At 41.0% G+C, this 144,179-nt stretch overlaps 1 protein-coding gene and 4 long non-coding RNA genes across 6 annotated transcripts; 2 read left to right on the forward strand and 3 right to left on the reverse strand.

The window, feature by feature from the left end:
• Nucleotides 1-202: 202 nt before the first annotated feature.
• On the forward strand, nucleotides 203-46,150 carry LOC123629809 (ankyrin repeat domain-containing protein 26-like). The gene is made up of 15 exons (XM_045539188.1): nucleotides 203-372; nucleotides 7,866-7,899; nucleotides 8,175-8,247; nucleotides 10,762-10,975; nucleotides 12,315-12,498; nucleotides 13,160-13,297; nucleotides 14,705-15,664; nucleotides 17,291-17,508; nucleotides 20,541-20,763; nucleotides 23,134-23,176; nucleotides 40,386-40,461; nucleotides 41,400-41,595; nucleotides 42,516-42,744; nucleotides 43,593-43,726; nucleotides 46,038-46,150. The coding sequence occupies exons 1-12, from the start codon at nucleotides 242-244 to the stop codon at nucleotides 41,437-41,439; spliced, it is 2,334 nt and encodes a 777-aa protein (XP_045395144.1). The 5' UTR covers nucleotides 203-241; the 3' UTR covers nucleotides 41,440-41,595; nucleotides 42,516-42,744; nucleotides 43,593-43,726; nucleotides 46,038-46,150.
• On the reverse strand, nucleotides 36,438-39,261 carry LOC123629810. Its single transcript, XR_006732282.1, has 2 exons — nucleotides 38,851-39,261; nucleotides 36,438-37,525 (listed from the first exon to the last, which is right to left on the reverse strand). It is a non-coding gene; the product is annotated as an uncharacterized LOC123629810 (long non-coding RNA).
• Nucleotides 46,151-61,643: 15,493 nt separating the features above from the next.
• Nucleotides 61,644-67,131, reverse strand: LOC123629813. 2 transcript variants are annotated; one of them, XR_006732284.1, is made up of 4 exons: nucleotides 67,062-67,131; nucleotides 64,434-64,589; nucleotides 61,887-61,979; nucleotides 61,644-61,766 (listed from the first exon to the last, which is right to left on the reverse strand). It is a non-coding gene; the product is annotated as an uncharacterized LOC123629813 (long non-coding RNA). The 2 variants fall into 2 exon arrangements; XR_006732283.1 differs by having other exon boundaries at nucleotides 61,644-61,979.
• A 6,502-nt stretch (nucleotides 67,132-73,633) lies between these two features.
• Nucleotides 73,634-77,406, forward strand: LOC123629814. Its single transcript, XR_006732285.1, has 3 exons — nucleotides 73,634-73,809; nucleotides 76,803-76,881; nucleotides 77,304-77,406. It is a non-coding gene; the product is annotated as an uncharacterized LOC123629814 (long non-coding RNA).
• A 13,029-nt stretch (nucleotides 77,407-90,435) lies between these two features.
• On the reverse strand, nucleotides 90,436-92,183 carry LOC123629823. Its single transcript, XR_006732303.1, has 3 exons — nucleotides 92,002-92,183; nucleotides 91,442-91,554; nucleotides 90,436-90,632 (listed from the first exon to the last, which is right to left on the reverse strand). It is a non-coding gene; the product is annotated as an uncharacterized LOC123629823 (long non-coding RNA).
• Nucleotides 92,184-144,179: the final 51,996 nt, after the last annotated feature.

Below are 144,179 nucleotides of genomic sequence, written 5' to 3' on the forward strand. Positions count from 1 at the left end.
GTAGACTTTATAAAAATTTCAATAATACCATAATAATTATAATTATATGGTAATTATGTACAATAATATTCAAGTAAGCACAAAATATTTAATGATTAAAAATATGACAGTTAAGGTGAGTCAAGGGATAAAATCAATGAAAAGAGAAAAAGTTATTTTTATTGATAAGGTAATAACAATTATTCGTACTATCAAGCTTTCATTAAAGGTTGAAGAAAAGGAGAAGCACAAAAGCAATAAAATGGCAGCATCAGAAAACCTATGTGATGGTGCTGGTGATGACAGTGACGATGACGCATTACTTCAAGAAAGAAAGAGTAGAAAAACTGACAGTTGGCAATTTCCTAGGATGGAGAATGAAGTGTGTGATAGGTAAGCCTGTAGCAATATTTAACAGTAGATAATTTTATTGTGCTATACAATTAATTCTAATTGGACTAATATTCATGATTAACAAATTTTATGCTTTCTGTAGGTATATTCAGCCTTGCTCGGTGATCAGAAAAATGTGCATTAATGATGTAACATATTTTCCAATGATACTGGCATTTTATTAAAAGATTAGCAGTGTTGGCAAATGTGAGGAAAATGCATTTTGATACACTGTTGGTAAATAAAATTGACAAATCCTTTTTGAAGTGTAATTTAGTAGCATGTATCAACACTTCAAATATGTCACTCCTTTGGCCTACCAGGAACTTAGGATCTGGGACTAGATGCTGCAGGAAAACATGACTTGTAGAAACACATGTAAACACATACGAGTTAAGGACATTTATTCTATATTGTATATAACATACAAGAAGCCAATATATTCATAAAATAGATAGCCTATGTATGTCAAAGATCTATAATATATGTGTGTTCAGAATATTTATACAAGTGTGTTACGTGCATACATGTATATGCATGTTAAAGATAGTTACTGTAACATCATCATCTCAAAAACTTCGAGGTAGTCTACATACCAATCAAGAAGGAAATAGTTACATTGTCATGTCCATATAATAATGTCATATGCAACCATTTAAACAACAAAGTTAGATCTGTAGTGTACTGATTACTTCACAATTGATGGATATTTAAAGCATATAGTTTGATGACACATCTTAAGCAAATTATGTTAGAATTCTTGTAATATCTGCTGAGGTTCAAAAGGATGCTGCATGCTACACTGCAGCTCTACCTTGTTCCCAACAGAATTGCTAATTATTGATTTGTTGGGGTTTTGTTCTCAATGCATGAGTGCTCACCTGCTGGATCCTCACATTAATCCAGATATTGCCAAGGGATTGCATATCCATATTCCATATAAACATTTTCATATTTTGGGTAAAACTTACTAAAATACATCAAAGGATCTTTAATCTACTAACCAGGTATTGGCCACCTCATTCTGTAGAAAGCCAGATAGTAAATGATTTAGGCTTTGTGAACCACAGGGCCTCTGTTCATTGTAGTCCACAAACTGTGATAGACAGTAAATAAATAGACATGGTGGTGTCCCAATTAAACTTTACTTATGAAAACAGGCAGCGGGCTTGACTTGGCCCCAAGACACTAATTTGCTGACCCCCGTGCCAACACCAAGGTGCTGCTAATGTGGTGAATCTTCTTTGTAAAGATAGCCTGAATTCATGGCATTAACCTTCCTTTTAAATATATGTCAGTATGCATCATACCGTATTTTCTACAGTGACTTTATATGTTACAAACATTCAGTTTAAAAATGAGATTATTTTGTGCATTTACCCCTTTTATTCCTGTCCTTGAATCAGTATTTTAGTATGAGTGATTGCTTTCTATATTTGATGAGTATAAAATATCCTGCAATTGGATGATGTTTCTAAAGGCAAAAATACTACTTTTGAATGTTTTGGTGTTTCTATGGTCTTTTTTATAAGTATGGGCAAAAGTATAAGCAAAAATCAGCTTATATGATCTAGAAATGTTCATAGGATCTTGTAATTCTATAATTTTTGTGAATTTATTCTTTAATACCTTGGTCTGGCGTTTTTTAAAATGCCATATGTATACAATTTGGAAACATTTAAAGTGTGAAAATATACTATATAATTATTTTATAGTGATTGAAATATATAGCTAAACAAGAAGAACATTAGAGTGTCCATGATCATGCCACTTAGGTATGATGGCCCTGAAAAAACTGCCTAGTGTCTGCACATGGACTTGAATTTCTTTGCCATTCACTCTTGAACTCATTCCAGCAATTTTCACTCCCACCTCTAGTGCAAAATTGGTTTTCTCAAAGTTCCCACTGATTTTCACTTTAATAAATCTAGATATAATTTCTGAGACCTCATTTTACTCACTCTGTCAGCAATCTTTTCTCCAGTGAAAAACTCTCTCCTCCATAATCCCTTTTACCCTTGAATTTCAGTATATCACTCACTCACCTGGTTTTTCCTCCTTCTTTTCTAGTTCATCCATCTTAGTCTGTTTTGTGTGTTCATCCTCACACCCCACCTTTCGCACATTGAAGTGTCCCAGGGCTCAGTCCTCAGGCTTCTTTCTCATGACTTTTACTACCTTGTGTGTGCTAATGATTTTCTTAATTCCAGACCTATAGACAAAACTGCCTACTTGACCTCCCTCTTTGGTTAGCTATTAGGTATCACAGCTTACGAGGTCCAAAATTGAGCTATTGATGTTCTTTCTTATACCTCACCCTCATCATGGAGTCTTTCCTACCGGAGTTAATGGGAACCCTTTCAGTTACTCTGGCAAAAACCTTGGGGTAATCCTTGACATCTCTCTCTCTCTCATTCTCTCTTTTTTTCTCCCTCTCTGTCTCTGACATCTCATACCAAATCTGTCAGCAAATCTTGTCAGGTCTTCCTTCAAAATAGATGCAGAAACCATTCACAGATTGGTGAAGCCACCACCAATGTCTAAGCCACCACCATCTGCTGTCTAGATGAGTGTAACGCACTCCTAAATGGTCTTTTTTTTCTAGTCCTCTTTCCATCAATGCTTAACCCAGTGCTCATATTAAAACAAGTCAGAGGATGTCATTCCTCTGCTCAGAACATCCCAATTGCCTCCCATTTCAGTCAGAGTATATGTCACCATTCTTCTTAATACCTAAAAGGAAGCACGTGATCTGATCTTTAGTCCCTCTGCCTTAATTTTCCATTTTTTTAAATCCCTTTAGCTCTGCTACTGCCTCATTGAACTTCTCACTATTCCTTAAACTCTACAGGCACACCTCTGTACTTGGCAGTTCTGTCTATTTTAAATGGTTTTCCTCAGAAATCTTTCTGGCCTCCTTTTGTCTATTTCTTCAGTTCTTTCCTTAACAACTGTTTTCTCAGCAAGGCTTTTTCTAGACATGCTAACATTTCCACCATGCCTCTTCTCCGACACATAAACATTTCATTATCCTGCTTTACCTTTTCTCCTCTAACATATGATGCAGTTTGCCCAGCTTTTCTGTTTACTGTCATTGTGTGTTTCCTTCACTCTCATGATAGGACTTTTGCGTGTTCACTGCCATACCCCTGTGTCTGGAAAACAGCCTAGCATGTAATGTCATAAGGACCTACTCCATACACTTGTATTAACTGAGTGTATGGAGTTTACCCTGTGGGTATTGTTTTAATCATTAGACTAAATCTCATTTAAAAGTGTGACATGGGTTCATTGTGACAACTTTACCTAGCGGTTATGCATTTTTGAATTCTTACGTACACTTTAATAAGCTATATTCTGTATATTTATTTGTTTTCATTTAGGGAGAAAAGCCCAATAATGTGTTTACTCAGTATTTACTCTTTTACTGTAATGATGATTGTCTTACATATGGTAAGACAGATCAAAGGAATTGCAAACTTCATTTGTGTTTATTAAGAAAAGTAAAATATAAGTGAGGTAATTTTAATGGACTTAACAATTCTTTCCAAAGAGTGGTGAGCCTTCAATATCTGAAATAAGAAGATGAAGTTGGAATTTATTGCTTTCTCTAGTAAGAGAGCTATGCTGGTGACGCAGTTTCTTCCGACAGAGCAGTTGCTGATCTTACACAGGGTTTTGGGAAGAGTGGCATTGAAGGACTGGCAGCCTTTCAGAGGAATACGTGGGTTGACATCATCTGTACTAGCACGGTTATTTGAGTGACACAGTGGTTGAGTGCTGGGCACTCCCAGGCATGTTTATTGGAATGAGTTTGTGTCTGACTGGCTGTCTCTCAGAAGCAAGTGGCTGATACTGATTGGTGAATGAGGCCAGTGGTCACTGATGGATTGACTAGATTTAAAACTACTTGGGGGTGGCTATTTGTTACCATGGCTACAGATCAGTCATTTTCTAAGTGTGAGGACCAGACATTTTGTGTTGAAATCAGCCTTCTATCAACTATGTTCAAAATGAAAACTATTTGTTATTCTAGAATCGTAAACTTATTTTGCAGTTTGAGTCAAGAGCAGTTGTTTGATAATTGCTCTCAGGAAGATTTCTCCCCAACCCCCTTTTCTTTCTGGCCTGCTTAGTCTTAAACAGAACAGTTATCTACATGATTCATTTTATAGCTGTTACTTTTGTTTTTGTTTTTGATATATTTAAAGGCTCATGCTCAACTCCTAACATAATCTCCTGTGGGAAATTTTGGTTTCTTTGTAAATTCATATACGTATATGATAGTGATTTTCTTACACATGTGTTTATTCCACAAAAAAGTAAATACACTTTTCTGTTGGTATATCTTACTATTTACATTAGAATTAGCTAGGCTAAAAGTATATAAAAGTCAAAAAATTATTTTATTTTCAAACAAAATTATAATTCATCACAATATTACCATTTATAAATCCTATATAGAATGATATATAGGTATTCTAAAAGTAAGGATTTCCCCTAAGATATTTGCCGATTTCTTACATTCATGTTATGTGTGCTTCATGCTATTTTATAACTTTTGAAGTGAAACATTGTCATATTTAAACAGAAAACCAAAAATATAGCACAAATCTAATTATTGCTCCTATGCCTAAGAATCATTTCTTGTAGGCAGTGAGCTCCCAGCTTTCAGTGTAGGATTCAAGGTCAGCGTAGCGTTCACCTCTCAGCATTTGCTTCTATGTATTTTACACTTTTCCTTTCAAGTTCCTAAGAAACACCTAGACACCCTGTGCCTCATCTTGGTACTCACATTCTTTCCTTAAGTTGGTTGGCTTTCTCCTACTTTTTGCCTGGTGAGCTTCTTTTATGTATTTTGTCTGTTCTGTGAAGCCTTCCCTGGGCTCATGTAGAACTTTTCAAAAAGATTCAGTCTTGTGTATCACATTGTATCATAATTGCATTTGACCTTTTTTTTTGAAGCAAGGAATATGTATTTCTTTGCATATTGTTGGTGCTTCATAATATTTTTTTAAATTAATAAGTGAATTGAAATGGAGAAGATGTAGAAGTTTATAAAAAATTCCCTTTTATATATTGTCAATAGAATTATTAGAAAACATTATCTCTTTTATGTATTTGTTTTAAAGTACTGGTCCTGCATTGCATATAAGGGAAGTAAAGAAAAATGAAAATGAAAAACAGACCTCAAACGAATCTGTGATGAGCAGTGTATGCGCAGGCCAGTTTAGTACCTGGAGGTGTGAATGATGACAGCGCCTGAAGTGAAATAGAATGAAGGAACATAAAATCTATAAGTCCTTTATGTCCTTGTAAAAGAATGTCAGCAGTGATTACTTTTACTGGAAATATAATAGTGTTGCCTGCCAAAACTAGAGAATGCTCAACTGTATCCATGCTGTGAAATGATTGATTAAGATGAGGACAAGTGAACTTGGACAAGGAGTAGAGCAGTAGTTTCTTTTTTTTTTTTTTTTGTATTTTAAGCTAAGTATTATTATTTTTCATTTCAAAATATTAAGAGAGTACAAATGTTTTCGTTACATGGGTGGGTTTTGTAAAACTTGAGTGAGGGCTGTGAGTGTGCCTGTATCCTCTGAGCAGTGTTCAGTATACCCTTCAGGGTGGTCTGTGCCCCTTTCCCTATTTCCCCCTGCTTGATTTCCAATGACTTTTAGTTCCCTGTGTGTCTGTGTGTGCCCCTTAGTTAGTTGTAATTTATTATAGAGTGGATGGAACTAGAGACCATTGTCCTAAGTGAAGTAGCTCAAGAAAGGAGCAGTTTCAATAAATGGTTACCATGGAACCCTGACTGTAGTGGACAGCATGGACAGCTCTTGAGTGACATTTTCCTGGGAAAGGCAATGGAGAAATGGGTAATAACTGAAGAAGAATGTGGGATTCAAGGGAGTTTTATTTCTTTATTTTAAATTAGAAGCTTTTAGAGAATATATTTGTATGCTGTTGGGAATGACCAAGTAGAGAAGGAAATTTAATTTTGTTTACATGTCTGAGCACTAGAAACCTTCATACATTACGTTTTAAGCATTTGTAGTAAACTAATTGTCCTTAGAAGTTCTATTCATGTATGATTTTATAGTAGGATGTTATTTCTTCAGAACTGGTTCAGAAATGAAATTTTCTAATTGAATTAAAGATGCCAATGATGACTTAAAAATTAAACTGTAATAGATAGGATTTTTAAAAAGTGTAGTAAAAACACACAGACACTTAAGGCATATTTATTACAGTTTAAACATTCCTTTTTGACCATGTATATATTACAGTACCTTTGCCAGTAGCATAATAAATACCTATGATTTGGTAAGGTGCTCTAAAGTATCAGGTATATGTGTCAACTTTATAATTATTTAGATTGTGGGGAGGGCTTTCTTCATGTACAATAAAAAAGCAAACTATTATGATCTACCACAGATTATTACTTCTGGATTATAAAGTTCTAAAGTATAAAATAAAGTTTCATTGTACCAACAATGTCATTCACATGTATTACATGCTGAATAGAATAAGTATTTGTTGAATGCATGAATGAACAGTTGAATAGATAAATGAATGCTTGCTGATGACGTTCTGTAGAAAAAATAAATGTTTAGTTTATTAAAATATGTTTCCAAAATTGGTTGAGTATAAAACCTTTTAAGAAAACATTTGTAGGGTTTAGAAGTTATTATGTATGATTTTGGAAAGAAATGGAATGATAATATTGTTTCCTCTGCTATCATCTCACTTAAAACACTTAAAAATAAATGTTACTTTCACATCACATGGGGAAACCCATGCTTTGGAGTCAGAAACCTGGGTTTGAATGCTGGGTCTGCTACGGACAAGCTTTATGGGCTTGAGCAAGTTCTGTGGCCTTTCTGTGCTTAGCTTCTTCCTTTATAAAATACCTAATGTGTCACCTACCTCACAGGATTATGGTGAGGACAAAAATGAGTTTACCACATGCACAGTGCTTAAAATAATGCATAGTATCTGCATAATAAGTTCGGAATGAGCTAGCTAATACCATCATGAGAAAAACGTTTCCCTCATATAAGGACATAAGTATGATTTCCCAAATAGGTTTCAGTGCCAGTAAAAGCTTGTTTTTCGTGAAAAGGAGAATAATCACAATAAAAATACCCTGATAGATTTCTTTCTATCAAATAATGTAGCTAAGATGTGTTTCCTTTTGTTTTGAATGTCAGAAAGCTTGATCTAAATTTAATTCTTTGTTATGATATTATTAATATATTTTCTGTATCTCTTCATATTACTTTCTATCATTTAAACTTCCTTGTAAAAATTATTATATTTTATATTGCCTGTAAATATAATTACCTGTAACATTTTGAAGAGGAGAAATAAATTTACATATGAATTTTATCATATAAAAATTAGACATTTATATATACAAAAGTTTTAGCTATTCTTTGTATTTCATATATTTATTGTTTCTCTGAAAGAAATTGTTTGTGTTTTTCCAGGCCTGCAAAGAAAACACCTAATGAAAAGAACAAGGTATTTAAAAATAAATTATCAAAAATATTGTTAGAATATGTATTATACAACATAAAATAAGAAAATAGTGGACATTTTGTTGTAAAGTCATTTGCTTTGAAAAAGTGGTAAGAAGCAGTAGGCATCGATAAAGGTATCCTTCGAACAAAAATCCCTTTCTTTTAGAAGAACCTATGATTTTATTCATATAAAAGTTGGATAACTAGCACTTCTGTACATTTTTTTATGCTATGAGTATTTGGAGACATATTGAAGCAGTGTTATTTATTTTGTAGGTGAAAGAACAAATACAGTCTATGAGTGACCATGATGACTTAACTTGGTCATCTGCAACAGCCCCAGAGGATTGTGAGTTGCCTTCCTCTTACTATCAGCATTTTATCTTGCTTGTTGAACAGCTTGGAATGTATTGTAAAGGTAGAACCATTGTATAAATGTAAGACCTTCTTACGTATCCTAAGTAACATATATGTACCCATTGCTTAGCACGGCACCATACAGCACTGATGTGCTATAGTCACGAGTTCATCCCAGAAATATACTTTATGTTAATGTACAATTAGAACTAATGTATATTGTGCACTGTCAGCTGAAGAGTTATGATAATTCCACTGTGTTTTTCTCTGTGTGAATGGCATGCCCAGTCTTTTTGTTGACTCTGCTTCTCCTCCTACCTATAGCCAAGGGCAGGTTGCCATTAACTCCCACCTAGAATATTAGAATACACTTAAAACTGTTTTCCCTTCTACCCTAGCTGCCCAAACTGTGGTCTACTCTTCAACCATAATTATATATTTTGAAAACTCCAGATCTCATCATGGTCCTCCCTTGCTTAAAACGCAGCTATCACCTTTCATTGCTATAAGGTTAAAGATCTCAATTCTCCAGCATTATACTGCATAATTTTCTACCCTTCTTTCTCTCTGTGTTCCAGCCACCATCTTAGATGCTTGTCGCTCTAATCAATGGCTTTCATGAAGCATAATTAATATATGATAAAGACATAGATAAAATATACATTTTGATAATTTTGGACACATATGGAGACATTAAACCATCACCACTGTCAAGATAGTTAACATCCATCACTCACAAAAGTCTCCTCATGCCCCTTTATATTCCTTTATTAAGAAACTACTCAATTGTTTTCCAAAGTATTTGTACAGTTTTTCATTGCCATCAGCAGTATCTGACAGTTCCGGTTGCGCTGTATTGCCACAAACACCATGTTGTGCCATTTTTTAGAATTTTTAAATTTTAGGCATTCTGGTGGGTGTGTATTGTGCATATCATAATGGTTTCAATATACATTATCCTAATAACTAATAACCTTGAGCATCTTCCCATATGCTTACTTGCCATCTGTATGACTTCTTTGTGAACTATCTTTTTGGAGGTTTTTTAAAATATATTTTGGATACTTTTACTTTATTAACAATGTTTTTGTTTTTTTTTTTCTGCAAGGACTTTGTCCCAGTTTGTGGTTTAACTTTTCTTTCTGTTGGTAGTATCTTATAAAGAGAAGAAGTTTATAGTTTTAATGAAGTCCAATTTATCTATTTGTTCAATTATGGATTTTGATTTTCATAGCATGTCTAAAATGTCTTTGCCCAGCATAAGATCACAAAGACTTTCTACTGTGCTTTCTTCTGGAAGTTTTCTAGTTTTAGGGCTTATATTAATATTTGGATCTATGGTTCCATTTTGAGTTCATTTTTGGTTATTGATATTCAATTGTTCTGGCACCAGACGGTATCTTTCCAATTATATAATGGAATGTAATTATTTCAGTGATATTGTATAGTTTTCAGTGTATAGGTTTTCTTGATTTTACCAGTTTTGTCTGTATTTCATTGTTTGATGAAGTTGTAAATATTTTTAAAATTTTAATTTGCTTGTTTTTTGCTAGTATGATTTTTTTCCCAGCCTGGCTCATGGGAATGGCCACTCTTCCTGGCTCTGTGTGAACACCAGGCATGGTTTCCTCTATTTCTTTTAGCTTTTCCCCACCCCCCACCCTTGGTTTAGGTAGTTTCCTAGCAAACATGCACTGTTCGTTACTCTACTAAATACCCAACAGGGGATCTCTGCAGGTCTCCAGGTTTCTTTCCCTGTGCTATTCTCTCCTATCCAGTGTTCTGTCCTGTGATCTCTCTCTGCCTTGGTTTTACCAGACTCTCAGTTTCATCACCTCAACTCGGGGAGTCTGGGAGACTCTACCTGAGGTTTTTCCTCCCTCAGTCATGGCCTGGAACGTCTGTCAAGGCAGAGAGCTGAGGCATTCATAAGGCTTAGCTCACTTGTTTCCTTTCTTTCGGGGATCATGGTCTCCATTGCTTGAAGTCCACTGTCCTGAAAATCGTTGTTTAATGTGCCTTGTCTATTTTGTTCTGGTTGTTTCAGGTAAGAAGGTCAATCAGCACCTGTTCCTCCAACTTGGCTGGAAGCAGATTGCAGTGGAGCTTCAGCCCAGGCTGTAGAGTGGCTGGAATGTTTTCCTTCTCCCTTTGCTCAACTGCTTCCTTTCATCTTCTGTTTTTCAGTGTTGCCATCCCTTCCTCAGAGACAGTTCGCTGGGCTCAGTGTAGATCAGTTTTTCTTAAGTGCTCATAGAACTCTCTTTACTTATAGCATCTATCTGAATTTATAATTGTCTTTGTTCCTGACCACACTTAAAGTATTTAAATAAGAACAGAGGTCTTATCTGTTTTATCTTCAGAGCTGGGTGTAAGGTCCTCCACATTGCAGGCCCTCGCTATATATTTGTTCATTGTATGAATGAATGACTGTTAAATGTGCAGTCCTTTATATCCCAAAAGTACTCATGTATTTTATATCTTTATTGTTTTCTCCCTAATACAGATTTTGTTATCCTATTGAAAATGCAAGATGCCATTCTTTCCCAGCAAAGATTAGTAGAACTTAAAAGCAATGAGTGTGAAAGACTCACAATAAAAATTGGAAAAATGGAAAACGAGGTTAGCGTTCTGCAAGATGAGCTCTATGAAGCCAAAAAAATAATGTCACAGTTAAATTATGAAAAAGCCGTATGGGAATGTGAACTCTCTACTTTGAGGTATGACATCCTAGTTTTAAAGAAATGTTTGCATGTACTGTTTACTTCACACTAAAGATCTACAGGAGAATTTGAGTAATTGCTACTTCCATTCTGGGGTTTAACAGGGGTAAAATCTGTGATGTTGTAGAGTGTGAAATTCTTCAAAGTAAGACAGTAAGTTATAAACTGTGAATATGTCTACTAATAAATGCATATTCTTTTACTTCTTAATGCTAATGGCTACATAGAAGTCTAAAATTTGGAAATCTCATTATTCCAGAAATTATGTTTTGAATTTTAAAATTTTCTGTATTATAATCAATGCTACAAGGAACAGCTTTGATATAAATATTTTCCTACATTTCTAACTATTTACTTTGAATAATTTCTTCAATGTAGAATTTTTGGTGAAAGTATAGGAACTTTTAAAGAAAGATCTTTGATCAATATTGATATTTTTTTCTCAAGAAACTTCATATTAATTTACAATTGAACAGAATGTGAAATGGCCATTTTTCTCAACCCAGAATGAATTTTAAAAATTTTATATGCTTTTATTCTGAATATGCATGGAACAAAAAGTAACATGGAACATAATTACGGATTTGTTTCTTCAACATCACTCTCTCATACAGAGATAAAGTTAATTCAGAGTTCTATGTTAAAATACATATTATCCTATGTTATTTAATTAAATATTAGATCTTCTCTTGTTCCAAAGCAGATTTTAAAATTTTTTATGAAATATAAAATAATGAGCAAGATACACTGAACATGTTACCAAACAAAGAAATGCAAAAGGTGTGGGGTAATAGATACTGGACTCCTTAGGCTGTTCCTGGATCATGGTAATCTGTAGATACATGTTCTGTGAAAGACATGGGAAGGTGCTCTCCTACACGGTAAATTATTGTTAGGGATACCTGCAATATGTCATGAAGTTGACAATTTATTTCTACTGAATGTCTAAGCTTGTTTATAAACAGTGACTTTTTAAAACTTAGTTAACTTGAAATGATCTGCCCTAATTGAGGGGTAATTATGACTGTGTGAAAACAAGGAAACTTTCAACTTGTATCTTTAGTGGATCATTGCCAGTATTCTTTTCCATAATATTTACCAGAGGTACTAGTAACACAAACTTATCAGTTAGCAGATAGTTCTTTCATCAGTACTCTTTATATCCTTTGGAAGAGACTGAAATGAGAAATTAAAAACCTGAGAAGTAGGAAAAATATTCAAGAGCATGGAAATTTTATTAGGATAATAAACCAACATATGAAGAGGCAGATCATAAAGTGGACTTTGTATTTTCTACAAAAAACTAATTTTAAAAGATAAGTGTATTTAATTGCAGATGTACCTTAAAAGAAGAAGGAGAGAAGAGAAGAAATGCTGATCTGTTATATGAAAACACTCGAGAAGAGATAAGAAAAAAGGAAGAGGAATGCAGGAAAGAAGTTGAAATGAAACAACAAGCTGAAGAGTCTGTCAAAACACTGAATGCAGAAATGAATATATTAAGAAACTATTTGTCTGAGGTAAATTGATCTTCGGTAAAACTTTCTATTTTTTTTATATTTCAGCTTATTATGTGAGTATAAAAGTCCAGGTTATATATATTGCCATGTCCCGCCCATCACCCCCCCCGCCCCCGAGTCAGAACTTCAACCATGTCCTTTCCCCAGATTAACTTCATGTCAACAATATTGCTTACATCAATTTGGTAAAATATATGTTATGTAGGATTAAAACACAAGAAAAATGTTATCTTAAAAATGAATTATGGCATTTTTAGCTAAAATTCCTTATCATAAATATTGGCATCTGATAAGTGTTCAGTATATGCGTTCTGCATGGAGCAATGAAGGGAAAGTTGAGTTTAATCACTAATAAAAATGTTAATTTAGGCATTTTTATATTACAGTAAGGTCTATAGCTTTGAAACTCTAATGAAACTAGTTTAATGTTCTGTAAATTTTTTTTCACAGTACTATATATGTGTGTATTTAAAATTGTTGTTCTTTGATGAATTTAGCTGTCATTTATTCAATTAAAATTGGAGTAATTCTTGAGACAAAAAAGTCCTTGTCTTCCATAAGCTCTTGCTTTTCACAGCTTTGTTAAAGGTTATACTCTTAATTAACTTTTTGGACTTTTTTCCCTGATGCTATTAGACCAAAAACTTTACTATATCTCTAGCTTGCAGAAAAGTACAACGAGAGTCAGAGGCAGCTATATGGAGAGCGGAATGCCAGACAATTACAAGGTTGGATTCTGGCCAATCAACTTTACACACAAACTGAAACAGAAATGACTCTGAGGGAAATGGAATCTCAGGTATTTTCTTTAGTCATTTTCACATACGTGTTTGTGTGTGCTTGTATGTGTATATATTAATATGTAAAACACAAACTATATGCATCTTGGAAAGTATAAAGTATTTTAAGCTGCGTGTCTGTGTATTTATACATGTATGGCAGTGATGGTGGTGGCATTTTTGGCCCATTGGATAAAATATTGTTCTCAATTCAGTTACATTTCTCTGCCATAGTCCAGTAGTTATAGTCACAATGGCCTCATCCAAATCAGAGGCTTTTAATGTTTTCTGTAGGAATTGATGGTATTTTCATAATCTCAAATCCCTTGCTACTAAGAATAGATGTTCTAGTTTTGGGAAGTGATTCCATTCCCTTGATATATTAATGGAGAGGTTAGTTTATTACTTGCACTGATGGTTAAGGAGGAAAAGGACAGCCAGTTCAGAGACCATATTTGGGATGCCATGCTCCTCACTATGGAGAGGAGTTACAATTTGCTCCAAGTAGTGTCTTATTTCAGTACAAAGAGGTTTTGCAAACAATAGTATGCCATAACATAGACTTAGTGAGAATTTTTTGATAAGTGTTTTGTTCCTAGTAAAATGATTGAGTGCATTTTCCCCTGTTCACACTGATTACGGTTTCAAACATTGTAACCAGGAGAAAATAAGAGCCATTGTGATGGCAATTCATGATTTTCTTAAGAAGAGCTCAATCAATGTTATCTTAGTTATGGCTGGTGTTTTGAAATGAAAGGCTTCCTTTGTGTTTATATGCTTACACAAGAGAAGTAACTGTGATTTGGTAGAGGTAGAATCAGAAGACCTGGGGGAAATTCCACAGCTTGCCTACATTGTTAACCTCTCCTTTTCAGAACTGTGATAACTAAATGAGTTTGTTGATGTATGTAGAAATGGTGTAGGACAAAGCCTAGATACATCATTTGTCCACCAATGTACCATACACACTGACTACAAATAGCTAGGAAGGTAGAATATCTATAAGGAAATTTTATCTGTCCAAATATATGCAAAGCTAAGTCTCTTCCTATGGGTAACGCAGAGGTTAGCTGTTACAGTGTAAACCCAATTTTTTAATGTAGTCAAATCTATAAATCTTTCTTCTTATGCCTTTGATTTTGTTGTAATTCAGGGAAAGGCTTTTCCAATTCTGAGATTCTTAAAAATTCTCTAATGGTTTCCTTTTTCCTTTCATGGATTCATTTTCCAGAAATGAATGTTTGATGTTTTGAGAATTTATGCTCTATTATACAGTGTGAGGTTTTGATCCATCTTCTATTTCCAGTTGGATATCCTCTTATTGCATCATTTTCAATGTATAAATGGATAGGTTCTCCTTTATTTTAAGAAGAAATCATATGTCATTTCATTGAGTGCTAACTAAAAGTTCCCTTTGTTGTACTTAGATTTGTCAGAGTTATGAAAAAGAACGATTTCTCATGCGTACAAATGACATGTTGCATGAAGAAATAGCCATGCTACAAATGGAAATAGCCACAATAAAATATCAGAATGAGGAAAAAGAAAATAAGTATATCAACCACATTAAAATTGTGGAAGAAGTGAATGAGAACCTTCAAATGACCATGAAAAAGAATGTGGAAAAGTTAACAGACACAGTATCTCAGTATAGTGACCAGCTTAATGCTCTGGCATGTGAGAATGCCTTGCTAAATGCTCAACTACAAAATGAAAAAGAGAGCAAGGAACAACTGCAAGCAGAACTTGAATCCTGCAGTTCTAGACTGACTGCTGCAATACATGATCAATACGTTGATCAAATTCTGATGTCAGGAAGAGACGTCGAAATGTCTTTCCAGAGAGCAGGACATGAGTGGTTTTGCTTACGGAATGAAATAAATGTACCTGTGTCTGATCTCAAAGAAAACCATGAGATTTTTGGTCAAAACTGTTCTAAGGCTCAAAGTCAAATCGGTAGCCTGGAAGATGAGCTCCATAGCACAAGAAATGTTCTGAGAGATAAGACTCTGTCTTTGGAATGTGTCCAAAGACACCTCTACCAAACAGAATGTCAAATGGAAAAGATCAATCAAATGTATGAAAATGAACAATATCACGTGAAGAAATACATTGGACAACAGGAATATCTAGAGGAGAGAATATCTGAACTAGAAAGAGGAAATATGTTGCTTCGAGAGCAACTGGTGTACGCTCACAGCAGAGCAGAGCATAAAGAGGAGACACTGATGAATATGCGAGAGCAATTTCAAGATACTGTGAAAAACCTTCTAGCTGAGAACGGAAAGCAAACCCGTCTGCTAGAAGATAGAAGTAAGCAGTTAATCAGTGAATGCAATCAGTTGAAAGAAAGGCTGTATCAAAATGAAAAAGGGAAACCAGAAGAAGTAAGTATCAAGAAACATAAATCTTTTTCAAAGTTCCTGAAAGAAAATTTAAAGTAATCTTTGTTTGTGACCATATGTTGAATCTAGTTGAATATAAACATATCTAGATGATAAATGTATTTGCAATATCAGGCTAGAAACATACCTTGTTTCCAGCTAATAAAAGTTATACATAAAAAATACTTTTTTTAAATTTATATTTTATTTCAGGATATTATGAGGGTACACATGTTTTGGTTATATTTTATGTCTTTGCCTCACCCAGGCAGGGTTTAGAAGCACGCTCTTCCCCTCTACCATGCTCACCATGTCCATTAGTTGTGAGTTTATGCCCTCCCCAAACCCCTAATTCCTGGAGAATATTACTACCGTGTGAGCGCCATAGTGTTGATCAGTCAGTGCCAATTTGATGGTGAGTACATGTGGAGGCTATTCCTCTGATCTTGTGATACCTTATTGTGGATAATGGGCTCAAGCTCAATCCAGGAAAAGTATAAGTGGTGCTAGACCACTGTCATTTCTTATTGTCATACACAATTGTGTAATATTCTTTGTATACATATACCAAATTTTAGTAATCCAGTCATGAATTGACGGGCACTTAGGTTGGAACAGAACATGGTAGACCGTGGTCAGGTTCAACAGTAGAAGCAGGAAATTCAAGAAACAGCCACACAGTTTATTGCAGAAAAATTAAGAGAAGTCAACCTATTTTTACAGGTTAGTTAAGTGTGAACTGCACTTGCATTCATTTCCCTGCAGATTATATTGTCATATGTACATTGTGTGTGTTTTTTCTACTACACTTTTAGCAATTGGTTTTGTAGATTTCTAGAATGAGGGTGGCGTTTGTTTCTCCCTTTAACTTTTTCAGTTTCTATCATCATTACAACTAAATCGATCTTTGAGAGTAGTGATGCACCTTAGAGAATCATTTGTATATTTAGGCCAGTTAGCATGCAGTTAGCATAAAACAATAGTACTAGGAAAAGAAAAAAAAAATGGGATTTAGAAATTCTACCATACTCTTGAATTGTACTTGTGTTACAATGTTCAGTTTTTAAAATTGTAAATTATTTCTATTCTTTAGATTATTAGATTCCTTGAGTACTAATTTATGAATGATTCAATTTTTTAAAACCCAAATTGAATGATCGATTTAGTTGATAATTGCTGATAAATATTTTAAACCTCATCTTCTTTTGTCATGTATTTAAAATTGCTCTCTGAGGATGGGTGTGGTGGCTTATGCCTGCCAGCACTTTGGGTGGTGGAGATGGGAGTATCACTTGAGAACAGGAGTTCGACACCAACCTTGGCATCATAATGAGACCCCGTCTCTCCAAAAATAATAAAATGTGCCAGACATGGTGGTGCACATCTGCAGTCCCAGCTAGTCGGGATGTAGAGGCAGGAGGATCGCTTGGGCCCAAGAATTGGAGGCTGCCGTGAACTGCGACTGGGCCACTGCACTCCAGCCTGTGTGACAGGGAGATACTTTCTCTAAAAACTAAGATAAAGCAAAATCAAATAAAATCACCGTCTGATTCAAAAGTGAAGGAAACAAATATGCAAGAATTGTTTAGGTTGTCACTGCTAAAAATGTATCCTTTTAATTTGTTTCAGGCACAAGCAGCATCGGAAGAATACAGACGACAGTTGAGAGAGAATCATCTGGCTGCAGTAAGCAGTCAGAGGGAATTCAGAATGAATAATCTTGAATCCCAAATCTCCAATATGACAACTGCTCCAGAAGATTTTCATTGTATTGAACTGGAAAAATATAAACACTTCTATCAATTAGAGTTAGAAGACAGAAAATACTTGCCAAAGAAACTAAAAATGTAAGTCAAAATATGGAATGGAAAATAAGTTAAGATCATTAATTTGCCTTGAAAGCACGCCTTTTACTAAGACAGGTTCATGAAATTAGTGGGAAGTGAAAGCTAGCTAGATAATATAATTTTGGAAAATTATATTAATAAATAAACTTGCCTTTAAAATGGGAGTGCAGAACAGTTTACATCTCTCCCTCTTTTCTTGTTTTATCTGGCTTTGTTTCTCCTTAATAGTCTCACGTAGTTAACCTGACCTGATAGTCCTTGAGCTAAGTATTTTGGAAGCTTTATGATTTAGAGAGGGATACTGTCATAAAACTGCTTGTCACCATCCCCCTAAATGAAAATATTAATGAGTTTGACTCCTTTTTGGAAGACTACAGCCCGAACCAAATAGCCAAGTACTGCAACTACTTTTGGTGCATTCTGGCACTCAGTAAATTATCTTGTTTATATTGGTTTACCAAAAATAATAATTTCTACATTTTCTTTTTTTTTTATTTATTCAGGATGTTATGGGGGTACAAACATTTTGGTTACTGAAAGGGTGAATGAATGACCTAAAGGACACATTTCACACACAGGTTATGTGAGAGCAATGTGGCTGGTTTATTCACCCGGGTGTGGGTGGGCTGAGTCAGAAGTGTCAACACAGAAGGGAGTTCAATCAGGTTTTTTATAAACCGGGATAGCCGACCCCCTCCCACCAGCTGTGTTCAGTTCTTTGTTTCTGGGCCACACTGGCAGGTGGAGAATTGCTTCCTGCTATGGGCAGCAGAGGACAGTGGGCACAACAGTTGTTTGTAGTACATTTTTCTTAAAATGACCAAGTCCTATGGCCCCTTTCCCCAGTCGCATCCATCCTTCTGTTCTGGCATAGTCCTCATCAGGAGACCTAGGGAGGGATAGCCTTGGTCTCCATCAGGGAGGGAGCGGGAAGGAATGCTGGCTGCAGCTGTCTGATCTACAAAGTCCGGGGTCTCCCCAGACTGCTGTGGCTATTGTTTTATGAGCCTAAGCTTTGCATTAACCACATTCTGTCCTATACATCCTTTTTGGGTTTCTACCTGTAATAAACCTAACGGTTGCGTACAATGCTGTTTGCCCTGCCCAAGCTTGGGCTACAAGCATGTCCCTTCCCCATACAGTGTGCTCTGCTTCCATTAGTTGTGGGTTTACCCTCTACCCTTCCCCCGACCAGCACCCACTCAGTATTACTACCATGTGAACACCATAGTGTTGGTCAGTTAGTACCAATTTGATGGCGAGTACATGTGGTGCATGTTTTCAACCCTTGTGATACCTCACATCAAAGGACGGGCTCAATCTCTGTCCAGGATAATATAAGAGGTGCAAGGCTCTTTCAGACATCAGCCTAGGCAAAAAATTTATGAAGAAGAACCCCAAAGCAATCACAGCATCAACAAAAATAAACAAATGGGACCTGATCAAATTAAAAAACTTTTGCACAGCCAAGGAAACTATCATTAGCGTGAATAGACAACCTGCAGAATGGGAGAAAATATTTGCTTTCTACACATCTGATAAAGGGCTGATAATAAGAATCTATATAGAACTTAAGAAAACAACAAGAAACAATCAACCCCATCAATACATGGGCAAAGGACAGGAACAGAAACTTTTCAAAAGAAGACAGAATAATGGCCAGCAAATATAAAAAAGTGCTCAATATTTCTACTCATTAGGCAAATGCAACTCAAAACTACAACGAGATATCACCTAACTCCAGTGAGAATGGCCCGTATCAAAAAGTTCCAAAACAACAAATGCTGGCCTGGATACGGAGAGATAGGAACACTTTTTACACTGCTGGTGGGACTGCCAATTAGCACAACCCCTGTGGAAAGTAATTTGGAGATACCTCAAAGAGCTAAAAGTAGAAATACCATTTGAGCCAGTAATCCCACTACTGGGCATCTAAACAAAGGAAAAAAAGATGTTCTAGGGCCAGGCATGGTGGCTTCCACCTGTAATGCTAGGACTCTGGGAGACCAGGGCAGGTGGATCATTTGAGCTCAGAAGTTCGAGACTGAGCAATAGCCTGAGCGAGAGCAAGACCCTGTCTCTACTAAAAACACAAAGAAATTATCTGGACAACTAAACATAGACAGAAAAAATTAGCCAGACATGGTGGCACATGCCTGTTGTCCCAGATATTCAGGAGGCTGAGGCAGAAGGATTGCTTCAGCCCAAGAGTTTGAGGTTGCTGCGAGCTAGGCTGATGCCATGGCACTCTAGCCTGGGCAACAGAGTGAGACTTTGTCTCAGAAAACAAAGAAACAAACAAAAAGACATTCTTTCATAAAGACATCTGCACTCCAATGTTTATAGCAGCACAATTCACAATTGCAAAGATGTGGAAATAACCCAAATGCACATCAATACATGAGTGGATTAGTAAAATTTCAGATATGTAACTATGGAATACTACTAATCTACCTTTTTATAGGGATAATCATTTTGTTGTGTGTATTTAAGGAGTATAAAATGATGTTTTGATATGTTTGTACATAGTGAAATAGCCATTATATTGCACCAAACTGATAAATTCACATTGTTCATTTTCACTTACTATTCCTTTCAATACAAGTGTTTCTTATGGCATCCACAAGAATCTTATAAATAGATCCATTGCAGAAGGCAGCAATTATTACTTGTTAAGCCATACATTGCTGCATCATTGATAGACATTTCTCTACCCTCCTTACTTTATTTAAATTACTTCTTTTTTAGCAATTCCCCTAGGAATATATATATATATATATATATATATATATATATATATACACACACACACACACACACACACACACACACACACACACTCACTTCTTTGGAACAATTGTGAAAGCGTAACTGCACAGAGTAGGCATGCTTTGACACATCTTCAAAGTTAAAACACTATTTACTGGGAAGTTCCATTTACTCTTATGGTCACTTTTTGAAAATTTAATCATTTAGGAATCATTTAAGAAAAAATGAAATACTAAACATTTGTCTTTTTGCAATCTTCACAGAGCTACTGAGAGGCCAGCAGCGTTCAGTAGCAGTCTTGTTGCAGAGACACAGGAGACCAGAAGTTTCTCTGGCCCTTGTACAATGAGCACAGAGTCAGCTTCTGCTGGAACTGTTGTTGATGGGTTAGGTCTTCACAGAGAATTTCCTGGAAGAGAATACTCACTGTTTTCTTCTTCCTGCCCATGGACTTTAGATACCAGCTTGAAGAATAACTTGAGTGAGGTTAGTTATATGATCTTCTTTCCTTTGGGTTTCAGATTTCTGATATAATTACTGTTTTTAGTTTGGTGAAATACTGAGTTGTTTAAATGACCTATGCATGATTAGTAATGGTTATAATTATCTGAGTTAATAAAGAGAGGAAAGAGAAAGTTTTCTATTTTCTTAAATTCCCTGCAGCTCTCATTTTCAAGAGATACCCAGATAGTAATGTTATTCAATACATGTAAGTAAAATGACACATTTTAGATTTGTTTAAAGGCTGCATTTAAGTTAGATGTTAGAGATTGAATTTTCTGTAATAACAGGAAGTATATTGAGAGGTCCTTTGGCTTCCTTCCAATTGATTTTAGTTTGGCTGTGGTTGTGGTTCATAACACTTTTGAAGTTTTCCTCTACCATCTCAAAGTTTCCACCCGTAGTCACAAGGGAATGATTGGCATCCAAACACTTAACCACATCTGGATATTTATTATTTATAGCAGTCCAAGAGAGGTAAGTTTTATGAATTAAATAAACCTGTAGTACTACAAAGATTAACTTCTCTTTTTAAATTAAAAGATTTGTCATTTCCTTACATAAAAGTACATGTTTAATTGCTAAGGTAATTACAGCCTTTTAATCTCAAGTTTTGTAAAATTTGCCTATTGGTGGGCAATTGCACAGCACTTTTTAGTTAAATGAGGCATGTACTTGAACTTTTAAAATGGCATTCACTTTTGTCTCTCTATCTTGCCATCACTTGAATGATTGATGACTAAGATGGAAAATCTATCAAGACATTTTGCTGTCTTTTTTCCTTCTATAATCTGTGCCAGGCACTGTATTGCCCTTCAACTGGCGACAACAATTCTGAATTTCTAGTAAGGGAAATATGAGGAAAATGTGTGATTTAAGGGGAAAGTAAGAATAAAATGAAAGAGTCTTTTAAAACATCATTTAATATTTGACAGTCTCACTTGTCAATATAGATAAAATCACTCAAGCCTCCCACCAGCCAGGACAAAACTAGAAGCATCAATACTCCAGACCCTTTTCCTAAGCCTCTGGGTGCCCCTCCCAGAGCAGCTCCCTTCCTGGGATCTGGGTCCTTCCCTTTCCCTTCTGAGCTTTCATATGTAACCTGGGAAAAGATAATTACATTAATAGGCCCTTAGTTCAAGTCACGTTACGATGTACATTTTACATAGTGTTTATTAATGGTAACGTAAGATTCTGTTGATAAAGCCTTCTCCCTTTATCTGGTATTGAGTTGTACTTTTACAACACCTGGCTGGTAATACTGTTATCAGATTATTCATTTGTTCATGCCTTTCTATGGTGGCGTTCTCACAAAAGTGTTCTTGAAAACAGTCTCTCAAAATACTGGGAAAAGTGTTAGTCAGACATTTGTGAAGGCATCAGATGTCATATTATGATTATCACCACAATATATTTATTAGCTTGAATATACTCTTTCAGGCCCCGTTTTGGGCATTTAGAGGGAGAATACCTTTTATACAAAGGAGTTAAACAAGAATCCTCTATATGAGAACATTTACAATACATTAATAGTTAGAAATGTTTTCACACATTTTTAGAAATAACTAAAAATTGCAGCTATAAGCAGCCAGATGTTTCCAAAACCTGGTACTAATTTCTGAAAAGAAATAAAAATTACAATTCATGAGCTATATATTTTTGACCTCTTTTCTAATTCTAGAACATCGTGAATCAAAGAAACTAAGTTTGAAAACTGGCTCTAACCTATATTTATCCTTATTTCAAGCAAATTTTGGTAGATCTTAGTGTTCATATGACAAAATGTCAGTCATAAGACAGGCAGCACAATATTTTTACCTAATCTTAGCCAGTAGAATATTCACATGACATTATGACAGTGCCATTTTCTTCATATGTGTATTCATGATTCTGTGCTAAAATGTTAGTAGCATAGAACATACTTTAATATTTTAGTTTTATTAGAAGTGGAAAATAAAAATTTTATTTTAAGGAAAAATCAATTACAGTGAAAAAACCTCATCATGTTTTATAAAGGGTAGAGTTTTCCTAAGAATTTCAAAGTAACACATTCATGTGAAAATGTGATTTGAATTGTCCAACCTTTGTACTGATAAGAGAAAATGTCACCCTTTTTGAAGTCATGTATATTCAGTAGACCAATATTAATTGTACTTTTTTATTAGATGATTGTAGACAGCATCACACATACACATTCTGTTATCTAAATGTGAAATAAATAGGAATTTTATTTTATTATGTGATTATTTCTCTATTTAAGCAATCCTCAAGTTAAGTCTAGTCTCTCTAGCAATGCCATGAAAATGTCTCTGGTTTACCTGAAGATTATAAATAATATTTGACTTATTTCAGATGCAGCAGGAGTTGGAAGAAATAACTTCAGGACTAGAAGTAGGTATGCTGCCAAATTTTATGAATTAAATTGAGAGTAATGATTTGATTTCTGAAATCAGCTGTAAGTAAGAAGTGGCATCCCTCTCTATTATTTGGTTAATAGATACTACATTAAATATTTCCTCTTACATGAATCTAGTGAAAGATGTGAAAACACTAACATTCATACTGAACAGTATACTTATGCTTCATGATTTCATTATCATATTCCATAGCTTCAGAGAAATCTCATGAAATTTATGTTTTGTTTTGTTATTTTCTGGATCTGCACTTTATTCACTCTACCATCCCTATGAACCTATTCATGTGTCAGGCAGCACACTGGAACTATTCTCAGAAAACGAAGGCATCATCAGCTTTCTACGTTTATGATAATGATTTAAGGCCAAAACCCCCAAACTCATCTAGTGACACTAAGCCAAGCAATTATAGTTCATAAGCAGTCACTTGACCTGTGACCTTTTAAATCCATCATCTACTTTTTCACTGGCATACTTTTGCCCTCAGAAAAGGTTCCATATTTCTTAGCATGGAAACATCACCCACATCAATGTGGTTCTTGTCAATTTTTTCAACTTCATATCTTGCCACATACCCTACACTGCCCCTCTGTTCTAGCATCTCAAAAACTAGACTACTTAGAATTCCACAATGTCCCTCCTCACTGCCACCTGTTTTCCTTTACTTCTTCCCTCTATCTGATAATTGTCCCTCAGCTATCAAGTTATGTATCACCCCTACCAAAAAGTGTACTCTACTGATAGAAAACTTGGACAGATGACCCTTGTCTGTGTTAAAAGAGTGCCCATTTTATACTTGTTATGGTCTCTCTGACTCTGCAGGGTGTTCCCTGCTTCTCCTCTTTGCATATTACAGTATACGATTGTTGAGGTCGGTCATGTGGACTGTGTCATCTTCACCTTGTCCTTCCAGTGCTTGTCATAGTTCCTTCGCATGTGGTTGTTGAATGAGTGAAGGGAGCTGAGAAAACCAGATGCTGAACCACAATGATAATTAATTTAATGTGCAACTATGGACAATAATATTTAATATAATAATAATAATATGATAATATAATATTAATATTACAATACGAGTTTTGTATTGCCTGTTTACATATATATTTATCATTCTTATTAACACCAATAAAGTTCTTGCCTCTTTCTTACTAGCTTACACTTATTTCCTACAAAATCTTTTAGGTAAAGAATATAATTCTTTACTTTTATTTCCAGGTGCTGCTGGATACAGTCCTCTAGAAGAGTTTCTCCTCTAGGATACATTAATGAGTCAAGTCTAAATGAATATATTCTTTGGAAGGCATCTCAACAATATATGCCAATTTTTTTTTAAATTATATGATGTGAAAGACTTTTAATTGGATCTTGCCAATGAAAGCCAATTTTATATCCTCAAACTGTCAAAGTGTGAGCTCTTTCAATAACCAAACACTCAAGTTTTCATGAATACTTTAGTGAAGTTACTTGATTTCTCATTCGTCTTTTACCATTTTCATCACTATACATAATGATAAATTTACATTTAGACAGACATCATTTTGGTTCAGGTACTGTGGTCATTGTCAATGTTTGGAGGTGTTACAATTCTTACAGTGCCATCAGACTTATGTAATTTTAATTTTCAGCACAGATTTATATGGCTCTTTCTTCCTGGAGACAAAAAGTTTGCCTAACTCTTTTGATTTTTTCTGTTCATTCAGATTTAGATCCTGTGTGTTTTGACAAGTGTATCACAGAAGTGGTCCTGTGGATCTTCTCTTTGCATCCTAACATGGGATCTACATCTGATTTGTCTTATTCCTGATGATGTTAGCATTGACCGCTAATGGTGGTATCTGCTGTGTTTGAGATTTGACTTGCTGAATGAGCCAAGCATAGTACCTGAAATAAATCTAACTCAGTCAGGTGTGTAATTCTTTTCACACTAACCTTACTTGCTTCAATTTCCTCATATTTTGGTGCAGATTTTATTTCTAAATTAGTGACATCCTTTGGTCTGTTGTTCTCTTTTTTTCTTTTGCTGTCTTTGTCTGGTTTTGATGTGAAGGTGATACTGGCTTTATAAAACTATTTGGTAAGTAATTGTCTTCTTCAATTTTTTAGGAGAGTTTGTATAACCCTGGTGTTAATTCCTTGAATGTTGGTTAAAATTCTCCAGTGAAACCCTCTAGGCCTAGAGACTTTGGGGAGAGGGAGCTGTTTTATTCCAAATGCCATTTGTTTCTTAAATAGTTACGGAGCTATTCAGGTTATCTATTTAATATTGGCTCAGTTTGGATAATTTGTGGTTCTTGAGAAATTGCTCCATTTGTTATACATAGTTAAGTTGATGAGCATGACATTTTTTGTAGCATTCATTAGTTATTTTAATGGCTGTAACATCTGCCTTTTTTGCTGCTCATGTCTGATATTAGTGATCTGTATCTTCTCTGTTTTTATCTTTCTCGGTCTTGTCAGATTTTTGTTGATTTTATTTATTTTTTTAAAGAACTAGCTACTTGTTTTCTTGATTTCTTATTATTTTCCTGTTTTTTCATATAATTATTTTTCTTCTTATATTCACTATTTCCTCCTCATTCTTATTTTCAGTTTCTCTTGTTCTTTTTTAGTTTCTTAAACTAGGACTATTGATTTGAACTTTTCCTTTTATAATAACGTAGGTACTTAGTGCAATAAATGTCATCTTCAGCACTGTTTAAGTGGCGTTCACATAATTTCATTAGTTATATTTTTATTTTCATCCAGTTTCATGTATTCTATATTCCTTTCAGCTTTCTTCTTAGACCCATGCCTTTCTTTGATGGGTACTATTTAATTCTCAACTGTTTGGAGAATTTCTGTTATCTTTCTCATAATTTCCAGGTGTATTCAATTATTTTAATTGAACGTACTTGTATGATTTCAATGGTTTTAAATTTCTTGAAGTTTATTTTATGACTTAGAATATGGACTATTTTTGTGAATTCATCATGGATTATTGGAAAAAAAGTTTCATCTGCTATTATTGGGTGGACTGTTCTATGACTACCCACTTGTGGGGGCTGAGAGTGTTATGCACTTGTTCTACGCCTGTGCTGATCTTCTGTCTGTAGATTACTAGAGTAGGGTGGTGAAGTCCTCAGGTAAAATTGTGCATTTATCTGTTTCTCTTTTGAGTTCTGTCAGTTTGTACTTCATGTGTACAGAGGCCATATTGTGTACACATTTAAACAGCTCTTATGTCTTGCTTGTTTGTTGGCCTTTCCATTATTGTGTGATGTACCTCTTTATGTCTAGTAATTGTTTTTGCTCTGAAGTCTACTTTATCTCATATTAACATAGCCATATTAGTTTTTAAAGAGAACTGAGGTTGCGTAGTTTATCACTTCCATCCTTTTACATTCGCTGTAACTATGCTGTTAAATTTGAAGTGCGTTCATTAACAGGCAGCATAAATTTTGTTGAATCATGCTGTTTCCCACTCCACTTTGGTATTATCTTTTAATTGACACATGCCCACTATTTGCATTCAAGGGAATTGTTATATGCTTAAGGGTCAGGTGTGTGCTACTTTTTGATTTGTTTTCTGTTTGTTAATTATCTTGCTCTTTCCTCTGCATCTCTTTCCTTACCCTCCTGTTGGATACTTCAGGAGTTTTAGGATTAGATATTGATTTTTTTTTACAGTGTTTTTGATAATATATCTTTTATAATTTTCTTAGTGGTGACTTTAATTATTATTATACATGCACAACTTATCAGAGTCCACTGGTGTAGATGTTTTACCATTTGAAGTGAAATGTAAAAACCTTATTTCCATTTAGCTTCCTTCAGCTTTTTATTTTTTAAAATGGAATGGTGCTAAGTGACGCCCCTGTTGCACTGGATGCCACATCAAATATCATTCAAAAACGTATGGGAAGAAGCATATTTTATCCTCCCCTATTTTCCCATTCTGATGTTCTTCTTTTTGAGGTTCCAAGCATTCTTCTGATACCAGCTCCTTTCTGTTTAGAGAACTCACTCTATACATTGGTAAGAGGAGGTTTGCTAAGCACAACTTGTCTTAGTTTCCTCCATCTGAGGACGCCTTTATTTGCCCTTCCTTTCTGAGTGTGAATTTTGCTGGATGCAGATTTAGTGGCTGATAGTTCTTTTCTTTCAGCAATTTAAAAATGTTAGGCCTCTTCCTCCCATCCTCCATGGTTTTGAATGAGAAATCTGTCATTTGAATCCATATCTCTCCATCAGTCTACATCATTTCTCTTGGGCATGCTTTGAAGAGTTTTTATCTGTCTTCATTTTTCAGTTTTCAGAAGGTTTTAAAGGACATGTCTTGATCTGGACTTCTTTGGGTTTATCTTATGTAGAATTCACTTAGATACTTGAATCTGTAGGGTTTTGTCTGCCAAATTTGTGATATTTTCAGATATTACTTCATTGAATATTTTTTTCAGTCCTACTGTCTCTTTCGACTTTCTTTTTTTCCCTGGGTCTCTGATGATACAGATGCTGTCTGATGGGTCCCCGCGGCTGTCTTGTTTGTTCTGTTTTATATCTGTTTTTTTCTTTATTGTTCAAAATAGGGAAATTCTATTGATTTGCTTTGAAGTTCATTTATTCTATCTTCTCCCTTTTACTATTGAGTTTATCCCCCAAATTTTAACTTAGTTATTATAGTTTTAAAATCTACAATTTCCATTTGGTTCCTTGTTTTTATTTTGTATGTCGGAGTATTATAGGGTTACAAAGGCTTTGATTACATAATTGCTTTTGCACTGTCCCAAAACAGTGCCCATTCACTAGGGAGTATGCACCATAGCCGCTATTTGTGGATTTACCTAATCCCTCTTCCCCATTCCTACCTGCTCAACACCCTATCAATGTTTCTTCCCATATGTGCACATTAGTGTTGATCATTTGGTACGAATTTAATGGTGAGTGCCTGTGGTGTTTTTCCATTCTTATGATATTTCACTTAAAAAAATGGACTCTAGCTCCATCCAATATAATAGAATAGGTAGTTAATCATTTTTAATTTTTTTATACGGCTGACTAGTACTCCACGGTACACATCTGCCACATTTTTTAAATCTGCTCATGTATTGATGGGCACTTGTATTGTTTTCATATTTTTGCAGTTGTGAACCATGCTGCTATAAACATTCGAGTGCAGATGTCTTTTTCATAGAATATCTTTTCCTTTGGGTAGATGCCCAATAGTGGGACTGCTGGATCAAATGATAGTTCTACTTTTAGTTCTCTGAGTTATCACTATGGTACTTTCCATAGAGGGTAGTATCAGTTTCCAGTCCCAGCAGCAGTATATGAGTGTTCCTATCTCTTGGTATCCACACCAACATTTGTTGTTTTGGGACTTTTTGATAAAAGCCGTTCTCACTGGAGTTAAGTGATATCTCATAGTGGTTTTTATTTGCATGTCCCTGAGGATAAGAGATGTTCACCACTTTTTAAAGATGTGTGTTGGCCACTAGTCTACCATTAGTCTTTTCTTTTGAAAAGTTTCTGTTCATGTCATTGACCACTTTGTATGGATTTGTTTGATGAGTTCGATATAGATTCTGGTTATCAGCCCTTTATTGGATGTGTAGCATGTGAATATTTTCTCCCATTCTCTAGATTGTCTGTTTGCTCTCATGGGAGTTTCCTTGGCTGTGCAGAACCTTGTTAATTTGATAAGGTCCCATTTGTTTGTTTTCACTGATGCCATGATTGCTTTTGGGGTCTTCTTTATTAATTCTTTGCCTAGGCTGATGTCTGTGAGAGTTTTTCCAACATTTTCTTCTAGAATTCTTAAGGTTTCATGCCTTAGGTGTAAGTCTGTAATCCATTGTGAATTGATTTTTGTGAGAGGCAAAAAGGGCAGTTCCTGTTTGAGTCTTCTGCATGTGGCTATCCAAATTTCCTAGTACCACTTATTGAATAGGTATTCTTTTTCCCACTGTGTGTATGTTTCTTGTTTATCAAAGAGCAGATAGCTCTATCTGGATGGTTTTGTATCTGGGTTTTTAGTCCTGTTCCACTGGTCTATGTCTCTGTTCTTGTGCAAGTACCATACTGTTTTGGATACTCTAGCCTTGTAGGATAGCTTGAAGACTGCTAAATTGGTGCCTTCCATTTTTTTCTTTATGCTTAAGGTTGCTTTTTCTATACGGGGGTCTTCTCTTGTTTGATATAAAGTGTTCATTTATTTTTTTGAGATATGCAAAAAACGTTGTTGGTATTGTAATAGAGATTGCATTGAATCTGTAGATCAGTTTGAGCAGTATGACCATGAGCATGGTGTGGCTTTCCATCTGTTTATGTCCTCTGCTATTTCCTCGCTCAGTGTTTTGTAGTTCTCCCTGTAGAGCTCTTTCACCAGCTTAGGTGAATATATTCCTGGGTATTTTATTTACCTTGTTGCCATTGTGAAAAGTATGGAGTCTTTGATTTGGATCTCTGTTTGCCTGTTGTTTGCGTATATGAATGCTACCAATTTATGTACATTAATCTTGTAACCTGAGACTTTGCTGAACTTATCAATTGCAATAATCTCTTGGCTGAATCTTTGGGGTCTAGATAAAATATCATATTGTCAGCAAAGCACAGTAGTTTGACATCTTCTGCCCCCATTTGTATTGGCTTGCTTTCTTTCTCTTATCTAATTGCCCTGGCTAGGAACCCAAGCACTATGTTGAACAGAACTGGTGATAGAAGGCAATATTGTTTGGTTCCAGTTCTGAGCAGGAAATCTTTCAAATTTTCCTCATGCTGTATAATGTTGGCAGAGAGTTTGTCCTATACGGCTTTTATCATTTTGAGGTAAGTCCCATCTATGCTTATTTTGTTAAGCGTTCTTATCATAAAAGTGTTCCAAATTTTATCAAATGCTTTCTGTGCATCTACTGCGAGGATCATATGGTCTTAGCTTACACTTCTGTTTATGTGGTGAATTACATTTATAGGTTTGTGTATGTTGAAACATCCCTGCATTTTTGGGATGAAGCCCTCTTAATCATGATAGATTATTTATTTGATGAGTAGCTGAATTAGATTTGCTAGGATTTTCTTGACATTTTTTGAATGTATATTCATAATGGATATTGGTCTGTAATTTTCTATTTTTGGCGAGTCCTTTCATGGCTTTGGGATCAGAGTGATGTTGGCTTTGTAAACTGTGTTGGGGAGGAATCCTACCTTCTCAATATTGTGGAATAATTTCTGCTGTATAGGCACCAGTTCTTCTTCGTAGGTCTGATAAAATTAAGCTGTGAGGCCGTCTGATCTGAGACTTTTATGTTTAGGAAAGTTTTTATTGCTGCTTCAATTTCAGTACTTGATATTGGTCTGTTCAGGAATTCTATTTCTTCCTGATTGAGCCTAGGGAAGCATTGTCATTCTAAGAATTTGTCCATTTCCTCCACACTTACAAGTTTACCTGCATAGACATTTTCATAGTATTCATACATGATATTATGTATTTCCATGGTATGAGTTGTAATTTCTCCTTTTTCATTCCTGACTGAGCTTATTAGCACCCTGACTTTTGTGCTTCTGGTTCTAGTGAGGATCTTGCCAATCTAGTCAGGATCATGCCAATTTTCTTTTCTTTTCAAAGAATGAACTTTCTGTTTCATAAATCTTTTGTATAGGTCTTTTATTATTGATTTCATTTAGTTCTGCTGTGATCCTTCTTATTTCTTTTCATCTGTCGGGTTTGGAATTGGTTTGCTCATCCTTTTCCAGTTCTTTGAGATGATTCATTAGATTGTTGATTTGTGATCTTTCTGTATTTTAGAAAAAAGAATGTATGACTATAATTTTCCTCTCAGGATTGCAGTAGCTGTGTCCCACAGATTTTTGATAACTTGTGTCCTTGTTATCATTTAGGTCAAAGAATCTTTTGATTTCCATCTTAATTTCCTCCTTGACCTGAGTATCATTCAGAAGTATGTTGTTTTGTTTCCATGAATTTGTGTAGAGATGATTGTTTCTGTTGGAGCTGATTTCTAATTTTATTCCATTGTGGTCTGAGTGGATACATGGTATAATTTGCATTTTTTAAAAAAAATTGTTGAGACATGTTTTATTGCTTAGGATATAGTGAAGCTTAGAGAATGTCCCAGTAGCTGATGAGAAGAATGTATACTCAGCAGTTTTTGGGTAAAATGTTCTGTAAATGTCTGTTAGGATCATTTCTCATAGAGTTCACTTTAAGTCCATTGTTTCTTTGTTTATATTTTATTTGGAGGATTTGTTCTGTTCTGTGAAAGGGGTTTTGAAGACCCCAGTTATTATGGTGCTGCCATTTATCATTTTGCTTAGATGAAGTAGTATTTGCTTCATGAATATGAGTGCAGCTCTGTTGACCATGTAAATATTTAGAATTGTTATGTCTTCTTGTTGAATTGTTCCTTTTACCATTATATTATGACCATCTTTGTCTTTCATTACTTTTGTTGATTTGAAGACTAAGTTATTCGATATGAGAGCTGCCACACCAGCTTTCTTTTGGTTTTCCTTTCCATGGAATATTGTTTTCCATGTCTTCAGTTTGAGTCTGAATGAGTCTTTGTGAGTTAGATGTATTTCCTGAGGATAGATGTTACTTGGCATATGTATATGTATTCATTCACCTAATTTATGTCTCTTCAGTGGGCAGTTCAAGTCATTCATATTTATTGAAATATTTGATAAGTGGGTCGGATCTGTGCATCCTGTTGATTAGATTTCTGTTGCTTTGTTTTATCTCTGTGCCATTGTGGTATCTGGCCTTTAACCTTTAGCTTTTGGGTAATTTTACACTGATGAGTTCTATTGTGCTGATCCATGACTAATGCAGTTCTGAGTACTTCCTGCATGGCAGGTCTTATCTTGAACAACTCCCTCAGAGATTGCTTATCTGAGAACAATTTTATTTCTCCGTCATATATGAAACTTAGTTCTCCAGGATACAAAAATCTAGTTGGGCCTTATTTCCTGTGAGAAGAGTGAGAGTAGAGCCCCAGTTGTAAGGTGTCACTTGAGCAGTCTGCAGTTAGTGTGATGTGTTTCCCTGGGTAAGCTACTTACTGCTTTCCCCTTACAGCTCATAAGAGCACCTCTGTCATGTTTAATTTCTCCACTCTGATGACTATGTGTTGTGTTTTCCTCTTCATCATGGCTCCGCCAGGGGTCCTAGGAGGTTCTTATACCTGGATATCTAGAATTCTAGCAAGGTCAAGGAAATTTTCCTCAATCATTCACTCAATTAAATTATCTAACCATTGTGTATTTTCTTCTGCCCCCTCAGGAATGCCTATGATTCCTATGTTAGGCCTCTTATCATAGTTCCATATTTTTGTATGCTTTGTTTATTTCCCTTATTTCTCTGTTCTCTCTCTGTGACTGACTGATTTAATTGAAAGGTGGTATCATCAAGCTCTGGGATTCTTTCTTCTGCCTGACCTAACCTGTTCTTAAGGCTTCTTACTGTGTTTTGTAATTCCTTGAATGAATTTTTCATCTCCAGAAGTTCTGTTTGATTTTTCTTTAATACTTGAACTGCTTTAGTGAATTTTTCATTCATTTCCTGCACTTTGGCTTTTTTTGTGTGTTGTATTTCCATATTTTATTGAATTGCATTGAGGTTTCTTACAATCCATGTTCAAAATTATTCACCAGTCATTTCAGTGTTATGATTTTGGTTGGTATCCATTGCTAGAGTGCTGGTGAAGCCTTTCCTGGGTGTTCTTTAGCTTTTATTTTCCATACTTCTAGAGTTCTTTTGCTGATTCTTTCTCGTATGGAGCAATTTTTACCTCTTTGGAGGTAAAACCTTTCGATTTTCTTTTGTTTCGATAATGACATATACCGAGTTTAATATCTGAGCCCTGAGGTCATGCTTCTGTGTGAGAACTGACCACACCCTGTATGGTGAGTCAGTAAATGTAGTAAAAGGGCATGTAAACTGACCTCCCTATCCGTAGGTGTTGCTTGCTGGGAAGAACAAGCTTCAGTGTTGTTTTTGGTTCCTGGGACCTCCTCTAGTTACTCAGAAGAACTCTAGTGTCCCAGATGGTGGGTGGGGCTCTGGAACTGGCAGATGTGTCCTTATTTTACACTTCAGCAGGTCCAGGTAGGGGAGTGAGGCTGGGTGTGACTTGGTTTCGTGAACCTGCACTAAAATTCCACAGAAGTTTTAGCAGGGGTCAAATTTCTGCCTTTGGGCACAGCTGCCAGGGATGGGCTGAAGTAGGGCCTACTCAGCCAGAAAGTCTGTGTGTGGAGGCAGGGCTGTCTGAGACCCTGAATCAGGTAGTCTGGAACAAACTTCACTTCTTTCCACCCTCCCCTATTCTGTGGTTTCTTCCAAGCCTCTGCTGGCAGGCAGGACCTCAAGCCAGCCTTGTTGTACTATGACTGTGATGGGGACTGGGAGTTTCCCTGTCCAGGATCCCAGCCAGAGCTGGGAATGGGGCCCTTCTGGGGGAGGAGGGGTGCCCCCACATGTACACCATAGGTGTGAACCCAAACTGCACTCTCTCCCAATCTGCCCCTGCAGGCATCCACAGCTCATGAGAATTATTCACAAATATCCCCTCTTGCCCCTGGGTTTTGTGATTGGGACCTGAGTGTACTGGATCTGACATGTGGGCCCATCCTCTGGGCCCTGGAGATCAATCCCTGAACATAGCAGGGAGAAGCATACTGTTCCCAAGTCCCTCCTGGGATGCTCAAGCTGGATCAATGTCCCTCCACTTCGGGCTGTGTCCCACTCTGCTGAAGTCACCAGCAACAGTACCAGGAATGGCCAGCAGGCAGTGCACTCACAGTCCAAGCACCTCTTTTTTCTGCTACAGGACCTCCAGAGAAAAGGTATGAGCTCCATTCCCTGTGGGAGCCTCTGTGTGGTGGCTCAATTTTTTCTCTCAGTAGCCATGGGAGGGGGAGGGGAAGGGAAGAAAAAGAGTCTAGGTGGAGGAAAGTCCACTCTCTCGTCTTCTTCAAACCTCTCTCTGGGAGGCAGTCCACCCAGAATGACGAGTGTGTGGAATCACTCTCATCATCCAGGACCCACTGCACTCATGTGGCTCCTGCAGTCTGGGCCAGAGTTGAGAAATGTCTGTGTTGGGATGAGGAAGATGGAACCAGAATGTTTGGGGCACCCTGGTGAAGACAAAGGCAGCAGGTGTGTCAAAAAGCAATGTGGAATCTCCCATCTTGCTTGGGTCTGTGCGGCATGAGATGCACTAAGCGGTGCTGGGAGTCTGGTGCCCTTTTTGAAAGCAGCTCTCCACTCACTGGGAGCAGCGTTGTCTGGGCTTGCGTCAACAGAATGTCTCTCCAGCACCTCAAGAGCCCAGGAAGAGTCTGAGATACAAGGGAGGGGTATGGTACTGGATCCAGGTACCCTTCTGCCTGGACTCCTAGCCTCACTGGGCTTAATTCCCATCGATGCCTTTCTCCTTCCAATCTTGCTCTTCCTCCTCTTCCCCTGGAGTCTCCTGTGGGTTCAGGAACACTTCCTTAAGCCCCCTTTCTTATCTACATTTGTCTGTCTGTTTTTTCTCTTTCATCTAAAACTTCTCCTTCTATAGAGATGCTCTGGCTGGTGGTGCCTTCGGTCCACCATCTTACCCCCCATAACCATTTGGTTGTTTCTCATAACTTCTTTTCCTTTCCTGAAATTTTTAAGGTTTTCATTTGTTTCCAGACAATTCCTAATTGCTTATTGGCATGACCTCACTCAGTCTCATTGTAGGTGGGGCAGCGTAGAGGTTCAGTTGCCTGCTGGGCCCTGCTGACAACAGAAGTATGTGAAATGGAAGTGCTGATTAGCCTGGACTCTACTATCTTGTCAGTGTGTTGATTCTGGCTTGCAGTGGTGGCTCAGCTTCCTACTTGTCTCCAGTGACTCCAGGGTAGGGAAGGTGACACTCACCTTGCCTCTCAGTGTGTGGGACTCTTTCTTATTGAGTTGAGGTGGAGGCTCAGCTTCCTACTGAACTCCAGTGCCATCAGGGCTGCAAAGATGACACTATCTCTGCTTCACACTGTCTTGGTAAATCTTTTGCATGCTGGGTGGGTGTGGGGGCTCAGGTTCCCTCTGGACCCCATTGATACTACATTGCCAAGGGAACTGTAAAATTATTTCCTTTTGTCAGGCAGGGGATGGAGAACAGCTTCCTACTTTGTCTGTTGCTACCACTCCAAAGTGAAAATCATAATGCCTACTTTTGCCAGATGGGAAATAGAAGATGAGCTCCTTTGTTGGTGCCAGTAATACCAGCAGGCAAGAACATCAAAGCATGGCTGCTTCTGTTCAGTGGATATGAAGTAGATAATCTGCTCCCCGATGGACTCCACTGGAACCATCCTGGTATTTCATTGCAGTTGGGTGGGTATTGCCAGCAAGGTTTTCTGCTGTTAGACCATTCTTTTCCAATCCTTTGGTTGGGAGAGCAGGCTTCTTGTTTTGTTTCGTCTGTGCCACTTAGTGGTCCTGATTGGAGGCTTCCGCAGCACTCTCTCCAGAGCATATGGGAAGAAATTGAAGACCCAAGGAACTCATCATTGTGTTATTCCCCAGTAAGTGCACCTTCTTTTCACCTTTCAGATGCTGAGGCTTCTCCAACTTGGCTAGATCCAGATTTGTATTGTCTTAAAGTTAAAATTTGTGTGTGTGTGTGTGTGTGTGTGTTTGTGTATTTGATTCCTTTTTAAATCCTTGAATCTTCTGGTGATTAGGTTGGAGATAATTAACATGCCAGCTGGGGAAAAAAAACTGTAATTTCCACAATAAAAACAATAGTCCTTCTGTGTGACAACTTCATTTGATTATCCTAAGAAATAATGAACTGGAGGCACAGATATAATGAGTGTTAATAGGGTCTCATTTGTGATTATCAACATTGTAAAACTTTTTCACAGCCTATTAAAGTCCTACTATTCTTCTATAAGTAAATGGGAGTCTGTGGATAGAATTATGCTATATAATATAATGGCTTTGAAACTGAATCATGGTCAAAGGTTAACCCAACAAGTTTGGGGAAAAGATCTCAGGAACTAACTCCATCACTGTGGAGATGAGCACAATTTTCCAGGTACGTTGATGCCTCTGAGAGAACCTGATGCCCCACGGCCCCAGTTCACTGAGTTCCCTGAGTGCCACCGACCAGACATGAATGTCCTGGTTCTAAAGCTCATGAGGCCCTGCACTAGAGATGTATGAAGACTAGTGTACTAGTTTTCTGTTGTTGCATAACAAACTACCACAAATTTAGGGGCTTAAAACAACACTCATTTATTAACAAAGAGCTCCCAGTTTGGGTGGATTCTCTGCTCAGGGTATCAGAAGACTGAAATCAAACTGATATCCAGGTGGGTTTTTTGTCTGCAGGCTCTATGGAGAAGTCTGCATCCAAGCTCATTCAGGTTGCTAGAATTCAGTTCCTCACAGTTTTAGGGATGGGGTCTATTTCTTTGCTGGGTGTTAGCCAAGGTCCAATCTTGGCATCTTATAACTATCTGCACTCCATCTCATGGGTTTTCTTCTGTCTTCAAGCAAGCAGTGATGTGTCAGGTCCACTTGTGCTTTAAATCTTTTTGACTTTCCCTTCTGTACCAGCCAGAGCAAGGTTTGTGTTTAGAATTCCTCCTCCCACAGCAAACCTTCATGAATCTTTTATCGACAGAGTCTACATTCAGGTCCTCCTGGGAACTCTCAGAGGGACCTTCGTGGTGAGACGTTCTAGTCAGTCACCACATGGTGTTCACATCTTGATCCTTTTCCTCTTCGTGGGTCTAGCAGTGTCCTCCTGCTTGTGCACACTCACAGGTTCCATAATCCTCCTCAGGTCACCACCACTTTCACCTGGTAAGGCTGAAAATTCCACCAGTACCAAAGCAGGAGATTCTTTGAGGTGCTCCATGACGAGCGGTGGGATGGGGAGAGACGGTCATCTTCTCATCTTTTGTTTACATGCTTTAAAAGTAGTGTTAACATTTCAAAGCTTTTAGTGGTGCAGTGTTTTCTTTTGCTTTTTTACATATGATTCTTTGTCCCTTCCTCCATGGGTCTCAGGCATCAACCAACAGCCCTGGGCTAGGTGATGAATCTAATGATCAACCGCCAGCATCTCATCCAGACAAGATTTCTGCTAGGGTATCTAAGCTTTGGTCTCACTTTGACTCATGACCAGTAACTTCATGAAGGTATTCAGTGTTGCCCCCAAATTCTAACATGTTCTCTAGTCTGGTGATGCTCCCACGGTATTTTTTTTTTAATATTTCACAGCTTTTCTTCCTGCAAACCTCCAAAACCTCCAGTGCTCACTCTTTGGTCGAGGTCCTTCTTCCTACTGAGACTGAGAAAACAAAAACAATCAGAAGGGATCTTCCATATTTTCTCCACACCTGTCCACCTGCATGCTGTGTGTGTCTATGCCCTTGCCTTCTCTCCTGATGCCATAGGCATGCTCACTGCCCATGCCCCTTTCACACCAAACCCTCCCCCTTTCACTAGAATCTATCTACCATCTTCTACACACGGATATACCTCTAGACATTGACCAATGCCCCCTCATGCACTGAGAATTTCTCCTCACTATTATTTTGTAATTTTTGCTTCTCGAAAATAAATAATACCTTTTTTTTTTTTTTACCATATATTCTCCTCAAGCCACTCTATTTCTCTTTTCCAATTTATATCAATATTTATAGTTTTCAATTCTTCTCCTCCAATTCTATGTAGAACTCATACAAGCCATCTTCCCCTTCTCCCAACTTTGCCATGGTCAGTCACCATTGGCCTCTTCCTAGATCCAAAGTTTAATTCTTAGCCTTCATCTTAATTTAATATTGGAGTAATCATTGGCCTTGTTCATCCCCACTCTTGTCTAGTTCTAAAGCTCTCTTCATTTGGCTTCTAGAACACCACATTCTCTCATTTACCCTCCTACATCAGGAACCATTCCTTTGCAGACTCCTTTGATAGTTTGTTTTCATTCTTCTTTGTTTTTATTTTCTAAACTTATTTCAGAGGGAAGTTTATATAGTCTGATGACTTTAAATAGCATCACTGTGCTGATGGCTGATGATTGTATATATCCAGCCTGGTCCCACACTCCTGATCTACAGTCTGGGATGTCCAGTTGCCTGTGGGGTCACTTAGCCTTTGTACCTGGGAGTCATTTGGAATCACTATTCTCCCATTCTTCTGCTTTGCAATCTTCTCCCTCTCCAATCTTTCTGTTTTTCAGTTAATGGCAACCACATCATACCAGTAGCTTAGGAAAGTGTTCTTGCTGTCATCCTTGCTGTCTCTCTTTCACTTAAACCCATATGTCATATATCCACCAGTGCCGGGGCCCTAAATTATACTTTTATCTGGTATCTGTGAGGCCTCACTGCCTCTCCACCACTGCTCTCACCCAGATAGCATCATCTTTTGCTGTAGTTTTTATTGTCCTTTTCTATCTCAGATGGCCTCTGCTGCCTTAGTCCTTGCCCATCCACATTTTATTCTCAGAAACCAGAAGAGGGTCTTGCCTTCAAGACAGTGCAAGCCACCCCACAGTTCAAACACCTAAGATGGTTTCAGGTGACACAGCAAAGCCCAGATTCTTCCCCAGGGCTAACAGATCCCTCCTGCCACTCCCAGTGCTCCTCTCTGACCTCATCCCTGTCTTACCTGCCTTGATGGTTTTGCTGTTATTCTTTTCCCTGAACATGCCAGCATCTTGCCTCAGTTCCCCTCTATCTGCTGTTCACTCTGTCATCAGGGTTTTGTAGACATGGCCCAGGCTTGGCTTCCTCTTTGCTGGAGATACAATATGACAATGGTGTCAGAACTTCTCTGACCTCCCTATGAAAACAAAGAACCCTACTGCTCTCCTCCATACTTTGCAGAGTTTATTCTCCTCCATGCTTTATTTAAAAATATATTTTGAAATAATTTTAGATTTAAGGAAGAATTCCAGAGACTTCACAGAATTTCCACATGTCCTTTTCTTAACTTCCCCTAAGGTTTACATGTTATTTAACTATAATACATTTAACAAAACTAAAAAAAATAAATAACATTGCTATGATACTATTAACTATATTGTGTAATTCATTAGAATTTTACCATTTTTCCATTCCTATTTTTGTCTGTTCCAGGATCCAGTACTAGATACAGTGTTGTGTTTAGTCATTATGATTCTGTAGTCTTCCCAAATCTTGACAGTTTCTCACTTTTTCCTTGTTTTTCATGACCTTGGAACTTTTTATGAATACAGATTATATATTTATAGAATTCCCCTAGTTTATGCTTCTCTGTCTAGTTTGGGGCTATGGATTTGTGGAGAGACTAACACAAAGGCGAAGCGACCTTTTCCTCACATCATACGGGGGCAAGATATCACTGCTGACATTAACCATATCACCTGGTTAAGGTGGAGTCTGCCAGGTTTCTCCAATGTGAACTTACTATCTTTCCCTTTCCACACTGTGTATGTTATAATTGCATCAGACTAACCACAGCAGGTAGTAAATATGTGGTTAAATATATATTGAGCTTTTACAAATCTCGTTTTCAGGTTTCACCCAATAATATCGATCCGACTTTGGATCTTGCCTGCAGCGACTACTGCTGTGGTGTTCTAATAGTGATTTCCTATTTCCCCATGTTTTCTACATAAATTATTGGAAACTCTTCCATAGGAAAGATGATTCCTCTCTCCCATTTATTTATCCATCATATTATTTTTATTAGTATGACTCATGTATATTTATATTTCACTTTGGATTATAACCCCCCAATATCACACTATTTCTTGTTGTTGCTCAGATAGTGCTAGCTTTGGCAATTGGTAGCTTGTTCAGGTAAGCTCTATGCCTCTTTGACCTGCCCTCTCCTTTTGTTCTTGGACACTTTTTAAATTTGTTTTTGGCACCACAGGATGCTCCAGGATCATCTGGTATTTTCATTGGCCTGGTCCTAGAATCAATCATTTCTCCAAAGACCTGATTCCTTATAGTTGAAAATGTTATTTAGAAACCAAGAAATAAAAAAAAACTAATAAAATGAAGGATAAAAAAATAGAAACCAAGATTTATTTTCATTGCTTCTTGGCAGTCAGAACTAGAAAATTTGTGTGTGTATGAACCCATGGTTATACTTATATCTCTATATAATCTGTATATTCATCTCTTTATATACTGATATCTCCAACCTTCATCCAGCACCACAGGATTTTTGCGCTTTCAATGTGGTGAAGTTGAACACTATAAGTGAGAGATTGAAGAAAGCACAAGAAAGGTATTGTAGAAAAATTCAAACAAGTCAATCTATTTTTACAGGTTAGTTAAGTGTGAAATGCACTTACTTTATTTCACTGCACATTATATTTTTGATGTGTACATTGTGTGTGTTTCCTCTGTTTCCATTACAGCAATTGGATTTGTAGATTTCTAGAAGGAAGGTTGCCTCTGTTGCTCCCTTTAGCTTTTTTAGTTTCTGTCATCATTGTAACTAAATGGATCTTTGAGAAGGCTGATACTCCTTAGAGAATCATTTGATTATTTGGGCCAGTTAGCATAAAAGAAGACTATTAGGAAAAGAAAAAAATTGTGATTTAGAAATTGTACCATATTCTTGAATTGTATTTCTGTTAAATTGTTCAAATTTTAAAATTTTAAATTACTCCTATTTTTCTTTGGATTATCAGATCACATAAGTAGTAATTGAGGAATGATTCAATTCTTTATAAGCCAGATGAAATTATCAATTTAGTTGACAATTGATGTTAAATGTTTTAAACCTCAGCTTCTTTTGTCACATATTTAAAATTGCTCTCTGAGGTTGGGTGTAGTGGCTCATGCCTCCCAGGGTGGTTGAGGTGGGAGGATCACTTGAGGCCAGGAGTTTGATACCAGCCTGGGCATCATAATGAGACCTGATCTCTACAAAAAGTAATAAAATTTGCCAGGCATGGTGGTGCACACCTGCAGTCCCAGCTACTCAGGAGGTAGAGGCAGGAGGATTGGTGGAGCTCAGGAATTTGAGGCTGCAGTGAACTATGATTGGGCCACTGCACTCCAACCTGGGTGACAGAAGGAGACATTGTCTTGAAAATTTAAGATAAAATAAAATAAAATAAAATAAAATGGCTGTCTGATTTAAAAGTGAAGGAAACAAATATGCAAGAATTGTTCAGGTTGTCACTGCTAAAAATGTATCCTTTTAATTTGATTCAGGCACAAGCAGCATCTGAAGAATACAGAGAACTTCACTTAGAAGTCAGATGGAACTCAGAATGAAAGATCTTGAATCTGAAGTCTCCAACAGGAAAACTTCTTGAGAAGTCTTTCATTATATTGAATTGGGAAAATACAGGCACCTCTATCAATTAGACTTGGAAGCTAGAAAATACTTGTCAAACAAAATTAAAAAGTAAGTCAAAGTATGGAATAGAAAATAAATTTAGTTCATTAATTTGCCTTGAAAACATGCTTTTTAGTGAGACAGGTTTATGACATTAGTGGGACATGAAAGCTAAGTACATACTATAATTTTAATGGTAGTCCAGAACAGTTTATATCTCTCCATCTTTTTTGTTTTATTATGACTTTCTTTCCCCTTAATATTCTCATGTCATTAACCTGACCTAATAGGCTTTCAGCTAAGTATTTTTGAAGTCTTATAATTTAGACAATGATGCTGTTATAAAATTGCTTGTTACCAGTCCCTAAATAGTTTATCTACTTTTTGAAAGATTACAAAGTAAACCAAAAGAGTCAATTACTGCAGCTACTCTTGGTGGTTTCTGGCACTCAGTATATTAACTTCTTTATACTGCCTTACTAAATACAATAATTTCTACCTTTTCTTAGTGATAAGCATTTTACTGTATGTATCTAAGGAGTACAATGTTGTGTTTTGATCTACTTACACATAGTGAATGGCCATTATAGTCAAGCTAATAACATATTTCCAATAGGTTAGTAATGTTTCACTTACTAACCCTTTAAATACAAGTATTTCTAATGACACCCTCAAGAATGTTATAAATAGATCCATTCCAGAAGGCAGCAAGTGTTACCTGTTAAGCCTCACATTATTGTTAGACATTTCTCTCTGCTCCTTACTTCATTTGAATTACTATTTTCAGACATTCCCCTAGGAATGCTTATACTTCTTTAGAACAATTGCAAAACTATAACTGCACAGAGTCGGCATGCTGTGACACATTTTCCGAGTTAAAACACTATTTAGTGGGAAATTCCATTTTCTCTCAAGGTCACTTTTTAAAAATATAATCACTGAGGAATCATTTAGGAAAAAAATGAACTACTAAACTTTGTCTTTTGCAGTCTTCACAGAACTACTGAGAGACTAGCAGCATTCAGTAGCAATCTTTTTGTGGAGACAGGAGACCAGAACTTTCTTTACCACTCATGGACAGTCCTATAGTCACCTCCTGGTGGCAATCTTAATAATGGTTTAGGTCTTCACAGAGAATTTACTTCAAAAGAATACTCAACGTTCTCTTTTTCCTGCCCATGGACTTCACATACCGGCATGAAGAACAACTTGAGTGAGGTTAGTTATATTATCTTCTTTCCTTTGGGTTTCCGAATTCTGATATAATACTTGTTTTTATTTGGTGAAATACTGAGTTTTTTAAAGGACCTATGCATGCTAAGTAAAGGTTATAATTTTCTGTGTTAATAAAGAGAGGAAAGAGAAATTTTTCCATTTTCTTAAAGTCCCTGCAGCTCTCATTTTTAAGAGATACCCATGTAGTAATATTAATGCTATTCAATATATGTAATGAAAATGACGCTTTTTAAATTTCTTTAAAAGCTGCATTTAAGTTAAATTTTAGAGATTGAATCTTATTGGCTAATAACAGAAAGTATATTGAGAGGTGCTTTGGCTTCCTTCTAATTGATTTTAGTTTGACTGTGGTTGTGATTCATAACACTTTTAAGGTTTTCCTCTACCATATCAAATTTTCCACCCTTAATCATAAGGGAATGATTGGCATGCAAACACTTAACCACATCTGGATGTTTATTATTTATAAGAATCCAAGATAAATAAGCTTTATGAATTAAATAAACCTGTAGAACTACAAAGATTAACTTCTCTTTTTAAATTAAAAGATTTGTCTTTTTCTTACACATAAGTAGTAATACATCTTTAATCCCCATGGTAATTATACCATTTTTATCTCAATTCTGTAAAATGTGCCTGTTGATGGGCAATTGCACAGCACTTTTTAAATAGTTAAATCAAGCAAATATTTGAATTTTTAAAATGGCATTCACTTTTGTCTCTCTGTGTTGGTATCATTTGAATGATTGTGACTATGATTGCAAAGACCATCAAGAGTCTTTAAACAGCAATGATGACCAAACAGAATCAATTATATTCTTCCTACCCAGAACTCCATGGAATGCCAAACATGGTGCCCATGTCCCCTGAAGATGTAAGAAGAGCATCCCAATCCAAAATTTGATTTCACCAAAGAATCTATTTCTGGAAAATCTCAAAATGTATTCAACAATGAAAAGCTATGGTAATTGTAGAGCTGTTTAGGAAAAAAAAATAGTTCAAGTATACTTGACCCAGTTTAAGATATTTGTTCAATGTTTCACCATTTTTGACTAGGGGGAGAATTTTAAAGGCTCAGCACAGTAGTGCATACGGCAGTGCCAGCTACTTGGGAGGCTTAGGCAGGAGGATAGAGGGACAATATCTTTTATATAAAAGATTTAAATAAGAAACTTCTAGATGAGAACATTTACAATATAGTTTGAAATGTTTTCACACATTTCATAAACAAGTAGATAATTGCATCTATAAGTAGTCAGATGTTTCAGAAACTTGGTACTAATTTCTGAAAATAAATCAAAGTAACAATTAAAGAACCATATATTTTTTGCCTTATTCTAATTCTAGAAGATCATGAATCTAAGAAACTAGGTTTGAAAACTGGCTGTAATGCATATTTTTCCTTTTTTCAAGCAAATTTTATGAACTCTTTGTGTTCATATGAAAAAACGTTAGTCATAATACAGACAGCAAAATATTTTTATTTAATCTCTGCCACAATATTCACATGACATTATGATAGTGCCACTTTCCTCATGTGTATATTTAAGATTTTGAGCTAAAAAGTTAGCAGCATAAAGCATATTTTAAAATTTTAATTTTCTAGAAGTGGACTATAGCAACTTAATTTTAAGGAAAAATCCATCAAAGTGAGAAGAACTCATCATACTTTTATATAAAAGGCAGGATTTTTCTAAGAATTACAAAGTAACACATTCATGCGAAAATCTTACTTGAATTCTGCACCCTTTGTACTAATAAGAGAAAATGCTACCCTTTTGAAATGATGTATATTCAATAGACCAATATTAATTGTGCTTTTTATTAGATGAATGTAAGTAGCATCACACATATATATTCTCTATTGTCTGCATGTAAATAAATAGGAATTTTATTTTATTTCTGTGATTATTTTTCTATTTAAGCACTTCTCAAGTGAAGTTTAGTCTTTGCAATCGTCTCATGAAAATATATCTGATTTACCTAAATATTATAAATAGTATGTGACTTATTTGAGATGCGGCAGGAATATTATGAAGAAATAACTATAGAACTGGAAGAAGGTATCCTGTCAAATTTTATGAATGAAATTGAGATTAACAAAATGATTTCTGAGATCAACTGTAAAAAACAAGTGGCTTTCCTCTCTATTGTTTGGTTAATAGATACTGCATTAAATATTTCCTCATCCACACATGTAATTAAAGACGTGAAAACACTAGCATTCATACTGAAGAGTATACTTGTGCCTCGTGATTGCATCATCATGTTTCATAGCTTTTTACAAATCTCATGAAGTGTATGTAACTTTTTTTTTTTCTGGCTCTACACTTTATTTACTCCTGCCATCCTCATGAATCTGTCAGTGTGTCACCCAGCACACTGGAACTATTCTCAGAAAACCAAGGCATCATCAACTTTCTACCTTTAGGTTAGCAACTTCAGGCCAAAAGACCCCAGATTCACTAGCAACATTTAGCCAAGCACTTGCAGTTCACATGCAGTCACCTGACGGGTGACATTGTAAATGAGTCATTCACTATATCATTGGTGTACTTTTGCCCTCAGAAAAAGTTCTATATTTCTTAGCATGGGAGAAAGCACCCATATTAATGTGGTTCTTGTTAGTTTATTCAGCCTTATCTCTTACCACGTACCTACTCTGCCCCTTTGCCGTAGCATCTCACTAAACTCCACTACTTAGAATTCTACAGCATTCCTCCTCACATCCAGCACTTTGCATTTGCTGCTGCCCTCTATCTGGCACACATTTTCCTTGTCTCTCAGCTATCAACTTCCATATCACTGCATCAAAAAGTTTATAGTGTTGGAGAGAAGACTTAGACATATGGCCCTTCTGTGTGTTCCAATTGTGCCTTCTTTTAAACTTGTTATAGTCTCTATGACTCTGCATGGAAATTGCCTATTTGTCTGTTTTGTTTTTCATAGTATACTATATGATTATCGAGGTCAATGATGTGGCTCTATCATCCTTACCTTGTATACCAGTGCTTGTCATAGTACCTTAGCACATGGTTGTTGAGTAAGTGAATGAAGACTCAGAAAAGCAGAAGCTCTGATACCTAACCACAATGACAACTAATTCAATGTGCAACTACAGGCAAATTATATTTAATAATAATTTTATATTACATTTGTACATACATATTTTTTATTATTAACATGCTGATAAACTTCTTGACTCTTTTTTACTCACTTTCACTTAGTTCCAATGAAATCTGTTAGGTAAAGAATACTCTGTCTTTCCTTTCCAGATGCTGCTGGATACTCTCCTGTGGAAGAGCTTCTTCTCTAGATTCACTGATGAGTCAAATCTAAATGAAGACATTCTTTAGAAAGCATCATGGAAATATGTGCCAATTTTTTTTTTAAAAAAAATATACAATGTGAAAGACTTTTAAGTAGGTCTTGCAAATGAAAGCCAGTTTTACATCCTCAGACTGCCAAAATGTTAGCTGTTTATAATTTTAATTTTAAGCACTGATTTATATGACTCTTTCTTCTTGGAGAAATAAAATTTGCCTAAGGCTTTTCATTTTTCTGATCATTCATTCCTTCATTTGTTTATTTCTGATTAACTTTTGGAAACAGTCTTAAAGTTAGAGAAAAGTTTCAAGTTCCAAATGCTTACACAGAACATACCTAGGCTCAATCAGAAAAAAATAGAATTCCTGACCAGACCAATATCAAGCACAGAAATTGAAGCAGCAATTAAAAGTCTTCCAACAAGAAAAAAATGTTCCAGACCAGATGGATTCACATCTGAATTTTACCAAACTTACAAAGAAGAACTCACACCTATACTGCAGAAATTATTCAACAACATTGAGAAGGATGATATCCTCCCCACCTCATTCTGTGAAGCCAATATCACCTTGATGCCAAAGCCAGGAAAAGATGTAGCAAAAGAAAGAAAACTACAGATGAAAATCACTGGTGAATATAGATGCAAAAATCCTCCACAAAATTTTAGCAAACCAAATCCAAGAGCATTTATAAAAGTAATTCACCATGACCAGGGGGTGGGGTCCACTTTATCCCAGGGATGCAGGGATGGTTCAACATATGCAAATCTATAAATGTAATTTACCACATAAATAAAGAAAGAATAAAGACCATATGATTCTCTCAATAGATGCAGAAAAATCATTTGATAAAATACAGTGCACTTTTATGTTAAAAACTCTTAACAAAATAGGCATAGATGGAACATTCCTTAAAATTATTAAGGCCATATATGATAAACCCACAGCCAATATCATACTGAAAGGGGAAAAATTGAAAGCATTCCCACTTAGCACTGGAACCAGACAAGTTTGCCCACTACCTCCATTTCTATTCAACATAGTGCTGGAAGTGCTTGTCATAGCAATCAGACAAGAGAAGGGAATTAAGGGTGTCTGATCAGGGGCAGAAGAAGTCAAACTCTCACTCTTTGCTGATGATATGCTATTATACCTAGAAAATCTCAAGGATTCAAACAAGAGACCCCTGGAATTGATATATAAATTTAGTGAAGTCTCAGGATACAAACTTAATGCACAAAAATCAATGGTATTCATATATGCCAATAACAGTCAAGCCAAAAATGAAATAAAAAATGTAACACCTTTCACAATAGCATCAAAGAAAATTAATTATTTAACAATATATATAACGAGGTGAGAGATATGTATAGGGTGAACCTATGAAACACTGAGAAAGTGTAGAGGATGTGCACAGATGGAAATCCCTACCGTGTTCATGGATTGGTAGAATCACTATTGTTAAAATGTCCATTCTACTTAAAGTGATCTGTACAATTAATGCAATCCATATCAAAATTCCACCATCATCCTTTACAGATTTAGGAAAAATAATTCTACACTGCTTCTGGAACCAGAGAAGACCTTGTATAGCCAAAGCAATCTTAAGCAAAAAGAACAAATTGGGAGGCATCAGTCTGCCAGACTTCAATCTTTACTACAAGGCTATAGCAGCCAAAACAGTATAGTACTGGCGCAAGAACAGAGATACAGACTTTTGGAATAGGACGGAGATCCCAGATATAATACCATCCTCATATTGTCATCTAATCTTCAACAAAGCACACAAAAGCATACATTGCAGAAAAGAATTTCTATTCAATAAGTGGTGCTGGGAAAACTGGATATCCACACATAGAAGATTAAAATTAGATCCCCACCTCTCACAAAAATCAACTCACATTGGATAAAAGACTTAAACCTAAGGCATGAAATCTTAAGAATTCTGGAAGAAATGTCGGGAAGTCTCTTAGACATTGGCCTAGGTAAAGGATTTATGAAGAAGATCCCCAAAGCAATCACAACAGCAACCAAAATAAATAAATTGGATCTGATCAAATTAAAAAGCTTTTGCACAGCCAAGGAAACTGTCATTAGAGTGAATAGACAGCCTACAAAATGGGAGAAAATATTTGCTTTCTATACATCCAATAAAGGGCTGGTAACAAGAATCTATATAGAACTTAAGAAAATCAACATGGAAAAATCAAACAACCCCATCAATAAATGGGCAAAGGACATGAACAGAAACTTTTCAAAAGACAGAATAATGACCAGCAAACATATAAAAAGTGCTCAACATCTCTAACCATCAGGGAAATGCAAATCAAAACCACAATCAGATATCACTTAACTCCAGTGAGAATGGCCTTTATCAAACAGTCCCAAAACAATACATGTTGGTGTGGATGCAGAGAGATAGGAACACTCATACAGTGCTGGTGGGACTGCAAATTAGTGCAATCGCTGTTGTAAGCAATATGGAGATATCTCGAAGAGATCCAAATAGACCTACCATTTGATCCAGCAATCCCATTACTGGGCATCTACCCAAAAGAACAAAAGATATTCTATAAAAAAGACATCTGCATTCAAATGTTTATTGCAGCAAAATTCACAATTGCGAAGAGGTGTTAACAACCCAAGTGCACGTGAATACATGAGTGGGTTAATAAAATGTGGTATATGTATACCATGGAGTAGTACTCAGGCCTAAGAAACAATGATGAATGGGTTAGGGTTAGAACTAGGGTTAGGGTTAGGGATTAGGGTGTGGGTAAGCATTAGGGTGCTCAATACATTTGCTGCTTGGTGGATGTTAGGTAAATGTTGGTTAACCGAGTTACCTTCCCTCCACCAGCTAGGGATTGTGGAGGTCCTGGAGGTCCCTGCTACTGTGTTTACGCTTTAACCAAAACTTTAGAAGAAATGCAGCGGCCCCAAGGGAATTGAGGAAAGCACCATTCTGCTGGTCGTTCAGGGGCAAATTCAGAAGCTGAATTTCTAAAAGTTGCCCCAAAGCTGTTCAACCCTATGTGCGGAATTTTAAACCTTCGTGGGGCTGGGAAGGAGGCAAGACTACGAAGTGACGCACAGATCACACGGGATTTGTGATGCCCCCGCACAAGACAGGCTACGTAGGACGAGGATTACTGAACTTGAAGCCTGGCTCTCTGCCACTACCTGACCTGGAACGAGTCCCTTAAGTTTTGACTAAGTCCCCTGTCCCCTCCATCTGTGAAATACGGAGGATGTGGGCTCCATAATAATACCCAGGCGTTTAGGTTCTACCCTTTGCCAGGTGAGGCGTTTCCCACATTCTCTCTTTCGATCCTTGGAAGAACAGCGGTCGATTTTACTCACCAACCGCATTTTACCCGGGACGTGCAGTTCAGTGTTTAAGGAGCACGCCCCAGGTCACACAGCCAGACGCGGCAGAGCTACATTCCAATCCACAGGGTCCGAATCTGACAGCAGAGTACCTGCCCTAACATTTCTCTCACCTACCCCAATCCCGCCACCTCCTTTTCTTCCCTAAACTGGCCTCCAGCGCGCCCTTTTGCTACTGGACATGCTCTGTCGCTCTGGAACAGTTTTCACTCGGCATCGGGAAATTTTTCACACCTCTCTGGGAGCCGAGCCCGCCCCGCCCACACCTCCTTCTCACCGGATTGGTCGAACTTTGAGAGGCGGAGATAGAGGGACAGGGAGCGCGGAGGCCCAGATGACCTCCCAACGCCCCAGTGCTCTGAGAGTGCGTGCATTCCTGTGAGAGAGCACAAAAGGCCCAGGGACGCACACGGTGGGCGGGGACAGGAATTGGAAAACTGGGGAGGGGGGTATGGGCTGCCGTTGCCATGGCAATGACGCCGGCATCGGGGAGCGACCCTGGCCCCTTGCCCGGTAGCGCGCACGCACACAGAGACATGCACGAGCCCGCTCGGCCCCTCCCCACAGCCAGGCTGGGGGGAAAGGTCAAACTCAAGGGCGGGCCTGACCCGCGGGAGGGAGCCCCCGCCCCGCGCCCTGACGACTGCGGACCCACCGAGCCCCGCTCCCGCCGCGGCCCGGGGTGCGGGCGGGCGGCCCCTCGGCGGGAGCCGGCCAGGTGAGCGCGGCTGGAGGAGAAGGTGTCTGGAGAGGAGAGGACGCTGCGAGCTCAGTCCCCCGCGGGACCCCCTTCCGGGGGCGCCGACGGGCTCCGGGCGCGGCCTCTGGGGGGGTCGTGGGGGCCTCGGATGGGGGACTGGGGTGCGGCCGCCAGGCCAGGCGTGGGTGCGACCCGGGTGGGGACGGCGGGCGGGCGCGGGCCGGGACGGCTTGGGGACACGCGCGGCGGGCGGTCCGGGGAGCCCCGCGCTCGCGACGAGGTGCCCTGCTGCGCCGGGGCCAGCGAGGGGGGCGCGGGTCAGGGCCCGGGGCGGAGCGGGCCGGGGCTGGGCCGGGGCTGGGCCGGGCGGGACCAGGGTGGACAGATCCGCCCGGGAGGCGCCAGGGCCCGGTCTGTGCGCGTGGCCAGGCCGGTGCTTGACGTTTGCTGCCTGTGGAAATTTCAGGACTAACCGATAAAAAAGTTACTCGGGAGACGGAGCCGCTTGATTGTCAGGCGTTCTTCCCCGTGCATGCGGGAGATGGGTTGGTCTTGCATACACAGCACACACGAAACTGAATCTATGCCCAGTGGGCTTTAAAAGTAATAAAAACTCCAAAGCCCCCGAACAAGGTTAGACGAGTTTCAGGTGTCAGGCTTCGTGTTCCGTGGGAGAAAAATATAAAAGGACGCCCAAGTACTTGATGTGCCCAAGCAGTCAGGCTTTTGTAATCAGCTTCGGAGCGCATCACAGTGGTATGTGGTTGTAAGGGCCAGGGTTAAGGAATCACGTTGACCCAGCGCCGCCGGGTTGGAGCCTCCCTGAGAGTCACCTAGAAAACTGTCACCAGCCCACTACTGTGCTGACTGTGAATGAGCAGTGCTTTCGCTGGCTTTTCCCTTTCATGTTTTCCACCGTCATAATGTACGCGGGTATGCTACCTGCTTACGGAATGTTAGAATGAATTATCCATAAACTCTCCACTTGGAAGTTACTAGGCAGGAGCTCTGGCATGTGTCTTTTTTCAATATTTGAAAGTTGTTTGGAGATTTCAAATATAATGGATTCAAAGTGATAGGGATTTTTTGAGTATAAATCATACCAAGTGAGTAATGTGGGGTTTTTTTGTTTGTTTTGTTTGGGACAGGGTTTCTCTCTGTCACCTGGGCTAGAGTGCAATGGCCTCATCATAGCTCACCACAGCCTCAAACTCCTGAGCTCAAACAATCCTCCTGGTGCAGCCTCCAGAGTGGCTGGGACTACAGACGCTATGCCCAGTTAATTTTTCTATTTTTAGTACAGAGGGGGTCTGGCTCTCGCTCAAGCTGGTCTCGAACTCCTGAGCTCCAGCAATCCTCTCACCTTGGCCTCCCAGAGTGCTAGGATTACAGGCATGAGCCACCGTGCCTGGCCTTGGTGATTATTTTCTATCAGGTATTTATCCATATTCATTTTAGGCTAATAATAATTTTGTTCAAATACATTCTCTACACTCTTAAGGCTGATTTCATTGATCCCAAGTGAATTTCTTTTCCTAGAGGAAGGTAATTGCATGTTTTGACAAAAGACTCAATGGAAAAATTCTACTTTATTCTACACAGTTCTACCAGTCAGAAGTAATTTGGATATTATGTATATTACAATTCTGCTTGTCAGAATTCTGAAATGGAAATATTTCATATGTGCTAAATATTTGCCATTTCCCAGGGGCAGTGAGCTGTTTACGTACGTTCTGCTCTGTGCCCAGCAGTGCCGGGCTTCCTCCCCTGCTGGTGTCCAGGGCACAAGCCAGAGAAGCTCAGCTCCATCTCTCTGTGGGCTCAGGCAGCCACTCCTCCTGCTTAATAAATAACTGAATTCAGTAGGGTAGAATTAGGAAACTACCTTTTTCTTCGCATTAAAAAGGTAATGTAAAATTTTAAGGAATGTTTCCGCAACTAACTTAAAATGGTATTCTTTTGGACTTTTCTTTCTCAATTCTTGAAAAAAGCTTCGGCGGGGCCTTTTGGGGATATTATTGAAGAGTGGTGTTTTCAGGTATTAGAAAGCCCAGTTCAGTCCAACTTTCCATCCTGCATACAACTTAAAGGTTTCCTGTAAGCTCTCCACCCTCAGCCCAGCTCAACCCTGCCCCTAAAGCTTGAGGTTCAGCGGTGGGAAGGATGGGCAATATTTGTTCTTTTACTCTCTTCTTTCTTCCCCTGTTTCACCCGCCAAACTCCTAGACTGTGGCTCTTGGTATATATCCATTTGGAGAATAAGATACTAGCTCCCCCTTCTGCCAAGCACCGGCACTCTCTGAGTGAGTCACTTGAAAGTCTTCCTCAGTTGGCTCTGGGGGGGGGTGAGACCATCCCTGTCTCATCTCTACCTATAAATTCACCTCTGTAGAACTGTGTTTCTAATGAATCTCTATTTTTCTCTTTCACAGGATGCCGGGGACATGAGCAATGGATGATTTTGGCTTCCTCTGAATAACTCCTGAGAGGGCATGTGTAGTTCCTCTGTGGGAGGACATTGTCACCTGTGTCAACAGCTTTGAGGCTTTAGCTAAACTTGTGGGAGGTAGGCAAATGTCTAACTATACATCCAGTTATGTTTGCTTGTGTTAAAAGTCATATTGAGAGGAGAAAAACAGGATTATAAGTGGAAGGAAAGGGAAAACAAAAGATCATTGAGAAAATGGAGGGAGAGAAAAATCAGGGGAATTGGAGAGAGAAGACAAGACCGCCAACCTGGATATTCTGAAATTGTTGCTAATGTCTTGGCTTCCATTAATTCACTCTAAGCTATGCCTGCCTGTGGATGCTAAAGCATGATATTTTATTTGGAAAGTGTCTAATGTAGTAAAATAAGTGATAACTTTAAAATGAAAAAAAGGCAACGAGGAACACTGCACTAAATAGCTAAAAATTATTTTTTTAATTGTAGCAAACAGTGAAATTGTTCTACCATCCATTTTCAGTTCCTTCGAGCGACAGCCATGGTGTTTAGAAGGGGAAACCTCATCTTCAGATCCAGAGGAGGGCTCTGGTTGCTCTAAACCACTTGGAATAATCCCATTTCCCTGTCATAGTGATTGACGCAGATGTAAGTCAATCAGGGAATGGCACTTTCCTAGTTACATAAATTGGATCGGGGTGGCCCAGTCAGAGTGAAACTTGAGACCATATGGTTTTAGAACCACCGGTTCTAACAACTGTCCTTGGCCTTTGCTCTGCCATTGGATGTGAAGGAGTAGCCAGCATGCGTGCTGCTGGCAGTCATTTTATGAGGCCAGCCTGACAACAAAGCCATCATTTAGAGGCCGGCAACACTGCCTTTTACATCTTTTTGGCCAAAACTGGCCACATGATCATCTCTATCTTATGGAGAGTCTGAGATAAATCATATTTCAGCTGGGCAAATTGACCCTCCCTAGAAAATGAAGGTTCTATTCATAAGAAAGGTTCTACCAAATTGGCCTTTAGATGACCCCACAATGTAAGAAAAGCACGCCACCCTCATTTCTCTCGCATCATCTCTTGACACTTTTCCTGACAAATTCTATGCTACTGCCAAATGAACTTTAATTAATCCCCACTGCAACCCAAACATCCACTCACATAACCCCCTTCGCATGTAATTTCTTGCCATATGTCTGCCTTTCTTCACAGCTTATAAACTCCATGGAAGTTCCCTAATAGTGTCCCATAACTGACCATTGTCTTGATACACACTGGGTTCATAGTAAGTCTTTCTATACTTATGGATGGAAGCATAGATAGATAGCTGGGTAGAGAATGGGTGGGTGGGTGGATAGATGGGTGGATATATGGATGGACAAATAACCGAGTGGGTTGGTGGCTAGATGGATATATGGGTAGATGGATGGTTCAGTTCATTTATGAAAGGTTAGATGAATGGATGGATGAACGAATGGGTGGACAAATGAATAGATGGACAAATAGATCAATGTTACCTATACTCTCTCATGCCTGTGTTTACCCAAATGCTGCTCCCTTTGCCTAAAATGCTCTTCTCCCTCTCTCCACCCTGCTAACTCCTGTCCAACTTTTAATATTCAGCTGAGACATTCCCTCCTCCAGAAAGCTCTCCCTGACCATCCTTCCTGTACTAGGTGTCTTGCTTTTTGCTCCTGCAGTGCCTGGTGTATCTCTCTACAATTAGCTTTACTGCTTTGCTGTGCTGGGCTGCAGGTCTGGCTCCCCTTGCCTTCAGATGCTCAGCTGTCCGAGAGCAGCACCTGACTCTGAGTCTGTGTGCCCTGCACTGACCCCGCTGTCAATCATGGAGTAGGAGCACAAGAAATTTTCAATGATCTTAGAATACAAATGAAAGTAATAAAGACCACATGTTCCTTGTTTCTAGAGAAAGATATGGCATGTGGAAGACACTGTGCATGAGGTGAATGAGGAGTTCTTCCAGCTCTCTTCTCCAGCCCTGGAGCTCCAGAAAGAGGAGGATGAGCCAGACCCACTGCCCCCAGGTGAAGGCAGCACATTTGTGGTAAGCCCAGCAGACGAGCATCTCAGCTCCTAAGGTGTCCAGGGGGGTGGGACCCATGGAGTCACGGCCCCTTCCACAGAGAGGTGTTGGGACTGCAATAGCCAGCTCTGACCAGAATGTCCGCCAGTCAAAGTCAGGTTCTGTTTTGTTGGTTTCATGAATGGAAAGCTTAGAGCTGGGGCTGGAGACAGGGAAGCCCACACCGTCAGATTAGGTTGAAACTCTCTAAATTAATTCACAGCCTGAAAATACTGAGGACGAGCATGGAAAAGGAGCACTAACAATGGCTGTTGTAGATGTAGCCTAATTAATAGTGCACACCTCTGGGACCAGGAGCTTTCTGCAAGATGCATCTTCCATCCAGGCTGTTCCCTGTCCTAGCTGCAGACACATGAATGGATGGAGAAGAAAGGAGGATGAAAGATAGAAGTGATCATGCCATTGTGTCTGCACTGAGCTCAAGATAACTTTATTTCCTTAAAAATATAGAAAAAGTAAAGCAAGGCTGGGCGCGGTGGCTCACGTCTGTAGTCCTAGCACTCTGGGAGGCTGAGGCCGGTGGATTGCTCGAGGTCAGGAGTTCGAGACCAGCCTCAGCAAGAGCGAGACCCCATGACTACTAAAAAAATAGAAAGAAATTATATGGCCAACTAAAAATCTCTATAGAAAAAATTAGCCGGGCATGGTGGCGCATGCCTGTAGTCCCAGCTACTCGGGAGGCTGAGGCAGGAGGATCGCTTAAGCCCAGAAGTCTGAGGTTGCTGTGAGCTAGGCTGATGCCACAGCACTCACTCTAGCCCGGGCAACAAAGCGAGACTCTGTCTCAAAAAAAAAAAAAAAAAAGAAAAAGTAAAGCAAAAAAGCCAACTTTATTTGCTAAAGCTGACAGCCAGTCTTTGGGTGTTAGTTCACCAGTTTGATTGTTTTCATACTGTATAAGATACTATTCAACCAGACTTGAAGTTTCTGGCACCTTTTATGTCATTTATCTCTAACTGTGTGTCCTGTCCCCACTTTGCTATCGGGTCATGTTTAATCCTCTGTTCTGGGCCCCTGGACTTTCACACCGAAGCCCAGGGCCTCACTTTTCCCAGCCTCGTCCGTGCGTTGCTAAAATTAGCGAAGCACCCTGGGTGGTGGAGGGGCATGGATAGGCACCTTCTCACATCCGCCTTCCCAGTGTGGGCGTCTGGGCTGGGATACCTTGAAATACCACAGAATCCCCTCTTCCCCTGCCAGGGAACACCCTCTGCCACAGTGACCCCAGGAGTCCGGGCCAAGGGGCAGGTTTTCTTCTCATTCTTACTCAGCAGGGAAAGTCAGGTTGGTCCCTCAATATGGAGAGTTTCAGGAGAACATCGTGGGTATCTGGGTCTTGATGTCTGAAGATCTGGAATATCAACTCTTCTTGGTCAAACTGACCTCTCAGTACAGAAACGATAAGGAAGGGCACCTGTGTTCACAAACAGCTGAGGGGACATTTCTCTTGTGAGCAGACAAGGCAGGGTGTGGCCCAAGGACTGGCCACGAGAGGCACAGATGCCCTTCCCAGTGAGGCTGCAGGAACTGTGTCTCTCACGGCCTTCCAGGGTCCCTGAGCCCCAGAGGTGAGTCCCCTCGGGAAACCCAAATGCAGATGCTGGCTTCCTGTCATCTCATCGCACCAATCATTCTTGCCCTGAGCTTTATCTGGACTTCCTCCACAGCGTTTGCTCTAAGCTGAGGGGTCAGTTCCTCTGTGAACCCGTCCTCCGTCCACCTCAGACGGGCAGCCGTGAAGGTAGCTCGACAGCAGAGGGACTAGGTAGGTGCAGGAGCCTGTCCTCAGCTGCACTGAGGGGCCAGAAGAGCATGACTCGTTGAGGATAAAGTAACAGGTGATCATCCTTAAAAATACATTCTATACAAATATCCCTGGTTTTAAGGAAGGGAAAATTAGGATTAGATGTGGGATTATAAAATATGCTGAGATTTAATTATTCAATAATCATTCTAAATTATTAAACATGACAATTGTATAATGATATAGTTGGCCACTGTTGTGCATTACTGTGGTGACAGAAACTTGTGAACACTGTGTCTTCATTTGTTAATCATGAGGTCAGTCCCTGGAGGGAGCTCACTGGCATCTTCCCATGTTTGGGGTGGATGTTGGTGCCTAGAGAGTGTCTAAATGACAAAAGTCAGGGCCAAGACCACAGAGAGGGCTCAGGATAGAGTGAGCTGAGAGCGTTCAGGGGTCACCTGTCCATGTTGTGCATCTGTCATTCCCAGGTGGCTCCCAGCATCTCCTCCTGTGAGTGGCAGAAGATAAACTTCACCCACTGGAGACAAGTGGCCCATATGGAGAGAAGCTGGGACCCTGGGCCCTGAAGAGCCACCAGGCCCTGGAGCTGGAGGTGAGGAGAGTCCACCTCGCTCAGAGGATTGAAGACCTGGAGTGGGAGCTGTCCCTGCTCCATGAGGCGGCCAACAGCAGTTCGAGCATGGGAGGGAGCTGGCCCAGCCGACACAGCGGCCTAAGGGGCACTGAGTCACATCAGATGCTGCATGGTGGCCACCTCCGGGAGGTGCCTTCTCACCGAGAACATGAATGGGCTCCCCTGGTAGGAAGGAGTGGGCATCTGGGGCCCGGAGTGTGTGCTGGTTTTACGACGTGCTCCTACAGGGAGACACCTGGATTTCTTTCAGAGCCTGGACCTCAGCTTGTGCTCAATTCTGCCTTGAACTTTCTGGGGTGAGGGAAAATAAACTGACATGGGTTGACAAAATCAGGGTGTGCTCCTATCAGAGTCTGTGCCTCCGTTTTCTCACTCAGCTGTGGGCTGTGGCTTCCCCCCAAAACTTCAGTTGGCGCCCCTGGCTTGAGGGGTGAGAAGTGCTTGGCGGGGGGCCCTGAGAACATAGGTGCAGCCAGAGCACATCCACGCCCCATCTTCCATCACACCTCACAGCTGAGTCTCCTGGGCCCCCAGTGTGGCTTGTAGGGAGTCCAAGCAGCCATGTCCCCTCCTGGCTCCTGCCGACCTCCTGGACACAGAGGAGGGTTCGGTCTGTGGCCTGGGCCTCGTGACCACATCAGATGTCCCAGTACCAAAGGAGACTCTGAGAACACCCAGTCAAACTGGAGTTCTCTGACCCTGGACACACCTGGCCCTGCCGTCTGAGCCTGGCTCCAGCAGTTCCATCCTCAGAAGACCTGTCCCCTGCACTGTGCCCAGGTGAGATGTGCTTCACCTCTAAGCCCCCGCCCAGAGGCCTCTCACTCCACGGAGCTTTTTCCCACCCCTTCCCAGATTTCTACCCCGTCTCCACCACATGTCTGCTTCCCACCACAGTCACCTGTGCCCTGGATGGCCCTGTCTTCCAGTCGGAGCTCCTCAAAGCAGGGTGTGTCTCATTCACCTTGGTGTCCCTCTCACACACACAGACACGCTCACACACGTGCACATATAGACGCGAACCAACATTCAGACACACACACAGACACAGTCACAAACACAGACATGCATACTCTAACAGACACACGCACATATACCCTGAAAACACTGCTTTGCACCCACAGGGTAATAAGGGACCCATGAAGGCTTTAAGAATGTAATTGACTGTAAAGACAGCTTCTAACCCAGAGATCACACAGTCATGTCGGGGTGCCACAAAAGCACGTGGGAAATTGTGCAGAAAATGGTACAAAACTGAGTGCCAAACGCTGTCCCTTGGCACCTGACAGGTGCGAAAATGAACCTGTCCTGGTGGTCTCTGTCCCAAGTCAGGGGAAAGTATGAGGCCCTGTCAGGGACCCAGGACACATTACAGTAACAAAGAGGCCAGAAGGAAACATGTTCTCTGAGCACAGCTGTTTGGATTCCAGCATCAAGTTCCATCTTATCAGTTCCACAGGCATCAGAAATTATCTTGAAGCATTTAGGCAAATTATGTTGTGAAGAGAGCTGGATTTACAGAGATTAGGCAGACAAAAAGAACAAAGTTAAAATCAGAATGGAATAATAAGCCCAGTTTGAATAATAGCTTTAAACCAAGAAACTAATTTTAAAGGTAATCAGCTGAACATATTAAAAAGTCCAGACATACGTGGTGAGAATTATTATATGGAGTCTTGCTTCAACCACTTAGGAAAAGCCGTTTATAGCATGGGAAGTTCAACTTGTCCTGGTTTACATTTCCATGTCTCTGGCTATAGCATCAGATAGTTTGGTGAATTTCTGTGTGGCCCATACATTACCCACAGACTTGTTTCTTGAAATTTATCTAGTTTCAACGTATAGGGGTTAAGGCACAAAGAAGTTTGCCTTTTTGTAATTCTTTGTAAGATATTTGGATGAGAAGAACCCAAAAAAATTAAGAAAATAGTATACAGAGCTACAGTCATATAATGAATGTATTATACCTGTTTTTTTTTAGAAGTATAACTTTTTTTTCTCTATATTGATCACATAGAAACCTCAGGCTTAATAACTTCTTAAGGCTAGGAAGCCAAACCAAGGCAGACTTCAGGTTTTATTTACTGTTGTAAGGATGCTGGCTCTGACAGAAAGTGAGTTTTTATTTACTTTTTTTAAGTCTAGGGACCTTTGAAGTCAGGCATTGTATGCATATTTTCAAATATGATATTTTAGTCAAAGCTTTGGTAATAAATCTGGAAAACAAACATTTCAAGTAGACAAACAAAAATGTTTTAAATAAAAGTCATACGGACATGATTTTATCAGGTATTCAATGTCATATAGTCAACATTTGTTCTGCTTAATCTCCATTAGTAGTATCATGAATCCATCCATTTCTTTAGCAGAGTTCCGGAAATTTTTGTTTAGTCAATTGTCCTTAAAGTTATCAGAAACCTGTATGTAAGAGTGTTTGTTGGAGTCTGTTTCATGAATCTGAGTATAAATGATTTTTAGAGATTTTAAAAATCTGATGAAAGTTTACAGTCAACAAGGAAACGTCACTATATCTATGACAGATAGTAACCAGAATTATGACTGATAATATATTAAACTTCTATAAACTTACATGCTTGTAGAAATGATGTTTTTGAAACATTCATATCAACAGCATACCAATAAATGAAACTAAGTAAGATCTAGTGTCACTTATCATTGGACCATGTTTCTTATACAATTTATCCAATGAGTCTAATCATTTAATATCCTTTTAAGATGAGAGATATATATTTGGAATCTTTCCAGGGACCCAACTGGAAATTTTCATAATTAATTCTAGGTTAAAGATGCTTAAGTTAGAATTCAATTTGGGGGAGGTTTGTCAAAGATGTTAAAGGGCTCAAAACATTTGACCAAAACAAAATCAGAGAACACTGTAAAATAGCAGTCATTCATTTAACCAAAGTGATAATCAAAAGGCTTTGAAAGCAGTACAGAAAGTTACATGGATGCAAAAACCTTCACCAGTAAGCAGGTAAACCAGGCAAGAAAGTATGTTGACAGCTTTAAAGACATTTCTAATTTTGTGTTATCATTAATTTTTAAACCAATTAATTTGCCAAACTTTTCTTGTCATATGAACTAAAAATAATTTAATTTAATTACTAAATATTTTATGAGTGTTCATGTATTTAAACCAATCAAAATACAACTTTTGAAGAGATTTCTTGCTGACTACACAAGATTTTATTATGTAGATATTACATATGACATAATGCACCAATACGTCTAAATATATATATATATATATATATAGTGTGTATATATATATACATATACACATAAAAAAGGTCTTACAGTTTTCATTTTAGAATTTTAGTCATGGGATAGTAAAACATATAAACTCACCAGTTTATAAAAACCAGTTGGACCTAAATCATTTTTCTAACAAAATGGGATAAGGTTAAGATTTTCCTAAGTAGGCCGTCTTATAAAGGCTGTCAACCAAATTTTGGGTAAAGCAGTTTGACTCAGTTTTCAATATACTGGATTGTACAGAAAACACTTCACTGTGAAAATGTGACTGAAACATGTGAGAAGGCTGAAAACATAAGAGTTCTCCTAAGAACAAAAAGACCAGTGTTATTTTCCGAGAGGGTCAGTTTGGAACCTGTGACTCCCAGTGTGGAGTTTGCTGTACTTGCTCTTTCTCATTGGCACTTCTACATCTCCAGTATCTGTTACAGCCCGAGCAGGTTCACTGCCTGCTGCTCAACAGGAGATCAACACACTGAGCCAGCAGGGGTTACAGCAGAGAAACAGTTTTATTATCACAGGCACCATGCGAGGAGAGGGGAGTAATTTCTCAAATCCATCTTCCTCAATCATTTGGGAGAAAAGGTTTTTAAAGGGACTTTGGTGAGCAAAGGGCTAGGGAATGGGGTCTGCTGATGGGTGAGGGATGAGCTCATAGGGTTGGAATGCAGAAATTATCTTCTCAGTTGGTAGGTTTCCTGGGTAGGGGCTTTCGAGGCTGTTGGATCCATTCCCACATCTGTCCATGGGTCTGGTTGGTGTCAGCAGGTCTCCAGGATGCAGAGTTTGAAAAACACCTCAAAGACCAGTCTTAAGACTTAAACAGCAATGGAGTCAAAGTCTTGTGATTTACAATAGCAATTTGATCTATAGAAATAGTGGGGGAGTCACATATCTGGTGCCTGTCAGGGAGGCACAAGTAGTGCAATTAAGTAGTAACCCTTTGCAGCAGCAAGGAAGTTAGGGAACAATGGCTCTTTGATTTCTGTCTGTATCTGTACTTCTATGAAAATGAGACCTGGATTACTATTTATACTTTGTGGCTTCACAGTACTTTAATATGGACAGTTTCATCTCCATGTGTCCCTGCCAGTCTGTGAGAACAAAACAGGTTGTGAAATATTTGATACAAAAGGCCTTTGGTCCAGTTCTGGCAGATACAGGGCTTGGTTTTGTCACGAAACCAAGTCAGTCCAGACTTTTGGTCTGTCCATATGTAATCATTAGTGTCCGTCAACTTAGCAAAGGGAGCAAGCTGCAGAGGCCTGGCTTGCGAGCCATCTAGAACATCTTATCATTTAGCAAGCATTGACATCATGAGGGGTAGTGTCAGCATCATCTAAGAGGTGCAAGAATGCCTCCTGTGGAATCAAACCATTGATCACAATATTGCCCTAGAATGTCACCCAGAAGAGATAAAAATTTTCTTTCTAGTGACTTTACCTGAGAAAAAGACACTTTTTCTGTGTTCAGTTACTCACCAACAGCAGCAGTACCATAACATGTTTTCTTTGGCTGTGGATGCCACTGCTTGTCATATCTCCATCTTCCAGACCAGTCCCACCAGGCACTCACTTTGGCAGAAACAAAAATGAGTTCAAGTTCCTTTGTATGATTTACATGGTGGCACAACTAGCAATTGGATTGATTAGTTAGTGTGGCCAGGGTTTGAAAAACTGGTGCAAAGGGATGCTGGGTCTGTGTCTGACCTGCTGGAAAAACAGTAAGAGTTAGTAAGAGTGAGTCATAGTTTGAAAGAAAAGTCATAGTGGAAGATTAAAAGGGAAATTGGGATAGGTTGAGGCAATCCCCACTCAGCTTCCCATGTGCAATCCTCGAACAGGGAGGCTCAAAAGAAAAAGGGTTAATGAAGAACCCTTCTTGAGGGGAGGGGATAAAAAGAGAGAAAAAAAAAACACACAAAAAAGGAGTTGTTAGATAGAAGATGTGGTTTCTTGATCTAAGATCTTGGGAAAAACCTGTCTACTTTTTGGTGATGTCTGCTTCAGGGGCCTGGGAACTAGCCCTGGAAATCCTTGCTTTCGGGTCACTGTAGGGGTGATCTTCCTACTGTCTCAGTGCACTTTGGTGTAGCTCGCATGAATCCGGGAAAATTTTTCTTTTATTTTGATGGCCATGTAGGTAGTTAACAGTACTTCAAAGGGGCCTGCCCAGAGAGATGATAGTATATGTGTTTCTCTAAAAATTTTGATGTATACAGACTCTCTTGGTCAAAAAGGATGGCAGAGCATATCAGTTGGTGGAAGCCATGGTCCTTTCACCTGCTGATGATATGTTTCAAGCATATTAGTCAGTGTCTGCATATAGCTAGTCCCGGTATCAAATTGTTCACTTAAATCCCAACAGTTTCCAGACACCCTGGCAACAGAAGATCACCTGCCTCCAGAGGCATCTTTGGAGTCTGTGTAAATAGTGGCAACATTTCCTTTTACCAATATATAATCTCTAATGAGGGCTATAACAAAATTGACTCAAGGAATTTTTGGGTGAGCTTTTGAGTGCCCAGAAATATTTTATGTTAAAACTAAGTAACAGTTGCATGTACCCTCTGGAGCTTGGACCTAGAGGCTTTATGGCGTCACTCAGTCAGAGACTTTCAAAGAATGAGGATGTCTAAGAGGACACCCGGTTTATGGAGTAAAACATTGTCCATATGCTGAACAAGTAAGGAAAAAGAATGGATCCCCGGCTAAACGTCAAAGTATGAATCAGCTGTGACAATTTGAGAGAATACTGAAGGACATTCACAGTTTCTCTGACTACTCAGGTCCATGTTAATAGTCTCACTGTGTAGGTGAATGTAACAGAAATTGTGAAGTAGAGTGAAATGGAATTAAAAAAAAAGTTGAGCAGAGGTCAATTATTGTACTATTAAAGTCACATACTCTAAAAAAGCATTTCAATTAGTTTCTATTTTCTAGAAAAATATTTGATGTAGCAATTATTTCTAAGATAATCAATTAAAGTACCTTTGTATATATTGGTAGCAAAATATTATATACACAACATATATAGACACAAGGAAATATAGCTATACAGATGGAAGAAGATATAATCAGTCTTACAAACAATTTTTTTCCATGGATCTTAAAATTATATTTTAATCTAACTACAAATCTTTGCATATTTTGTTGTTTTAAGCAATTGCTAGCTAGGTAACACTTTGCTGTTAGGAAATTTTTGCAATTTCTATAACTGTTTGCTTAGACACGCACCTAGTATGTATACATGCATAGGTAGGTGAAGTAAAGTAGTTAATTTAAGGATCCCATATTTGGCTGCATCTTGGCTGTGACTCATAGGTCTCCATTAGCAATTAAAACACTATTTCTCCATAAAAACCAGAGAAGAATAAGAAAGAAAGGAATGCAATACAGAAATATCTGTGAATTCTTGAACACATGACTAACATGGATTGTACCCTAACAATTTACTGTGAGTTTCTTTATGACACAGATAGATATTGTGGGTGGTCCACACAGGGTTTCACCACTGAGTCGGTTCCCGCCTCTCACCCGTGTCTGAGGTTCTGTCTCCAGGGGTCTAACACCACCGAGAGGGCTCAAAATGCCGAGTGATCAGCTCTCATGTGCGTTTCCTGGATGAGCCTTCTTTTAAATAATTTTGTTGGGGATTCCCTACAGGGACACGTCACGCCAGGGGCAGTCCCCCCAAGCACTCCCACTTGTACCCACAGTCACCCAGGCGTGCCTTTGGCCGGGAGGAGGAAAATGCCCTTTCTCTTTGGAGCTCAGCAACTCAGTCTCTCATTTGTCTACAAACGGGACAGTTCAGTTTCCTCTTTCCTTTTATAATGGCCCAGAAAAGCCAATTCAGAGAAATTTGGGGAGGAAGAGGCCATGAATGGAGAAGACCTTTTTGAGTTCATCACCATGTCAAAATTAGGACCCCTCAAAACTACTTCCCAGTAAAAGTATTGACAGATCAGAAAAATCCATGACCATCAACCAAGATCGTGAGGGCCGTGCAGTCTCAAGAGAACTAACCTGTTCCGACCAAGTGAAATCTTGAAGCGGTGTGAGCACCCGAGGGGGCCATGCCTTTACCTGGCACTCATGGTTGGCTACTCTCTCAGGGGTTGGTGAGTCTTCTGGGTGCCACACAGGTTGACATCATCTTGTGAACAGACAGGAACCCAAACTCTGAAAAGTAAATGAAAGAGGTTTATCCTGAGCTGAGTATGTGTGACCATGGACCAGAAAATCACAGGCAAGAGGTTTTCAGCGAGTGCTCTCACTCTGATTGGGTTACATCTTGGCTTTATACCTTTCAGAAGGGCAGGGTTTGCCCATAATTCAGTACACAGAAGGTATACATTGGTTTTGCCCCAAAAGGCATGACATGTCAAAGGGGGGTATTACAGGTTACCGGTGGGTTTAAGGATACTGTTTGGAGATTCTCTTTGTATTGTAATAACCATTGTGTTTACCCTAAAATAAAGTATTATATAAAATTTAACAGCTTAGGGATTTGTTCTCCTAAGCAGAAACTGTGCTGTGTCTGTGCAGTGGACACATAACGTCCTAGCTAGTAAGAGTTGGACAAATGAACAGTGGATAAGACCAAAGGGAAAACTGAAGCTGCCAGTTTAAGCCCTTGTAACCACAGGTTCAAATCCCTAATGGTAACGTTCATATCAAATGATAGAAAGAGGGAGTTAGAAACACATTTTATGTGTACCTTTGCACAGACATTGAAATCAGGGGAAGAAAATACATCGTATCTAGGATTCAATGGCCAAAACCATAATAACTTCATAAGCTTTTGACCATAAGTATGTCTTTCTGTGCTCCTATGTGCTTCATGTTTCCATTATGTTAATTTTCTGACCATTTATTTTAGTTCAGCCTGTCTCCCTTTTTAGATACTTAAGAACATTAAACACATGGGCAGTTTTGTTCATAAGGCAGGAGATTTTGCTGTTATTGTGAGACTAACATTAAATATCCCTAACTTATCAGAAATGATACAAACACAGACCATTTTGCTTTAGGATGGGTTTAGACTTGTAAGATTTTTGTGCTAAAAACTGACACTTTAAACACATCAAACTGTCCAGGAGCATACATAAAAATGTATGCTCACAATTTGAAAAAATTTTCACTTTCACTTCACCATTCATACTTACCCTGTTTAAATAAGCCAATTCATTTACCAAAGTTTACTAAATTCATAGGAAATACAGAGTAATCTTCCTTCTTTTTAAGTAAGTTAGGAGTGCTGCCTTATGTATAAAACAGTCTGGCATCATGTAAACACAACACATACTACAAGGATATCCACAAATAAATCTAAACACATGCACACATATAAACATACACACACGTACACACACACACAATGTTCCATTACCTTTAACCTCACAATTCTAGCCATGAGGTTCTGATAGAAACTCCCCGGTTTACAAAACATCACTGGACCAGAATTACCTCTGACAAAACTGGTCTCTTTCATATGTTTGAATTTTCATGGCCCTGAGAGTTAAGCTAATTAAGCCTATGGACCAAAGTGTTGGATAAAAGAGTTTGGTGGCAGTCTGATTTTAAAAAGACCCTTTTATCCTTTTTTTCTTTCTTTTCCTTAGAGGAAAAAGAGTGCTCAATCTTTGTGTTTTAGCTTGAACTGGCTGTAAGATCTCCAAGTAGCTTTGAATGACAAATAGCATAAACTTTGAGTCCACCTCAAGAGCAACAGGAAAACTTAGCAGGTTGAGAGTTGACAGAACAGACAACAGAGACAGAGAGCTTGAAAGACTGGACATTTTAAATTCATAGAGGCAGGTCGAGCACTTGAGCTCTGAATTTTCATGGATGCAATTTGCCCTTCAGTTAAAACATGTGCACAAGAATTGGCCCTAACCAGCTGCAGTCCTAGCGTACCTGGCACGCCTTTGAATCTTGCCATTTACACACACACTTGTGAGTAGAGTTGCCGGAATGCGACCGGGGTGCCCAGATAGGATCATTCTCCTTGCCTTTTCTCACTTGTAGAGGATTGGCTTCCCATTTTTCTTTACAGGAAGCAACCGAACAGCGGTCTAGGGGTCAGTGTAGTGGATCAGAATGTGCTGATTGTGGGCAGGACCGCACAGGGTTTCACCACTGAGTTGGTTGCTGCCTCTCACCCGTGTCTCAGGTTCTCTCTCCAGGGCTCTAACACCTCTGAGAAGGCTCAAAATGCCAAGTGATCAGCTCTTATGAGCATTTCCTGGCTGATCCTTCTTTTAATTAATTTTGTTGGGGATTCCCTGCAGGGACATGTCCGACCGGGGGCAGTCACCCCAAGCACTCCCACTTGCACCTGCAGTCACCCAGGTTTCCCTTTGGCTGGGAGGAGGAAAATGCCCTTTCTCTTCGGAGCTGAGCAACTGAGACTCTTATTTTTCTACAAATGGGACAGTTCAGTTTCCTCTTTCATTTCACAAAGGCCCAGAAAGGCCAATTCAGAGAAATTTGGTGAGGAAGAGGCAATGAATGGAGAAGACCCTTTAGAGTGCACCTCCAAGTCAAAATTAGGATCCATCAAAACAGCTTCCTAGAAAAAGTATCCACGGCTCAGAATATACCAGGACCATCAACCAAGATTGTGAGGTCTGGGGACACAGGAGGACTTACCAGTTCAGCCCAAGGGAAAGCTTGGAGGTGGGTGGCTTTGGATGCTGTGCTGCTACCTGTTGCTGATTTTGAGCTCCTCCTTCAAGGAATCCTGAGTCTTCTTTGAACCTCAGGTGTGAGCACCATCTTGTGAAAAGAAAAGAACCCAAACTCTTTAAAATAATTAAAGAGGTTTATTCTGATCTGAACATGCATGACTGGCTCACCTGGAGCACATGGCCTCAGGAGGTCCTGAGAATATGTGCCCACACTACTGCGGTGCAGTTTGGTTGTATAGGTTCATGCAGGTAGGAACTACAAATAACTCCCTAAGTCAGTATGTGGAGGGCGTGTATTGTTTTCCCTGAAATGGCAGGACATCTTAAAGTGTGTTCTTATATGTTATATGTGCACTTACAGTTTCTTTGACTTGTAACTGGTTAAAGTATGAAGCTTTGTCTTAAGTCTTGGAATTTCTTAACTTAAGAAATCTGTTGCCCAGATGCGGTGGCTCACGCCTGTAATCCTAGCACTCTGGGAGGCCAAAGGTGGGTGGATTGTTTGAGCTCAGGAGTTCAAGACCAGCCTGAGCAGGAGCGAGACCCCATCTCTACTAAAAATAGAAAGAAATTATCTGGACAGCTAAAAATATATATAGAAAAATTAGCCGGGCATGGTGGCGCATGCCTGTAGTCCCAGCTACTCGGGAAGCTAAGGCAGGAGGATTGCTTGAACCCAGGAGTTTGAGGTTGCTGTGAGCTAGGCTGACGCCATGGCACTCTAGCCTGGGCAACAGAGTGGGACTCTGTCTTAAAGTATAAAAAATATAAAAAAATAAAAATAAAAAGAAATCTGTTAATGAGAGATAAGCCATTGGATGTTTACTGAAACTCAAGAGGTCTCTTATGTAAATTGAAGGCGTATAGGTTTGTTTTAGGCTATTTTCCTTCTATAGCCTTAGGTCTGTTCATGATTTGGTGTCTCACTGTCATAAAGTATGATGTCTCCAAAAGGATAAAGGTGCACCTACCGTTTCATAGCCAGTATCTGAGCCTTAGGTTATTTCTGCAGTGCCCTTTGCCAAGAGGACGTCCATTCCATCACAGCTGGGGGGATTAAGATTTTATTTTAGTTCATACAAACCTGACTGTAGAGAGTTGTTCTTTTTCTCTTGATCCACCACAATCACTGTGCGGCCTCTTCTGAAGCTAGTGCTCTGCGGAATTATTTACATTAAGCAGAAAAATATTATCACCTTGCTATGAATACCTGGTCTACTCCTAGCAACACCAAACCTTAACAGTGCTAGGTGAGTTTCCAAATATTAGAGGTTGCTTCTCTCTTCTTAGTGTCTCCTTTTGACCAAGCTAAAGTCAGGTTTCTGGATGTAAATCAATGACCTCTACCATTTCTGTGATTTGCTAATCAGCTGCTTGTCTAGGGAGCATGGCCTATAGAAATACTAGGGCTTTTAATTCACCATCTTATAATAGGACATCTTTTTGTTTCTAAAGCATTTCATAGTCGTGAACTAACCTAAAATCATACCTACCACAACAATAAATATTTCTTTCTTTATCTTTTGGCAATTGATATATCTGAATGATGGCAATTAATGCAACCATCTGGAATTATTTTATTTCTGTGAGAAGCTTATATTTCAAGGCCTGATTTAAGTTTCTTATAGCATACTCAGCTTCATAATTTTTAGTTTTTTTAAATTATTAACCACATAAAACCACATTAAAATCAAGGTTGTTTTGTCTATAAGGTTTAAATTATTGTGAATAGTTCCCAAAATGCTGGCAAGTAATTGTTGGGTTCTTTCTTTAGGTGATGAACGAAGAGTGGCTGGGTTCAGAGTGAAGCAGCAATGAATAGAGACCTTTGAAGATGAAAGCAGTAATATTTCACAGGATGCCAGGTGACTGCCAGTAAAAGAGTCTGTGGAGAATAGGAACCAGTAAGTGTAGTAGAAACTCTGGAACTAAATCAATGGAAGTTTTCATACATTTTTCTATTGCTGTTATAGATCCCAAACAAGGTGGATATGGCTTGGCCACTAGATCTAACAAAATACTGAAATAAGCAGTAGGTCTCTAATGATTCCCACATACTTGAGTCAGCACTTGGTCAGAGTTTTCATGAACAAAACATGAAAAAGGATTTGTGAGCCTAGAATCCTAGAGAAAAATCTGATAGTTTATATTTCAGTATTTATGTTTAAATAGCAGCATGCTTCTTTTAACTTGAAAAGTACACAGTTATTAAAACATACTTCTATTAATATGTTTTACTAATATATAATTAACCTAATATCATCTCTCTTTTGGATTTGCCAGGTTTGGAGCACTTTAATTTTTGCACAGAGGGAAGTAAAACTTACTTTTTTGTTGTTTTTAAATACCAAGGTTGAAGGACAATGGCTCTCATAACAGTTTTGAATTATTTAAAACCTAAAGAGTTTTAACAAACCTAATGATTCCTATTTTCCTTTGTTTTGTAGAACAAAATTACTGTTTTGAATTTTGGAAAGCTAAAACAAAAAATAGTAGTTACAGAAGACATGATATAAATCATAACTAATGTCAGAAATAATTTCATACATTTTAAAAACACTGTAACAATTGTAATTGAAAATAAATTATGAAAAGCAAACAAGACTTCTTTTTAAAAACTGATTTAGGAGTGTAAAAAACAATAACCAAAATTTAACAGAATTACAAGAAGAAACTTCCACATAAGCATAAAATAGCCCAGTCATTTTAAATAAAAATGTCACTCATTTTGTTTCTGCTTTATAAGTATTTATATAATAATTTAAAGGAAAGGACTTATAGGTTTAGACATACACAGATATATAAATATAAAAATTGGTAATAATAAAAATTCCCTATGGTTTTAACAAATAATTAACTAATCAGTATATTAAATAATACATATATATCATATTAAATTTGTCCTGTGGATAAACTATTAATTTCTTAAATAAGAAGGAAATCATATCTAGTTTCTTGTACACATATTTTCATGTCTCTAATTATCGTATCTTATATAATTATTTAAATTAAGTGTCTTCATATTAAATATAAATGTTATATATCATAAAATATAATTTATATATTATAAATGAAATTATATAATATTTATATTAAATATCATCTTTAATTAAAATAACCTTTTCCAGACAGAAAAAAAGAACTAGAGAATAAAAAAAACATGAATTGTTTTACTGTTTTTTCTCCATCAACACACATTAACAATTGATTAACAATTGAAATAGATGAATATACACATATTCACATACATATACACACACATACATATTTATTTGTGTTGTATAATTTTGAACATACTGTATGTGCATGCATATATATATATATATATATATATATATATATCTCCTCTGAGGGCAACTGGAGGATATATATTTTGTCCTTAAGCCATTGCCATTCAAAAATAACAAGAATAGATATTATCATTATTTATAAGTGTTTTGTGTCTGTTTTTTACTAAGAAACTTTCCAGGCTTTCAAAACTTATTAATTAACTGAATGATTTATCTAAGATCTTAAAGGTAGATAAGGATAGGGAAATTGTAATTTATCTAATACATTAAATCCTTATGATTTGTAGCTTGTAAAAATATTATGAAATTAAAACGTTTAGAATGGCATCCATTATCATTTCATTTAGTTCAATATAAGTTGGTACATATAATTTTGTGTTTTAAGCAGTGATGAGATCAGTGGTAATTTACTTATAAATCCAATATAGGAAATTTATAAAATTTAAGTCACAAGAAATTTTACCCTCTTATTAAACAAACAAAAATATTGTTCCTAACATATGTTTCCATTGTAAGCTGATTTTTTAACATGAAATCATACCATACACTAAACTTTTTTGATGTTGAAACCAAAGCCATTACTTCTTAGCTCCTAACTATCGTAACAGAAGCTTACTATGTAAATAAGCTTTTAAGTGTCTACCAAAAGAAACACCACTTAATAACTTTTTTCTTCTTCCTTTTTACGTTTATAGCTTAATTGATGTATGATTAGCATACCCTAAAATTTGCCCACTGGAAATGTAAACTCAAATTGTTTTGATAAATTTGTACTTATGCAAACATCACCACAATCCAGTTTTAGAACATTTCCATCACCTGCAAAAAGTTCCTTCACAATCATTTGCAGTTAATCCCGTCTCCCACTCCCCACCTTAGAAAAATGCTGACTTGCTTTGTCTCTATAAACTTACTTTCCTAGACATTGTATGTAAATGGAATCACACAATATGCAGACGTTTTTGGTCTGGCTCCTTTCACTCAGCATGTTTAAGTTTCATCCAGATTTTAGTACTTAGTAGTGTGCTTTTAATTACTGAATAGTATTCCATAGTATGTATATACCACATTTCTTTAATCATCTGCCAATTGATGCATATTTGGATTGCTTCCAGTTTGAGCCATTATGAACAACACTGCTAGAAACATCCACGTATGTGTCTCTGTATGAACGTGTTTTCATTTCTTTTAAAGAGATTCCCAGAAGTAGACTTACCAGGTTGTGTGGTAAGTCTAAGAAATTGCCAAACTGATTTCCAAGGTAGCTGTACCTTTTTACACTCCCACCTACAACATGCGGGGATTCCAGTTTCTCTGCATTCTCATCAACACTTGTTATTTTCTGGGTTACTGCAGTCATTTTAGTGGGTATGTAATAGTATATCATTATGGTTTTAATCTGAACTTCTCTAATGGTCAATAATGTTGAGTATTATCACAATGTGCTCATCATTCATAGGCCCATTAGCCATTCTTATATCTTCTTTGGTGAAATGTCTGTGCAAGTCTTTTGAACATTTTTTAGTTTTATTCTTATTGTTGAGGTTTACATGTTCTTTATATATTCTGGATTCAAGTCTATCATCAGATATATTATTTGTGATTTCATCGTCCAGTGTGTGGCTTGTATTTTAGTTTTCTTAATGGTGTCTTTAGAAGTGAAAAACTTTGTAATTTCTATAAAAATCCATTTTAATGTTTTCTTTTATGGACTATGCTTTTAATGTTGTCTGTATGAACATTTTCCACAACACAAGGTAATGCATTTTTTCCCTATTTCTTATTGCAATTTTAAAGTGCTGGCTCTTACATTTGGATTTATGATCCACTTTCAGTTAGTTTTTATGTGCTGTGTGAAGTAATAATGCTTTTTTTGGCTTATGGGTATTCAATTGTTTCAGCACTATTTGTTAAAAGACTGTATAACTTTGTCAAAAATCATCTGACCATAAATTTAAACATTTTTTAAGGACTCTCAAATAATTTTCATTGATCTATATACCTGATCTTGTGTCAACACCATGATGTCTTGATTACTGGAGATTTATAGTAAGTTTTGAAAACAGGTACATAAGTCCTTCAACTTCATTCTTTTATGTAAAAAATGTGTCTTCATTATTTTAAGTCCTTTTCATTTCCATATAAATTTTCAAATCAACTTGTCTATTCCAATAAAAATGTCTACTGGGATATTTATAGGACTTGCTTTGAATTTAGAGTTTAATTTGGGTAGAATTGTGATCTTGACAATACTGAATCTCTAATCAATGAATACAAAATGTCTTTCCACTTATTCCTATCTTCTAAATTTCTCTCCGTGATGTTTTATAATTTTCAGTGTACAGGTTTACAAATTTTTTGCTAAATTTATTCCTATTTTATTCTTCTTCATACTATTTTGAAAGAAATTTTTATTTCATTTTGTTTATTGCTAGTATATAGAAACAATTGATTTTTGTAGTTTGATCTTGTATCCTACAGAGTTATTAAGCTCATTTATAACCTTAAAAATCATCTGACCATAAATTTAAGCAGAAACAGAAAAATAAATGCCGTATGTTCTTATAAGTGTAAACTATGGCTACACCAGGGCACACAGAATGGTATAATGGAGACTTAAAAGGAGGGAGGCGGGAGGGGGTGAGGGATGAAAATTATTTATGGGGTACAATACACACTATTCAGGTGATGGGTACAAAAGCCCAGACTTCACTATATCACATATACATGTAACAGAATTCAACTTGTACCCTATTCTATCAAAATAAAACAAAAATGAACAAAATTTTACCATTAAATAAACATATAAATAAATAAATGGGCTACATGAGGGGTGGGAATCTCCTAGCGAGTGAGATCATTCTTGGCATTTTCAGGAAAAACTTGATGTCAGAAGCATCAATGTGAAAAACATCACTCCTCCATCCAGAAGAATTCAGGCTGCTTGGACTTATAGATGTGGCCAAAAGAGGGCCCAGCTCTGAGGTCATTAAGTTACTGAGCCCTTTTGATGACTCACTAGGACTAGATGTAGGACTTACCTCAGATATAAGCCCAACCCCTCCATTTCCAGAAGAGGAAGACCTCACAAGTCGGGACATCATTGAGAGATAGCAGAAAACTTTCCAATTTCATTGTGAGGAACAAAGCTGAGCTCTCTGATGGTTTATTTTCTAAGGACCTCTCTCAGGTGGCCACTTTCATTCCCACCACCTGAATTCTCTTTCTGCAGCCCAGGCTACAGTGGGAACTGCGTGGGCCTTCTCACTAAGAAAACCGACCTTGCTATGAAGCTCTCTCTGTCCGCGCATGTACGACGCATCTCTCACAGGCACAGCGATCCAGAAAACTCAAGTGGCCGTCTCCATTGCGGTCATCTGGACTTCCAGGCAAACAGGACACACAGGGGACAATGAGCAGGTAAGCTGAAGACTCTGGAAAGCAGGGCTGGCTCCGGACGAAATTTCTGGAAACCAAAGTGGCAAAGTGGAGGACTGTGGCAGCCAGAAACTGAGAAGTCATGGAGGATTAGGAAGCAGAGGGCAGGAACCTGTAGAATAGATGAGACTCACTGGAAGTGGCAGGCAAGAGGGTGACCTTGAGACATGACCACAGGAAGGTGGTCACAGCCAAAGGGCGGGTGCTGGAGCCCAAGTTCAGCCCTTCAAGTCCATGCGGGCTCTGCTGCACTCAAGCTCGGCAACCAGCTTTTCATCACTACCCTTTGCCTGCCCGGCCAATCCCCAACTCCGCTCCAGGTGCGTCACAATGTCACCCTTGTGACCTCACACTCCCCCACTCCTGACCCCACCCACCTGTTATTTCATGGAGGCAAGTCCTCCTCTCTCTGTCCCTGTGCCAGGGGCACCCACTAGCTTCACCCCTGATGTCCTTCGAGCCGTTCCCTCTCACCTAGCCGCCTCCACTGGTCCAGCGGAGCAAGATGTCCCAAGTTTTCAGGTGGCTCATAATTGAGGCTCATTCCCAGGATGCTGGGATGACTGGGCCCCAGGAGCCAAGCAGACAGGCTTCACAAAAACACAGGGTAGGAAGGGGTCGGAGACTTGCAGCTGTCTACTGTCCTGATTCTGCCACCAGCATTTGCCCCCCCCTCCCTTTGAGGCACTTTCCCGGCCACGTCCATGAGTTCGGAGGGTGACAGTAAATCAGCTCGACCATAGCTGTGAGGAATAGGAACCAGGAGAAACTGAGCCCCCAGGTGTGCGCTCAGCTTTGGGGAGGCACAGCCTGGGGGCTTGGGTATGGGGAAGAGAGTCTCTGAGGGCTGGGCTCCAAATTTGAGGATCAATTCAACAGTTCTTCCCCCACAGGAGTCAAGTATTTTTTTTAATACTTTAATCTGTTGGGGAGCAGCCTGGATGGAATTAACATGCCACCTGGGGAGAAAAATTGATCAATGTCACACGTGCACAAAAAAGAGTATACTCATTCTATTTGACAACTTCATTTGATTATCCTAAAAAATAATGCATTGGAGGCACTGATAAAGTGGGTGTTAATAGGGTGTTATTTTTCATTATCAACATTGTAAAACATATATTTCACAACCTATTAAAGTCTTACTAATTGTCATTTTCTTACATAAAAGTACATCTCTAATTCCTATGTTACCTACAGCATTTTTATCTCAACTACTGCAAAGTTTGCCTGTTGATGGGCAATTGGATAGTACTTTTTAAATAGTTAAATCAAGCTAATATTTGAATTTTTAAAATGACATTCACTGGGCCAGGCGCAGTGGCTTACACTTGTAATCCTAGCACTCTGTAAGGCCAAGACAGGAGGATCGTTTGAGCTCAGGAGTTCGAGACCAGCCTGAGCAAGAGCGAGACCGCATCTCTACTTAAATAAAAAAAAAAAAAAAATAGAAAGAAATTTGCTGGAAAACTAAAAATATATAGAAAAAAATTAGCTGGGAATGGTGGCACATGCTTGTAGTCCCAGCTACTTGGGAGGCTGAGGCAGAAGGATTGCTTGAGCCCTGGAGTTTGAGGTTGCTGTGAGCTAGGCAGATGCCAGGGCACTCTAGCCCAGGCAACAGAGTGAAACTCTGTCTCAAAAAAACAAAAACTTGATGTTCTTGAGCTTCATCTATGTTGAGACATTTAGCTGGCATTTATTCATTTTCACTGCTGAACTTTATTTTATTGTATGACTATATTACCATTTATTGATTCAGTCTTCTTTTACCAAAATTAGGTTGTTTTCAGTTTGGGGCTATTATGAGTCATGTTGTATGAACATTCTTATACACATATTCTGTTGAATGAGTACTGTACTCATGGTCTGTTGAAATAAATTCTAGTGTTACAGAAATGCATAGGTTCAATACCTTACTCGATGGTAACCTGATTTCCAAAGTTACTTTACTATTACACCCCAACCAACATTAGATGAATGTTCAAGTTCCTCCACATCCTGATCATTTTCACACATTTTAAACCTTATCAAAAAGATGGTGTACAAGGGTGCCTTATTTTGGTTTCAATTTTAATTTCTATTACTACAAATGAATTTTAGCATCATGTCATATACTTTGAGACAGTGTATTTTCTCTTCTGTGAAAAGCTTTATGTCACCTGACCATTTCTCCATAAGACTGTTATTTTTTAAATCTATTAAAGAGTCTATCGATTTCCCCATGATCTTCAATCCTCACTAACAGTAATATTTGTTACTCATGGAATCTCCATACAGTTCTCCACATTTCCTAGTTCCTTTTTGGATAGGTGGAACCATGCTTTTAATTTATGGGACAAGGTCTCTGAGCGGTCACTTTTAAGTCAAAGGACTTATGAGCTGGCACATGATCCTCTCGTTCTTGCTACTCTGGCCATAATGACCAAAACGACCACAAGGCTCCCAAACGTACAGCTACAAGATCATTAAGCTGCTTTTTGCCTGGATCCCTGAGTGATTCTGGGGAGCAGATTACGCATCCCACCCCCACCCACCCCAGCCAACTCACACTGGATTTGTGTTGTGAGAAATGTGAAGGAGAATCTGTTACTACTGTATATGCTAGTCTGACCTTGACTTAACTGCTCATTTATGAATCAAATTTCCAGGCAGGTAAAAGTTGGTTTTGAGCTCTGTGTTATGTTCCACAGGACCATTTATCTATCGCACAATGAACAGTATGTTATCTCAATGAGTATAAAGTGTTTTTTTATTTCAGCATATTATGGGGATACAAAAGTTTAGGTTATGTATATTGCCCTTTGCCTCCCTCCCCCAAGTCAGAGCTTCAAGCGTGTCCATCCCCCAGACAGTGCGCATCGCACTCATTATGTATGTATACACCCATCTCAGTAGGGAAAATCCCTGTACCTTCGTCTATCTTCAGGAGTGTTTTGACTATTTTTATTTTTTATTCTTTTATATATTTTTAGGATCATCTTCTCAAGTTCTGTGCCAGAAAAACCCCATTGAGATTTTGCCTGCAATTACATTAAATATATGATCACTTTGGTAAGAATTTGTATCTTTGCTCTACTGAATGTTTCATTAAAGAATATGTGCTCTACTGAATGTTTCATTTAAGAATATTTTATATCTCTGCATATTTGTTTAAAAATGTTTTTCAATATATTTTATAATTTTTTCATAAAGGATTTATACATCCTTTATTATATTAACCCCTAAATACTTCATATTTTCATGAAGTATTTTCTAAATAGTACCTGTTAAAAATTATTTCATACAATTGATCCCTACTTGTTTATGAATGTTCAATTAATTTTACATTTTGATATGTATCCAGCCACCTTATTAATTTTATTGTTTCTAATACTTAACTAAAATCTCCTTTAGATATTTAACATAAGCAATCATAGCATCTGTGAATAATGACAATATTTTTTATTCTTTCAAATATTTATCTTACTTCACAGATCCTGCCAGGATCGTCAGTATAATCTTGAGAAGAAATTATAATAGCAGGCATCTTTTCTAATCATTTAATATCCTATTAAGATGGGAGATATATATTTTGAATCTTTCCAGGGACTCAACTGGAAATTTTCATAATTAATTCAAGGTTAAAGATGCTTAAGTTAGAATTTAATTTAGGGGAGGTTTGTCAAAGATGTTAAAGGGCTCAAAACATTTGACCAAATCAAAATCAGAGAACACTGTAAAATAGTAGCCATTGATTTAACCAAAGTGATAATCAAAAGACTTTGAAAGCAGTACAGAAAGTTACATGGATGCAAAAACCTTCACCAGTAAGCTGGTAAACCCAGGCAAGAAAGTATGTTGAAGGGGTGATGCCACTGTGGGGGCAGGGGACATGCAGGGGACATGAGATACAGCCAACCCTCTTAGAGTATAGGAAGCTTGGTAATTTTTTACAGGATTTCACATGACCAGAAAAGAACAGAGAATAACATGACCACCTACTCCCCTGTTAACAAGTAAAAGATTACAAAACTCAATGTCCTCATGTATCTATGTAAAATCATCCCCTAGACAACAGTTCTCCCACTGTGGACAGCCACTCTCATCTGTGTTTGCTGATATTCTCTACTTATTTACATTGTTACTTCGTATGTTTGTATCTGTAAATGTGTATTTTTGGTTTGTTTGTTTTTATATCAATGGTAACATGTATGCTCTTCTGAAACTTGCTATTCTATGGTTTTGGGATTTATCCATGTTGATCTATATAGCTCAAGTTGGTTATTTTAACTGATGTGTAATATTCTAGTTTATACAACTACAATAATCTTCTCAATTGTTGAACATTTAAAATGTTTCCAATTTTCCATTACTATGTAGTGGTGAAATACAGTAAAATAATTTCACTATTATAATAAAAAATAATTTTTGCTAAAAAAAGAAAGTATGTTGACAACTTTGAAGACATTTCTAATTTTATAAAACTTTTCTTGTCATGTGAACTGAAAATTTGATTTAATTACTAAATATTTTGAGTGCTCATTTATTTAAACCAATTTTGCTGACTATACCAGATTTTATTATGTAGGCATTACATAGGACATAGTGCATGTGTATATGCATCAATATACCTAAATATATATATATATGTATATATAATGTGTATATATATATACACACACATAAAGGTCTTAAAGTTTTCATTTTAGAATTTCAGTCATGAGATAGTAAAACATATAAACTCGCCAGTTTATAAAAACCAGTAGGATATAAATCATTTTTCTGACAAAATGAGATAAGGTTAAGATTTTTTTAAGTAGGCCATCTTATAAAGGCTGTCAACCAAATTTTGGGTAAAGCAGTTTGACTCAGTTATCAATATACTGGATTGTACAAAGAACACTTAACTGTGAAAATATGACTGAAATATGTGAGAAGGCTGAAAACAAGAGTTCTTCTGACAAGTTCTGACAGTTTCTTGGACTCAATTCTTCATCCTTGAAGATAATAATGTCACCATTTCTTTTACTATAGGGAAGGTGTCTTTATAGGAATTTTATGTTTTACTTTTAAAAAAGGTCTGAATGGCAAAATATTTCTTTAAAAAAATCTGCTGGTTTTCAAGAGGGTTTCCTTTTTTAATAAGCAGTCTGCCAGAATAGCCAAGGATTTTATAAAAAGAGTTTAGCTAAGGGAATGATTAAGAGGAGAAATTGTAAAAGGGGAAGAAAAAAGTTCCAGAAATAAGAGCCTAAGCTGGCTTTCAGATAATATTTTGTGGCCAGGTAATCTTTGGGTCTTGACTGATTTTTTTTTTTCAGCTTCAATGTATCAATGAGATGTGCGTATCTTATTTAGAGTCTATAATTTTATAGCCACAGTCAGCAGAGAGAGACCAAAAGGCTACAGGAGTCTACCCATGCCAGTTCCCTGTGATCCTTCCTATATAGCAAACACCAGGTCAGGGACTTTAACCAGACCCAGCCCAAATGCTATCACCCAAGAATGGGAAATCTCTCTATTTTTCCAAATCTTGGAGGATCGTATTTTATTCTAGCTCTCCATGGACAGCCTCTTTTCAAACCACTCATATTTGAAAAGTAATTGCACCAACTTTAGGTATTCAAAAGAAAAACACATTTTCTAATAGATTTGGGAAAATAGCTTTATTTAGAGTCTATAATTTTATAGCCATGGTCAGCAGAGAGTTCAGTTGGCTGGTAACCCATAGGCCCAGCGGGTGCCATGCTCGGCAACCCTGATGCAGCCCAGGGTGAGCTCCGCCAGCCCACGTAGGGGCCTGAGTTGCAGCCACACATGCAGGACATGTGGGCAACAGAGCCAGAACAGCCCGGAGTCCGTGTGCTCTAGAGTGTGTCACTGGGGGAACGGTTTCCTGCTGGCGGTTGTGCTCATGTGCAGTGACGGCTCTCTGATGCATGCATGCACACTTGCTTTAACGGCTCTGGCGGTGCTTGTCCTTGCTTGGCTGTGTTTGGTGCTGCCTGGCGATTTGCTCCTGTCAGAAGTTGGAAACTGGGATTTCCCTTGTTGGAGGTCGTGATCAGATCGAGTTGTCTTCATTGCACTGGACCCCTTCAGCAGCCCTGACAAGACCAGAGTGGGCCTGGAAGGCGAGGCAGGTGACAGCGCCTTCCTACAGCCATGGTACCACATCTGGAAAAAAGATCTTGGCAAAATTCACCAAGCTGCCAGCGCTGGTGACATAGCAAAAGTGAAGAGGATCCTTTCGCTGAAGAAAAAGGTCTTGGATGCCAGAGATAGAAAGAAGAGGTAATGGGAGCGGCCATTCCGGGCCTGGGTGCAGTTGGTGGGTGTGGGGGAAACGCCCTTCCCAGACTGGAGGGAGCCCGGAGTCCTGTCAGTGAGGGCTCCCGGCTGTCCTCCCTGTGGGCCCCGCAGCACCTGGGATGTGGAAACCTGGGAGGGGTCCAGCACCAAGGCCATCTTCATGGGCAGCAGCACAAAAACAAAACTTCAGCTGCTTCCCCGTTCACTCATGATTCCCCTTCTAGGACACTTTCTTGCCAATTTTAGCTACTTAACTAACACAAGTATATACGGTGTTTTATTGTTAATGTACACATTTTAAATCATTATGTTATACACCTTATAGAAAGGTACATAACGAGAGGAACAGTTCACACACTGTATCAAATTCTGTGCTAAAACATCTTAGCAAGAAGTTCAATATCCATTTTACGTCAATATAAAACTATGTAAATGTGTCCTTTACTCAAGGAACTTAGAAGGAGACTTTGAAGTGGTTAGATGCTACCATAGTCTTCAATAGGAAGACTCATTTTTCTGAAAATATGAGCTCTTAATAAATTTTACAGGAGCTAAATAAAAGTAATAAGGTTTCCAAATTTTTGAGTTACACATGGTGTCTGTCTTTTACTATTGTGATGACATGAAGAAAAATTTTGTGATGGAGTGAATAAGACTTGCACTTGTAGATATCGAAATGTGCTATTAATTTTCACAAATTAAATCATTTATTAACAGTTGAAGAGACAGATAAATGAATGGAACAGAATATAAAATCTGGGAACACCCAAATATATGAAAGAATTTAGAACTTGATGGTGACAAATCAAATAAGAAAAAGCTGACCTCTAATTTCAAATTGGCAAAGTACTTTTTTTGCAGATCTACAAGTGCCCCCCACACATAGGAAAAAGTATTAAGTGTCTCTGCTAAGAGAAGGATTTTGAGTTAAAAGAGAAATGAGATACCATTAATGTATCCAGAAAGTTTGTAAGAATGAAGATATTAAATACTAATATTAAACATGGAAAATACTTATACTGGTACTTACAGTTTATGTTGCTGATTTCTTTTCAAATAGACAACTTGGTGGTAACTACATACAAATGAGACTGACACGCTGCCTGCCTACTGCACTAACGAGGCAACTGTAACTACACATTTAAAAATTGTATATGCCCTTTACCCATCAGTTCCATTATACTAAAATATCCTCAAGAAATAGAGATCATACAATTTGTTTTTCTCAGAAGTTAAAATAATAAGGTCTTAAGAGGAATGCATATGATGGATTTTGTAAATCAATTTGATTGTGTCCATAGATGGAATAATATGTGATCATAAAAGGTGGCATAGATACGTATGTGTGCTGACATGTGAAGAGTATTTAGGTATATCAAGTAAGAATAAAAGTCATTTTGATTATTATACATATACACAAACACACTGTCGTCTTGTGTTAGCTTAAAATATGCACACAATGTGATAAAATTTGTTATTTCTGGGCAATTAGCATGTACGATTTGAAAGTTCTAGTAAAAGTTTATTAAGGATATAATCCTGGGAAGAGCAGTAATATGAATCTTGCACAGATAGAAGTAATTTCTTAATTTCCATGAATTTATTTTAAAATTATTTTGTGGATTGGAGTATTCTGCCTACTTTTATCCCTTCAGAAGTAAAGCGAATCTTTACATACAGTTTTTTTAATGTACATATGTTTTGTTATATAGATTTATTACTTAAACGTTAGGGACCAGGCCACACAGCAGGGGGTGAGCAGCAGGTCAAGTTCCCCTGTATTTACAGCTGCTCCCCATTGCTCCCATCACCGCATCCGTTATGCCTGTTAGATGCCCCCCAACACACACCTGGTCCATGGAAAAATTGTCTTCCGTGAAACTGGCCCCTGGTGCACAAAAGGTTGGGGACTGCTGCCCTAAAGGACCTGTGCCCCAATGGAACTATATTCCCACCTGGCTCTGTGGGCCCTCCTCCCTCTGAGGGCCCTCTAGGCTCTCAGTCACCTTCCCTGGCTCTGTGTCACCTCATGGTCATGTGGCCACTCTTGGCTTTGTGTCCCCTTCAGGCTCTGAGGCCCCTTCTGATTTGTGTCCCCTCTTAACTCTCAGGCCCCTCTTGGATGTGTCCCTTCCTGCCTGTGACCCTCCTGCTATTTCTGAGGCCTCTCCCCACTCTTAGACCCCTCCTGGCTCGTATCCCCTGCTGGCCCTGAGGTTATTCCTGCTCTGAGACTCCTTCCAGCTCTGTCCCTTCCTGCCCGAGGCCACTCCTATCCTGTCTCCCCTCCTGGCCCTGTATCCAATCCTGGCATTAGGCCTCTCATGGCTGAATTTGTCCTTGTTCTGTGACAGTACCCCAAGTCACTTTGAATCCTGACTTCCCTCCTAGCCTTGAGGTTATTCCTGGCTCTATAAACCCTCCTGAGGCCCCTCCTGGCTCTGAGTCCCTTAATGGCTATGTAGCCTGTCATTACTCTGAGGCACCTGAGAGCTCTGTGTCCTCTGATGGCCCTGAGGCCCCTTCTGATTCTGTGCCCCCTTGTGCCTTTGTGTCCTCTCCTGTCTCTGAGGTCACATCTAGCCCTGAGGCCCTTCATGGGTCTATTACTCATCCTGCTCTGTGTCTCCTCCTGATTCTGTGACCTCCTGGCTCTGTAACCATCTCATGCCTTATGTCCCCTCCTGGTTATGTGATGCAAGCTCTAAGCCCTCTTGTGACCCTATAGTCCCTCATGAACCTGAGGCCCCTCCTGTCCAAGTGTCCCATCTTTCTCTGTCTCCTTTCCTTGGTCTAGGCCCCTCCTCACTCTTGGTCCCCTCCTGTCCCTTTGATCCTCCTATCTCTGAGGCACCTCCTGGTCCTGAAACTCCTCTTCCCTCTGTGGCCCCTCCTGGCTCTCTGTTTTCTCCCTCATCTGAGGCCCCTCCTGGCTCTGCAGACACTCCTGGCTCTGCGGCCTTTCTTGGCTCTGTGGTTTCCCCCTACTGTGACTGTTTTTGACCCTGAGGCCCCTCCTGACTGTTTCTCCTCCTGACTAAATACACATACACACACACACACACACACACACACACACACACACACACACACACACACGTATCTCAGATTTTGAGAATATGTTTAATCCTACAAACACAATTTGAACTAAAGCCATTGTTTCAAGCAAACCTATTGTAATATGGTCAGGTCAAAATAACTCCACTCTTCCTCCCATATTAACACTGATTTGTACAAGCACCCGGGCTCCAGTTCCATTCCACCTGTCATTCTCAGACAACAGGGACACCTAGTAAATTGAAAAATTATAACTAAAGAAGCAACTTCAGATACAATTCTGAAATAGTTGCATTAAAAACCATTATCAGTATCACTTCAGCTCTCACTGAGGTATATTTGACACCATGATGTTGAAAGCTGAAACATTTAATAGAGATGACCATGAGGTGACTGAAGATAAAACTGGCAATTTAGGAAAGAAGGAAAATTCTTTATGAGGCAAAAGTGTATTTTCTTAGCCAATAGGTGGATAATGCTCAAATAGAACTGTTCCCCACCCCAGTCACAGAGTAATTTTTAAATGTCTATATTTGGAATGATATGATGGTGAAACTTACAACAAATGAGAAAAATCTTAGCATAACTATTAAATCAGTTACTATGACATGTAATTTGTCTCTTTGGGGGGAGGCAGAGCAATTAGACATTTAAGAATTATGGTTTCTTACCATTCCTTAACTAAATTTCATAATATAAATATATAATGTAACATATATTAAGAAAATACTCTCTATTAACAGAAAAAATGTCACTAATATATCTGATTTCAAGATGATTTAGGAAGTGAAATAAAGTACCAAACACAGGAAGTAGCTGAATTTTTTTGGTAAATGTTTAAATCAGCAAGTTCCTATGTAAATTTCTGGAAGGCTCTATTTGAAAACAGAGAAACTACAAACAACTTACATGTCCAAGTGTTGACACTGGTGGTATGACTGTAGCTTTCTTACAAAAACAGAATTAGAGGACTCATATATACTTTTCAGTAAATATAAAGGGAACAAAGTTATATTAATGCCACATTTTAACATAAGAAAATAAGGACAGCTGAGAAATAGTCATAAAACTGTTCTACCATTGTTATGTTTTAGCCATACCTATCTGGTTTAAATCACATTAATTTCTATAGATTGTATCTGGTACCTTGGGATTTTTCCACAAATTTATCAAATACCCCTTGTGATTAGAAAGAAGAGTGTAACTAAATTTATGGTTTTAAACACTCACTCTGTTACCTACTAGCATTGATTTGGCAAGTGAGCCCCAAATTAACAAAGGTTCATGCAAACTATCTCACTGCTGAACTCTCAAATGAGGTTATCTGTCAGTATCAAAACACACCATATAAAGGAATATCATCCTATAAATCAGCAATTCCATTTGTAGAAGTTTATTCTAAGGAAAGAAATTAAGCATGTAGGCAAAGTTTTGAGTTAACATGACCATCACACTGCTATTTTTAGCAGCAAAAAAAAAAGCCCTCCAAACCATATAACGATTCAATATAAATGGTTAAATTATGATACAACCAGCCGGGCACGGTGGCTGATGCCTGTAATCCTAGCACTCTGGGAGGCCGAGGTGGGTGGATCGCTTGAGCTCAGGAGCTGGAGACCAGCCTGAGCAAAAGCGAGACCCCGTCTCTACTAAAAATAGAAAAATTATCTGGCCAACTAAAATATATATAGAAAAAATTAGCCGGGCGTGGTGCTGCATGCCTGTAGTCCCAGCTACTCGGGAGGCTGAGGCAGTAGGATCGGTTAAGCCCAGGAGTTTGAGGTTGCTGTGAGCTGGGCTGACACCACAGCACTCACTCTAGCCTGGGCAGCAAAGCAAGACTCTGTCTCAAAAAAAAAAAAAAAATTATGATACAACCATACATTAGGAGGCTAATCACAAACTCACCAAGAATTATGTTAACTGTGAGAAAATGTCAGACAAAGACAAACTAAAGGAATATTTTATAAATAATTAGCAATTTACTCCTCACAGTTTTAAAGATCATGAAAGATCCTCTTCTCCTTGCCCCTGCAAAAAGGCTGAATTAGTTTTTTCTCTAATATGAAACTGTAAGTGTTATGTGTGATCCTGTATTGGGTCCTGAACCACAGTGTAGGGGACACTACAAAGGAGACTATTGAGATAAACAGTAGAATTTCAATATGGACTGTGAATTTCGTAATTATTTTGTATATATGTTAAGTTTTCTGATTTTGGTAATTATTCTCGAATTATGTAAAAGAATCATTCTTAGGAAATACACACTTAGGGGTGATTATGTATACAATTTACTCTCAAATGGTAAAAAATAAAGTATGTTTGTAAAGAGTTACAAAGCAAATGATAAAAAAAAGTGGAGCAAAATGTTAAAAATTGGTGAGTCTTGGTTAAGGGTTTAAGAAGCATCCTTTGTAGTATTGTCTTACTTCACTGTATGTTTGAAGTTATATAAACATTCTAAGTTCTAAAAATAAGATTGCAGAATGAGTATGTATGTTGCAACAAAGCCATTAAGAACTAAACTTTTTATCAGTAGAAATCTCATGTAATTACATTAATAATATATTACAATATTTTTTAAAATTGTAAATAAATTTAATTCCAGAAATTGAGTTCACCATTTATAAATACACCAAGACAGCCAATGCGATGCAATTTTGATTAAGCTTAGCTATAGTATTTTAACAGAACAGCAACTTTTCTAAAAGGTCATAGGTAAATGAGTTATTTTTCTAACTCAGAACATTTAATTGGTTTGATTGAGAAACCACCTTTTTAAACATAAAACAAAAACTATGAAGACATAATTGTTCAAAGAATCTGACAACCAATACTTCATTCTGATGTCCTTGGGATTCTAAAATATCCCAACAATGGCTGAATCTTCCCTACCATTAAACAAAAAATCCAAACACCTAAGGCTATTCTTAAAACTGTTTTATGAGCTTCTTCCCTGTTATTAAGCCATCTTCTCTTAAAAGAATTTTACACATAATTTGAACAAACAAGTGGGTCAATGCAGACATTTTACAAGACACCTTCCTTAGCGCAGAGACACTAAGCAGCAGATCATCTGCTGGAAACCTGTCATATTAAGCACTGGCTACACAATGAGCATGAATTGACAAACTTGGAGCAAATTTCAAAGGAGCTCACATTAAAAACTTGTGAGCTCTGTGAGTTAACAAACCACATAAAACTTGAAAAGGGAAAATTCTCGGTAGCAAGTAACCATGTAACTGACATGATACATCTAATTTTAGTTTTGTTTTCAAATGCCATGTCTCTGTTGCAGTAAACAGTTACTTTCCAGAATATTCTCTGTACCCTGAGACATACTTTAGAACACCAATCCCCAACCTTTTTAGCATCAGGGACTGGTTTCATGGAAAACAATTTTTCCATGGACCAGGGGACTGGTGGCGGGGTATGATTTCAGGATGATTCACATGCATTGCATTTATTGTGCACTTTATTTCTATTGTTCCACCATTGTAACATATCCTCACTGATAATGTTTTCATATGACTCTGCAAGCAATTGATTTATTATGGTCTCTGTGCTGTCAAACCTCTCTGAGAATGATAACCTGTACTTAAAGCCACTCCCCAGTGCTAGCACTAGCATCACCATCTCATCCACACCTCAAATCATCAGGCATTAGATTCTCATAAAGAGTTCACAACCTAGATCTCTCACGTGTGCAGTTTACAGTAGGGTTCACGCTGTGAGAATCTAATGTTGGCACTGATCTGACAGGAGGTACAGCCCAGGTAGTGATGAGAGTGATGTGGAGCAGCTGTAAAAACAGGTTAAGCTTCATTCAATTGCCTGCTGCTTACCTCTCCTGCTGCATGGCTCAGTTCCTAACAGGCGGCAGACCAGTACCCAGGTTGGGGACCACAGCTTTAGAGCCTGTAGTAAAAACTCCAAAGGTCATATGGCTTGGCCTCCACCTCCTATTTACAGATTTTATTTGACAGGCACAAAAGCTGTCTTGCTGCAATTAAAGCAATGCTAAACTAAAATCCAGTACCTGATTCATGGTTTTTATATAATCAATGGTGCAGGAAGTTCTGCACCATTCTGTGGCTCTTTCTGTCCTCATCTGGAATCCAATTGATCATGCCGCTGAAGCACGGCAATGCTCATATGCTCCCCTTCATTCAACATCTTTCCTATGCTTGGATTGTCAGTCTCCATAATACCAATTTGAAGTAAAACACCTACAGAATAAAATTATTTACTTTTCTCTGCCATTCTAGTAAGACAAATTACTAAACCCCAACTTTCAAAAAACTTTAGTTACAAATTAAAACCTAGTGGTCCTATTTCATAGTTGACAAGACGAGCTATTTCTAACAGACTTCTTAAAAAACACACCACTATACCTGGCCTGAAGGAGTAGGAGTAGGGCACCTGCAGACATTATGGTGAAAGCTGGAGAGTGACCCTCAGTGTCTGGTCTGGTAACATACATGGCCCGGGGCACAGTCACAGCCCCTTGTACCAACTGCTAATGCCTAAGCAGCAATAGCAACTCTAGTCTGGTGGCTCCATCGTGAGATTCAATACTGAAAATATATTAAGAAAATATTTGCTTTCAAAAAAATAAGTTTTTAAAAATATTCCATCATGAGCCTGGACTAGCCGAAGGTACTGTTCTCAGTGAGCATGCTGAACAGCTTCTCTGAAGGGATGGTAACTGGGGGACAGCCCAAAACTCTGATGGCCAAACTTGACAGCCCTGTTGAGGATGACTTCTTGAGGTTCCAGTAAGCAAGCAGCTCAGAGCTCTGTTTATCAAGCACTTCCTCCGCCAACTATGCAAGCACCATGTCCTCAGGTAGCTTTGCTCTCAGATTTTTCTTCTTCATCTTGGCCAAGAGTGACCACAAGTTATCCTCTCCAACGAATTCTTATGAATCACACCCATTGGAGGCAGGCATGTCATCTGGATAGAACTCAGAATTTCCATACTTCCCTGATTGAAGCCCACTTTTGCTGTTCTGCTGCCTCCTGTGTAAACAGAGAAGATTTGTAATGAGGGTCCAACACTGTAGCAAATGTGTATCTGGGGTCATGGAGGATGGTGGACAATCAGCTCACCACAGACTCCTTCAAGAACTTTAGCATGGTGTCCATGTCCACCGTCTCCTCAAAGAGGACCTCAATTTTTATATTGAGAATGTGGATCATGGGGATGACTTGGATTAAAGCAGAAACTGGTGTGGCTATCTCCCGACTGTTAGCATGGAAAAGTTTGGTGCATATCAGAGACTGGATGACCTCCCACTGGTCACAAGCGATCAGTTCTCCCAAATTATACTCTGTTGCCATCTCGTTAATTGCCCTTTCTTGTTCAATGAGTCATTCCAACATATGAAATGATGTCCTCCATTTGGATGGAATGTCTTGAATAAAATGGTGCTGTGGCAATTTATATGACTTCTGCATCTCTGCTAGCTTCTTTTTGGCTTTCAATGATTGATGTACCCAATAACACATCTTCTGTGCAATGCTAAGGAAGTTCTGCACCACTCTGTGGCTCTTACTGTCCTCACATATACAATCAAGTTGATCATGTGGCTGAAGCACTGCATGCTCCTGTACTTCATTCTATGTCGTTTCTGTGCTTGGATTGGCAGTCACCATTATACCAATTTGAAAGCCAATTGAGGTATCTGAGACATCCCACCATCATTCTAGCTTCTTCTGAATGCTGTTGCTGCTATTGCCACAATCTGTGACACATCTAAAAAGTGCTGACCAATGGTAGTCCTCACAGTGTGGTTACACTGACAACTCGAAGGAGACCCAGTGAGCCTTTAAATGGTCAGGTCCTCTTAAGTCCGGTTATTCATACCTATTCCCAAAGTGAATTGGATCCGAATCTCACCTTTCTTAAGATGTGACACAATTATCTGCTTCACATTACCACACGTACCTGGGATACCTGTTCTAGAGAAGTAAGATGGGGAGGGCAAGGAACATTGAGTTTTCAAGTATTGGAGCAGTCTGTTAGAGCCAACATTGTCTACAAAGACGGAAAGTCAAGTATGACCATTGCAGCTATTAGACTTGTGATGTTACTTTTGCAACTGGGTGAGAATCATAAAACATGTCATTGGTGCCACCAAAGGAGGGAGGTCCTAATAATTCTGTGCTCAGTGGCACACATATGTCCAGAGAAGAGGACTGCATTGTCTCAGAGACATTGGTTTCAGCACATTGCTGTGGAGCCTCTGCAATGTCTCAGGAGACAACGGGTGCCCAGGGTAACTGGCTTCTTTCCTCTGCTGATCTGGACACAGCGTAATCACACAACTTCAGTGTGCAGAGCAAACAGAAAAATGATTCCACAGCTTTGAGGTCTTTTTGCTATTCATAGGAAACATAACCTGATTACATCTTATGACCATTGTTCCCAAGTCAATTCATCTGGAGAAGGAACTTTCTGCAGAAACAAAGGTGGCATACAATTTGCCAAACTTTCACAGAGAAAGCTCTTTTGGTTCCTGACTACTTCAGGATGCCATCTGTACAGGTGTCTCATCACACAGCTTCTTCCCACATCACTCTTCTTTCCCAGACTGATGACACAACTGCAGTATCTGCACGCTGCCTTGAGACTGGCAATGAAAAGTGATTCCAACCTTCTGATTTCATTCTTTTCATGACCTTTTTATTCTTCTGGAAGACATCACCACACTCAAACATTCCAGGCCTCAACCCGTGGGACTGATGCTTCTCAGGAAAGGACATCACGGCCTCCCCAACGTCACTGGAGGATGACAACACCAACACAGCTTCCATCAGCACATCGCCAGGGTTCAAATGCAATGGCAGGTCCTCAGTCAGCCGATCAGGGGAGGAGGAAGCTGAAGGGGACTCTTTGACCAGTTTTCCTGAAGATGACTACATAGACCTTAGATCCACCTCTGGAGACAGTAGAGAAGGTATCTGGCTTGGGTGGATGTAGTACAGAGGCAGGATGCCCGGGTCCACATTCTCCTGCAGCACAGCGGAGCGCTGTGCTCTCTGCGTGTGTCTGATGAGACAGCTGGTGCCCAGATCCTTCCCATCCTTTCCTCTGCTGAACTCATTCGTGCAGTGAACACAGAGAGCTTCAGAATTATCTGGAGGCCATATGCAGAAGTGGTACCAGACAGGAGATCTTCTGGACCCAGCTGTGGCCTTTGGAAGGGGAAAGTTTTTGCTACTATGTTTCCTGTGGTTTCATCATGCTGGAGAGTCAGGAATATTGGAGATGACGCCCCCAGAGCTTCTTCTCTTCTCTGCTTCTAAGAGATGGACACGGAAAAGGAGATTTCTTCAGAAGAAAACACAGATTCCTCTGTTATTTGATGACACGATGGGATCTTAGATACCACCTTTTGGACAAGTTTGATGGGTGAGATTATGGTGCTCGTGTCTCCTCCATCTGTAGGCTGTAGTGGAAACAGGAGTGAAGGAGAAGAAATTAAGGACAGAGCAGATACACTTCCATTTTCTCGAATGAGCACGGTGGTGTGTGCTGACCTTCTCAGGAGACAGCTTGTACTTAAGTCTTTTTCATTTTTACCTGTAATAAATTCTTTCACATGATACATACATATTGCTTTGGTACTATTCTGAAAACAGAGTTGCCAAGCTGGAGGTTTCTTATGGAAGACTATGTTTTGGCTGCAAAGGTGGCTCTGAGTTGCAGCTTTCACTGCCATGCTACACAGTGTTTACTACTGTACTGACAGAACTAAGACCCATAATTGTCATCCTTCCAGCTTGTTTCTCTGATTTCTGTTTCATCACCAGTTTGTTTCGCATCCTCTTCCCTTACTTTTAACATCCACTCTTTCCCAACTGTGTAAGAATTTGATCACCACCATCTTCTTCTATTTTACAATTTATTTTATCAAAAACAAAAGCACTATTCCCGTTTGGGACAGGATTTCAGGTGAGTTTCCATGATTGACTATAACTATTCTGGCTATTTCATCATGTTAATATCTTAGGTTAATCAAAAATAGATTCAAATGCTTATTTGTGCCCCCACAAATGTAGGTTTTACCTTCCCTTTTTCATAAGTCAGTCTTTCAGGATGTTTCTATCAATGGCCAATCATAACATTACTGAAAATTATAATGTCCAACTCATATAAGCATATCATCTTAGAGCATAAATCACTGACTCCCAGGAGCTGTACTATTAAAAATATTTCATGGTGGCATAGACAGAAACATACGCAGTGGAGACTTACTTCTTGTTTAACGACAGGGTCCCTGCCATCCTGATAGCATACACATCTTCCTTTTGCATCACACCTCATTGGCTTCCTAACCCCATCTGAACACGGCCCTGGCTGGTCTCTTCCTGGAAACAGCACGGAAAGTGACAGGGTCTGGAAGAGGCCCTGGAGTTGGGCTATGCCAACTTTGGGTCACCCGAAGAGGCCTCTCTATCTGTGGAGCCACTGCTGCCAAGCTGCACTGCGCTGCTAGCAGGCCAGCCCCCACACTCATCTTCTCAGCGCCCTATGGGGCTATAGTTCCAGAATTCGCATTTGGAAGAGATAAAAGAAACAGAAATCAGTAGGAGAAAACACTCATCTTGACTGGTCTTGATATAAATTCGTGATCCCCAACTTCCAGTTAGGCCTCAATAACATTTCCCATTTCCACTCATTCTTCTAGTCCTCCGTGACTCTGTACCTCCTCCACAAACCACTAAGACCTCCTTTTCCATACGTACTCTCAGCTGATAACTTGAACCTGACTTCACTATCAGTGAATTTCCACAAACCTCCACCTGCCAACTTACCATCACCTCCACTTTAAAAACTTTGCTGAAGCTCCAGAATCTGAATCCCGTATCAACAGGGCAGATGTAGGGGGCAGCCTACCCCCGCAGAAGCTGCTAACTGTAGGCACCTGGGTGAGAGCACAAGGGCCAACAGATCTAAGGATGAGAGCAGGAGGAGCCAGGGCTGGGGCTGGGTGGGAGACGCAGGTGGACACATCACCAGATGCTTCTGCTGCTGACTTTGGGGGCGACCGCCTCTCTGCCATACTGCCTGGAACCTGGCAGCTTGTGAAGGGTGGGTGACACCAGGAGCACTGTGCAGGGCGTGGCTGGCGACCATGGCGCCCTTACACCCTTCTCCTGTCCTTGCCCCATGGGCCCTCACAGAACAGTCTCCCTCTTCCTCTGCACTTTCAATGCCAGCAGCAGCACAAGCCTAGGATATCCGCCACTCACCATCATTCACATTGTATTGCAGAGCCACCCCTGGGAGCAGAAACCTAAGCCCACCCAGCATGAAACCACAGTGGAGAACGTGGTGGTGCTAAAGGGCATCACCTAACACTGGCCCCTGTAGTACAGAGGCTAAGCTTCACCTGATGCCCTCACACCCACTCTGCAAAATCCACCGGAAACCAACCGACAACTTAGGCCCACCGATGGGCGGGTCTGGGGAACATCACCCCGATCTATCTCCCTGCTGTACTTACACCCAGCAGCTACACAAACCGCTATGGGGAGGAGAAGCAGAACCTGGACACAGTGTCCCCCCCCCTACACACACACTCAGTGCCCCTTCCCACTCACGTGCCCATTCCCGGTCTACAAGGCCTCTGAGTACCGAGGACCAAATCCCTCCCACGTGCCAACTGAGTCCTTGCTTACCTGCCTCTCACGACAGGATGCTCACCAGCAAGTCCCTCTCAAGTCCTAGGTCGGTCCTTCCTTGGGTGTTGCTCACTGTAGGATGCTCTCTTCCCAGGAGATTCAAAGGCGGTTCTGGCCACAAAGCCCTCACCAATGGAAATCTCTCGGCCAGAGCAAAATGAAAAACTAACAGACTTCTCAGCAAGCTCTCAAGAGCCAAAGAAAAAAGAAACAGCTTCAACCCATGGCAGACAATTTATAGCCTCGTATATTCAAATGAGGTATTGTAAAATACCCATTCTGATTGGATGTCATTATCCAATCACAATTGGTCTGTGAATTTCTCTTTTCAAAGGGCCTCTTCTAGAATACTCGTTCTGATTGGATTGCACTATCCAATCAGAATTTGACAGTTTTTATCATCCAACCAGAATGTACATTCCAGAAAGCCTTATTGGAATATGAAAGCCTATAAATGGCCTGCCGAGGCCAAAATAAGGCTTGTGATAGCGCTTCAGTCTCCATGGCGGAGAGTGAGCCTGGAAATGGACCTGGCCCCCAGTGGTAGACCTCTTTTCGCCTTGGATTCCCAGGTAAGGAGAGGAAGAGGGGAATGCTGGGGACGTGCTGGCTCGCAGCAGGGATGGAAAGCCTTTCAGGAGCCCCTCGCTCCTTGTCTTGAGCTGTCCTCCTCCCGCAGCACCGCCTCTGCCTTCCGGGTTAGGTGTAGTTGGGTTCCCTCACCTCTGGCCCTTCTTAGGTTCCCTGTTTTCTTCTCTTTTCTCCAGCCACTGTGGGTTTTCTCTTCTTGCACATCGCGGCAATTTCTCTCTCCCTAGGGGACTAGCTCCAGAAGTCCTTACTCATCCGGCTCCCTGAGGAACCTGCGGCTTCCACTGTGTCTCTATTCTATTCTGTCCTGTTGCTCACAACTCAATCTCTCCACCTTTGTGGGTGGTTTTCATTTTCCCTCTTACCTGGTCCGCCCCACCATTACCTCTTGGGTTGTCAAAAACCTCCTGGTGTCTCCCTTTCCTTGCTCTTTCTGGGCCAATATTTACTTTTTCATTTTTAATTTGAGATAATGAAAATTAAGGTTACAAGATTAAGGTTTAGAAGCTTAAAATTTCTTCCTAGATGTAAAAAGACGAAGACTTTTGGATGTTTATTTTATCCCCTGTGTAAACTTAGTCAAACACATTGTACTGTGGAATGAGATTTAAAAGCGCAATCCCAAAGCCTAAAAATAGGGGACAGTAATGGAAATTTTGGCAGTCTTTTTACCTATTGGGCAATGATACAAGACCTGATTCTTTGAGAGTAATTTTAGTTTGAGGATAATTCTAAGAAAGCTTTACCGATTAGCCTTTTTAGGAAGGCAGGAAACTGCAGCCAATCAACTCCCTGCAGCTGGGAGAGGGAAAGGGGCTGCCACAGCCAAACCCCACAGGAACCAGGCCCTGAGGGGAGGCTGCCCCAAGGCAGGGCGGGGAGGGGGCTAGATGCCTGGAGACGCGTCCCCATTCTCCTGGAGAGGCTGAGCGCATCCCGTCTGTTGCCCCGTGCGCCCGGAAAGGGTCCTCAGGGAAGCTTGGGGTTTGGGCGTGAAGGCAGGCAGGCTCCCGCGCTGGGCAAAAGGCAACGGGCCGGGGGCTCCTCGGTTCCCAGGGTCTCCCCGGATCTGTCCAAGTCCAGGAGACACAAGCTGCCACAGACTTGAGGAGGAGGCAGCCTCCCGCTGGGAGCCAACTTTGTGCGCGGCGGCCGGGGTCAGGGATGGGGTCAGGGTACACGTTACATGGACACCGGAACGCGGTCAGCGCCAGCAGGAGCCCGAGCGGCGGCGCCCGGCCCAGGGGCAACACAGTCCTTGGCGCGCGGGTGGCGCGGGGCTGGTCCTCTCGCGCGCCCGGCCGGCCCGACTCGCTCCCAGCGCGCCGCTCCTCCCCGGACGCCGGCGCCGGCTCTGCGGGCGCTTCCTCCGCTGCGCCTCTGCGCGCTCTCCTGGGCTCGGCCGTGCGCGGGCGGGGAGCCGGGGGCTGCCAGAGCCCCGCGCCCCGCGCCCTCGCCCGCCGCCCCGCGCTTGGCCCGAGTTGCGCGGCCCCCGCCGCCGCCGCCGCGGCTCCTGCGCCCCAGAGCCGGTCCCATCCCAGTCGCGCCGCCGCCGCCTCAGCCAGCCCCGCTGCCGGCCCCCTCTCCAGCCAGCCAGAGTGAAAATTAAATTCTTTACTACAGAAATATATACAAAAACGAATTGTAAATACTAAGAAATTTTATTATGGATATACTCTGAACTAAAACCTCTGTTATATACATATACATAGATTTATTTCTTCATGTGCCTTATCATACAATTTTCCGTTTTCTGTTATGGTTTAAGTACATACTTGATGGAGTGGTCCTGTCTCTTTTTGTTTGTTTCTTCTTCCTCCTCCACCTTTTAAAAATGATTTACCCCAGCCTAACGTTTTCCTTGCAGAATACTTTTCCTCAGTTGTCTATCCTTTCAGTGCCTCTGTCTTCATTGTTATCGTATTTAGTTAAAGCTTTCTATTGAGTAGCTCTTTGTGGCTTTCATTCAACAATCATTGCTTCATAAGGTTTATTTTTATTTTTTTTCTCTTTCTTTCTTTCTTTCTTTTTTTTTTTTTTTTTGAGACAGAGTCTCGCTCTGTTGCCCAGGCTAGAGTGCCATGGTGTCAGCCTAGCTCACAGCAACCTCAAGCTCCTGGGCTCATGTGATCCTTCTGCCTCAGCCTCCCAAGTAGCTGGGACTACAGGCATGCACCACCATGCCTGGCTAATTTTTTTGTATATATTTTAGTTGTTTGGCTAATTTCTTTCTATTTTTAGTAGAGATGGGATCTCGATGTTGCTCAAGATGGTCTTGAACTCCTGAGCTCAAACGATCCACCCACCTCAGCCTCCCAGAGTGCTAGGATTACAGGCGTGAGCCACTGCGCCCGGTCTTTTTCTCTTTCTTGAGAGAACCTGAATTATACAGTACTTTATCTTTAGCATTTTGACAAACATAATAGAAGTGGTTTATACTATTAGCAAAGCCAACCCATTAAAATAAATTATTACTAAAAACTGAACTGTAACATTTTCCCCGGCAAGAGATAATTCGTCCAAATGTGAATGATACAAACACATATCACAATATAACTCAAAATTGATTAACTATCTTAACGATAGTTACTTTAACAATCCTCTAAGCTGACTAGGTACATTTTTGCCCCAGGGTATTTTGGTTAAGAATATAATCCAATGGATATTACAGTATTTGTAGAATACAAATGGGTAAAGGGAGTAAAATTTTGAGGACATTTGTATCATCTTTTCATAATGTTCACCCCGTGAGAACATGTAGATTAGTAAATGACAGAATTGAGGGTTGAATCTGCATCTGATTGACTCCAAATCCTCTTTTCTTTGTGTTAGATCATATAGTAATGGTCAATGTTATAATTATTTTACCAGTTTGATACTTTTTATTCTTAAAGGTATTGTTTTTTGTTCTAGGATGTTCCATAATGAAGCTTAACAAACTTAATTACTGCTTCTCAGAGATCCAGGAAAAACTGTAAGCTATTTGAAGATAACCTATTCTTGTGTTATTCACTGATTGTTCATTACAAATATTTTCATATATTGTTTACTTTCTTTTTACTATAGTAGAAGCAAAATATTATACTGTGAGAACAGATAATGGAATCGTGTTTGAGGACAAGGTTTGTGATCATGCAAATGAAGATGTGTTTGAATCCTTTCCTATGTCAGCCAAAGTCCAGGGCTTTTCACATCCTTCATTTCAATCACCTGAGGCTCCTCTGAAACCTTCCTTTCGGTCATTGGAAAACTGTGGCCTTACAAAGGCAAATTACAATTTAAAAATTTTTCTATATATTTTTTAATATACCACTCACCCATCCTCATAATGCAGACAAAAATGGTGTAAAGAAACGGACCTCCTCAAGGCCATAATAGAAAACAAATGTAATAACAGAAGGAAGGATGTACAGGATTGAGATTTGTAAAAAGTTGAGCAGAGTAAATCATTCTTAGGTTAGAAATTGTGGAAGGAAAGAATTAGAAAGCAACCCAAAAGAATAGCTCAACAAATATGGAAATGAGGAGGGGGATGAAGGAGAAGAATTCATTGAGGAAGGGTGAGATGAATACAAAGTTTGAATAAGAGTCAAAATGACAGAAATTATTATGAAAAGACAACAGAAATGAGTTAAATGAGAGCAGGAACTCTTCTATATGTTAGAAATTATTTTCATGCAAATTAAGAAAAGAAAGGCAATGAAAAAGAAGCTCAATTTCTTTTCAATGACTTCTAGATGGTTTTATGAAAAAAGAAAAGTTAAAGGTGAGTATAATGAAAATTAATATATTGTACATTTAAAAATAGCTGCAAGAGAATAATTGAAATGATTCTGCCATAAAGAAAAGATAAATATTTAACATGACACATATCCCAATTACGCTAAGATCGTGTGAATGTATCAAACCATATGTCCCTTCAAATACTTACATCTTTTATATATCAATGAAAAACAATTTTAAAGGGAAAAATCATTTTAAAAAAAATTACTGAAGTAATATCTTATATTTAATCAAGTAAAACCTGTGTTTCCAGATAATGCAAAATGAAATATATTTTAGGCCTTATCTGATTTTTATGAATTATTAATTTTTTACTCTTTTATTTCTTCTTTAAGGTTTCTAACATGTCTTTTGTATATCCATAACTTAACTAATTTATCTTGCTGTGTGATACAGTCTTTACAGCCATTTTAGATCTGTTTGAGAATAGAGAGAAAGGAATAAGCATTGTATTTGATCTTTTTATTAATCAAAATTAAAATTCCTGGTTATATGAAGGAGGTTCTTAATCTGTATCCATGAAATAAGAACTAACCCTCTTGAAAAAATAAAGGTAACAATTATTTATTTCTGGAGGTATTCTGATTTATCTTGTGGCAATAATTTCTCCATATAATGGACACACCTATGTATACATCACATGAATGCAATCGTAATTGATCATTGTTCTCTAGAATAACCTACTTATTATCATATAATTATAAAGAAGGGGCACCTGCCAACAGAATATACACAGTCATCTCTGGAAGATGATTTTTTACCTTGAAAAATATCTCCAGTATTGGGGACATTTTATATTATTCTCAGGAAGCTTTATCAAGTTCAGTATTGATAGTTGTTATATTTTGCACATAAATGTGTGTTCATCTGTAAAACTCAGAAATCCTGTAGACTTGATTTTGTAGTCCTCTCTCCACTCCTCATGTGAATATTGGGGCCTGATTGACAATTGTAGATTGTTTGAAGATTCTTAAATCTTCAATTTGGGTAATCATATCTTTATTTATAATAGATGATATCCCCAATTTTTAACTACGTTGTTATATAATGTAAATACGAAATTAGAGCTATGAGTGTGTTGCTTACGTGGGAGTAAGAAAACCATGTGAAACTTAGTGGAGGATTTTATGTTTCTTTCTTACATGATGGTAGTACTTAGAAGTACCTCATAATTCTGCATCACATAAGCATTTCTCCTCTACAGTTTAAAATTTTAAGATTAATTTTAAAAATAATCTTGCAGCATCTTAAATTGGCATTTTAGAATTAAATTTTTTATTCAATTTAAAAGTGCATATTACGATAATCAAGAAATAAATATTTTCTTATATTAATGCTATTGTATCTCATATCATTCAAATATTAAAAGGTATAACTGAAAAATTGAATCATATTTCTTCCTCCTCCTGTTTTCATTTTCAAAATTTCAGAGTTCTGTGTAGGTTTTCATTATTTAATTCTACCCAGTTTACTATATTTAAGTACATTTTACAAGTACTCATCTTTTTTCTCACACTGCCCTGTCTAAAAACCCTTCATGTCTTTTTCCAACACTTTGTCTTTCATAATATGGCCATATATCTTTGCAGTATGTCCTATGCTTCTCAGGTAGACCTCACTGCTCTCTTCTTTGTACTCTTACTGTCCTTTATTTACTTTAATGGTAGAAACAGTGAATTATTCTTTTCTTTCTTTCATTTATCTGATTTCATATATCTCATACATTTCTTGCATCTCAACCTCCTCAGCGTCTCCCAGAATAGTGCCTATGATTTGACAGACACAGTAAATGTTTATTGTCTTACTGACTGACTGAGCAAGTGAGTGAGTGAGTGAATAATAAGTGCAATGTTTTCTGAAGTTGGGATTCTTTTTTTAATAGGATGAAGCAACGAAGCCAGTATCTGGACAAAAGGAAAATGGTATTGGTATTATTGAAAATGCTGCAAGAGAGCAAAAAAATATTGTCAATTTCATATGTGTGCACACAAATAACAGAAGTGGTGAGTTAGTGAATACCTCTGACAATATTTGATCCTTAAATGCCATCATGAAAAAAACATTGAAAGTATGTAGACCCAAGTATATTATTCATTTCTTTTAAATATTTTTCTTTTGCTGTCTTTTTTTTTTCTTTTTTTGTTTTTTGTTTTATGTTTACTTCAGCTTATTATGGGGGTACAAAAGCTCAGGTTATATGTATTGCCCATGTCCCACCCATCTCCCTGAGTCAGAGCCTCAAGCGTGTCCATTCCCCAGATAGTGCGCCTGGCACTCACCATGTAGTCATACATCCATCCCCTCCCTAAAACTGGTTCAACCTTGAAATTATTTTTGCTATTAATTTTCTTTTATTGAAATAAAAATGAATGGTGATAGACTTGTATATGAATCTAAAATTTACATTAAAAATGTTCTCATGAACGTATCTGTGAATAACATGTTTTAGACAAGATCTCTGCATTGGGAACTGGACAAAATGAAGACGCAGAATCACCTCAGGATTTGGAGGTACTGCCTATTGTTGTTATTATTTTAAAGTATAAGTATCAAATGATATTAAAACCTAAAAGGAGGTGTTTTGACTTTACATTCTCACCTCTGCATATTCCCATAAGAAATTATTTTCTTATATTTTCAGCTCATAATTAAAAAAGTGATTATTATTACATAGTACAACTCTGCTCATTTGTGGGATTCATTTAAGAAGCTACTATAGTGTAGTGCAAAAAAGTAAGGCTTAGAACAGGAATCAGTTTGGGTTCCAATGTTATGTTTATCTACAATCTAAAGAATTATTCCAGGTCAACCTGTGGTCACATGAATCATTAGATGTGTAAAAGTCCTAATGATATTCAGAGAGAAACCATCTGGACTATTGCGTTTTCCAACTTGGAACATAAAAAGATAATATCCATAACTTCATGGTGTTAGTGTAATTGGGTTGTCAGGTATAGATCTGCAAGCAACATTTCAGGAGAAGAAAAGGTATGGGAACAGTAAATATGTAGGACTGTAGTAACAATTTGGTTTAGTGCTGTTTTAGAAAGTAGAATTCCTTTTTTATAATAGAACACATTGGATATTTTTGTGGCACCCATGTTTATACTAGTGTAAGTATAAAATAATGACACTGTACATTAAGGTGACAACTGTGGAAAGAGCTGGGAAGGGTCTGATGATAGAAGAGCTGCTGCACAGTGGCATCAGCACTGAGTGGAAGACATGTTAGTGTCCTGGTACTGTCACTTACTAGCCATGGAATCTTGAAAGTAATGATTTATTCTATTCAGATATCAGGGACCTTCTTCGAAAACATGGTACTGACATCTATTCCTTAAGAATGTGTAATGAACCAATATGGTAAGAAATGTGAAACATTTTGTAAACTAGAGGGTGTTTATACCAGTGGAGGACCAAATGATTACACTGATATTCAGTGACTTAATAAAGCTTGCAAGTGCTTTTTGCAAAACAGAAGGCAGTAGTGCTAAGAAAAGAATGGAAGTTATAACAGGCATATGGATTCCTAATTTGGGTTATGTTAAGTTTGGGCAGACTATTACTAGAGATGTCCTATAGGAATATAGTGATTTGATGCTTGAGACCCTCCTGATGGGATTTTAAATGTTTCGCCATTGATTAAATGTCTGTTATTAAGTACCAACTACATACTGAGCAGTAAGACATTGAAAATACAAGATGAGGGAATATGCTGTAGGAGTAGGAACAGAAAGACAAGTAAACAACAAAGACATATAGGTCACTATAAGTTCTGCATATAAATAAAACAGAAACGGTTTGTTTAGAAAATATTGAGGTAATTTGTAGTTAGGATGGGGATGGAAATGGAAGTACCTAAAATATGGTAAGAACCATATTTTATTAAAAGAAAGTCATTTAACAGACTGTTTATTTAAAAACATGTGCACTGATAATATTCTAAAATCCAAAAAATATCATCCAGCAACAAGAAGCAGGCATATGCAATGGAGGGTGGTCAACTAAAATAATTCTTCAGAAAAAGGAAGAGCAGAGTGTTAGAAAGGTGGGACAAATAGAAAGTGAGCTTCCAATAACAGTGTGTGTCAGAGAAATATAGTAGATATTTCTCACTCTTCTTATCTCCCTCACTGTTGGGAAGGTATGAAGGATTGAGGCACCCGAACCTGTAGAACTACGTTTTCTGTCCTACAGAGGAATGGAAGCATATATAGTCAGCGATGCATGTGTATAATTCAGTGTGGTATGAAATGGTGTTACTTCATAGGATAGAATTATTATACAGCTCAAAATAAAAGCATTGGAAAGAAGTAGAGAGTAGGGTCAGTTATAGAGAGATCAGGGAAGATAGAGGCTGATAAACAGCACATTCGAAACATTATGACTTGTAATGCAGTTTCAGTTTGGGTGACATGATAGGGAGGAACTTGAGGCTAGATTCCAAAAGGGTCAGTTCAGGTAGAGGATGGTGGAAGCACACTCAGTGTAGACCAGAGCATCTCAAACTTTCATCAGTCAGCTGGGGACCTTGTTAAAAATGCACACTCTGAGTCAGCAGGTCTGGGATTCCGTACTTCTAATAAGTTCTGAGCTAATGCTGGTGCTGGTAGTCCTGGGGTATAGACCTCCTTTTGGAGAAATCTGGAAAAGGAGCCATTGGATAACAGTTTAAGACATTACAGGATCAGGGAAAACATTATATATTTATTTATTTTTTATGTCTGAGCATGTTTGTAGCCAGAAGGGAAGGAGCCACGTGATGAGGAAGGAGAAATTAGAGATGTAAGATACTACTGCTAAATAAAGAGGAAAGATGTGGTGGGAACAATACATCAAAAAATGTAGAAGGGGTAGAATAAGGACCACAGATCTCGAGATGACTGTTGTGAAGGAAGAAGGATTGTGAGGGGGTAAGGGGGGAGGAAAGAAAGAAGTTAGGAAGGTGATTTTGGAGATGATGAGGAAACTTGGGAGGAACATGACTTCAGTATGTTCACACTCAAACAGAGGCTTAGATTATTGCTGCTCTAAAAGTTACTGGAAGCAGGAGGGAGTGAACAATAGTAACTTACTTTTCCTGCCCATAGCTGTCAGCCATCAAATATACATGTTGTGTTAATATTAGTTAATCAAATGAGATTAATTTGAATATAGAAGCATCAGCTGCTTTTTTAACATAGCTGAATTTTTGTTTAGGTAATTATTTCATAAAAGTCTTTTAAAGACTACATGGTAACCAAACTAATTTTAGAAAGAAAGCAAATTATAGAGTTCATTCCTTAAATTCTAAAATTGTTATTTCAATATTGAAAACTTATGCATTTTTTCTTAGATGTGTTGTTGTGGCTTCTTGCATGAATATATCAAGAAAGTTTAAGGTGACTAACCCAGAGGATACAAGAAATGTAGGCATACCAATAGCCCATATAACTAATGCAAAAAATGAATATTTTCATTAAGTAGCATTCTACAAATGAATCCAAGCTGATCAAAATACTTGTTCTGATGAGAGATGAATTATACTGTCAACTGAAATGCATTGCAACTGCATACTTCCTAAAGTCAGGAGGGAAGAAGCAGCCCCCGCCCCACAATAACGGGGAGGACGATGTGCTGAAATATCACATGTGAGGATGAAAGCGCCACTAAAAGAATCCTCGAAGGTGCCAGACAGACCACAAGCTAAAGGGCAGTTCCTGGGTCCCCAGCCACCTGCCCTGTAAATCCTGCTCATGGTTGCAGCCTCTGTCAGGTTCCACCTGTGTCTGCCACTTGAGCACGGTGACCAGCAGAGGGCAGCCGTCACCCACAGATGACCAGCCCTCCCCAGGCACCTTCTGTTCCTGCCTCGCTGTGTGGGCAGCAGGTTATGAAGGTGGCCCCTGGGGTTGGCACAGGGTCTGCCTTGAAGGAAGGAGCTTTGCAACTACACACTCCCCGAGCGCGGCACCGGCTTCTGCAGAGCCCCCCTCCCTGGCTCTCTCCTCGCTGCTCTGGGCCGCCTGGGCATGCAGGGCCTCACTGCTCAGAGGAGATACCAAGAGAGGGCAGCAGCCTCCGTTATTGCAGCTTCCCCACCACCTCCCCAACCCTTTAGCAGAAATGCATGAAACTGGCCCTCCCCAGGAAGGAGGGGCACCTAGAACTGACCATCTGGGATGACAAAGACCTTCCAAGGCAAGTGACAGTGAATGTGTGGAAACCCCTATGGACAAGTCAGATTTCTGTTCTCTCTCCTCTCTTCCCCCTCTAACCCATTCCTCTCCGTTCTCTCTCTTGCTCCCCTCTCCCCTTTCTCACGCTACCTCTCTCCTTGTTCATGGTCATCTCTAAGGGTAAGAGGCACGAATGTCAGGGAATGCCTGCTTTTGTTCCAGTGGTGGACAAGAACACGTGATTCATTTGTGACAGTCAGTTTCCCATTTAAGGTGAAGTGACTGAGAAGATTCACCTGAGTCCCGATTTCGTGACTCTGCAGACAGAGGAATCTCTTCACTAGCACCTGCTCAGGCTTGGTGCTTACAGTCTGCCCCAACAAGCTTCAGCTTTTGACATTAAGCATCATATCACCATCACTGACATCGTCAACACCATCAGCAACACAATCACTAGCACTAACATCACATTATCATCCCCACCATCACCGTCACTGTCCCAACCATCACCATCATCACTATCATCATTATCACTGCCATACCAACATCATCACCATCAACACCACCGTAATCATCATGTCCATCACCACTGCCACCATCATCACCACCACTGCCAGATGTCAGCAGCTACTTTTCATTGTGATATGATCTTCACTCACCTTATGTGATTACATAACACCCCAATTCTATACTTTTATAGACAAAAAGAAGGTGGTGATGGGTTTGTACCTTGATACAAGAGTGTAAGAACCTTGCAATCAATGAAAGAGAAAACTCGTTTTATTCCTCAGCCCCCACCTTGCTGGCCCCTCCCTAGATAGGTCTGATCTGGACACTCACATCCTCACTGTTCTGCTGTCTTCACCCTCTGATTGTGCTTCCCTGGCTCCAAAGTGTTGAGAGAGCTGCATCCGCTGCACAGGGAGCACAGGCATCTTGCCCTCCCTGGCTGCTCCCTTGCTTTTGCCCCTCATAAAGCCTAGGCTCTAGAGAAAGTGGACTCCTTAATGGCGTGCATACACACTCCTGTCAAAGTTCACATGTTTGTCCCTCTGGAAAGGTCACCTTTCCCTGCCCTCTCCACCACGGATCTTTGCTTCCGCAAATCTTGCCTGCTACTCAAGTTCAGATCTACATGAACATTTGCTACAAATCCCTCCCTGTCCCAAGCAGCCATGGGTGAACGTTTCTGTTTGGGGTCCTATAGCACTTTTGTGTTCCCCAGAGGCATTTATCATTCTCCTGTCAGAGTTTTTTGTTTTTTTTTATTTATTTATTTTATTTCACCATATTACCAGGGTACAAATGTTTAGGTTACATATATTGCCCTTGCCCCATCCAAGTCAGAGCTTCAAGTGTGTCCATTCCCCAGACAGGGTGCACCACACCCAATATGTGTGCACATACCCATCCTCACTTCCCCTTCCCATCTTCCCGACACCCGATGAATGTTGTTACTATGTATGCACTTAAGTGTTGATCAGTTAATACCAATTTGATGGTAAGTACATGCAGTGCTTGTTTTTCCATTCTTGGAATACTTAGTAGAATGGGCTCCAGCTCTATCCAGCATAATACAAGAGATGCTAGATCACCATTGTTTTTTGTGGCTGAGTGGAACTCCATGGTGTGTGTGTGTATGTGTATATACATATATATATATATATATGTCACATTTTATTAATCCACTCATATATTGTTGTGCACTTGGGTTGTTTCCACATCTTTGCAATTGTGAATTGTGCTGCAGTAAACATTCAAGGGCAGAAGTCTTTTTTATAGAATGTCTTTTGTTCTTTTACGTAGATGCCCAGTAATGAGATTGCTGGATCAAATGGTAGTTCTACTTGTCTCTCTTTGAGGTATCTCCATATTGCTTTCCACAGAAGTTATACTAGTTTGCAGTAACACCATCAGTGTATGAGTGTTCCTATCTCTGCATCCACACCAACATTTATTGTTTTGGGACTTTTTGACAAAGGCCATTCTCATTGGTGATAAGTGATATCTCATCTTGGTTTTGATTTGCATTTCCCTGATGATTAGAGATACTGAGCACTTTTTTATATGTTTGTTGGTCATTTTTCTATGTTTTGAAAAGTTTCTGTTCATGTTGTTTGCCCATTTATTGATGGGGTTGTTTCATTTTTGCTTGTTGATTTTCTTGACTTCTATATAGATTCTTGTTATCATCCCTTTATCGGATGTATAGAAGCAAATATTTTCTCCTATTCCATAGGTTGTCTATTCACTCTAAGACAGTTTCCTTGGCTGTGCAGAAGCTTTTTAATTTGATCAGATCCAATTTGTTTATTTTTGTTGCTGCTGTGAACTTTGGGGGGTCGTCTTCATAAATCCTTTACCTACGCCAATGTCTAAAAGAGTCTTCCCCACATTTTCTTCCAGAATTCTTAAGGTTTTATACCTTAGGTTTAAGTCTGTTATCTACCGTGAGTTGATTTTTGTGAGAGGTGAGAGGTGGGGATCCAATTTTAATCTTGTACATGTGGATATCCGGTTTTCCTAGCACCACTTATTGAATAGAGATTTTTTTCCCCAATGTATGCTTTTGTCTGCTTTGTTGAATATTAGATGACAGTATAAGGATGGTTTTATATCTGGAATCTCCCTCCTATTGCAAAGGTCTATGTCTCTGTTCTTGTGCCAGCACCATGCTGTTTGGGTACTATAGCCTTGTAGTAAAGTTTGAAGTCTGGCAGACTGATGCCTCCCAATGTGTTCTTTTTGCTTAAGATTGCTTTGGCTATACAAGGTCTTCTCTGGTTCCAGAAGAAGCATAGAATTATTTTTTCTTAATCTGTAAAGAATGATGGTGGAATTTTGATAGGGATTGCATCAATTCTATAGATCACTTTAGGTAGGATGGACCTTTTAACAACATTGATTCTACCCATCCATGAGCATGGTAGGGATTTCCATCTGTGCACATCCTCTACATTTTCTCAATGTTTTATAGTTCACCCTATAAATATCTCTCATCTCCTTCATTAGATATATTCCTAAATATTTAATTTTCTTTGATGTTATTGTGAAAGGTGTTACATCTTTAATTTGACTTTTGGCTTGACTGTTATTGTCGTATATGAATGCCACTGATTTGTGTGCATTAATTTTGTATCCTGAGACTTTACTGAATTTGTTTACCAATTCCAGGAGTCTCTTGGTTGAATCCTTGATATTTTCTAGGTGTAATAGCATATCATCAGCAGAGAGTGAGAGTTTGACATCTTCTGCCCCCATTCGGACACACTTAATTTCCTTCTCTTGTTTGATTTCTCTGGCAAAGACTTCTAGCACTATGTTGTATAGAAGTGGAGATAGTGGGCAACTTTTTCTGGTTCTAGTTCTAAGCGGGAATGCTTTCAATTTTTCCCCATTCAGTATGATATTGACTGTGGGTTTTTCGTATATGGCCTTAATACTTTTAAGGAATGTCCCGTCTATGCCTATTTTGTTAAGGGTTTTTATCATAAAGTTACTGTATTTTATCAAATACCTTTTCTGCATCTATTGAGAGAACCATATGCTCTTCGTTCTTGCAAATAAAGAAGATGGATAAATAATTCAGTATCAATGCTATTTTTAACATTTTATTTTGGAGAATCCTAGAAAAAATTTCTAAGCATCTTATTGTTTTATAATATTCTAACAAAAACCTCATTTTCCCTATCATTTTACATAATTTATGTTACTACCTCTCATATTACTTGAATCTGATGTTTTCTTAGTAGAAATTATTACGTTTCTAACAATGCCAGAAGGCAACTTCTTTTTATAACTCTCAGAAATTTGTAAAAAACAACTGCATAAGAACTCTTTCAAGGCATCTGCAGTGATTATGGAGACATGTCTTTGTAGCTTGATAGAATAGTGCTTTTCAATCTCTTTCATTAAGTCTAACATGAGTCGGCAAAGCAGTGCCCCACAAGGAAACCATGTATAACTTGTAATTACTACATTAAGTTTAAAATAAAATGTTTTTCAACTTACTGAGAAATACTAAAATAAACACCGCTCCCCCCAAAAAATTAAGGGAAAATATTTACTGAAAAATCTTTCCTTGCATATACACACTCTTTCATTATCATCTTATTAAATGATACATTACCTGATTTTTTTTGGTAATAACTAATGAGAATATTTTATATTTGTCTCATTCTAATGGTTTTCAGAGCATTTAACATTTTCCTTTTGTACCCGGTAGTCCAATTTCATGACTGGGAAGCACTTAGACCCTGATTATATGAGTTTCTTGGAAAAATAAAACAAAAGGAAGCTAATAAAATGACCAAAAAACATCAGCTAGCTAAGATCTTATAATTTATGTATTAAAACTCTCAGTTATTTGTTCTCTTTTAAGCTATTTTGTTGCATGCTAGGAAAGCTTAGACTTGCTCTTCTATGATTTCTAAGGACATGAAGCCAGGTAAAGATACAAAGTCAAGGCCTCATTTAAAATGGGCCTAAGCTACTTTTCTCTGCATTACGGAGATTAGAAAACACCATCAAAACCATAAGTTAATGTATATTGGTTGAAATGGACATTTTAATAACAATGATTCACAATGAAAACTAATTGATATTTATTGATAGATTTTTGTTCAAACAAATGTTTTATGGCCTTTGTAAATTTTGTTTAAGAGACAAACTCTTTTACTATGTTGCCCAATCTGGATTACATTGGCTATTCACAGGCATGATCAAGATGCCCTACAAGCTTTTAACTACTGGGATCAAGTGACTCTCCTGTGTAAGCCTCCCAAGTAGCTGGGACTTCATGCATGCACCACTCTGATTGGCTTTTAAAATTCTCCCCCTAGTCAAAGATGGTCAAACATTAAACAAATTCTTAAACTGGATCAAGAAGAGTTGAACTTTTTTGTTTCTGTAACAAGCCTACAATTGATACAGCTTTTCATTTTTGGATTCATTTTGAGATCCCCAGAAATGGATTTTTGAGTGAAATCATATAGTTGGATTGGGAGGTTTCTGTTACATCTTCAGGAGGGATGGGCACCATATTTGGCTTTACATGGAATTCTGGGTAGGAAAAATGTAATTAATTCTGTTTAGTCAAGGTCGCTATTTAAAAACTCTTGATCACTTTGCCCCATCTTAGTCATCAGTCACTCAAGTGATGGTAAGACAGACAAAAGTGAAGGCCTTTTTTTTTTTTTTTTTTTGAGACAGAGTCTCACTGTGTTGCTCAGGTTAGAGTGCCATGATGTCAGCCTAGCTCACATCAACCTCAAACTACTGGGCTCAAGCAATCTTTCTGCCTCAGCCTCCCAAGTAGCTGGGACTACAGGCATGTGCCACCATGCCTAGCTAATTTTTTTCTACATATTTTTAGTTGTCCAGCTAATTTCTTTCTATTTTTTTTTAAGTGGAAATGGGGTCTCGCTCTTGCTCAGGCTGGTCTCAAACTCCTGAGCTCAAACGATCCTCCCACCTTGGCTTGCCAGAGTGCTAGGATTACAGGTGTGAGCCACTGTGCCAGGCCCAGTGAATGTCATTTTAAAAATTCAAATATTTGCTTGATTTAACTATTTAAAAAGTACTGTCCAATTGCCCATCAACAGGCAAACTTTGCAGTAGTTGAAATAAAAATGCTGTAAGTAACATAGGAATTAGAGATGTACTTTTATGTAAGAAAATGACAATTAGTAAGACTTTGATAGGTTGTGAAATATGTTTTACCATGTTGATAATGAAAATAACAGCCTATTAACACTCACTTTATCAGTGCCTCCAATGCATTATTTTTTAGGATAATCAAATGAAGTTGTCAAATACAACGAGTATACTCTTTTTTGTGCACGTGTGACATTGATCAATTTTTCTCCCCAGGTGGCATGTTAATTCCATCCAGGCTGCTCCCCAGCAGAATCAAGTATTAAAAAAATACATGATTCCTCTGGGGGAAGAACTCTTGCCCTGATCCTCAAATTTGGAGCCCAACCCTCAGAGCCTCTCTTCCCCACACCCAAGCCCCCAGGCTGCACCTGCTGCAGCATGCACCTGGGGGCTCAGTTTCTCTTGGTTCCTACTCCTCACAGCTGTGGTTGAGGCTGATTTGTTGTCACCCTGGGAACTCATGGGCGTGGCCGGGAAAGTCCCTTAAAGGGGTGGGGGCAAATGCTGGTGGCAGAATCAGGACAGCAGACAGCTGCAAGTCTCTAACTCCTCTCCACCCAGTGTTTTTCTGAAGCCTTTCCGCTTGGCTCCTGGGGCCCAGTAACCCCAGCATCCTGGGAATGAGCCTCAATCATGAGCTGCCTGAAAACGTGACATCTGGCTCCCCTGGACCAGTGAAGGCGGCTAGGTGAGAGGGAATGGCTCCAAGGACATAAGGGGTGAAGCTAGTGGGTGCCTATGGCACAGGGACAGCGAGAGGAGGACTTGCCTCCCTGAAATAACAGGTGGGTGGGGTAGGGGGTGGGGGAGTGTGAGGTCACAGGGGTGACATTCTGATGCACCTGGAGCAGAGTTGGGGATTGGCCGGGCAGGCAAAGGGTAGTGATGAAAAGCTGGTTGCCGAGCTTGAGTGCAGCAGAGCCGGCCTGGACTTGAAGGGCTGAACTCAGGCTCCAGGGCCAGCTCCAGCGCCCTTTGGGTGTGACCACCTTCCTGTGGTCATGTCTCAAGGACACCCTCTCACCTGCCTCTTCCAATGGGTCTCATCTATTCTACAGCTTCCTGCCCTCTGCTTCCTAACCCTCCATGACTTCTCAGTTTCTGGCTGCCACAGTCCTCCACTTTGCCACTTTGGTTTCCAGAAATTTCGTCCGGAGCCAGCCCTGCTTTCCAGAGTCTTCAGCTTACCTGCTCATTGTCCCCTGTGTGTCCTGTTTGCCTGGAAGTCCAGATGACCGCAATGGAGACGGCCACTTGAGTTTTCTGGATCGCTGTGCCTGTGAGAGATGCGTCGTACATGCGCGGACAGAGAGAGCTTCATAGCAAGGTCGGTTTTCTTAGTGAGAAAGCCCATGCAGTTCCCACTGTAGCCTGGGCTGCAGAAAGAGAATTCAGGTGGTGGGAATGAAAGTGGCCACCTGAGAGAGGTCCTTAGAAAATAAACCATCAGAGAGCTCAGCTTGGATGGCCAACTCCAGAAGCATTCCTCAAATGCTTTCACCAAGAGACCATCCAAACCAGGGCGGGGTGCGGGGGTGGGCAGGGTGTGCTCTTTGTTCCTCACAATGAAATTGGGAAGTTTTCTACTACCTCTGAATGATGTCCCAACTTGTGAGGTCTTCCTCTTCTGGAAATGGAGGGGTTGGGCTTATATCTGAGGTAAGGCCTACATCTAGTCCTAGTGAGTCATCAAAAGGGCTCAGTAACTTAATGACCTCAGAGCTGGGCCCTCTTTTGGCCATATCTATAGGTCCAAGCAGCCTGAATTCTTTTGGAGGGAGGAGTGTTGTTTTTCACATTGATGCCTCTGACATCAAGTTTTTCCTGAAAATGCCAAGCATGATCTCACTTGCTAGAAGATTCCCACCCCCATGTAGCCCATTTGTTTATTTATATGTTTATTTAAGGTTAAAATTTTGTTTATTTTTATTTTATTTTGATAGAATTGGATACACGTTGAATTCTGTTACATGTATATATGATATAGTGAAGTCTGGACTTTTGTACCCATCACCTGAATACTGTGTGTTGTACCCCATAAGTAATATTCATCCCTCACCCCATCCCGCCTCCCTCCTTCTAAGTTTCCATTACAGCATTCTGTGTGCCCTTGTGTAGGCATAGTTTACACTTACGAGAGCATACGGCATTTATTTTTCTGTTTCTGCTTAAATTTATGGTCAGATGTTTCAGTTATAAATGAGCTTAATAACTCTGTAGGATACAAGATCAAACTATAAAAATCAACTGTCTCTATATACTAGCAATAAATAAAATAAAATAAAAATTTATTTTAAAATAGTATGGAAAAGAATAAAATAGGAATAAATTTAGGAAAAAATTTGTTAACCTGTATACTGAAAATTATAAAACATCACGGAGAGAAATTTAGAAGATAGGAATAAGTGGGAAACACATCTTGTATTCATTGATTAGAGATTCAGTATTTTCAAGATCACAATTCTCTCCAAATTAAACTCCAAATTCAAAGCAAGTCCTACAAATATCCCAGTAGACGTTTTTATTGGAATAGACAAGTTGATTTGAAAATTTATATGGAAATGCAAAGAACTTTAAATAATGAAGACAATTTTTTTACATAAAAGAATGAAGTTGAAGAACTTATGTACCTGTTTTCAAAAATTACTATAAAGCTCCAGTAATCAAGACATCATGGTGTTGACACAAGGTCAGGTATATAGATCAATGAAAGTTATTTCAGCGTGGTTAAAAAATGTTTAAATTTATGGTCAGATGATTTTTGACAAAGGTATATAGTGTTTTAACAAATGGTGCTGAGACAATTGAATATCCATATGTCAAAAAACCATTATTACTTCACACAGCACACAAAAGCTAACTGAAAGTGGATTATAAATCCGAATGTAAGAGTCAGCACTTTAAAATTGCAATAAGAAATAGGGAAAAAGCCTGGGCACGGTGGCTCACGCCTGTAATCCTAGCACGCTGGGATGCCGAGGCAGGTGAATTGCTCAAGGTCAGGAGTTCGAGACCAGCCTGAGCAAGAGTGAGACCCCATCTCTACTAAAGAAATAGAAATTATCTGGCCAACTAAAATATATATAGAAAAAATTAGCTGGGAATGGGGGCACATGCCTGTAGTCCCAGCTACCCGGGAGGCTGAGGCAGTAGGATCGCTGAAGCCCAGGAGTTTGAGGTTGCTGTGAGCTAGGCTGATGCCACGGCACTCACTCTAGCCTGGGCAACAAAGCGAGACTCTGTCTCAAAAAAAAAAGAAAAAAAGAGGGAGAAAATGCATTACCTTGTGTTGTGGAAAATGTTCTTAGAGACAACATTAAAAGCATAGTCAATAAAAGAAGACATTAAAATGGATTTTATAAAAATTATAAAGTTTTTCACTTCAGAAGACACCATTAAGAAAACTAAAACACAAGCCACACACTGGACGATGAAATCACAAATAATATATCTGATGATAGACTTGAATCCAGAATATATAAGGAACATGTAAAACTGAACAATAAGAATAAAACTAAAAAATGTTCAAAAGACTTGCACAGACATTTCACCAAAGAAGATAAAAGAATGGCTAATGGGCCTATGAATGATGAGCACATTGTGATAATACTCAACATTATTGACCATTAGAGAAGTTCAGATTGATACCATAATGATATACATTCCCCACTAAAATGACTACAGTAACACAGAAAATAGCAAGTGTGATGAGCATGGAGAGAAACTGGAATCCCCGCATGTTGTAGGTGGGCGTGTAAAAAGGTACAGCTACCTTGAAAATCAGTTTGGCAATTTCTTAGACTTAGCACACAACCTGGTAAGTCCACTTCTGGGAATCTCTTTAAGAGAAATGAAAACGCGTTCACACAGAGACACGTACGTGGATGTTTCTAGCAGTGTTGCTCATAATGGCTCAAATTAGAAGCAATCCAAATATGCATCAATTGGCAGATGATTAAAGAAATGTGGTATATACATACTATGGAATACTATTCAGTAATTAAAAGCACACTACTAAGTACTAAAATATGGATGAAACTTAAACATGCTGAGTGAAAGGAGCCAGACCAAAAACGTCTGCATATTGTGTGATTCCATTTACATACAATGTCTAGGAAAGTAAGTTTATAGAGACAAAGCAAGTCAGCATTTGTCTAAGGTTGGGGGTGGGAGAGGGGATTAACTGCAAATGATTGTGAAGGAACTTTTTGCAGGTGATGGAAATGTTCTAAAACTGGATTGTGGTGATGCTTGCATAAGTACAAATTTATCAAAACAATTTGAGTTTTACACTTCCAGTGGGCAAATTTTAGGGTATGCTAATGATACATCAATTAAGCTATAAACGTAAAAAGGAAGAAGAAAAAAGTTATTAAGTGGTGTTTCTTTTGGTAGACACTTAAAAGCTTATTTACATAGTAAGCTTCTGGTACTATAGTTAGGAGCTAAGAAGTAATGGCTTTGGGTTCAACATCAAAAAGTTTAGTTTATGGTATGGTTTCATGTTAAAAAATCAGATTACCATGGAAACATGTTAGGAACAATATTTTTGTTTGTTTAATAAGAGGGTAAAATTTCTCGTGACTTTAATTTTATGAGTTTCCTATGTTGGATTTATAAGTAAATTACCACTTATATCATAACTGTTTAAAACACAAAATTATATGTGTGAACTTATATTGAACTAAATGAAATGATAATGGATGCCAGTTTAAACGTTTTAATTTTATAATATGTTTACAAGCTGCAAATCATAAGGATTTAATGTATTAGCTAAGTTATAATTTCTCTATCCCTATCTACCTTTAAGATCTTAGATAAGTCATTCAGTTAGTTAATAAGTTTTGAAAGCCTGGAAAGTTTCTTAGTAAAAAACAGACACAAAACACTTATAAATAATGATAATATCTATTGTTATTTTTGAATGGCAATGGATTAAGGACAAAATATATATCCTCCAGTTTTCCTCAGAGGATTTTTTTATATATATATATATATACACACACACATATACACACACACAATATATTCAAAATTATACAATAGGAATAAATATGTATGTGTGTGTATATGTATGTGAATATGTGTCTATTCATCTATTTCAATTGTTAATATGTGCTGATGGAGAAAAAATAGTAAAACAATTCTTGTGTTTTTATTCTCTAGTTCTTTTGTTCTCTCTGGAAAAATAATTATTTTGATTAAAGATCATATTTGATATAAATATATAATTGCATTTATAATATATACATTATGTTTTATGATATATAACATAATATATTTATATTTAATATGAAGACACTTGATTTAAATAATTATATAATGTATGATAATTAGAGAAATAAATATATGTATACAAGAAACTAGATATCATTTCCTTATTTGAGAAATTAATAGTTTATCCACAGAATAAATTTAATATGATATATATGTATTATTTAATATACTGCTTAGTTAATTATTTGGTAAAACCATAGGGAATGTTAAGTATTACCAATTTTTATATTTATATACCTGTGTATGTCTAAATTTATAAATCTTTTCCTCCAAATTATTATATAAATACTTATAAAGCAGAAACAAAATGAGTGACATTTTTATTTAAAATGACTGGGCTATTTTATGCTTATGTGGTAGTTCTTGTAATTCTGTTAAATTTTGGTTGTTTTTTACACTCTTGTTTTTTGTTTGTTTTTTAAACTCTTAAGTCAGTTTTTTAAAAAAGTCTTGTTTGCTTTTCATAATTTATTTTCAATGACAATTGTTATTTACAGTGTTTTTATAATGTCTGAAATTATTTCTGATATTAGTTATGATTTATATCATGTCTTCTGTAACTACTATTTTTTGTTTTACCGTTCCAAAATTCAGAACAGTAATTTTGCTCTACAAAACAAAGGCAAAAAGGAATAATTAGGTTTGTTAAAACTCTTTAGGTTTTAAATAAATCAAAACTGTTATGAGAGCCATTGTCCTTCAACCTTGGTATTTAAAAACAACAAAAAAGTAAGTTTTACTTCCCTCTGTGCAAAAAATAAAATGCTGCAAACCTGGCAAATCCAAAAGAGAGTTGATATTAGGTTAATTATATATTAGTAAAACATATTAATAGAAGTATGTTTTAATAACTGTGTACTTTTCAAGTTAAAAGAAGCATGCTGCTATTTAAACATAAATACTGAAATATAAACTATCAGATTTTTCTCTAGGATTCTAGGCTCACAAATCCTTTTTCATGTTTTGTTCGTGAAAACTCTGACCAAGTGCTGACTCAAGTATGTGGGAATCATTAGAGACCTACTGCTTATTTCAGTATTTTGTTAGATCTAGTGGCCAAGCCATATCCACCTTTTTTGGGATCTATAACAGCAATAGAAAAATGTATGAAAATTTCCATTGATTTAATTCCAGAGTTTCTACTACACTTACTGGTTCCTATCCTACATAGACTATTTTATTGGCAGTCACCTGACATCCTGAGAAATATTACTGCTTTCCTCTTCAGAGGTCTCTGTCCATTGCTGCTTCACTCTGAACCCAGCCACTCTTCGTTCGTCACCTAAAGAAAGAACCCAGCAATTACTTGCCAGCATTTTGGGAACTATTCACAATAATTTAAACCTTATAGACAAAACAATCATAATTTTAATGTGGTTTTATGTGGTTAATAATTTAAAAAAACTAAAAATTATGAAGCTGAGTATGCTATAAGAAACTTAAATCAGGCCTTGAAATATAAGCTTCTCACAGAAATAAAATAATTCCAGATGGTTGCATTAATTGCCATCATCCAGATATATCAATTGCCAAAAGATAAAGAAAGAAATATTTTTTTATTATGGTAGGTATGATTTTAGGTTAGTTCATGACTATGAAATGTTTTAGAAACAAAAAATGTCCTATTATAAGATGGTGCATTAAAAGCCCTAGTATTTCTATAGGCCATGCTCCCTAGACAAGCAGCTGATTAGCAAATCACAGAAATGGTAGAGGTCATTGATTTACATCCAGAAACCTGACTTTAGCTTGGTCAAAAGGAGACACTAAGAAGAGAGAAGCAACCTCTAATATTTGGAAACTCACCTAGCACTGTTAAGGTTTGGTGTTGCTAGGGGTAGACCAGGTATTCATAACAAGGTTATAATATTTTTGTTCTGAATGTAAACAATTCTGCCGAACACCAGCTTCAGAAGAGGCTGCACAATGATTGCGGGGATCAAGACCAAAAGAAGAACATTCTACAATCAGGTTTGTATGAACTAAAATAAAATCTTAATCCCCCCAGCTGTGATGGAATGGACTCCCTCTTGGCAAAGGGGACTGCAGAAATAACCTAAGGCTCAGATACTGGCTATAAAAAGGTAGGTGCTCCTTTATCTTTTTGGAGACATTACACTTTATAACCCTGAGATGCCAAATCATGAACAGACATCAGGCTATAGAAGGAAAAACCTAAAACGATCTATAGGCCTTCAATTTACATAAGAGATCACTTGAGTTTCCGTAAACATCCAATGGTTTATCTCTGATTAACAGATTTCTTAAGTTAAAAATTCCAAGACTTAAAACAAAGCTTCATTCTTTAACCAGTTACAAGTCAAAGAAACTTTAAGTGCACATATAACACATAAGAACACACTTTAAGATGTCCTGCTATTTCAGGCAAAACAAATACACGCCCTCCACATACTGACTTAGGGAGTTATTTGTAGTTCCTACCTGCATGAACCTATACAACCAGACTGCACCACAGCAGTCTAGGCACATATTCTCAGGATCACCCGGGGCCATGTGCTCCAGGTGAGTCTCTCACACATGTTCAAATCACAATAAAACTCTTTAATTATTCTAAGGATTTTGGGTTCTTCTCTTTTAACAAGATGGTGCTCACATCTGGGGTTCAAAGAAGACTCAGAATTCCCTGAAGGAGGAGCCCAATGTCAGCACCAGGCAGCACGGCACCCATCAGCCACCTACTTCTGAGCTTTCCCTTGAGCTCAACTGGTAAGTCCTCCTGAGTCCCTGGACCTCACGATTTGGTTGATGGTCCTGGTTTATTCTGAGCTGTGGTTTCTTTTTCCAGGAAGCTGTTTTGAGAGGTCCTAATTTTGACTTGGAGGTGCACTCTAAAGGGTCTTCTCCATTCATTGCCTCTTCCTCCCCAAATTTCTCTGAATTGAGTCTTCTGGGACTTTGTGAAATGAAGGAGGAAACTGAACTGTTCTGTTTGTGGACAAATGAGAGACTGAGTTGCTCAGCTCCGAGGAGAAATGGTATTTTTCTAGTCCCAGCCAAAGGCATGCCTAGGTGACTGCGAGTGCAAGTGGGAGTGCTTGAGGTGACTGCCCCTGGTGTGACATGTCCCTGCAGGGAATCCCCAACAAAATTAATTAAAAGAAGGCTCATCCGGGAAACGGACATGAGAGCTGATCATTCGGCCTTTTAGAGCCCTCTCGGAGGTGGTAGACCCCTGGAGAGAGAACCTGAGACACAGATGAGAGGCGGGAACCGACTCAGTGGTGAAACCCTGTGTGATCCTGCCCACAATCAGCACACTCTGATCCACCACACTGACCCCTAGACCGCAGTTCGGTTGCTTCTTGTGAGAAAACTGGGAAACCAATCCTCTACAAGTTAGGAAAGGCAAGGAGAGTGATCCCATCTGGGCACCCCGGTGGGGTTCTGCCAGCTGGACTCGCAAGTATGTGTGTAAATGGCAAGATTCAAAGGCATGTCAGGTACGCTAGGACTGCAGCTGGTTAGGGCCAATTCTTGTGCACACCTTTTAACTGCAGGGCCAATTGCATCCAGGAAGGAAGCCAAAGTCCTGTCTATTTCTGGTGAAGTTAGGAGACCTTGGTGAATAAGTTGGCTTATTTACACAAGAAAAGTGTGAATGGCGAAGGGAAGGTGGAAATGCTTTCGAATTCTCAGCATGCACGTGTGCCTGTGATCCAGGACATTCTGACGTGCTTAAAGTGTCAGTGTTTGACACAAGTGTCATACGATTGTAAACCCAGCCAAAAGCAAAGGGATCTGTATTAGATCATTTCTGACAAGTTAGTGAAATGTAATATGGTCAGTCTCAGGATGATGGCTAGATTTCCTGAGTACCAGCGTGGCCCCCTCGGGTGCCCTGGGTGCTCTGAGCTTTCCCCCAGGCTGAACTGGTTAGTCCTCCTGAGCCCGGGGCCCTCACCCTCTGGGTCGATGGTCCCGGTTGATTCTGAGCTGTGGATTCTTTTACTAGGAAGTTGTTTTGAGGGCTCCTAATTTTGACTTGGAGGTGCACTCTAAAGGGTCTTCTCCATTCATTGCCTCTTCCTCCCCAAATTTCTTGGAATTGGCTCTTCTGGGCCTCTCTGAAATGAAAGAGGCAACTGAACTGTCCCGTTGGTAGACAAATGAGAGACTGAGTTGCTCAGCTCTGAAGAGAAAGGGCACTTTCCTCATCCCGGCCAAAGACACGCCTGGGTGTGACTGCGGGTGCAAGTGGGAGTGCTTGGCGTGAGTGCCCCTGGTGTGACGTGTCCCTGCAGGAAATCCCCAACAAAATTAATTAAAAGAAGGCTCATCAGGGAAATGCACATGAGAGCTGATCACTGGGCATTTTAGAGCCCTCTAGGAGGTGGTAGACCCCTGGAGAGAGAACCTGAGACAGGGGTGAGAGGCGGGAACCAACTCAATGGTGAAAGTCTGTGTGGTCCTACCCACAATCAGCACACTCTGATCCACTACACTGACCCCTAGACCGCAGTTTTGTTCCTTTGTGTTAAGAAAAATTGTAAGGGCATTGTGTAAATTTGAGGCAAGAAAAGTTTTTAAAAGGAGAATATCTGGGAATTATTTTGGTTAAATATAACTAGCGGACTGAGATTTCTATCTTTGTCATTAAGAATATAGCAGTAAATTGTTATGCTACAATCCATGCTACTCATGTGTTCAAAAATTCAGATATTTCTTTATTGTATTCCTTTCTTTTTCTTGTATGGTTTTTATTCAGAAATAATTTTTTAATTTCTCATGAATATCTTAGAGTCACAGGCATGTTGCAGCTAAAATGGGATCCTTAATTACCTCCTCTACTTTACCTACCTATGCATGTATACGTATTAGGTGTTTGTCTAAGCAAACCTGTATAGAAATTGCAAAAATTTCCTAACAGCTAATTGTTGCCTAGCTAGTAGTTGCTTAAAGCTATAAAATATGCAAAGATTTGTAGTCAGATTAAAATATAATTTTTCATCCATTGAAGAAAAATTGTTTCTAAGACCTATTAGATCTGCCTCTGTCTGTATATCTATATTTCCTTGTGTCTATATACTTTATGTGTATAATATTTTGCTACCAATATATACAAAGGTATTTTAGTTGATTATCTTAGAAATAATTGTTATGTCAAATATTTTTCAAGAAAGTAGAAACTAATTTAAATTCTTTTTTAGTGTATGTGACTTTAATGGTACAATAATTGACCTCTGCTTAACTTTTTCTTTCTAATTCCGTTTCATTCTGTTTCACAATTTCTGATACATTCACCTTCACAGTGAGACTATCAACATGGACCTGAGTACTCACAGATACTGTGAATGGCCTTCAATATTCTTTCAATTTGTCACAGCTGATTCATACTTTAACATTTACCCAGTGATCCACTCTTTTTCCTTACTTGTTCAGCATATGGACGATGTTTCACTCCATAAACCGGGTGTCCTCTTGGACATCCTCATTCTTTGAAAGTCTCTAACTGAGTGATGCCATAAAGCCTCTAGGTCCAGACTCCACAGGGTACGTGCAACTGTTACTTACTTTTAACATAAAATATTTCAGGGCACTCAAAAGCTCACCCAAAATTTCGGGGTCAATTTTGTTATAGCCCTCGTTAAAGATTATAGATTGGTAAAAGGAAATGTTGCCACTATTTACACAGACTCCAAAGATGCCCCTGGAGGCAGGTGGTCTTCTATTGCCAGGGTGTCTGGACACTGTTGGGATTTAAGTGAACAAGTCGATACCGTGACTAGCTATATGCAGACACTAATAGGCTTGAAGCATACCATCAGAGTATGGCTTCCACCAACTCACAGGCTTTTCCATGCTTTTTGACCAAGAGAGTCTGTATATACCAAAATTTTTAGAGAAAGACATGTGCTGTCATCTCTCTGGGCAGGCCCCTTTGAAGTACTGTTAACCACCTATACCGCCATCAAAATAAAAGAAACATTTTCCGAGATTCATGCGAGCTACAGCAAAGTGCACTGAGACAGTTGGAAGATCACCCCTACAGGTGACGTGAAAGTAAGGATTTCCAGGACTAGTTCCCAGGCCCCTGAAGCAGACATCTTCACAAAGTAGCCAGGTTTTTCCCAAGATCTTAGATCAAGAAACCACATTTTCTATCTAAAAACTCCTTTTTGTGTGTGTTATTTTTTCTCTTTTTATCCCCTCCTCACAAAAAGGGTTCTTTATAAATCCTTTTTCTTTTAAGCCTCCCTGTTTGAGGATTGCACATGGGAACTGAGTGGCGATTGCCTCAACCTATCCCAATTTCCCTTTTAATCTTCCACTATGACTTTTTTTTCAAACTATGACTCACTCTTACTAACTCTTACTGTGTTTCCAGCAGGTTAGACACAGACCCAGCATCCCTTTGCACAAGTTTTTCAAACCCTGGCCACACTAACTAATCAATCCAATTGCTAGTTATGCCAACATGTAGATCCTACAAAGGAATCTGAACTCATTTTTGTTGCTGCCAATGTCAGTGCCTGGTGGGACTGGTCTGGAAGATGGAGGTATGATAAGCATTGGCTTCCACAGCCAAAGAAAACATATTATGGTACTACTGCTGTTGGTGAGTTAACTGAACACAGAAAAAGTGTCTTTTCCTCAGGTAAAGTCACTAGAAAGAAAATTTTTATCTCTTCTGGGTGAAGTTCTAGGGCAATATTGTGATCAAACCCTATGATTTGATTCCACAGATGACATTCTTGCACCTCTTAGATCATGCTGACACTAACCCTCATGATGTCAATGCTTGTTAATAATCAGATGTTATGGACGGCTCACAAGCCAGGCCTCTGCAACTTGGGGTAGCTCACTTGCTCCCATTGTTAAGTTGACAGACACTAATGATTACATACGGACAGACCAAAAGTCTGTACTGACTTGGTTTGGTGACAAAACCAAGCCCTGTAATTTCCAGAATTGCACTAAAGGCCATCTGTATCAAATATTTCACAACCTGTTTTGTTCTCACAGACTGGCAGGGACACATGGAGATGAAACTGTCCATATTAAAGTACTGTGAAGCCACAAAGAATAAATAGTAATCCAAGTTTGGTTTTTATATAAGTATAAATATAACCAGAAATCAACCAACCATTGTTTTCTAACTTCCTTGCTGCTGCAACCGGTTACTACTTAATTTCACTGTCCTCCCTGACAGGCACAAGATTTGTGACTCCCCCCACTACTTCTGTAGATAAAATTTCTATTGTTAATCCCAAGACTTTTGACTCCATTGCAGTTTAAATCTTAAGACTGGTCCTTAAGGTGTTTTTCAAACTCTGCATCCTGGAGACCTGCTGACACCAACCAGACCCGTGGACAGATGTGGGAATGGATCCAACAGCCTCGAAAGCCCCTACCCGGGAAACCTACCAACTGAGAAGATAATTTCTGCATTCCAACCCTATGAGCTCATCCCTCACCCATCAGCAGACCCCATTCCCTAGCCCTTTGCTCACCAAAGTCCCTTTAAAAACCTTTTCTCCCAAATGATTGAGGAAGATGGATTTGAGAAATTACTCCCCTCTCCTCGCATGGTGCCTGTGATAATAAAACTGTTTCTCTGCTGTAACCCCTGCTGGCTCAGTGTGTTGATCTCCTCTTGAGCAGCAGGCAGTGAACCTGCTCGGGCTGTAACAGATACTGGAGATGTAGAAGTGCCAATGAGAAAGAGCAAGTACAGCAAACTCCACACTGGGAGTCACAGGTTCCAAACTGACCCTCTCGGAAAATAACACTGGTCTTTTTGTTCTTAGAAGAACTCTTATGGTTTCAGCCTTCTCACATGTTTCAGTCACATTTTCACAGTTAAGTGTTTTCTGTACAATCCAGTATATTGATAACTGAGTCAAACTGCTTTACCCAAAATTTGGTTGACAGCCTTTATAAGACGGCCTACTTAGGAAAATCTTAACCTTATCCCATTTTGTTAGAAAAATGATTTAGGTCCAACTGGTTTTTATAAACTGGTGAGTTTATATGTTTTACTATCCCATGACTAAAATTCTAAAATGAAAACTGTAAGACCTTTTTTATGTGTATATGTATATATATATATACACACTATATATATATATATTTAGATGTATTGGTGCATATACACATGCATTATATCATATGTAATGTCTACATAATAAAATCTTGTGTAGTCAGCAAGAAATCCCTTCAAAAGTTGTATTTTGATTGGCTTAAATAAATGAACACTCATAAAATATTTAGTAATTAAATCAAATTATTTTTAGTTCATATGACAAGAAAAGTTTGGCAAATTGTTTTAAAAATTAATGATAACATAAAATTAGAAATGTCTTTAAAGTTGTCAACATACTTTCTTGCCTGGTTTACCGGCTTACTGGTGAAGGTTTTTGCATCCATGTAACTTTCTGTACTGCTTTCAAAGTCTTTTGATTATCACTTTGGTTAAATGAATGACTGCTATTTTACAGTGTTCTCTGATTTTGTTTTGGTCAAATGTTTTGAGCCCTTTAACATCTTTGACAAACCTCCCCCAAATTGAATTCTAACTTAAGCATCTTTAACCTAGAATTAATTATGAAAATTTCCAGTTGGGTCCCTGGAAAGATTCAAAATATATATCTCTCATCTTAAAAGGATATTAAATGATTAGACTCATTGGATAAATTGTATAAGAAACATGGTCCAATGATAAGTGACACTAGATCTTACTTAGTTTCATTTATTGGTATGTTGTTGATATGAATGTTTCAAAAATATCATTTCTATAAGCATTGAAGTTTATAGAAGTTTAATATATTATCAGTCATAATTCTGGTTACTATCTGTGATAGATATAGTGCAGTTTCCTTATTTAAACTTTCATCAGATTTTTAAAATCTCTAAAAATCATTTACAGTCAGATTCATGAAACAGACTCCAACAAATACTCTTAAATACACATCTCTGATAACTTTAAGGACAATGGACTAAATAAAAATTTCTGGAACTCTGCTAAAGAAATGGATGGATTCATGATACTACTAACGGAGATTAAGCAGAACAAATGTTGACTACATGACATTGAATACCTGATAAAATCATGTCTGTATGACCTTTATTTAAAACATTTTTTTTTACTTGAAATGTTTGTTTTCCAGATTTATTTATTACCAAGGCTTTGACTAAAATATCATATTTGAAAATATGCATACAATGTCTGACTTCAAGGGTCCCTAGGCTTAAAAAATTTAATAAAAACTCACTTTCTGTCAGAGCCATCATCCTTACAACAGTAAATAAAACCTGAAGTCTGCCTTGGTTTGGCTTCCTAGCCTTAAGAAGTTATTAAACCTGAGGTTTCTATGTGATCAATACAGAGAAAAAAAAGTTATACTTCTAAAAAGAACAGCTATAATACATTCATTATTTGACTGTAGCTCTCTATATTATTTTCTTAATTTTTCTGGGTTCTTCTCATCCAACTTTCTTACAAAAAATACAAAATGGAAACTTCTCTGTGCCTTAAGGCCTATAAGCTGAAACTAGATACATTTCAAGAAACAAGTCTGTGGGTAATGTACAGGCCACACAGAAAGTTCACCAAACTATCTGATGCCATAGCCAGAGACACTGAAATGTAACCCAGAACAAGTTGAATTTCCCATGCTATAAACAGCTTTTCCTAAGTGGTTGAAGCAAGACTCCATATAATAATTCTCACCACATACGTCTGGACTTTTCAATATGTTCAGTTGATTACCTTTAAAATTAGTTTCATGGTTTAAAGCTATTATTCAAACTGGGCTTATTATTCCCTTATGATTTTAAGGTTTATTCTTATTGTCTGCCTAATCTTTGTAAGTCCAGCTCTCTTCATAACATAATTTGGCTAAATGCTTCAAGATAATTTCTGATGCCTGTGGGACTGAGAAGATGGAACTTGATGCTGGAATCCAAACAGCTGTCCCCAGGGAAAATGTTTCCATCTGGCCTCTTTGTTACTGTAATGTGTTCTGGGTCCCTGACAGGTCCTCATACTTTCCCCTAACCTGGGACAGAGACCACCAGGACAGGTTCATTTTCGCACCTGTCAGGTGCCAAGGGACAGGGTTTGGCACTCAGTTTTGTACCATTTTCTGCACAATTTCCCACGTGCCTTTGTGGCACCCCGACATGACTGTGTGATCTCTGGGTTAGAAGCTATGTCTTTACAGTCAATTACATTCTTAAAGCCTTCATGGGTCACTTACTACCCTGTAGCTGCAAAGCAGTGTTTTCAGGGTATATGTGCATGTGTCAGCGTGTGCATGTCCGTGTTGGTGATTGTGTCTATGTGCATGTCTGAATGTTGGTTCGTGTCTATATGTGCATGTGTGTAGTGTGTACGTACATGAACGTGTGTGAGTGTGTCTATGTGTGTGTGAGAGAGAGGGACACAAAAGTGAATGAGACACACACCGTGCTTTGAGGAGCTCCGACTGGAAGATAGGGCCATCCAGGGCACAGGTGACTCATGGGAAGCAGACATGTGGTGGAGACGGGGTAGAAATCTGGGAAGGGGTGGGAAAAAGCTCTGTGGACTGAAGGGCCTCTTGGTTGGGTCTTAGAGATGAAGCACATCTCACCTGGGCACAGCGCAGCGGGAGGGACCTTCTGAGGAGGGAACTGCTGGAGCAAGGCTCGGAGAACAGGGTTGTGTATGTCCAGGGTCAGAGAACTCCAGTTCGACTGGATGTGGCTCTGGCTCTTCTCAGAGAGTCTCCTTTGGTACTGGGACATCTGATGTGGTCACGAGGCCCAGGCCACAGACCGAACCCTCCTCTGTGTCCAGGAGGTTGGCTGGAGCCAGGAGGGGACATGGCTACTTGGACTCCCTACAAGCCACACTGGGGGCCCAGGAGACTCAGCCGTGAGGTGTGATGGAAGATGGGGCGTGGATGTGCTCTGGCTGCACCTATGTTCTCAGGCCCCGCCCAAGCACTTCTCACCCCTCAAGCCAGGGGCCCCAACTGAAGTTTTTTGGGGGAAGCCACGGCCCACAGCTGAGTGAGAAAACGGAGGCACAGACTCTGATAGGAGCACACCCTGATTTTGTCAACCCATGTCAGTTTATTTTCCCTCACCCCAGAAAGTTCAAGGCAGAATTGAGCACAAGCTGAGGTCCAGGCTCTGAAAGAAATCCAGGTGTCTTCCTGTAGGAGCACGTCGTAAAACCAGCACACACTCCGGGCCCCAGATGCCCACTCCTTCCACCAGGGGAAGCCGTTCATGTTCTCGGTGAGAAGGCACCTCCCGGAGGTGGCCACCATGCAGTATCTGATGTGACTCAGTGCCCCTTAGGCTGCTGTGTTGGCTGGGCCAGCTCCCTCCTATGCTCGAACTGCTGTTGGCCGCCTGAAGGAGCAAGGACAGCTCCCACTCCAGGTCTTCCATCCTCTGAGCGAGGTGGACTCTCCTCACCTGCAGCTCCAGGGCCCAGTGGCTCTTCAGGGCCCAGGGTCCCAGCTTTTCTCCATCTGGGCCACTTTTCTCCAGTGGGTGAAGTTTATCTTCCTGCCACTCACAAGGGGAGATGCTGGGAGCCACCTGGGAATGACAGACGCACAACACGGACAGGTGACCCCTGAACGCTCTCAGCTCACTCTACCCTGAGCCCTCTCTGTGGTCTTGGCCCTGACTTTTGTCATTTAGACACTCTCTAGGCACCAACATCCACCCCAAACATGGGAATATGCCAGTGAGCTCCCTCCAGGGACTGATCTCATGATTAACTAATGATGACACAGTGTTCACAAGTTTCTGTCACCACAGTAATGCACAACAGTGGCCAAATATATCGTTATACAATTGTCATGTTTAATAATTTAAAACGATTATTGAATAATTAAATCTCAGCATATTTTATAATCCCTCATCTAATCCTAATTTTCCCTTCCTTAAAACCAGGGATATTTGTATAGAATGTATTTTTAAGGATGATCACCTGTTACTTTACCCTCACTGAGTCATGCTCTTCTGGCCCCTCAGTGCAGCTGAGGACAGGCTGCTGCAGCTACCTAGTCCCTCTGCTGTCGAGCTACCTTCACAGCTGCCCGTCTGAGGTGGACGGAGGGCGGGTTCACAGAGGAACTGACCCCTCAGCTTAGAGCAAACGCTGTGGAGGAAGTCCAGATAAAGCTCAGGGCAAGAATGATTGGTGCGATGAGATGACAGGAAGCCAGCATCTGCATTTGGGTTTCCCAAGGGGACCCACCTCTGGGGCTCAGGGACTCTGGAAGGCCGTGAGAGACACAGTTCCCGCAGCCTCACTTGGAAGGGCATCTGTGCCTCTCGTGGCCAGTCCTTGGGCCACACCCTGCCTTGTCTGCTCACAAGAGAAATGTCCCCTCAGCTGTTTGTGGACACAGGTGCCCTTTCTTATCATTTCTGTACTGTGAGGTCAGTTTGACCAAGAAGAGTTGATATTCCAGATCTTCAGACATCAAGACCCAGATACCCACGATGTTCTCCTGAAACTCTCCATATTGAGGGACCAACCTGACTTTCCCTGCTGAGTAAGAATGAGAAGAAAACCTGCCCCTTGGCCCTGACTCCTGGGGTCACCGTGGCAGAGGGTGTTCCCTGGCAGGGGAAGAGGGGATTCTGTGGTATTTCAAGGTATCCCAGCCCAGACGCCCACACTGGGAAGGCGGATGTGAGAAGGTGCCTATCCATGCCCCTCCGCCACCCAGGGTGCTTCGCTAATTTTAGCATGCAGGGACGAGGCTGGGAAAAGTGAGGCCCTGGGCTTCGGTGTGAAAGTCCAGGGACCCAGAACAGAGGATTAAACATGACCCGATAGCAAAGTGGGGACAGGACACACAGTTAGAGATAAATGACATAAAAGGTGCCAGAAACTTCAAGTCTGGTTGAATAGTATGTTATACAGTATGAAAACAATCAAACTGGTGAACTAACACCCAGAGACTGGCTGCCGGCTTCAGCAAATAAAGTTGACTTTTTTGCTTTATTTTTTCTATATTTTTAAGCAAATAAAGTGATATTGAGCTCAGTGCAGACACAATGGCATGATCACTTCTATCTTTCATCCTCCTTTCTTCTCCATCCTCTCCTGCATCTGCAGCTATGACAGGGAGCAGCCTGGATGAAAGATGCATCTTGCAGAAAGCTCCTGGTCCCAGAGGTGTGCACTATTAATTAGGCTACATCTACAACAGCCATTGTTAGTGCTCCTTTTCCATGCCCGTCCTCAGTATTTTCAGGCTGTGAATTAACTTAGAGAGTTCCAACCTAATCTGACGGTGTGGGCTTCCCTGTCTCCAGCCCCAGCTCTAAGCTTTCCATTCATGAAACCAACAAAACAGAACCTGACTTTGACTGGCGGACATTCTGGTCAGAGCTGGCTATTGCAGTCCCAACACCTCTCTGTGGAAGGGGCCGTGACTCCATGGGTCCTACCCCCCTGGACACCTTAGGAGCTGAGATGCTCGTCTGCTGGGCTTACCACAAATGTGCAGCATTCACCTGGGGGCAGTGGGTCTGGCTCATCCTCCTCTTTCTGGAGCTCCAGGGCTGGAGAAGAGAGCTGGAAGAACTCATTCACCTCATGCACAGTGTCTTCCACATGCCGTGTCTTTCCCTAGAAACAAGGAACATGTGGTCTTTATTACTTTCATTTGTATTCTAATTTCATTGAAAATTTCTTGTGCTCCTACTCCATGATATACAGCGGGGTCAGTGCAGGGCACACAGACTCAGAGTCAGGTGCTGCTCTCGGACAGCTGAGTATCTGAAGGCAAGGGGAGCCAGACCTGCAGCCCAGCACAGCAAAGTAGTAAAGCTAATTGTAGAGAGATACACCAGGCACTGCAGGAGCAAAAAGCAAGACGCCTAGTCCAGAGAGGATGATCAGGGAGAGCTTTTTGGAAGAGGTGATGTCTCAGCTGAATATTAAAAGTTGGACAGGAGTTAGCTGGGTGGAGAGTGGGAGAAGAGCATTTTAGGCAAAGGGAGCAGCATTTGGGTAAACACAGGCATGAGAGAGTATAGGTAACATTGATCTATTTGTCCATCTATTCATTTGTCCACCCATTCGTTCATCCATCCATTCATCTAACCTTCCATAAATGAACTGAACCATCCATCTACCCATATATCCATCTAGCCACCCACCCACCCATTCTCTACCCATCTATCTACCCATGCTTCTATCCATAAGTAAAGAAAGACTTACTATGAACCCAGTGTGTATCAAGACAATGGTCAGTTATGGGACACTATTAGGGAACTTCCATGGAGTTTATAACCTATGAAGAAAGGCAGACATAGGGCAAGAAATTACGTGTGAGGGGGGTTATGTGAGTGGATGTTTGGCTTGCAGTGGGGATTAATTAAAGTTCATTTGGCAGCATAGAATTTGTCAGGAAAAGTGTCAAGAGATGATGCTAGAGAAATGAGGGTGGCATGCTTTTCTTACATTGTGGGGTCATCTAAAGGCCAATTTGGTAGAAACTTTCTTATGAATAGAACCTTCATTTTCTTGGGAGGGTCAATTTGCCCAGCTGAAAAATGATTTACCTCAGACTCTCCATAAGATAGAGATAATCATGTGGCTAGTTTTGGCCAAAAAGATGTAAAAGGCAGTATTGCCGGCCTCTAAATGATGGCTTGTTGTCAGGCTGGCCTCATAAAATGACTGCCAGCAGCACGCATGCTGGCTACTCCTTCACATCCAACGGCAGAGCAAAGGCCAAGGCCCCTTGTTAGAACCGGTGGTTCTAAAACCATATGGTCTCAAGCTTCACTCTGACTGGGACACCCTGATCCAATTTATGTAACTAGGAAAGTGCCATTTCCTGATTGATTTGCATCTGCATCAATCACTATGACAGGGAAATGGGATTATTCCAAGTGGTTTAGAGCAACCAGAGCCCTCCTCTGGATCTGAAGATGAGGTTTCCCCTTCTAAACACCATGGCTGTCGCTCGAAGGAACTGAAAATGGATGGTAGAACAACTTCACTGTTTGCTACAATTAAAAAAATAACTTTTAGCTATTTAGTGCAGTGTTCCTCATTGCCTTTTCTTCATTTGAAAGTTATCTCTTATTTTATTACATTAGACTCTTTCCAAATAAAATATCATGCTTTATCATCCACAGGCAAGCGTAGCTGAGAGTGAATTAATGCAAGCCAAGAAATTAGCAACAATTTCAGAATATCCAGGTTGGCGGTCTTACCTTCTCTCCCCAATTCCCCCGATTTTTCTATCCCTCCATTTTTTCAATAATCTTTTCTGTTTTCCCCTTCCTTCCACTTATAATCCTGTTTTTCTTCTCTCAATATGACTTTTAACATATGCAAACATAACAGGATGTATAATTAGACATTTCCCTACCTCCCACAAGTTTAGCTAAAGCCTCAAATCTGTTGACACAGGTGACAATGTCCTCCCACAGAGGAACTACACATACCCTCTCAGGAGTTATTCAGAGGAAGCCAAAATCATCCATTGCTCATCTCCCCAGCATCTGTGAAAAAGAAAAATAGAGATTCATTAGAAAGAAAGTTCTACAGAGGTGAATTTATAGGTAGAGATGAGACAGGGATGGTCTCACCCCCCCAGAGCCAACTGAGGAAGACTTTCAAGTGACTCACTCAGAGAGTGCCGGTGCTTGGCAGAAGGGGGAGCTAGTATCTTATTCTCCAAATGGATATATACCAAGAGCCACAGTCTAGGAGTTTGGCGGGTGAAACAGGGGAAGAAAGAAGAGAGTAAAGGAACAAATATTGCCCATCCTTCCCACCGCTGAACCTCAAGCTTTAGGGACAGGGTTGAGCTGGGCTGAGGGTGGAGAGCTTACAGGAAACCTTTAAGTTGTATGCAGGATGGAAAGTTGGCTTTAGACTGAACTGGGCTTTCTAATACCTGAAAACACCACTCTTCAATAATATCCCCAAAAGGCCCCGCTGAAGCTGTTTTCAAGAATTGAGAAAGAAAAGTCCAAAAGAATACCATTTTAAGTTAGCTGTGGAAACATTCCTTAAAATTTTACATTACCTTTTTAATGCGAAGAAAAAGGTAGTTTCCTAATTCTACCCTACTGAATTCAGTTATTTATTAAGCAGGAGGAGTGGCTGCCTGAGCCCACAGAGAGATGGAGCTGAGCTTCTCTGGCTTGTGCCCTGGACACCAGCAGGGGAGGAAGCCCGGCACTGCTGGGCACAGAGCAGAACGTACGTAAACAGCTCACTGCCCCTGGGAAATGGCAAATATTTAGCACATATGAAATATTTCCATTTCAGAATTCTGACAAGCAGAATTGTAATATACATAATATCCAAATTACTTCCGACTGGTAGAATTGTGTGGAATAAAGTAGAATTTTTCCATTGAGTCTTTTGGCAAAACATGGAATTACCTTCCTGTAGGAAAAGAAATTCACTTGGGATCAATGAAATCAGCCTTAAGAGTGTAGAGAATGTATTTGAACAAAATTATTATTAGGCTAAAATGAATATGGATAAATACCTGATAGAAAATAATCACCAAGGCCAGGCACGGTGGCTCACGCCTGTAATCCTAGCACTCTGGGAGGCCGAGGTGAGAGGATTGCTGGAGCTCAGGAGTTCGAGACCAGCTTGAGCGAGAGCCAGACCCCCTCTGTACTAAAAATAGAAAAATTAACTGGGCATAGCGTCTGTAGTCCCAGCCACTCTGGAGGCTGCAGCAGGAGGATCGTTTGAGCTCAGGAGTTTGAGGCTGTGGTGAGCTATGACGAGGCCATTGCACTCTAGCCCAGGTGACAGAGTGAAACCCAGTCTCAAACAAAACAAAAAAAAACCCCACATTACTCACATGGTATGATTTATACTCAAAAAATCCCTATCACTTTGAATCCATTATATTTGAAATCTCCAAACAACTTTCAAATATTGAAAAAAGACACATGCCAGAGCTCCTGCCTAGTAACTTCCAAGTGGAGAGTTTATGGATAATTCATTCTCACATTCCGTAAGCAGGTAGCATACCCGCGTACATTATGACGGTGGAAAACATGAAAGGGAAAAGCCAGCGACAGCACTGCTCATTCACAGTCAGCGCAGCAGTGGGCTGGTGACAGTTTTCTAGGTGACTCTCAGGGAGGCTCCAACCCGGCGGCGCTGGGTCAACGTGATTCCTTAACCCTGGCCCTTACAACTACACACCACTGTGATGCGCTCCGAAGCTGATTACAAAAACCTGACTGCTTGGGCACATCAAGTACTTGGGCGTCCTTTTATATTTTTCTCCCACGGAACACGAAGCCTGACACCTGAAACTCGTCTAACCTTGTTCGGGGGCTTTGGAGTTTTTATTACTTTTAAAGCCCACTGGGCATAGATTCAGTTTCGTGTGTGCTGTGTATGCAAGACCAACCCATCTCCCGCATGCACGGGGAAGAACGCGTGACAGTCAAGCGGCTCCGTCTCCCGAGTAACTTTTTTATCGGTTAGTCCTGAAATTTCCACAGGCAGCAAACGTCAAGCACCGGCCTGGCCACGCGCACAGACCCGGCCCTGGCGCCTCCCGGGCGGATCTGTCCACCCTGGTCCCGCCCGGCCCAGCCCCGGCCCGCTCCGCCCGGGGCCCTGACCCGCGCCCCCCTCGCTGGCCCATCTGAGGCCCCCACGACCCCCCCAGAGGCCGCGCCCGGAGCCCGTCGGCGCCCCCGGAAGGGGGTCCCGCGGGGGACTGAGCTCGCAGCGTCCTCTCCTCTCCAGACACCTTCTCCTCCAGCCGCGCTCACCTGGCCGGCTCCCGCCGAGGGGCCGCCCGCCCGCACCCCGGGCCGCGGCGGGTGCGGGGTTCGGCGGGTCTGCAGTCCTCACGGCGAGGGGCGGGGGCTCCCTCTCGCCGGTCAGGTCCGCCCTTGAGTTTGACCTTTGCCCCCTGCGTGGCTGTGGGGAGGGGCCAAGGGCGCGCGTGCATGTTTCTGTGTGCGTGCGCGCTACCGGCAAGGGCCCGGGGTCGCTCCCGGATGCCAGCGTCACTGCCATGGCAACAGCAGCGAATACCCCCACTTTCCCGATTCCTGTCCCCGCCCACTGTGTGCGACCCTGGGCCTCTCGTGCTCTCTCCCAGGAGAAGCACACACTCTCAGAGCGCGCCCGCCCAGAGCGCTGGGGCGTTGGGAGGTAATCTGGGCCTCCTCGCTGCCCGTCCCGCTACTCTCCTCCTCTTGGAGTTCGACCAATCCAGTGAGAAGGAGCCACGGGCAGGGCGGGCTCGGCTCCCAGAGTGCCGTGAAAAATTTCCCGATGCCGAGTGAAAACTGTTCCAGAGCGACAGAGCATGTCCAGTAGCAAAAGGGCGCGCTGGAGGCCAGTTTAGGGAGGAAGAGGAGGTGGCGGCATCGGGGTAGGTGAGAGAAACGTTAGGGCAGGTACTGTGCTGTCAGATTTGGACCCCGTGGATTGGAATGTAGCTCCGCCGCCGTCTGGCTGTGTGACCTGGGGCGTGCTCCTTAAACACTGAACTGCACGTCCCGGGTAAAATGGGGTTGGTGAGTAAAATCGACCGCTGTTCTTCCAAGGATCGAAAGAGAGAATGTGGGAAACGCCTCACCTGGCAAAGGGTAGAACCTAAACGCCTGGGTATTATTATGGAGCCCACATCCTCCGTATTTCACAGATGGAAGGGGGCAGGGGACTTAGTCAAAACTTAAGGGACTCGTTCCAGGTCAGGTAGTGGCAGAGAGCCAGGCTTCAAGTTCAGTAATCCTCGTCCTACGTAGCCTGTCTTGTGCGGGGGCATCACAAATCCCGTGTGATCTGTGCGTCACTTCGTAGTCTTGCCTCCTTCCCAGCCCCGCGAAGGTTTAAAATTCCGCACATAGGGTTGAACAGCTTTGGGGCAACTTTTAGAAATTCAGCTTCTGAATTTGCCCCTGAACGACCAGCAGAACGGTGCTTTCCTCAATTCCCTTGGGGCCGCTGCATTTCTTCTAAAGTTTTGGTTAAAGCGTAAACACAGTAGCAAGGACCTTCAGGACCTCCGCAATCCCTAGCTAGTGGAGGGAAGGTAACTCGGTTAACCAATATTTACCTGACATCCACCAAGCAGCAAATGTATTGAGCACCCTAATGCTCACCCTCACCCTAATCCCTAACCTTAACCCTAGTTCTAACCCTAACCCTGCCCAAACCCTAAACCAACCCAACCCTAACTCTAAACCCTAAACCTTAACACTTCCCTTCTGGCCACCAGCCTTCCTCCCCATCCCCAGGAATCCCAAGGACCCCTTATAATCTCCTGGGCCCAGAAAACATGGCTCACACTGTCTCTTTACCAAGTTACAGTCAGGGAAACCGAGACTCAGAGAGGCTGTGGGTGTCCCAAGTGGGGATCCTCAAATATACTGCACTGTCCCAAGCCTTTTTTTTTTATGGGGTGAAATCCATGTAGCATATGACTATTTCAAAGTGAACAATTTGGTGACATTTAGTGCATTCACAATTGTGCAACCACCACCACTATCTGGTTCCAGAACATTTTCATCACCCCAGAAGAAACTTTCCAGACCCAGCAGGCAGTTACTCCTCATTCTCCCTCCCCCAAGCCTCTCGTTTAACAGAAGGGGAAACCGAGGCCTGGACAGAGACTTGCAGGCAGGCACAGCCCTGATGAGGAATTGGGCACCACTCTGCAGAGGTGGTGGGGTCGGAAGGCCCCTCAGGGTGGGAAGGAAGCCCCCCTTCCTGTCTGCAGAGCCCACCCCCACGCCTCGCCCGCCAGGGGCAGCCCAGAGCTTTCCAGAGCAGTTACTCCTGGGCGGGAATGAGTCTGTTGGAACTGCTGACACACCTGTCCTTGACCCCAAACCACCCTCTCTGTGGGGTAGGCTTGGGAAGCAGGAGGAGGTGGCATAACTGGAAACGTGAAGACATGATGACCCACTCTGGCCCCAGCAGGACGCACCTGTCACAGCCACACTGAGGACACGGATCTCACACCCGCCATGGCCTGGTCCCACAGCCCTTCACGTGGGGTGGGAGCAGCAGGCCCGGGTCATTCTCACCCGACACCTGCCTCGGGGTACAGGGGTCTTTGGGCCCTGTGCCTTCCCTGTGCCCACCCAGTCCTGCCTGTCCCCGCCCACTCTGCCTGGGCCCACTGAAGGTACTGGCCCCTGGGACGCTGTCCCTCTCGGGCTGCAGAGCCTGAGGGACCCGTGCTGAGCGTCAGTGCTCCAGCCTCTGGGTTCAAACCCCAGCCCACCGCTTCCAGGCTGCGGATTGGGGGTGAGAGCTCATTTCTCTGAGCACAAGTTTGCTCACCACTGAAATGAGGCCGCTCTTTCTAGGGTTGAAGACAGGTTTCTAGAGGCAGAGGGCCAGCCCCAAGGCTAATCACCACCGTTTGCTATTAATGACACTTATTACCACGGGAAAAGCTCCAACAACCACGGGCTATGGGGCACTCAACCAAAGGGCAACTCACTTAACTGCTCAGACCCTCCGTCTCTTCCTCTGTAACCAAAGACGAGGTCCCAAGAGTGAAGAGAGGATGCGTGGAGATGCTGGGCACAGAGTAGTCACGGAACCAGGCAGCCAGGCCCTTGTTTGTGGCAGGTGGACGTGGGGCTGGGCTGCCGTGGGCCGAGGCCACCGGGGCTCCAGCCCTGCTCTGCCCCTCGGAGACCAGGCCCCCAGGGAGCACCCCCGGAACTTCTCTCTCAGCAGAGGAGACGGGGCACAAGGTGCAGGGACTGCCAGTGAGCGTGTGCCCGGCCCCGTGCAGTGGAGGGGCTCAAGCTCAGAAGCAGCTGCCCCGGCTTTAGAGGGCAGCGGCTGTGTGTTCCCTGGGTGGAATCAGGCACCGGCCCACACACACTCACTGTGCACCTACTGCGTGCAGCCTATCAACTGCTGCGGACCAGGCGCAGGCTGAGCCACGTGGGAACGTGGAGAGTGTTCCAAATGGCCCTCCCAGAGGGTCTCCTGGGGCTGGGGTTGAAATCACACACCTTGTCTGGGGTCCCTAGAGACTCTTCCCAGAACAGAGAAGGAAAGCAACTTGCCCAGGGTCACACAGCCCCACTTCCTGACTGTGAGGCTGAGGAGCTCCTCCCAGCACGGCAGCCTCCACTCTCCTGGGAGCCCACATCTTCCCCACACTGGTTCATCTAATGTTGACCTGAGTCCAGCTGGCCCCCTGCTTTGGATGAGGAAGCTGAGGCTCAGAGAGGGAGGGTGACCATTCCAGGGATGTTGCAGCTCAGCCTGACATGGAACTCTCTCCTGGGCAGAGTTCTCCAGAGACAAGGGAGGCCACCTCAGGGAGAAGGGTCAAGGAGGACACAGGGGTCTCCTGCATGGATGGAGAAGTGTGTCCAGGTGACCTTGTTGGGGGCATTGACGTGCCCTCAGACACTGGTTGGCGCTGCAGTGATCTGGGCTGCATTTTCTAGGGAACTTGGTAGCTGCCAGCTCGAGCTACCTTGTGGGCCCAGTGCCTGGCCCGGAGGACAGGGGTGTTGGTCACAGGCTGTGCACCTGGCCAGGGTGGAGTCTGTGTGAGTTGGGGGCAGGAAACCAGTTGACTCCAGGCACCAAGCGTCCCCAGCAGTGCCCCTCAGCGTGCCTCCCGTGAGCCTCAGGCTTCTCGTCTGGAGAAGAGGCAATGAGAGGGACCCTGATGGACGGTTAAGAAGATGGACAGCGACGTGCGACAGACAACCAGCGCGTCTTCCAGGGCTAGTCAGGCCCTCCAGGGCTGCTGCGAACACACAGGGAAGACAAGGATGGAGGATGAGGTGCCTTCACCTGGGCGGAAGGCTGGGCAGGGAATTCTAAAATGACCCTGCCTCGTCCCTCCTCTGGAGTGTGGGTGGCTGGCTCTGGGATATGACAGGACTCCAGTCCCATAATTAGGTTACACTGGGTGGGAAGGTGCAGGGTTTGCAAACATGCTGAGAACTCTAATCCGTTGACTCTGAGTTGTTGAAAGGAGATGACCCTGGACGGACCAGACCTGACCCTGGAGCCCTTTACAAGGGCAATTCTGCCACAGCCACGAGAGTTTGGAGCGAACCTGGCGAGGTCGCAGCCCAGGTGGCACCTTGATTATAGTCTGTGGAGCCCCTGAGCGGAGAGCTGTGGCCGGACTCGACCCCACAGGAACTGTGAGACGAGAAATGGGAGCTGTTTGAAGCCGCCGGGTCTGTGATAATTTGTTCCGCGGCACAGGTAGCGCGCACAAGGCCGAGCCCAGGACCCGGGAGGCCGAGCCCCAGGCGTCCCTGCAGCCTGCGGCCCCGCCCTGAGGACCCACAGTGAGCAGCAGACCTGGCCGCCCTGCCCGAGGCCTCACCCCACCTGCCCCTGCGCCTGCCACGGGGTCCACGCATCAAACCGAGGCCTTGAGGCCTGGCTCCCACACCAGGAGTGCAGAGGGAGGGAGAAGCAGGGCAGGGGCTGGGCCCCCAGGCTCCCCCCTGCACCCAGCTGCGCGACCCCAGGCCAGCCCAGGCTCCGGGAGACCCTTGCACAGGGCAGAGGTGGACACCCTGCCAGGACCGGCCTGAGGCCCCCCTCTCTGCCCCAGCCCTTGTCCACCCCCCGCTGCGCTCACAAGGCCTCAGCGCCTGGCCAGAGCCCAGCAGGATCTCACACCATTGGGGCTTTGGGCCAGGTGCGTAAGGCCTCCTGGGAAGAGGGAATTCCAGGGCCAGAATGTCTCCAGGAATCGGGGGGTCCCTCCCAGAACAAACAGGGCAACTCCCCCTGTCTGTGAGGTCCTGGTGAGACCTCAGCGGGCACCCAGGGATGTGGGGAGGCTGGGAACTGGGGAGACAGGGCCAGCTCTCTAGGGAATTCTAAGGGAGGAAGACTGCTCTTGCAAGCCGGTGCCTCAGGCTCTAGGATGGCCCAGCCCTTGGGCGACGGCAGCAGGTGGCAGAACCCTGCCCCGTCCCCCACTATCCTGAATGGAGCCACCGTGCATGTTCCTGCCTCCTGTGCAGGGAACACACTGACTGGTCACCTGTAGGCCAGCAGGCCAGCAGGGAGGACCCCGCCCAGGGCAGGGCTTTGTGGGCATGCCCGTTCCCTACAGGGGCTGGATCCTGGGCCAAGTGTGAGACTGTGACCTGAGCCTTGTTTCCAGCACTTTCCTCAGAAGGTCCTGCCTATCCAGGGTGGCTGAGGAGGAGTGGCGTCACCTCCCCATGTCCACCCGGCCCTTCTGGGGACCGCCCTCCCTGTGTGGGAAGAGCCCTGGCGAGAAGGAGGCTCCGGGACCACTGTGCTCTCAGCACTCCCCTGTGAGAGCTTCACCCCAACTCCAGCCCACGCTGTGTGGACACATCAAGGGAAGCCCCAGAGCCACCTCAGCAGTCATGGGAGGAGTGTTCCACACTGGTGACAAATACTCCTGCAAAGGAGCAGGAGCATGGACCCACCTACACGTGACAGGGTGCTCTGCCCTACCCAGCAGTGAACGTGAGAGCATTCCGTTCAGGTTCAAGTGCAAGGCTGATCCTACCACCAGGTCTTGCTAACATCCTATTGGAGATCCCAGACAAGGCAGCAAAACAAGGGGAAAGAAATGGATTCAAAGGATTGTTAAAGAAGAAACAAGTGGCCATTATTCACGGGTGGTGGGACCGTTGTGGAGAAGATCCAAGGGAGTCTCAGACAGCTTTAGAGCTGATGGGTAGCCAGGTTTGGTGGGGAAGGAGTGAGCAAAAGTCAACTCTATTCCTGCAGACCCGCAACAGAGAGCCAGGAGATGCAAACTTTAAATCATACAATTTAGAATACCAAAAAGAAAAAAAAAAAACAAGTAAGATATCTAGGAATGAATCTAACCAAATATTTACTATGTTCAAGGGTAGGAAAATGCAATACGGTAAAGATGTCAGTTTTCCTCAAATTAATTTATAGTTTCATGGCAATTCCAATAAAATCCCAGAAGTGTTTATGTAAAACTTCACAAACTGATTCTGAAATTTATATGGAGACGAAACGTTCAGGAGTAGCTACAACACTTCTTACGAAGAAGAAGAAGTGGGGATGGAGTCCTGCCCTATTAGACTTGATTTCTTATAAAACCACTTTATTAATACTGAGTGTTATCAGTGCAGGGATAAATAAATAACTATGGAGAAAAGGAAGGTGAGAATGGAATTATCAAATATCTGGACACCTGGCATAAGGCATGCAGATTGACGGTGACAAGCTGGCTTGTTCAGTCACCAGAATGGGAGCAAGTAGTTGCCCAGGAATCATGGGCATCCTCACATCCGCCTCAAAAACCCACCCCTGTCAGATTAAAACCCAAAATATGGAAAGCAAAGTGATGTTCACTTCATAAAGAAATGAGAATATTTTCAAGAGCCAGAGTGGAAAAGAGTTTCTCAAACAATACACACATAACATAAAAGGAAAAGATGGGTAGGTTTGACAACATTAATGTTATAAGCCACTGGGCGTGAAAACATAACACAGACACAGTGAAAAGATAGGACAGAAGCCTTGAGGAGACATTTGCAACGCATCTATTAGCATTCTGCAGAGAAAACGAGCCTTAGGAGACATGCATGAGAAGATCTGTTGCAGAAATTGGCTCGTGATTATGGGGGCCAAGAAGTCCCATGGTCTGCCATCTGCAAGCTGGCGGAGGCCCAGGAGAGCTGGTGGTGTGATTCTGAAGGCCTGAGACCCAGGCCAGCTCACATCCGGGGGTAGAGCGTGGATGTGCTGGCTGGGAGACAGAGAGAGAGAGAGACAGAGAGAGAGAGAGAGAGAGAGAGAGAGAGAGAGACCATCTTTCCTCCACATTGCTGTTTTACCTTGGCCCTCAAGGAATTGATGATGCCTTCCCCCATTTACTCAATCTACAGATCGTAATGCTAGTCTCTTTTGGAAACACCTCACAGACACACCCAGAACTAATGTTTTACCAGCTATCTGGGCATCCCTTAGACCACTCAACTTGACACATAACACAAACCATCATGACGTGTATTCCAAACAGCAGTAACAACGTGTGTGTGTGTGTGTGTGTGCGCACGTGTGTGCTCTGTAACACATAGAATATACAACACACATGCGTATACAACATACAGTAGTATACAGTTGTATATTATCTCTAGGTATATGATCTGCAAACATCATGTGTAGCCACATACATGCACATGGCCACACACATACAATCCAACAGGCACTGTAAATAGGGAATAAAAATAGAGGCAAATTAGGGAAGAGGCAAACGAAATGGCCCACAGTGTTTGCAAAGGAGCTCAGCCTCCCAGCCGTCAGGACGACTCACGTCCGGGTCCTCCCTGGCGCCTGGAGAATGGGAGGAAACGCAACCCCAGGAGCCCCGCACACTGCTGCTGCGGTGCGAGTTGGCGCGGCCACCGCAGAGAGCAATGCGGCATTTTCTAGAGACTCAGTGGCGACTGCCCAGCGCCCACAGGGCCGCGCCATGCTGCGTGATGAGTCCTGCTCAGCTGCTCCAGGAGGCTCACGTGATGACACTGAAGCGTCCTTGGTGGCAGTCAGTACAGCAGAAGGCAGGATGGACATGGCCCGTCCCTTCCCCTGGATCTGGGGGCTCCTTCCCACCCACAGGCACCTGTCCAGGGCAGTTCAACCTCCCTGCACCTTTATGTGTCTCCCCCTCCCTTGCTGTCCCTTTCTGACCCCGACAGGCCACGTGACTGGCTTGGCCGGTGGCCCACAGCACGCGGGCAGAGGTGTGCGAGGTGCATGTGCATCGGGGCTCAGCCCTGCTGGCCAGGGGACCCTGCCCTCCCCAACGGCGGGGCAGGGGGGCGAAGCCACCCCAGACCACCCGGCCGCTCACGCGCCGGCTGAGCGCCAGAGCCGAGGGGGCTCCGCGGTCACCGCCCCGCGAGCCTGTGCAGAGCTGCTGGTGGCGCAGGGACTCACAAGGTGCACAAAAGGGCTGCTGTGTAGACCCACTAAGGGACAGGGCTGTCCGTGAATGGTGGCGATGGCAAGGACAAGCTGGGGACCTCACCGTGCCCGTCCGTGGGAGACCGGGAGGGCGTGGGGTCCGCACAGCGAGACTCCCCCCAGCAGGGACAGCGAGTTGCCAAGGCCAGACTCGCAAACGCCGCGCAAACGCACACGCAGACGACACCGGATCACACGCAGCCTGGTGCCACCGACACGCAGTGTGGGTTTGAAGAGCTGGTTCCACCCGGCCAGTCTCCAGCCACCGGCGTGAGGCCACTGAGTCAGGGTTGGGAGGACGTGCTCCTGGGCAGCTGTCCCCGGCCTGGGCCGCTGGGCGCCAGCCCCCACGGCGTCTGCTTCAGCCCCCTCCTCCCTGTCCTCCTGCCTCAATGGGCCTCTCTCCACCGAGCATTGACCATGTGGGGTGTTATTGTGTGCCTGTCCCACCCTGTCCCCACGGCGGCATCCTCAGAGTGGGGCTGAGTCATCTCTGTGTCCCCAGTGCCCAGCACAGGGGCCTGGCCAGAGACAGTGTCTGGCCTGTGGGGGCTCCCCAGGGTGACAAGGTGCTGAGAACGAGGGGGCTCCTTCCAGGGACGGCGCCTGTGCCAGGAAAGGGAGGGGCGGCAGGAGGGCCCCTCTCCCTGACCCAGCTGGGCAGGTGTTAGCTGTGTTCTCCTGGTGGCAGGAGCGGGGGTCAGTTTAGGGTCCCAGGGTCGCTCCTCCTGCTGGCTCTGGGACCCCGGGACAGGGGGTTTCCCGCGGAGCCCAGGTCTGGCCACCCGCACACAGGGGAGCTCTGTCCTCAAGAAGGGCCGGGTGTCTGGCGGGGGCTTAAGTATGAAGTGGCAGCAGCACACTGGGGCTCTGCCTGCTCCCCAGCAGGGGTGTCTGGGACCCCGGCCTGGCAGCGTGCTCCTCTCGGCAGTTATCTGGGTGCCGGGGCCCCAGGCCAGGGGCCTTTTCTTCACACGCCTGCTCAGCTGCTCCCCGGGTGCACAGAGGCAGGGGTGAGGCCTGAAGGGATCGGGGCTGGCTTGGCTCCACCTTACTGTGGTGGTTTAGACACTGCTGTGGCTCCCGGCTCTGCAGGGTGATGTCCCAGCTCCTGCATCTGGCCTAGAGGCCCTGGAGGCCCCTGCCCAGCCTCCAGCTCACCGTTCGCTCACCATTCACCACCTGGGAGCCTTCTTTCTGGCCACCCAAACTCTTTCACCTTTGTGTTGAAATCTTGCCTTGATGGCTTTGAACTCCTGTCTGTCCTTTAAGATGCTGCTTAAATATCACCTCCTCCAGGAAGCCTTCCCTGATACCCCAGTGGGGTTAGGTGCTTCCGTGGTGCCCCCACAGCCCCGTCTTGCCCTGCTCCATCACTGGTCTCCCTCAGCAGTGTAACCTCTTTGAGAATGAGTCAAAAGCAGGGTCTTCACTGTGATTCTGAGGCCCACGGGGGCTGGACAGAGACGGAGGTGGGGACGTTGGCTGAGGAAGGCGTGAGTGGCAGTCTTGGGTGAGGGGCTCTCCCCCAGCATGGTCTGGTCACTGTCCCTCAGCGCCTGCTTGCCTGGGCCTCCAGGGGAGCCCGTGGGAGGTTGGGGCCAGTGGTCTCCAGCGGTGCCCGGACTCCTGCCCCTCTCCTGGGATCCCGGGCCCAATGCAGATTTTCTTGGTAAAAGAGCGACTCACACATTAGAGAAAAGTGCTCCATGCTGGTCAGCAGCTCACAGAGCTGGTCCCTCGGTCACCTGGAGACCAAGGGAGGATCATCAAACCTCTGGCGCTGCCCAAAGGCTGCGTGTGAGTGTCCTGCGGCTGCTGCAACCACACACTGGGGGACTTAAAAGAAATTTATTCCCTCACAGTCCTGGAGACCAGACGTTCACAATTAGTATCTCTGGGCCAAAGTCAGGCGTCAGCAGGGCCGCACTCCCCCCAGGGTCCTAGGGGAGACCCGCTCCTTCTCCTCTGCAGCTGTGTTGGCTGCCACATTCTGTGGCTCGTGGCCACATGGCCCCAGGGTTCAAAGCCAGCACCTTCACACCTGACTCTGTTCCATCTTCTCATCAGCGTGGCCCGTGTGCCACTCTCCCTCTGCCTCCCTCCTGTAAGACACTTGTGATGACATTTAGGGCCCGCCCAGATGACCCAGGGCAGTCTGCCATCTCAGGACCCTTGACTCAGTCACGCCTGCAAGTCGCTCTGTCTGCAGCATAGGGGACGGGCCCAGGACCCAGGCTTAGGGCGTGGGCGTCTCTGGGGGCCCTGTCCTGCTGACCACCCGTCAAGGGCAGTTCAACCTCTGTAACTTTACACTTCTCCCCCCACCTCTGTCCTCGTCTTGACCTTGGAGGGGGAGGCGAGGACGTTTAAATCGCTGCCCCTCCCCAGACAGTCCTGGGGTTTGGGATGAGACAAGGAGGCCCATGGCCTTTCTGCTCAGCCGTGCGCTGAGCCACTCACCCATCCCTTCCCTCCCCTGCGTTCCCTCTCTGGAGTGTGCTCCCTCCCAGCCCCCGCCGGGCTCAGCGCCTGGAGAAGGAGTAGCCCCCCAGCCCCTGGCCTCAAGGAGACAGACAGACAGACAAGGGTGCCGTGCCCTGATGGCCAGGGACCCAGGGCCTGGGGACAGGGTGGGTACAAAGGGAGTGGTGAGGCCAGGAGCGCCCTCCTGGGGGGCTGCCCTACACCAAGGACGGGGCGCTGGGTGGCACTCCCCAGGTGGAGCTGCCAGGCCCAGTGTACCTGGAGCAAGTGGCCACGATTCTCCAAGCAAAATGTTGCCTGACAGTTCACTGTTATAAACAGCTCTGCAATGGACATTTTGGTACATGAATTCTGTCTTCCTGATCACATTCCCAAGGTCAGATCATCTGGACTCATGAATTTCGAGGAGACATCGGCCCAGGGGCTCCCTGCACAGAATCACAAGCTCCTGAGCAGGCAGGGCCCAGGGAGGACGCTCCGTCCCACTCTAGCTTGACAGAGTCACTGCTCGCTGTGTGACTGGGGGCAAGTCGCTTTCCTCTCTGACCCTCAGGATTCTCATCTATAAAATGATGCTACAAGCACGGGGGGAGCGTGTTCCAGAGTGCACAGGATGGGTGGGCTCCCAACGGCATCCCAGAGAGACCACCGTGCGCCACACCAGCACAGTTCGCAGAACCCCAGCTAATTAAGCCCCACTGGGTGCTGGGTCTGGGTAGGCTCCGAGTGGCAGCGATAAACGATTCATCATGCAATGGGGAGTGGACAGGGACACTGTCACCACTAGCTGATAGACACAGGGAACGGGGCAGGGGGAGGGGGAAGTCCTCCCTGGGGGACTGCGCATGGCTTCACAGAGGAAGCCGCGGCTCAGTGGGGCCTTAAAATGTGTGCAGAGCCTCAATGTTCCTGCCTCCCCGATTGCACTGAACCCCTGAGTGCCGCCCGTGCACCCCCGGGACTAGAGCACCTGGGGGCATGTGTCCCATCGGGAGCCAGGAATGAATGAGCAAACCGGTGAAGGCGGGAGGGCAGGGGGAGGGAATTCCAGGCAGGGCCAGCTCACGCGTGACGCTGCTGGGACAACACGCTGTAGGGTGTGACTGAAGCCTGGGCTGCTTGGGGGGTCGATCAAGTAGGGCGCCAGATGGGAGCGTCTCAGTATGAGCAGCTGCTGCCAGACCCCAGGCATCACGCAAGGGAGGACAGGGGACCCACGGACACGAGCCCTCTGGCTTTCCCCAACTTTCTGTCCCAGACACCGCCCAATGGCCTCTGTTTGTGTCACTCCCAGGAGACTCATCAAGCACCAGGAGCCAGCTGCACAGAGTCAGCTTTTAGACCTTTGAAGCGTTTAATGCCGTTTGAAGGTCATAGTCCCTGGCGGCAGAGCTGCATCAAGGGTAGAAGAACAAGCC

Source organism: Lemur catta, unplaced genomic scaffold, assembly GCF_020740605.2.
Source record: "Lemur catta isolate mLemCat1 unplaced genomic scaffold, mLemCat1.pri scaffold_47_ctg1, whole genome shotgun sequence".
NCBI lineage: Eukaryota > Metazoa > Chordata > Mammalia > Primates > Lemuridae > Lemur > Lemur catta.

What these genes read in the sequence shown, in the direction of transcription:
- LOC123629809 (XM_045539188.1), top strand. Translation starts at nt 242, where the DNA reads ATGGCAGCATCAGAAAACCTATGTGATGGTGCTGGTGATGACAGTGAC. An exon ending in CACCTAATGAAAAGAACAAG is followed by an intron (nt 7,900 to 8,174) that starts GTATTTAAAAAT and finishes TTTATTTTGTAG; the next exon opens with GTGAAAGAACAAATACAGTC. An exon ending in TTGAAGAAAGCACAAGAAAG is followed by an intron (nt 40,462 to 41,399) that starts GTATTGTAGAAA and finishes AATTTGATTCAG; the next exon opens with GCACAAGCAGCATCTGAAGA.